We start from the raw sequence: 144,179 nt of genomic DNA, 5'->3' as shown, positions 1-144,179 counted from the left end.
TCTCTCTAACTTGACTGAGTTTTTTTAAAGAAATGACAAAGAGGATAGAGAGTCATACAGCCATAGAAATGTACAGCATGGAAACAGACCCTTCGGTCCAACTCTTCCATGCCGATCAGATATCGCAACCCACTCCAGTCCCACCTGCCAGCACCTGGCCCATATGCCTCCAAACCATTCCTATTCATATACCCATCCAGATGCCTTTTAAATGTTGCAATTGTACCAGCCTCCACCACTTCATCTGCCAGCTCATTCCAAATGCCCACTGCATGAAAAAATTGCCCCTTAGGTCGCTTTTACAACTTTCCCCACTCACACTAAACCTTTGCCCTCTAGTTCTGGACTCCCCGACCCCAGGGAAAATACTTTGTCTATTTATCCTCTCCATGCCCCTCATGATTTTATAAACCTCTATAAGGTCACCCCTCAGCCTCCGATGCTCCAGGGAAAACAACCCTAGCCTATTCAACCTCTCCCCATAGCTCAAATCCTCCAACCCTCACAACATCCTTGTAAATCTTTTCTGAACCCTTTCAAGTTTCACAACATCTTTCTGATCAGAAGGGGACCAGAATTGCATGCAATATTCCATCAGTGTCTTGTACAGCTGCAACATGACCTCCCAACACCTGTGTTCAATAATCTGCGCAATAAGGGAAAGCATACCATACTTCACTATCCTATCCACCTGTGACTCCACTTTCAAGGAGCTATGAATCTGCACTGCAAGGTCTCTTTGCTCAGCAACACTCCCTAGGACCTTACCATTAAGTGTATAAGTCCTGCTAAGATTTGCTTTCCCAAAAATGCAGCACCTCACATTATCTGAATTGAACTCCATCTGCCACTTCTCAGCCCATTGGCCAGCAGGTCAAGATCCTGTTGTAATCTGAGGTAACCCTCTTTGCTGTCCACTACACCTCCAATTTTGGTGTTATCTGATAAAATGACAAGGGGCATGGATCAGGTGAATACCGAGGTCTTTTTCCAGGGTAGAGGTTTCCAAAACTAGAAGGCATTGGTTTACGGGGAAAAGAGAAATATATATTCCTCTGAATGAATGTATGATTTATTTATTGTCAACTATATTTCAAACAACACCATGAAAAATGTAATGTAGCCACAATCTGGTGCCATTTGAAGATAAAGGAAGAATAAAAGCAAGTACTTAAATAAAATTCATCGTCATCGGTTAGGATATAGAGAGGAACCTCGATTATCTGTCATTTGGTTATCCGAATTTTGAATTAAATTCAAGCAGCACATCTTTCCAGGCCACTCTAGTCATAATTCCCAGTCTATCCTCCCTCGTTCTAGAATCCCCAACCAGTAGAAATAGTTTATTGACCCTGTCATTTCTCTGCCACACAAAGCAGTTGACAACAAAATATTCAATATTTTCAAGAAGATATATATAGTTCTGAGCAGTAAATGAATAGAAGAGCATGGGGAGAAAGTGGCCTTATGATTTTATGCTTATTGTTATCTCCAATCGTTTTTTGGAGCAGGGTATTTTTGGGTTTATGCGTGGATCAAGGCACATTTACATGTATAAAGAATGCTGCATTAAATTAACGCCTCGTTGAAGGTATCCTCTTTTTAATCTGTAATTATATTCAAATGCTGTTTGGTTTAGATTGCAACCTTATGGCTCATTTTTCCTTCTCATTACAGTGTGCTTCACCAAGATATAAAATGTTGTGAACTTTGTATTGCTTCTTGTCTTCAATGCAAACAGGAAATGCAATTTTATTCTGAGCTCTGTCAAACACCAATCCCCTTGACCTTTCATTGTGAAGCTGGTACAGTTTGAGTTTGCAATGGTGGGCCCTCTAATGGGTTCAGAGTATATTGCTGTCAGTCTGTTTGGCTGCTCTATGTTGACTTCACAATAGTCTGCCCTTTTTCGAACATAATTCAGACTCTTCGCTGGAATCCAATTGAAATTAAAAAAAGATTTCTTTCTGCTGTTCATTCTGTTATTTCGAAACTGCAATCTTGCGACCTGCGCTGGAGTTTTGGGGTCGGTTAGATATGGGGAGTCCAGTGAAATGCCAGGAGAACGTTAATAATGGGAGCTGTGAAGTAATGCTTGTTTGATGTTAGACTGAAGACAAGATAAACTAAAAGGTCAAATGTTAAACTGCGAGCAAGAACACAGAACGCTGCTGGCTCATTTCTGTTCTATTACATATTTCCAAGTTTCAGTTTGGGGCTGAATTCCTGCCGCAATGGGGAATGTCTCAAAAGCTGTTCTCTGTCCTGCATAAATGCATCATCAAAATGTGAATTCCCTTAGAGAGATAGAAAGGGAGACAGCTCTTTGAAGGCGTGTGCGAGTTTCTGTGTGTGTGTGTGTATGTACGTGAGTGTTGAGAGTTCCATCATGGAATTATTGACACTCAAGTTGGACACACACAGGCACGGTCTCTCGATCACACAGATATGTTCACTCACAGTCAGAACCACACACACACACATAGACACACATGATAGAAATACAGAAATATAAGTCAGAGAGAGGGCGTTTTTACTGGGAGTCACACTAAGAGCAGGAAAATTCCGAGATAGAACGTCATTATGGGAGGTTGAGGGTCAGAGAATCTTATGTGTTAGTATAGGACCAATGTTCAATATTTCCAATTGTATTGATGTTCCTTCTCCCTTGCCTTTCCCTATTTATAAAGTCAATGTCAATGCTGTGCTAATAGGACATTGTGGTTGTGAACAAATCTAAGATGTCTGACTTGACTAATTTGTCAGCAAGGGTGGGGAGGGGGAAATGTGTCAAAAGCCATTTCCATTCGCAGATTCTCGCTGAGGTAGCAAATAGAGACAGCTGTTTGGAGGTGATTAAATGCAAATTCCAGAATCTGTTTGCAGTGAATGCCTGAGATAAGGACAGATTCCAGTACTGTCTGCCTTACCTACCAAGCTCCATATATTGTATCTGAGAAACTCAAATAGACAAAACCTGAAATAGCTCAGTCACTGAATTCTAGATCTGCAGCCTTGGATTGGAATCTGTCACAGACTGAGAGCACTGCGTGGCTGGGCCCGATCCAAATCTCCCTCAGTGCCTTTGTAACTGTTGGTCAATGTGTGAGTGTCTGTCTGGTTCTCTCCATTCTTTCAGAAGAAATGGAAATCGCCACCTTCCGGTCTGTAACTCACTCTCTATCATGTTAAGTTCATGTTTCTACAACAATCTCCTGGCAACAACAGTCAATGTATCACTTGTCTTCCTATCTGCTGGCACTACCATCATGTTAACTTTCTGATATTCTGCACAAGATCAAACAAACCCCATGTACAACGGTATTCCAGAATTTCTCACCATTTGCATCAGCAACATTCTGCTTTTTCTTTTCTTCCTGCAAATCACATGCCAATACATTATGTTGCACCTGCCAATGTTTAAAATATAACTCAGACAACACAGACAGCAAAGTAGATGATATGATAGGATGTAGCAACTCTGTTACACTCAGTAACTTCATGTTGCAATGTAATAATATCCAGGAAGAAACCTGCCCTCCCTCAAGGACAAAATCTCCCTGGGTCTGGAAGTGTGGACTAGGCAAGGAACGGGATTTTAATTCGTCACTAAATTAGTTTGGAAATCTGTGCTGCACATGGACATTTCACCACATTATATTCCATTGGCCAATGATTTGCCCACTCAGTGAAGCTGGCCATATCGGATCACAGTCTCTTTGGTTGTCCCGACAGCTTTCTCTCCCTCTCAACATGGGTCTTGTCAGTGACCCTGGGAGACACTACATGGAAACATAGAAGATGGGAGCAGGAGTGGGCCATTCGGCCTCTTGAGCATGCTGTGCCATTCAAGATGATCAATGTTTGGGAAAAGATTTGTAGCTCAGGTGCTCATTGTTGTGGTTCTGTTCACCGAGCTGGGAATTTGTGTTGCAGACGTTTCGTCCCCTGTCTAGGTGACATCCTCAGTGCTTGGGAGCCTCCTGTGAAGCGCTTCTGTGATGTTTCCTCTGGCATTTATAGTGATTTGTACCTGCCGCTTCCGGTTGTCAGTTCCAGCTGTCCGTTGCAGTGGCTGGTATATTGGGTCCAGGTCGATGTGCTTATTAATTGAATCTGTGGATGAGTGCCATGCCTCAGAAATTCCCTGGTTGTCCTCTGTTTGGCTTGTCCTATAATAGTAGTGTTGTCCCAGTCGAACTCATGTTGCTTGTCATCTGAGTGTGTGGCTACTAAGGATAGCTGGTCATGTTGTTTCGTGGCTAGTTGGTGTTCATGGATGCGGACAGTTAGCTGTCTTCCTGTTTGTCCTATGTAGTGTTTTGTGCAGTCCATGCATGGGATTTTGTACACTAAATTGGTTTTGCTCATGCTGGGTATCGGGTCCTTTGTCCTGGTGAGTTGTTGTCTGAGAGTGGATGTTGGTTTGTGTGCTGTTTTCTGAACCCTTTCAAATTACACATTTTCTGAACCCTTTCAAATTACACATTTTCTGAACCCTTTCAAATTACACAACATCTTTCTGATAAGAAGGAGACCAAAATTGCACGCAATATTCCAACAGTGGCCGAACCAATGTCCTGTACAGCCGCAACATGACCTCCCAACTCCTGTACTCAATACTCTGACCAATAAAGGAAAGCATACCAAACGCCTGCTTCACTATCCTATCTATCTGCGACTCCACTTTCAAGGAGCAATGAATCTGCACTCCAAGGTCTCTTTGATTAGCAACATTCCCTAGGACCTTACCATTAAGTGTATAAGTCCTGCTAAGATTTCTTTTCCCAAGCAGCACCTCAAATTTATCTAAATTCCATCTGCCACACCTCAGCCCATTGACCCACCTGATCAAGGTACCTTTGTAATCTGAGGTAACCTTCTTCGCTGTTCATTCCACCTTCAATTTTGATGTCATCTGCTAACTTACTGACTATATCTTGTATGCTGGGAGGGAGAAACAAATTGAGAGATTTTACATGAACGAGAGAGAAACAGTGAGAATGTGTATGATCCAGACAGAGAGACAGAGAGTTTGTACATGAGAGAGATTCACCTTCCCCCTGACACTGAGGGGTTCTGGTATCACACACCAGAATGAAATCAGATGATATGTTTGGGAGCAGGACATAATCCCTGGAAATTGGACGTCTGTTCATGCCGATGTTCAGAATCAGGAATCAAGCAGAGAAAGCCAACAGAACAGAGAGAACTAAACAAAGAACTTTGTGTTGAATTTGGGGAAGAGTTCAGTTACTGTTGAGAATGTTGAGCCAATGATATATTGGGAAAAGGTGAGGACTGCACTTGCTGGAAACCAGATTCTAGATTAGAGTGGTGCTGGAAAAGCACAGCAGGTCAGGCAGCATCCGAGGAGCAGGAAAATCGACGTTTCGGGCAAAAGTCCTTCAAGGTGGAGAGATAAGTGGAGAGATAAGTAATATATTGAACTTGTTGTACTGCGGTCAAGAGCTCAGGAGTGAGTGAGTGTGTGTGTCTGTGTGTGATGGAGCAGTTCAAACTGAATTTAACTCTGTGTCTGTGCTTGGGGAATGCCTGCACTTCAGATATTTGACTGTAACATCATGGAGAGCTCTCCCCGTGCTGTACCTGTCCCAGGAGTCGTTAATGCAGACGGCGGAGAGAGAGCTTTACTCTGTATCTCCCTCCATTAAACAGGAGATATCATCGCAATGTGCAGATGACACAAATTGTAACTGGAGTAAACAGGGAAGAGCAGGAGTCTTTAGGAGAATACAAGCAGACATTGTTTACTTTCATTGGGAAGATGTCTGAAGGTGAAAGTGATCCACAGGATTGCTGATGTCATCTCAGTAAAAGATTCACAGAGAGACTTCCTTCCTGCTGATGGCCAATTAATATGAAGCACAGAATTCCTGTGAAATAGGCATGTGAGGGCTGAGGGATTTCTGTTTGTCATAACGAGCAAACCGGTCACCTAACGTCCTTGTGGGAAGAAGCCAGGCCTGAATTTAGCCCAAATCACTGCAAACCCACAAGACAACTGAGAGATGGACATTTATAAAACACATCCTGTGTTTTCAGTATAATCTCAAACTGGGCTGCAGGGAATGCAGCAGTTTTCTAATGTCCTCCGTGTGGTTGAGGGAATTAAGAAGCTAATTTCAGAGACAGAGCGAGAGAGTTACAGACACAGACATAGAACCAGGAACACACAGAGACAGGATTGGAGGATCCTGGAGATGTTTCAGAGCTAACTCTGAGACAGACACATTTTATACAGCAGCAGATGGGAGTGAATCATTCTCTGTGACCTACAGTGCACTGAACACAATCTAAATGAATGACTGCGATGTTGGGATTGGAACAGAACCAAGAAAATCAAATAAAGAACTTGGTATCGAATTTGTTGAGTTCATCCATTTTTGTTGTCTGTGTGTCTCTGTGTGCGTATATCTGTGCATGTATGTGCACGCGTTTGTGTGTGAGAGTGTGTGTGTATGTTTGTGTGTAAAATGGAGACAGTAAGGCGTGAGTTTAAATCAGCATCTCTCAACAAATTATACCTGCTGTTAAATATTTTGAGAGTCATATCATCGAGGGAGCTGTCCCTAACTCTGTGCTGTCCCTTTCCTGGGAGTGTTTGATGGGGATTCAGTAAAGGGAGCTTTACCGTGTATCTCACTCCATACAGTCCCTGTCCTGAGAGTGTTGATGGAGACAGTGTTGGATTTAACCTGAACAACTGATCCAGCATCCACAGCTGTTTGTGGAAGAGAGTTCCAAATCTCTCCCTCGCTTTGCGTATCAAAGTGCTTCCTAACATTTCTCCTGAATGCTCTCGACCCTCATTCTCAGACTCTCCTCCCTCTCGTTCTGCAATCTCCCATCAGTGGGAATCGTTGACCTTGATCTACCTTGTCTTGTTGCTTTCATAAGATATCGATCAGATCACCCCTTTACATTCTCAATACATTCTCAATAATATCTCCTCAGAATGAGGTCCAGTATCATTCCTGTAACCCTCCTTTGTGTCACCTCTCTGTTCTCCAGCCTGATAGCCACACACTTGTTTACCGTGAACTCCATCTGACACAGTTTTGCCCATTCACCCAGTCTATCAATCTCCTCTAGTAACTGATGGTACCATCTGCATTGTCTACAATGCTGCTTAACTTTGTCATAGAATCATCGGGTCAGAATCCACCAGCATGGAAACAAGTCCTTCAGTCTATACTGCTCCACGCTGACTACAATATCCATTCACACTAACCCCATTTCCCTGCACTTGGCCTATAACCTTCTAATTCATTCCTATCCATGTATTTGGCCAAATGCCATTGAAATGTTGTTAATGTACCCGCCTCAACCACTTCCACTGGCAGCTCATTCCATCTGCATACCACCCTCTGTGTAAAAAAGTTACTCCTCGGGTTCCCTTTCAGTCTTTCCACCCTAACCTTACACTGATGCCTTCCAGTCATTGGTTCCCCAACAAGACTGAGTGTATTCACCCTATTCTTGCCAGTCATGATCTTATACATTCCATAAGATGCCCCTTCAGTCTCCTACGCTCGAAAGAAAAAAGTCCTTGCTTGTCCAACCGCTTGCTATTATAACTCAGTCCCTTCAGTCTTGGCAATATCTTTGTAAATTTCTTCCACACTCTTTCCAGTTTAATAACATCCTTCCTGTATCAAGGTGACCAAAACTGAACACAATCCTCCAACGTCCTGTAATACTGCAACATAACTTCCCAACCTCTATACTCAGTGCCCTAAATGATGAAGGCCAGTGAGCCAAAAGCCTTCTTCACTGGCCTGTCTACCTGTGACTCCACTTTCAGTGAACTGTGCATCTGAATCGCAAAATCCCTCTGTTCCACTAAACTCCATCAGGCCCTACAATTCACCATGAAACTCCTCCCTTGATTGGACTTTCCAAAATGCAAGATCTCACACTTATCTAAATTAAACTGCATTTGCCATTTCTCAGTCCACTTCCCAGCTGATCAAGATCCTGCTGATATTTCTGAGAACCTTCCTCATTGTCCATGATACCACCTATTTTAGCGTCATCTGCAAACTTACTACTCATACAATGGGCCTAGAACCAACCCCTGAGGCACTCCATTAGTCACAGGCCTGCAGTCCAATAAGCAGCCTTCCACTATTACCCTCTGCTTCAGTGTAGAGGGAGATTTACTCTGTATCTAACCCCATGCTCTACCTGTTTTGGGAGTGTATGATGGGGGGGATAGTGTCGAGGGAGCGTTACTCTGTATCGAAACTCGTGCTGTCCCTGTACTGGGAGTGTTTGATGGGGACAGTATAGAGGGATCTTTACTCTGTAAGTAACCCCGCGCTGACCCTGTCTTGGGAGTGTTTGCTGGGTTTACTATTAAGGCATCTTTACTCTGTAACTAGCCCCGTGCTGTCCATGTCCTGGGAATGGCCGAAGTGTCAGTGTAGAGGGAACTTTCCCTGGATCTAACTCCATGCTGTCTCTGTCCTGCGAGCATATGATAGTCAATGTAGAGGAAGCGTTTTCTGTATCTAAACCCATTCTCACCAATTCTGGGAGATTCAGGTGGGAAAGTGTAGGGGGACACATACTCTCTAGTTAACCCAGTAAAGGAGCTGACCTGAGTGTGTTTGATGGGGACAGGATGGAGGAAGTGAGTAATGCAATCAGTACGTAATCGCATGCTGAACATGGCAGGAAATTTGAAACGCTGCAGTGCAGAGGGAGCTTTCCTCTGTATCTAACATCAGTCTCTCGACCAGCCCTGGAGTTTTAGATGGGACCAGTTAGATATGGGGAGTCTGGTGAAATGGCAGGTGAGCTGAAATAATGTGAGATGTGAAGTAATGCTTGTTGGATGTTAGACTGAAGACAAGATAAACTAAAAGGTCAAATGTTAAATTGGGAGCAGGAATACAGAAAGCTGCTGGTTCATTTTTGTTCTGTTACATATCTCCAAGTTTCAGATTGGGGCTGAATTACTGTCACAATGGGGAATGTCTCAAAATCTATTTTCTGTCCTGCATCATCAAAATGTAAATTCCTTTACAGAGATAGGAAATGGAGATTGTACTTTGATGGTGTCTGTGTCTGTGTGTGTACATACGAGAGTATTAAGAGCTTGATCATGGAAGCATTGACTCTCAAGTTGGACACACAAAGGCACGATCTCTCACTCACATAGATATGCTCACTTCCAGTGAAAACCACAACACACACACACACACAAAACAGACACACATGATGGAAATAGAGAAATATAAGTCAGAGAGAGAGAGTTTTTACTGGGAGTCACACTGAGAGCAGGAAAATTCCATTTTTGGGGGTTTCTGGTCAGAGAATCTTAGATGTTAGTGTTGCACCGATGTTCAATATTCTCAAACTATATTGATGATGCCAGTCTCTGTTTTTACCTATTTATAAAGTCAATGTCAGTGCTGTGCTAATATAAAATGGTGGCTGTGAACAAATCTGTCTGACTTGATTCATTTGTCAGCAAGGGAGAGGGGGGAATGTGTCAAAAGCCATTTCCATTCATAGATCCTTGTAGAGGCAGGAAATACAACCACCTGATGAAGGAGCAGTACTCCAAAAACTACCTTTTCCAATTAAACCTGTTGGACTATAACCTGGTGTTGTGTGATTTTTCTAACTTTGTACACCCCAGTCCAACACTGGCATGTTCAAATCGGAAATAGAGACAGTTCTCTGAAGGTGATTAAAATGCAAATTCCAGAACCTGTTTATAAAGAATGCCTCAGACAATGTCAGATTACAGCAAGGTCTGCCTTACTTTCCAAGCTCCAACTATCTGAGAGACACAAATATACAAAACCTGAAATAGCTCAGCCATTGAATTGTAGATCTGTAGCCTTGGATCAGAATCTGAGAATCCTGTATGGTTAGGCCCGATCTAAATCTCCCTCAGTCCCTTCCTGACTGTTGGTCACTGTGTGAGTGTCTGTTTCTCTCCCTGCTTTCAGAACACATGGAAACTTCCACCTTCCAGTCTGTAACTCACTCCCTGTCATGATAAGCTCACATTTCTATAACAATCTCCTGGCAACAACATTTAATGTATCACTTATCCTCCTATCTGCTGGCACTGCTATCTGATATTTCTGTACAAGATCAAACAAACCTCATGGACAATGGTGTTGCAGAATTTCTCACCATTTTAAACAGAAAATTTCTGCTTTTTCTAATCTTCATGCAAATCACATGCCAATACATTATATTCCACCTGCCAATGTTTTAAATATAATTCACACAACAGTGATTGCATGGTCGATGATATGATGCGATGCAGCAAACTCTGCTACACTCAGTATCTTCATGTTGCAAAGTAATAATATCCAGTCAGAAACCTGTCCTCCCCTCAGGGACAAAACCTCCCTGGGTCTGGAAGTGTGGACTATGCAGGGAACGGGAATTTTAATCTGTCACTGAGTTAGTTTGGAAATCTGTGCTGCGCATGAACATTTCTTCACATTATATACCATCTGCCAATGACTTGCCCACTCAGTGAAGCTGGCCATATCGGATCACAGTTTCTTTGGTTGTCCCCACAGCTTTCTCTCCCACCCAACATGGGTCTTGCCAGTGACTCTGGAGATATTACATAGAGACATAGAAGATAGGAGCAGGAGTAGGCCATTCAGCCCCTCGAGCATGCTCTGTCATTCAAGATGATAAAGACTGATCTTAGAGCTCAATTTCCTAATCCTGTCCTCCCCTCAGGTCACCTTTGTTCATTTAGACACATGAACCAAACCGAGATCCTGTATCAGAGAGAGAGAGAGAGATTGTGTATGAGAGAGAGAAAGTTGTTGAGATGTCAGAGAGACAAATAGTTGAGATGGTGCATGATAGAAAGAGAGTGATACTCAAATGGTGTATGGGAGAGTGTTGGCGGGACAATATATGAGATTGAGATTGTGTTCGAGAGAGGAAGAGACACTAACATTATGTATGAGATAGATGTTGACAGACGGGGAGATAGTAGATTGTACATGGGAGGGAGAAGGAAATTGAGAGATTTTACATTAGAGATAGAGAAAACAGTGAGATTGTGCATGAGCCAGAATGAGAGAGAGAGTTTGTACATGAGAGAGAGATTCATCTTCACCCTCCCCCCACCCCCACCCCGACACTGAGGGATTGCAGTATCACACCAGAATGAAATTGGACAGTATGTTTGAAAACAGTACATGGTCCCTGGAAATCAGATGTCAGTTCATGTGGATGTTCACAATCCGCAATCTAGCAGAGAATGACAACAGAACAGAGAGAATCAAACAAGGAACTTGGTGTTGAATTTGTGGAAGAGTTGTTACTGTTGAGAATGTTGAGCCAGTGATATATTGACCCTGTTGTACCACGGTCGAGAGTTCAGGAGTGAGTGAGTGTGTGTGTGTGTGAAAGAGAGAGAGAGAGAGAGGGGTATGAAAACAGTTCAACTCAGTTTACCGCTGCAACTCTGCTTGGGGAATGCCTGTCCTTCAGATATTTGACTGCGGCATCATGGAAAGCTCTCTCCGTGCTGTACCTGTCCCAGGAGTCATTAATGCGGACAGTGTAGCGAGCTTTACTCAGTATCTCCTCCATTAAACAGGATAAATCATCGGAAGGTGCAGATGATGCACAAATTGCCAGTGAATTAAACAGGGGAAGAGCAGTAGACTTTAGGAGGAAACAAGCAGACATTGTTTACAGTCATTGGGAAGATATTTGAGAGAGAGAGTGGTCCACACGATTGCCTGATGTTATCTCAGTAAAAGACTCACAGGGAAACTTCCTTCCTGCTGTTGGCCAATTAACATGAAGCACTGAATTCCAGTGAAGCAGGCATATGAGGGCTGAGGGAAGCGATAGTGTTTGGATGTTAGACTGAGGAGGGACAATACAGACTAAATGGTACAATGTTAATCTGGGGGGGCAAAAACAGAGAAGACTTCAGTTGTGAATCTGGAATTCTGTCAGCACAGAAGAGGGGAAAATATCACCAAAGCACTTTTTAAATTTGGTGACACAATCACATTGGCTTTCTGCGATTTGTGAGCAAGGATCTGGAATATATTGTTGAATATCTAAAAAGTTCTGGAGTAAAGTCATATTTGATCCAATAATGCAGAGCCCTGGTGGCACACACGTACACACCACTCTCGCTGATCCCTCAGAATCTCCCGATCGAGGGTGGATTTGGTTGCCCTCCCCCCCCCCCCCCCCCCCCCCCCCCCCGCCATCACATATCAATCATAAACAGGATTGGATTTTCAGCAACCACTAAGGTAATGTGAGGTTCCTGCTGGGGTGGTGGGAGAGTACTGACGACTGGGAGGTTCCGGCTCAGACGTCAGGCTCAGAGGTTGTTGGAGGTGAAAGGAGTCCAGTGAAAGAGACATTCGGTCCTCCAGTGCCCAGGCTTCCCACAGCTAAAACACAAACCTATCTGCGTAACTGGGTAACGACACCATCTGCCCTTCTTCCAAGGTACATTAGGAAACACCCCTGGTTCCCCTCTCCAGGGTCCCCTTGACGAAGGGGCACTTGGTAGTGGCCTACATCTGGGAAAAGAGAATGTGCCCATGGGATATCCCACTCCCAATGAAACTCATCAATACTGACTGAAGGCACGTTGTGATCATGGAGCAGCTGAACAAACTCAGTTTTTGTGTGACATTTAGAGCACGACTTGGGGTGGTTCTGGCCGTCCCTGTAATAAATAAGGACCCTCCTCATCTGGGATCTGCTGTTCTCAGACCAAACCATATTGTTTGTGCGTACCATGTCCGCGACACTCCAGGAGACACATTGTAAAATCACAGAGTTAAACGATGGTGTGTCCTTTCTGCCATGAAAAGCTTGATCCCCAGCATAAGTCCCATAGCAGGCAACAAATATTCCCCAAAAGTCCCCTCCGGCTCTTCAGACTCACGTTTGCAGTCTAGGACATTAGTAGTGGGCGGCACGGTGGCACAGTGGTAAGCACTGCTGCATCACAGCGCCAGAGATCCGGGTTCAATTCCCGCCTCAGGCGACTGACTGTGTGGAGTTTGCACGTTCTCCCCGTGTCTGCGTGGGTTTCCTCCGGGTGCTCCGGTTTCCTCCCACAGTCCAAAGATGTGCAGGTCAGGTGAATTGGCCATACTAAATTGCCCGTAGTGTTAGGTAAGGGGTAAATGTAGGGGTATGGGTGGGTTGCGCTTCGGCGGGGCGGTGAGGACTTGTTGGGCCTGTTTCCACACTGGAAGTAATCTAATCTAATGTTGATAGGCTGTTGCAGGGTGCGCTCTAACGACTGGACAATTTGGTTCGCATGAGTGTCCTCTTGGGGGTTCCAAGGGACATAGACCCCGATTGTTGGCGGCTCATCCTCCTCATCAGATTTGGGGTTTGGTAGCTGCCTTGTGGGGAGCATAGTTTTGCGGGTGACATGGAGATGGTGAACTCCAGTGCAAAGGTCATAAGGTGCCACTGGTTTCCTAGAGCACATCTTAACCCGATCTGCTATACAAGTTTTCCCGGGGCTTGGGTATGGTGGTGGGGATGGAGTCATAGCTGGCTCAACGGGAGGCACTGGTGCATTCAGGTAACATCCCATTCCTCCTCTGCCTCAGTATCATTCCCTTCCTCCTCGAACAGGGTCGGTATGCCAGACGTGAGCTCAGACGTGCTTAGGTTCTCTCTACAGCCATGTCGCTTTAACCCCTCTTGTATATCTTCCTCAGCTTTAGCCTCTTTATGCTGTTTCTCCTATTCCCTTTTGTGACTACCATCCAGCCATTCTCACTCAACCTTCAACGCGTCCCAACTCCCAGCCGCTGTTAATACCTCTTCTCACAAGCATTATTTCCCCAGCTGGCTGGTAAGGTGTCCTGCCATTTACTGCTGGCTCTCACCTTCCATTCCTTAATAATGGATTTCCGATTTTCCTCACGATTTCTTTTTTGCCAAATCAGGTTCACCGCCTGCTCACAGGAGTCCATATCACAAGTCCTGCCCAGGGCGAAATCTTGTCCCCTAATCATTCATGGAGCATAAGTTTTGTGAATTATTTTCCTGATCAGGTAAATTCTTGCACATGTTCTGAAATGGGGTCCCCTTCCCAGCCACAAGAAGCGATTGTCGCACTATACCACCGTGCTCTAGTATAAACATATTTCCACTGGTCTGATGAGTACTGAGGGGTGAGAAATTTACAGAGCCTACTCTCTTTCCTATTATATATTAATTTCCACCATCCATATCTGAAAGAGGCAACTCCCTAAACCAAACCTGTCAAGGTGGCAGGGTGGTTCAGTGGTTAGCACTGCTGCTTCAAAACGCCAGGGACCTGGGTTCGATTCCAGCCTTGGATGAACTGCCTGTGTGGAGTTTGCAATTCTCCTGTGACTGCATGGGTTTCCTCCCACCGTCCAAAGATGTGCAGGTTAGGTGAATTGGCCATGCTAAATTGTCCATAGCGTTAGGTGAAGGGGTAAATGTAGGATAGTAAAAGGGTGAGGGCTAAATACAGGGGAAATGGAGAGGATTAAATACTGGGGAAGGGAGAAGGTGAAATAGACAGTAATAGGTTTAATGCAGATTATAGGATTAATTCGAGAGTAATATTAAAAGGGTTGAACACAGAGTTCTCTGGCGTTTCCCTACCACATTTCTAAAATAGTGGCACCACCTGAGCCAACCTCCAGTCTTCCAGCATCTCACCCATGGCCAGCAATGATGCAAATATCTCAACATTCGGACCAGGAATCACTTCCCCTAGGTCCCAAAAATTTCTAGGTTACATCTGATCGTATCCACCTTTATACGTTTAAAGACATATAGCACCGCCTCCTCCACAATAGGGACATTTTTCAAGATGTCACCATCTATTTCCCCACATTCTGTATCTTCCATGTCTTTCTCCACAGTAAATAATGATGCAAAAATACCCCAATTTGTATCTGCTTTCGTTCCACACGCATCTCCTGCCTTCCTGATCTTTGAGGGGTTGTATTTTCTCTTGAGTTACCCTTTTGTCCTTGATGTATATATGAAACCCCTCTGGTTTCTCCTGAACCCTATTTGCCAAAGCTATCTCATGTCCCTTTTTTGACCTCCATGATTTCCCTCTTAAGTATACTACTACATCCTTTATACATCTCTCATTCACTCGATCTTTGCTGTCTATATCAGACATATGCATCCTTCCCTTTCTTACCAAAATTTCAATTTCTCTCATCATCCAGCATTCTCGAAAGCTACCCGCCTTGCTTTTCACCCAAACAGGAACAAACATTCTCTGGACTCTCGTTGCCTCATTTTTCAAGACTTCCATTCTCCACCTGTCCCTTCACCAGAGAACATCTGCCCCAGTCAACCTTTGAAAGTTTAGATTACGTATAGTGTGGAAAATGGCCCTTCGGCCCAACAAGTCCACACCGACCCGCCGAAGCGCAACCCACCCATTCCCCTACATTTACCGCTTACCTAACACTACGGCAATTTAGTATGGCCAATTCACCTGACCTGCACATCTTTGGACTGTGGGAGGAAACCGGAGCACCCGGAGGAAACCCACGCAGAAACGGGGAGAATGTGCAAACTCCACACAGTCAGTTGCCTGAGTCGGGAATTGAACCCGGGTCTCTGGCGGTGTGAGGCAGCAGTGCTAACCACTGTGCCACCGTGCCTGGTACAATCAACATTGGCTTTTCTATCATTTAAAACTTCATACTTTAGTTCTGGTCTATGCTTTACCATCAGAATATTTAAACGAATAGAATTATTCTCGTTGAACCCAAAGTGCTCCACCACTCACACCTCAATCACTTGTCCTGACTTATTTCCTTAGAGTTGATCAAGTGTTGAGCCTTCTCTAGTAGGTACATCCACATACTGAATCAGAATTTCTTCTTCCACACACTTAACAAATTCCACTCCATCTAAACCCTTAACACTACAGAAGTCTGAGTCTGTGTCTGGAAAGTTAAAATTACCTCCCATTCCCACCCTATTATTGTTACAGATAACTGAGATCTCCCTAAAAAAATGTTTATCTCAAATTCCCGCTGATCACTGTGTTCCTGGGCGGGGGGGGGGGGGGGGGGGGGGGGGGGGGGGGGGGTCTGCCATACAATCCCAAAAAGGTGATTGTTGCTTCCTTATTACACAGTTCAACCCAAATAACTTACCAGGACGTATTCCGAGGAATACAGTCGAGAGTGTGATGCTGGAAAAGCACAGCAGATCAGGCAGCATCCGAGGAGCAGGAAAAGCGACTTTTCAGGCAAAGGCCCTTCATCAGGAATGAGGATGGGAGCCTCGGGGTGGAGACATAAATGGGAAGGGGGTGGGACGGGGGGAAGGTAGCTGAGAGTGTGATAGGTGGATGGAGGTTGGGGTAAAGGTGATAGGTCAGAAGGAAGGATGGGATGAATAGGTGGGAAGAAAGATAGACAAGTAGGACAGGAGGGCGGTGCTGAGCTTGAAGGCTGGAACTGGGATATGGTTGTGGGGAACTGGAAAGAAGAAACTGGTGAACTCCACATTGATGCTGAGGATTGGTTGTTGCTGAGGCATTCTTCCTCCAGGCGTCAGGTAAAAAGCGAGTGACAATGGTGCATGCCCAGGACCTGCATGTCCTCGGCAGAGTGGGAAGGAGAATTGAAGTATTCGGCCAAAGGGTGGTGGTGTTGGTTGGTGCGAGTGTTCCAGAAATGTTCTCTGAAGTGCTCTGTGAAGAGGCGCCCTGTCTCTCCAGTGTAGAGGAGATTATATCAGGATCAATGGATACAGTAAATGACATATGTGGAAGTGCAGGTGAAACTTTGATGAATGTGGAAGGTTCCTTTGGGGTCTTGGATGGAGGTGAGGGAGAGGGTGTGCGCTGGATTTGCTGTTGAGGGTAGCGCATAAAAGGAGCACCTCTCACAGCCACAATATTTTCCTACCCTCCAGAAGGAATTACCTAGAATCGACTGGTCAGTGTAATACAAAAACCATGAGTTGTTGCAATTGATAATTTATTATTATTTGAAGGATAATGCTAACAAAGCTGAGAAAGGTTTATTTCATTATGAAAGACACAAACCAGGATCTAAGCTCGCCTCTGTGATGATAAACTGAGGATTTGATAACTCGCTGAATCTCTCATAATTGTTTTGGAAAGTAAACAATTCTTTGTCATGTGTAGCAAATGTTCAAATTTTGCTCGTACATTCAGTCAGCAAATAATACAAAATACAAGTAGGGAAATGTGACTTCTTAATTGCATTCTCTGCATTTTCTGGCTCAAATAATTTTGGAATGTGTTTGTTGATATTTTGTGAATAAAGTCCTCAATGCAAAAGGAAACAGGCAGTTCAATAATGCAAGTACTGAATGTGACAACTTTAGTCCATTGTATAATAAAATACAATGTGATAAACATCCGGTCTCTCTGTTCAGTTTAAATCGGGGCAATTAACATTTGAAGTGAAAATCCGAATACTCAGCAGTTCACAGACAGTACAAGATTTCACAATACTTGTCTGAAAAATCCTTTATGTTTGTTATGCAAAGAATTCAAAAAAGTAAGCAATATTAAACTAATGAATTAATAAATCCTTATGTTCGAACCTTGGTCAATATTATTCCTCCCCATGTAAAATTGCTTCATGCATTGTAAAAATTATGAAGCTACAACATATCTTCAAAAATCAACTGGAAGATAGCCACAGCCTCTGGAACTCACTTTAACAATCCACAGTGTTCCAGTGGTAGAAAATGGACAACACAGAAACAGGCTAGTTAACCAACCAAGCAAATACACGTTGACACTCCTCAGTCTTTCTGCAATCCCACAGAACTATACGAAACGTCTGGCACTTAAAGAGGTAATTCATGCCTGCATCAAGTGAATAAACAAGCTACCTGTTCTGATCCGACTTTACAGCACCTGGTCCGCAGCTTTGAGGGTTTCTACACCTCACGTGCAGATCCGAGTTCCCATTAAATGAGTTAAGTTTGGTCACCTCAAGCTAGCACCCAAACTGAGCAGTGAAATCCAGTCGTACCATCATCTTCTGAATGGAGGGGTAGGCCTCATGTTCTCGATCATCCTCCCGTCAATTGTTCTCACTCTGTGTCGGGGAGACAAGTCACCATCGAAGACCCTTTTTATTCTGTCTATCCCAATCACATCAAATATCATTTGCCTCGATTTCGGGAAAATAAAACTGCCATTCTCGTAAATCTCTTCTAAACACTCATCAGTGCAATTCTGTCCTCACAGCTGTAAGCCACCCAGTGTTTTATATAATTTCCCCTTTTCAGGTCTGGCAGGTGGTGAGGGAATTTGTTTTGTGTTGTCTGAGTGAGTGAGAGGGTAGTAATTTGGGAGGGCTAATATGGAATTACTTCTCAGTGTGGATGTCTGATCAGGATCTGGGGCATATAATGGATCTTGACAGATATAGTTTGGGTACAATCTATTTGAAGAGTGGGGTTAGTTCATCAGTTCCTCAGGAGTTAGTCTGTGTTTAATAGCATCACATCTGTTCTGACACCAGCTGACTAATTACAGAAGAAACGAGAAACTAGACAGAAAACCAGCTTGATGGATAACTACCTGATTTGTCTTGATTTAACACAGTGATCGCTTGCTGAATCGCTAACACGCAATGCTGCAAGTATTGGGGTTACCACAACAAAACAATTTTATTGCAAAGGAAGTGACGATAAACTAGAACAAATCAAACGACGTACTTATAACGCTGATTCAAATGTAATGATACGCAGTGCATGCATAATGCTCATTAACCTCTAAACAATCCATAAATGAAACAAAAGGACACGACCTTCTTGTATTAAACAAAACATGACTCGCAGTGCCATTCCAAAAGAAAACAACTCTCATATAGTATTCACACCAGAATCCCGGTATCTCTCACTTTGTGAAATGACTTGCGACTGCTTTTTCGAAACTGAAACTGCAGTAAATTCCTTCATGGAGCTACCGCACACTGGACTGCCAATATACTGTGCTTTAAACAATCTCTTCAGAGCTGTTTCTTATCCAAGACTTCTGTCTAGGACCAACAAAACATTTTCTATCCAACGCAATGTAATTTACTGAAACTCTCATTTACTTTGCATGACTATGGATCTATTCATCCACTCAGTTTCAGGGTCTTAGAGGAACTGAAACAAATGACAAAAATGATTGAAGGGAAAGTAAAGCTTTCTCAGTTAAGGGTTTCATCCTTAATCGCAAATTCCAGAACTCCCCAACAAACCTTTCAGTTTCCATTAATTCCGTGCTGGGTTGCAAGCATCAAAAATAAACAATGATTCACTCATGCACAAAGCCAGTCAGCCTGTAGCCAAACCTCAAACGCAATTTTTTTAAAAAAATTCTGTGATTAGAAAAGTAACTCCAAGTTAACCATTAACTTCAGATGCACAGAGACGAGGCCCACTGCTTACTCACTCAAACAAAAACCTCAAGCTAAACGATTTTGCTCTCTCGACATAAAAATACCACCGCTTTTATTTTCCAAAGTGAGTCCCTTTCTTAATTCCACCGAAACTCTCCGTAGGCTCTGATTGAAATGAAGATCTCTGGAAGGATCCCAGAAGAAATGAACAATTTCCCAAGCAATTACTACGAAATCTGTAATGAAGGGGTTTCCACGGTATGTATTTAATCTAAACCTAAATTACTGATCCTCTGCCACTCCGTGCCATTTGGGCACGACATGCCCATGTTTCAATGCCAGTGGCAGAGTGAACCCACAGAGAATCCTCACACAGATTCACACAACTTCAATGGTGCCAGGCACTTACCAGGAATTGTTACAATTGGAAGTGTTACATAAAATATTTTCCGCACATGTTGAACTGAGAACGTCATTGTTTGCCTGAATCTCTTTGTGTCGGCGATCTCTCTGTCCTCAATGCCGAGGTGACATAATCTCAAAGCCTTTCATTTATATCTGCTGGCATCGCCTGGGGGACTGTTACATTACAATGTGGTTCAATTCATTTAGTTAATAATTTCAGCAAACAGTTGACAGCAGTGTGTTAACTCCCAGTGGTCAAAAAGTATTTTTAGAACTGAGGTTTATTAGATGATACAGATCTCAATCAGTCAAAAACAAACATTGTAAAATGTATGTTGAATAAAATCATAGAAACCTTACAATGTGGAAACAGATCATTGGGCCCATCGAGTCCACACTGACCCTGCAAAGGGTGTCCAACCCAAACCCTCCAGCTGGACCGATGAGGTGGCAGGTCTGACCACTGAGCCACTGTGCCAACCAAATAATAGCATTGACACCCCAACACCATCTATCCAACTTTGATATCTCATTTTATTTCAGTGTCATCCTTCCCTTGCCTTGGTCCATTTGGAAAATAAGTTCCAGTTTTTGAGTGTCTCTCGGAGAAATGTTCTCGTCAACACTGGGATGTGGCTTCCCTGGTTATCAACAGCTGTTCTGTGAAGGGATGATGGTTGGTTAATGGAGCCGACACATTGTTGGTTTTAATAAATCTCACATCGCAATAGAATTCTTCACCTTGCATGCATACAGCTTCTGAATCAAATATAACTTCTCCAATTAAGGTAATAATTGAAAGAAGTAAAATAAGTCACTGAAAAATACCTTCAACAGTTACATAAGCTCCAATCAATACAGATCTGTTGAAAACTTTACGCATCTCAGACCCTTCTAAATTTGAGGAATTCATTCCTGGGTTTGAAACATTTCACTCCCTCATTTTTGAACCCTACTGTCCAGACATCGTACTGATCAATCGATGCTGCACTCTAATGGACATGGACTCTCAATACCCCAGTAGTTTTTTTTTTTCCTATTTGTTTTCAAGTTGAACGCGTGTACTGTACCTTTAAGAGAGAATAAAGGCTGTTTTGGCAGTCGGAGTTTGCAGACAACTGTCATGTGACTGACCAGCAGTCTCAGAGTGTACTGGAAAATTGAAAATATGTAACATTTAGCTGCTTTGTTCACAACAGTTTTAATTTCACCAACCAGTTTAAACTGTACCCCACAATACTAAAATGCAACCATATTTGAATTTTCATGTTTTGACAACATTGAAGCAATAAGATGGTCTGATCTTTGAGGAACACAAAAAAAAACAGACATTGTGAAAGCCAGAGAGATAGCGACAAACTGCCATCTAGAGAGAAACTGCTATCCAAAATACTCTCTATCAACAGTACCTTTCTCGCATGAAACATCTTTGTAGCAAAAGCCTGAAGGGTACACAGGTAGATCTGCTGAAAGAATGCAGACACTGACGATGACAGCCACTGCCTGGTTTTGAAAGGTAAGTTGACGTAATTTTAAGAGGAGATTTTTTTTGTGCATCAGTATATTGTCATAGAGTGAGAGGTAGATAACAAGCCTTTAAGAGAAAGGGGGTTCAGAGTTGTAAATCGTTGTTGTTTAATGTTCACTTTTAGCGCTAAAGGATAAATAGATACTTTTTATCTTTAAGTCGTGGAAGTGAGTTCGTTGTCACTCATACTTTCGCAGATGACGAGGCGGGGTGAACTTTTCTGGTTGTTTGATTTAACTTGCAGGCGGGTCCACCACTGTGTTGTAACAGTTTGCGTGCTTGTACAGGATTTGGTCGCTTTAGGCAGATCCAGTCTGAGCTTTGGACAGATCTGAACAGATTTGGGGTAGAAAAGATCCCAATAGATTTAAACAGTTGTCGATAACGGTCCTAGATTGTGTAATTTTTGTGACTTGTGTTTGGTTAAATTAAAAGTGGGAAAAAATGGCACTGAGGATTGCTAACGAGTTTCTGGGGTTTGAAGAAGATTCCCAGATTTGCCAAGAATGTTTAGAGGGACATAAAAATACCATACTTTTAGAATTAGCAACGAAGATAGAGTTGGGTTTGACCAAGGACAGAAGTAATGCTGAAATTTTAAGGGAGTTATTCAAATACTTAAAGTTGTCAGAGAAACAGACAAGCGCAGTAGACTTCGAAAAAATCAGATTACAATTGTGGAAGTTTAAGTTTGAACTTAAGCAAAGAGAGAAAGTGGAAAAAGAAAGGGAGAGAGAAAGAAAAAGAGGTAGAGAAGAAAGAGGGAGAGAGGAAAATGAAAGAGAGAGAAGGTTCTTAGCTGAGCAAAGAGAGAGCAGAAAGGCAGAGAGAAAAAAGAGAGAAAAGCAAGACAAAAGGAGACAGAATTTGAACGTCGAAATTATGACTTAGTCAGGGAAGTAAAGTTAACAGGATGGAGATGAAGAGAGAAGGCAGTGATATTTAAATTATTAAAACAGCTACATTTTGATGAGAAAGATGTTGGAACCTTCTTTATTTCGTTTGAAAAATTGGCCAGGCAGACGGAGTGGTCAGAGCATTTGTGGGAAATGCTGGTTCAGACTGAGCTTGTTCGGCAGAGCTAGTGAGGTATTTTCAGCAGGTCAGATGAGGGGTCAATAGATTATGAAGACGTCAAACAAACTACTCTGAGTGCTTATGAACTTGTACCCCAAACGTATTGACAGCGGTTCAGAAACATAAAGAAGGAACTATGTTGATAAGGACTCATGCTGAGACCGAAAGAAATAAATGTGGTCATTTTGAAAGATGGGTGCAGGCCTTCAAAATAGCTGAGACTTCTGAGGCTCCATGCGAGATTATTCTGCTGGAGACGTTTAAAAACTCACTTCCAGAAATGATTAGAATTCACGTGGATGAACAGAAAGTTCAGAAAGTGAGCAGAGCAGCAGAGATGGCAAATGAATACACTGCACAAAACACGATTTAGCTTCTGGCAAGAGAGATCTCACACTTGGATTACGTATCAGATGTGAGGGAGAGATAAATTTGAGTAGGTGAGCTAGGTAAACAGCACCTAAAGAGGGCACAGTATAGAATTAAGCATGTGGAAGATAGAAGTACTGAGATTCAGATCTTTTCCCATGGGGATGACATATTAGTACTGTTACCAGCGATAAGAGATCCCTTCAAAACCAGGTTTAGTGGTCCTGAACAAATTGAGAAAAAGCTGAGTCAGGTGAACTGCCTAGCAAAGACGCCAGATGGAAAAAAAACCGTATCAGGTATGTCATGTGAACATGTTGAAGACTTATCATAATAGGGAGAAGGAATTGGAGACACAGGTGTTATTTACTGCCCCACAAAGTGAGGAACCAAATCCAGGTGTTGTGGAATTCGATATGCCTCAAGATATATTAAATAATGAGGAAGTTCTTGAGAAGTGGGATAGGTGAGTAAACTATCTGTCTCAGGAGTCAAGAAAATAGTTGAAATGTTTGTTACAGCAGTATGAGGACATTTCAGGAATAAGTGAAGAGGACTAATGCTATTTTACATGACGTAGGTGTGGGAAATGCTGTTCTCTGAAAAGAACACCTCCAAAAGCTTCATCTTTTCAAAGCTAGACAGGTCCAGAAGGAAGTGGAGGCGATGCTCAATGAAGTATTCATCAAACAGTGTCAGAGCAAGTGACGTTCACTGATCGGGTTAGTTCCCAAACCTGATGGGACTCAACAATTTTGCGTGGGCTATTGGAAGTTCAATGCTTTAACAAAATTGAATTCATATCCAGCAGTGAGATTGTAGGAATGTAGAGAGAAAGTTGGACAAGCCCGTTACATCACAAAGTTGGACTTACTGCGTGGTTACTGGCAGGTACCTTTATAAGAGACAGCGAAATACATTTCTGCGTTTGCCGCCCCAAATGGGCGTTATCAATTCAAAGTGATGCCCATTGGAATGAAGATATATCAGCCAAATTCCAAAGACTCATGAACAGAGTTGTGGTTTGGTTAAAAAACTGTGCAGTCTATTTGCACAATGCAGTCATCTTTACTGGGTCCTGGAAAGACCACGTGGTACAATTGGCAGAGGTCTGTAAACGACTACAAGAAGGAAAACTAGTTGCAAACTTAAACAAAACTGAATTCACGAAAGCAGAGGTGACGTTCTTTCGACATTACTTCGGCCATCGAAGGTTAACCCCACGGAACGCTAAGGTGAAGGCCTTTGAGGAATTTGCACAATCAAAATCGAAGAAAGGCGGGCTTCAATATTTGGGACGATGCGGATTCATCCGCAAGTTTGCTCCAAGCTTCAGCAGTGTCATGGCACTGTTAAAAGATTTGCTGAAAAAGAACACAATTTCGGTGGACAGATCAAGGCCAGGAGGCATTTGACAATTTTAAACAATGTTAACCATCGTGTAGTTTTAGCGACACAGAAAGTTTTGAAACCCTTCAAAGTTGCCATCGACGCTCGTCACGCAAGGGTTGGAGCTGTGGTACTACAGAAAGGGGATGTTGGGATCAAACTGTCAGTTGGTCACTTTTCAAAACCCATCAAAGAAAATACTCTACGATCGAATAAGAATTATTGGGTGTGGTACTGGCCTGACAGCATTTTAATGTTTATGTCACGAACAATGTGGCAAAAATGGTTGCGTACACAGATCATAATACTCTTACGTTCTTGGAACGAATTACAAACAGGAATATGAGATTATTTCATTGGCGTCTCATGTTACAGACTCTTAATTTGCAAATCGTGCATGTTGCAGGTCGTAGGATTGTAATAGCAGATACGTTATCACGGATTTAACCGACAAACGAGATGTAATTGATTAGATATCAATGTTTTATATACAGAAGTTAATATGAACATAGATTAATTTTTGAATAAAAGAATTAGAATCCCTACAGTTGGCAAAGACGCCATTTGGCCTAACAAGTCCACACCAACCTTCTGAAGAGTATCGAACCCAGATCCACTCCCTTACACCTATTATTCCTCATTTCCTCTAACTAATGCATTTAGCCTGCACACCCTGAACATTATGGGCAAATTAGTAAAGCCAACATTATGGACGAAGACACCAGTAATTACTCAAATGTTTCTGAATCAGATTTTAAGTCATCAATCCCAGCACTTTCGAGTAATTAATTACCAGGCACCCATTGTATATTTAAACAAATAACGTAACTATTTATTGAATGCACAATAACTTCAGCACAGAGAAAATTGAACGGCAAAGAAATTTAATTAATGTCTGGCGCCACCCTGACAGGCAACATCTACCTGAGGATTCAATTACAACTAAATGACTGCCATCTATTTCAGCATAGTGTACCTTCCAGACTTGCCAAAAACTATTCTCATGTTTGTGGGATCTCATTAACAGCCAACTTCTGCTATCTGGTTCAACACGATGCTCTTCTCGGTGGTCTCTCTGTCTACACGAATCAAGACTGATCCTACGATTAGCCTCCGTTCCTGGCCTTGCAAACAAACAAATCTGGTTTGGTCTGTTCCTTTTGCCACAAGCTGTCTCAAAGGCCACAAGTTATTTTTGTCAGAAGTTTACAGTTCACACCAGTTTTAATGAAAAAAAAGTTCTGAGAAGGTTCTATCACCTGTGCTCCCCGTTGTTTTGGGTATGTTACTCATGTTCTTCTTTGTGATGTCTGGATGGGTATATGAACAGGAGCGGTTTAGACGGACATCGGCCAAATGGGACTGGATTAATTTAGGATATCTGGTCGGCATTGATGTGTTATACCGAGTTCTTTCTGTGCTGTACATGTAAATGATTCCATGACTCAAAGTCTGAATTTAGTTTCTCAGCCATTTCTTTTCTCCCATTGTACTTTTGCCCATTTCTGACTGTCAAGGAATTACGTTCACCAATTTTGTTTTCTTTGAATACTGATAGAACCTAACGCAGAAAAGTTTACTTTGATATGATCTCTGCCAGCTTACTCTCATACTCCATTCTACCGCTTCTTAATCAAACCCTTTGGTTCTCATTTGCTGACTTCTAGTGTGTTCCCAATTGTCAGAGCTATACTTGTTTCTTCCACTTGTTCTGCATCCAATACTACCTCTAACTTCCATCGTCAACCAGGTTTTGGCCACTGTTCTGTTTGCACTCTGACGTCAGACAGGAGTAGACAATTACTGTAGTTGAACACTCTTGTCGTTCATGGTAAAGACACTGGGTTTGAAAATAGAAACAGGGAGATTAGGAAGAAATCGCAGGAGAAGGTCAAGCAGTCAGATTGGCATCAGGAAAATGAAATCATGTCTGACTAATTTATAAGTTTTTTTTCTGAGGAAATCTCAACTTGAGTGGATGGGGGGAGCCAGCAGATATATTTAATTTGGACTTCCGTGTATATTGTAAAGGATACCTCACAAAAGCTTAAATCAGAAGATAAAATCCCACGATATTCGAGGTTGTCCATCAGTGTGGGTACGATATGGATAATAGACAGAAACAGTGAGGGTTATAAATGAATCTGTTACAGGTTGGCAACTCGTGATCATTGGAGTTTTACAGGGCAAACAGCTTGGAGGAAGAAAATTGATCTACTGTAGGCAAATATGCAGACGACAGAACATAAGTGAAATGGCCGGTTGCAAGAGGATTACCAACAGTCTACAGAGAGATATTGGCAGGTTAAGCAAATGTGTAAAGAGATGGCAAATGGAGTATAATGTGGTAAAATACAAAATAGGTCCCTTTTAAATGTATCAATTCTCCCTTTAAACCGCTGCTCTTCTAGTTTTGGAATCCCCTACACTAGGAAAAATACTTTGACTATTTACCCTATCCATCCCACTGATGATTTTATAAACTTCTATAAGGTCACCACTCAGCCTCTGAGGCTGCAGGGAAAGTAGCCCCAGCCTATTCAGCCTCTCCCTTTAGTTCACACAGCGGCCTCGACCTGAACAGACCGAATCAATGGAGGAAGAGGAAATGAAGTGGGGGGGTGGGGGGGGGAGGGAGGAAGGTGCATGTCACTGAGAAACAACTGAAAAAGGGAAACACATTGGCTGCCACCTCCCCACCCTGTTCAACAGTAAAACACAAAGAGGCAGCTGTGACATGGACACACAAGCAGCACCTCAGAAGATGAAGTTGTGTGGAGGAATGGCCACCAACACATAAAGAGACACAGCACCACGAGAGAGAAGGAGAGGATTACACTCCAAATCCAGAAACATTAGATGTCCCGAGGGGCGCAATGAAGCCCAACCAGCAGCATCGTGATCCTGGTTGTTCCGACTGCACCACCGGTCCGGAAGCTGGGATGCTCTGAATCCAGAGCAGAGCATGGCTGTCCCTCTGTCTGACACAGAGTCGGAATATACCCGGCTTCATTCTTGTCCAGGTGACACTGGCACAGAGCAGCCGCCCCAGGAGACAGCTACCTCAGTGCAGAGAGTTTCAGAACTTTCATCTCCACACCACCTGGATACAGAGAATCCTCCAGGGACCAGAGCCTCACCCCGGGAGGCAGCTACATCAGTGTGGAGAGTGTCCGAACCTTCACCCACACTTCAGGGGAATACAGGTTGGCCCCCGGTGGCCAGAGCCCACCCCACTCCCTCCGGGAGACAGCTAAATCAGTGTTGACTGTTTAGGAACGTTCAGCCCCACACCACGAGGACTCAGGAGTCCACTGGTGACCAGAACACCACCCCGAGAGACAGCTACCTCAGTGCAGACAGACTCCAACATTTGCCCGCACACCAAGGGAATACAGGGAGCTCCCCGGTGACCAGAACACCACCCCGGGAGACAACTGACTCAGTCTGGCGACTGTCTAAACGTTCGCCCACACCGCACTGGGATGCAGAGAGTCCCCTGGTGACCAGACCGTGGGTGAACAGAGTTTGGGTCTCTTGGTAATTCTATGTACTCCCAAAATGGGGTTTGAAATTGCCGTTTTCAACTGGCCAACTTGAAGGCGGACCTCCTGTTTCTGCAGGAGTGTAGTATTCACCACTCCACCAGCTCCAAGAAAGTGTTGAGCTGAATGGTCCGCAGGCCTTCGATCTGATCGGCGGGACACAATACCGTTCCTTTGGCCCGTGCATTCTGCTGTGAGATGGCAACTTCACCATCTCCGAGGTTAAGGAGGCGGTGGTAATGGGGATTCTCCTTGTAGCAAAGGCTTCCTACAGGAACACTCCCGTGAGACTAATTCATGTGTACGCCCCGATGGTAAAGCGTGCATAGCTGGATGTCCTGCAGCAGCTCCCACTGCTGCTCACGATGTTCTGGGCAGAGACTTCAACTGCAACATTGATGCAGTTGGACGATGCTGACAATGAACCAGATACTACATCCAGATTCCTGATGCAAACGGTTAAAGCTGCATGATAACGTCCGCACCCTACTGCAGATGGATCGCAGCCTGGATACACCTGGACTTGGCCAAGGTGCTATCTGCTCAAGGATAGATTTCCTGTTTGTATCCGGCATATTCTCGCTCAGGGTCAAGATTAGAGTGGTGCTGAAAAACACAGCAGGTCAGTCAGCATCCGAGCAGCAGGAAAGTCGACGTTTCGGGCAGGAGGCCTTCATCAGGACTCCTGACCTGCTGTGCTTTTCCAGCACCACTTCTAATCTAGTCTCAGATCTCCAGTATCTGCAGTCCTCACTTTCACCGAGTTGATTCTAACGTTACTGCGAATCCTCTTGCAAGGATACTAAACTTGAAGACGTTCTCCCCCTCTCTCCACAAAGATCTCAGTGAGTGTCTCTCTCACTGTAAACTAATATTCTCTGCCCTGAAGCAATTCCTGATGAAGGGCTCTTGCCGAATCGTCGATTTTCCTGCTCCTTCGATGCTGCCTGACCTGCTGTGCTTTTCCAGCACCACTCTGATCTTGAGTCTAATCTCCATCATCTGCAGTCCGCACTTTTCCCTGTGTTCTCGCTCAGATCCCTCACTTCAAGCTGACGTTCTTCTCTGATCACTGCCAACTACTGGCTATCACGTGAACGCAGAATCTGAACGTAAAACTGCTAAAACCGGAAACCGTTGAGAAAAATTGATTTCATCGGTTGGAGAACTGTGAAGCCAGTCTTTGAGGTTATATTAGACGAGTGGGAAACGGTCAAGGGGGACAATAAGAGGTTCTTTATCCGCAAAGATGTTGAAAAGTTGGGAGAACCGGGGGAAACTGTGCAAACTCCAGAAAAGTGTGCAGAGGGTGCTCCTGTTACAGACGATGGGAATCGATGTCACAGACGATCTCCAGAAGGTGAAGAGCCTGTCAGCCTCACTCTTACCTCAAAAGTCTCCAAGATAATCTCCCAGTGCAGAGCAGGATGAGACGTGGTCACCTTTCTTCATCCAGAAAGTACAGAGGTAGAGCTCTGTGCTCCGTAGCCTGAAAGAAGAAGATGGTTTAGTAAAACCAGTCTGACATCCTGAGGATCAGCAAATGCTTTTATGTATGACTACATGGCATGCAGCCCACAGACCACACAGCCAACCCAGTCATTCCTGTACTCAATCATGGCATTCTTCGCCAACAACCCACAGGAGAGGCTTAAGCAGCTCTGCGTGAGCTGACCATGGCCTTTGAGTCCTTAGAAATGAGTAAAATTCCCTGAAGCGATGGCTTATCGCCCGAATTGTATTCACCGCTGTGGGACTTATTGACCAGGACCTTCTGATAGTGTACAATCGTCTGCTTCGAACAGGTCGCCTGTGTGATCCCATGAACAAAGGTATCATCCACCTCATCTACAATCAGAAGAGGGAGAGGGACGACTGATGAAAAGTGTTTCACTGCTAAATACAGTTTCCAGAATCCTGTCTAAGGTCAACTGTAGCAGGCAGGATGACCTGTGAGAACCTCGTGCTCCTCAGGGATAGGATCGTCTATGTGCAGGGTGGGGGTGTGGACGCCTGTCTCATCAACCTGGACGAAGAGAAGGCTTTTTATAAGCTATCGCTCACCTCCATGTGGGAAGTGCTCTCCAAACTGGGCTTTGCGGATGCAACCTGTGAATATATCTGACTGCTCACTATCAACATCATTAGCGCAGTCGCAAGAAATGGATGGGAATCACAAAGCTTCCTGATCAGATTTAAAGTCAGGCAGTGCTGCTCACTCTCTCCTTTCCTGTTTCATTGTTGCACGAGACGGCAGTAAATAATTCTTGTCCTTTTCTAAATCTTTACCTGATACCTATGCACTGACTACATTTTTAGTGAGATTGCTCAATCCATCATTGCCCATTTATGCATCAGTTCTTTGTTATTCTTTTTATTTAGGTTCAGGACCTGGGTTTCAGAATCAATTTCTTCTTCTTAAAAATAACGAGGATTCTGAGATTACTGATCCCAATACAATAATACTATCTCATGGCGTTCATAATTTTTAAAGAAAGAGTGAAAAAGTGCTCCCTGCTTGCATCTGTGCTCTTGTATTGACTCAGTGATGCAAGATGTGACAAACTGGAATCCCTACATTGTGGAAACAGGCCCTTCAGCTCATCACGTCCATACCAACCCTCCAAGGGCATCACACCCAAATCCATTCCCCGTGCTAATGCAAACAACCTCGTGCCCCTGAACACATTGGGCAACTTAGCATGGCCAATTCAACTGACCTGCACACCTTTGGATTGTAGAAAGAAACCGGAGGCAACCCGCAGAGACACAGGGAGAGTGTGCAAACACCTCACAGACAGTTGCCTGAGGCTGGAATCGCAACCTGGGTCCCGGGTGCTGTGCGGCAGCAGAGCAAACCACAGAACTACCAGGCCACCCTAGAATTAGTCATTTCAATGTGCCATGTGGCTTTAAGGTCTTGACTGATTATAAGCAGTTCATGATTTTGACATGTTCTTCCAATCTGTTTCAGATCAAATGCCTCATGCATCATCACAACTAATAAATAATAATGGCGAGCTTTCAACAGTGTCTGTATCACTTAATTCATAAGTTGTTGAGGATCTCCCGAAAATTAAAAACAAACGCTCCAGAAGGAATCCTGTTCCCAAATCTGTGAGACATGTGACGGAATTGTTTGATGCGGAAGACCAGGATTCTTTAGCAGCACATCTTTCCAGATCCAGACACATCAGCAATAATTGAGAAGTCCACAGCCCTTCTTCCTGGAACTAACATTTCTCACCACACGTTCATCACCCTAAATGAGCACACGGAGTAACTGGGGATCAGCTTTTCAATCTCTTCCCCGATTAGCAGACTTTTACTTCCAAAAAATCATTCCTGTTTCTATTTGTCATCATAATGAGGTCAGCCAGCAGGATCACATGGGATATGTGTTCCCTGACTGGTGCTGTTACTTGGGTCCAGTCAGGGAGACCGAGCTGATGTCATAGGGTGAATGTCAGGGATATTGAGATGCTGAATTCCTGACTCAGTGAAAGCCTATTGCGAAAGGTGATGCATTTCGAGATGAAGGGTGATTGATGATAGGATGCTGGACTTTGAAGGGTTACGATGTTGCCAAACAATTCTGGCGACAATGCCGATCAGAACCTCTCGGTCTTCACATTCCACACTATCCAGCTCGTGTCCCTTTCTCACCCCAAGCCTACTCCATACTCAAGATGTGCTGAATTTGGTCTGTGACGTCTTTCACCCTGGACACTGTTGAGGCAATATTTCATCCTGGACTCTGTCAAGTCAGGACAGAGGATTCTGAGTCAGTCAGCTATTTTGGGGTTTGTCCACTGCTCCCATTTGATGTTAGCACAGGATCGATCCTGACTTTATAAAAAGGGGAAAATAAAAAACAACACCTGGGGAATTGAGAGTCCACGTCGATTTGAGTGCAGCATTGGTTGACCAGAATGATAGCTGGTCAGCAAGGGTTTGATGACGAGGAAGTGAAATGGCACAAACCCAGTGTTGTGCTCCTCAAATTTAGAAAAATCTGAGAGGAATAAGCATTTAAAGAGAATATTGGAATTTACTCGCACTGAATGGACAGAGAGGTTTCTTGTTTGCTCTTGATTTAGAACTAACTTAACAATCTATACATTTATCAATGGTCTGAAAGCTTTCCAAGACTGAAATGAAGGAACAATACATTTCTCCACATTATATTCCACGGCCTATTTTGTGCTCGTTCACTCACTGAACCATTACTTCCCCTTATCAGCGATCCTTTGTCCTTCTTGTATTTTAATGTCACACCGAATATTATGTCAGCCAATGTAACACATGATTGCATCGTCTCAGTCATTGATAGAGAATTTCAATGACTGTGTCTCAAGTAGCAGTCCCTGTGGGACTCACTAACACCTACCTGACTAGCTGATAATGATATATTTATACCTGCTCTCTGTTTTCTCTCCGTTATCTTTTCACACCAAGTCCCATTTCCCCATCACTTCAGGCCTCATAGACAGTACTAACCCCCGAACAAACATTTCTGGAATTTGACATTTCTGCACCCGTGTATGTGCAAATCTCTCCCTGACCTCACCTCTCCATCTCCCTTCAAACAGTACCATCGCATCTTCAGTCAGATGCTTTAGGTTTCTTCACTATACATGTGCAGTACAGTGCAGGTTACAATCACGCCTATCTGCTGCTGCATAGATCGTGTTTGTGTCAGAGTCAGATCGCAGACATCTCCAGGATAGTCTCGCCATGGTGTGAGGATCTGTCTTGATTTGAGTTTATGTAACCTTTGAGGGCAATTTTCAGTGAATAGTTTACTTGTTTCAAGTATTGCCTTCATTGAAGAAGTTATGTTCGATTGAGAAGTTGTAATCATGCAAGGTGAGGAATTCTATTGCGATGTCGGATTTGTTAAAACCTGCAATGTGTTATCTCCATTAACCAACTATCATTGCTTCACAGAATAGCCGCTGATAACCAGGGAAGCCACATTCCAGTGTTGATGAGAAAGTTCTCAGAGAGATACTCAACAGCCGGAATTTAATTTCCAAATGGTCCAAGGCAAGGGAATGATGAACTGAACTAAAAGGAGTTTGTAAAGTGGGCTGGATAGTGTTGTTTTGTCAATGTTGACATATAGGGTGACACTCTGCTGCCTCACAGTGTCATGGGCTGGGTCTGAGTGAGATTCCTTTGTAGGGTCAGTGTAGCCTCGATCGGCCTTCTTACATGCTGTAGTGATATTTTCAACTTACTCAATATGCATTTTACAATATTTGCCATTGAGCAATTGAGATTTGAACCAATAAACCTCAGTTCTAAAGGTACTCTGTCACAACTGGGAGTTTACTCACCATCGTCACCTGCTTGTTCAATTTTTTAAAAAATGAATTGAACCACATTGTCATGTAAAAGTCCCCCAGACGATGTCCGCAGGTATTATTGAAAGACTTTGAGATTGTATCACCTCAACAGTGAGTAGAGACTGATTGCCTACTGTGAGAGACGATTTCGGTACAAACAATTGAGATGTGCATGACCCCAAAGTCTAAGGGGAATAGAGCCAAAGGGGTAGGGTAAAACATGCTTCTCTATAATAAAGCACGAGACATCTGCTGCTACGGATTGATAAGACCACTCACATAGACAGTAGAAAAACAAGTCCTTGACTGATAAGACTACAGGGTAGAAAAACAACTCGGGAAACGTCTGCTGCAGACTTTGTGATAAGGGATGGAAAATACTGACTGTTTAGAATGTGAACCTCGTGACTCTTTAGAGCTATAGAGGGGAGGGACTTGTCCTGTATTTCATCAGAAACATTGTTAGCCTCGGGGCGCCTTTTTCTCAGAAGGGTGCCCAACTCTGCAGACTTGCTAATAAAACTTTGTTTTCCTGAATTTGTCTAGAGCGATTATTGAGAAGCGATTTTCGTTTCTAACAAACTTGGGGGCTCGTCCGATCAACACTCCGGCCGCGAGGTGGGGCTGAGGAAGGACATCGGAGAAGGTGCACCCTGCCGAGTTCGGCAGTCCCTGATTCCTTGCTTGTCGCCCCGCGCGGCTTGAGCGAGTGATATCCGGAAGGCTCAGGAGAACAAAGGAGGGGTGTGGCCGAGGCAGTGGGGACGGTTAACGATCGAGTAATTTCGGTGCACCGAACCCAGGTAAGAACAGACTTGCGGGGACCGTCTTTCCGGAGGACTGGGGACCTGCGGAGTGCCTGTAGATTTTTCTACAGAGACGTGGGACTCAGGAATCTAGAGACCGGGGCTCGTCTGTGCGAGATTTTGCAGAGACCATGTTTGCGGAGGAACGTGGACCTACGGGGTGCCTGTGATCTGTTTCACAGAGACGTAGGACACAGGAATCCAAAGACCGGAGGTGCCTGCAATGGGACCTGGGCGATCACGGGACTGAAGGTCCGGGAATTGGCTAAATAGTGATAGATTATCACGGGATGATACAGGAATCTCCGATTTTACAAAGTCCTCGGCAATGTGAAATAAGGGATCCAAGGCGAATAAGGGAAAGGTAGGCTTGAGCGTAGACAATGAAAAATACCCCGGGGTACCTGCCGATAGTCCATTAGGTATAATGTTAAATAATTGGGATCAGGGTAGGAGAAAAGGAAAATCCAGAAAGAAGATGGTGAGATACTGTCAAACGTGGTCCCAAAAACCTATTCAGGGAGACTCAGTGTGGTGGCCTAAATTCGGCACTGATGAAGACTGGGTCCGGCAAGCTCTAATTTTATATGTCAATTCGAAACCTAATGTTACTCGGGAGGAAAGTGATTACACCCTTTGTTGGCTACCAGTCACACTATCTTGCAAAATGAAGGTAGCCAATGAAGACTCGAAAGGGCAGAAAGAATGGGAACCTTTAGATCACTTACCGCCGCCCTACGTGACCCCGTCTGCCCCGCAAAATAGTCCTTCGGGTGGCGACGATTCAGGGGAAGGGGAAGAAAGCGGGAATGAACCACCAGGTGCCTCAGGAGTACAGACTAGATCTCAAGCTGAAAAGAGTCACAGACAAAACTCTGTCCCGATTGCAAGAATGAATCCACTCCGGGAAGTGCCCATGGGAGGCGCGGAAGGAGGGACGGGATATGTGAACGTCCCCTTAACGAGTACTGAAGTACGGAATTACAAGAGGGAGATGAAGGGCCTACTGGAGGACCCCATGGGCCTGGCTGAACAATTAGATCAGTTCCTGGGGCCAAATACTTACACGTGGGATGAGATGTATTCCATCATGGGAACATTGTTCTCTAGCCAGGAGCGACAGATGATACGACAAGCTGCGCTGTTGGTCTGGGAGAGAGAGGGAGGAGCAGGAGGGGAGCAGAAATTTCCCCTCACCGACCCCGAGTGGGATAAGCAAACGGAAGAAGGAAGACGCAACATGAGGGACATGCGGGAATATTGGATAAAAGGAATAAGGCAGGCAGCCCCGAAGGGGCACAATTTTACCAAGGCCTTTGGGAATCATCAAAACCCGGAAGAAACCCCTACAGACTTCCTAGACAGGATTAGGAAGAACTTGCAGCAGTTCGCTGGGGTGGACCCTGAGACGGAAGTGGGACAGCAACTCATACGGGTAGAGTTTGTATCAAAAGCCTGGCCGGACATACGAAAGAAATTAGAGAAAATGGATGATTGGGATAGTAAACCTCTGAGTGAACTACTGCGGGAGGCGCAAAAGGTGTTTGTGAGAAGGGACGATGAGAAGCAAAAGAAGGCGACAAAGATAATGATGCAGACGGTGCAACAAGTGACAGCTGGAAGGAGGGAAAAGGGGGAGCCGTGGCAGGAACCGGAAAGGGGAGAGTCGTGGCAAGAGCAGAGGAAAAGAGGACCGGGGCCGGAACAAAGGAAGGGTGGAGGAACTCGAGGTCGCGACAGGGAAACGAGGAGGATACTATTGTAATGAAGAGGGACATTTTAAGCGAGAGTGCCCCCGCTACAAGCGGGAAGTGCGGTCGTACGCCCTGATGGAGGAAGATTAGGGAGGTCGGGGGTTCCTACCCTTGGGGCAAAAGGACTATCGACAGGAACCCCTGGTAAACTTGAAAGTAGGGCCCCAAGGGTCGGAGACTCGGGAGCCGAAAGATCAAGTATAATCCAAATACCCCCCGGCGCCCGAGCAGGAAGAACAGTTATGGGGGTATCTGGCATTGGAGGAAAGACATTGCAAGTCCCAGTAGTGGAGGATGTGGAAATTGGGTATGAACACAGAACTACTAAACGAGACCTCCTTCTACTGCCATCGGCGGGGTTTAATTTGTTAGGAAGAGACTTGCAGGTCAAACTAGGGATTGGAACGGTACCAAGTAACGGGGAAATGGTGGTAAGGTTGTTCGCCCTCACCAAAGAAGATGATCAACAAATAGACCCGGGAGTTTGGTACCGAGAGGGGAACAGAGGGGGTCTAAACATCAAACCTCTCCAAATCACCATGTTACCAGGAAAAGGCCCGGTAAGAAGGAAATAGTATCCGATTGCTATGGAAGGACAGGAACTGTACATCGACGGGTCCTCCCGGTGCATCTGTGGGGTGCGGTACAGTGGCTAAGCGGTCATAGATGGCGCAACGAAACGGACGATCGAGTCCGGACGACTGCCCGGGAAGTGGTCAGCCCAATCCTGTGAGTTGTACGCCCTCCAGAGGGCCCTGAAGTTGTTGGAGGGGAAAGTGGGGACTATATATACTGACTCAAAGTATGCATACGGAATCGTTCATACTTTCGGGAAAATCTGGAAAGAGCGAGGATTGATAACTTCCCGGGGAAAAGAATTAGCTCACGAACAAATGATCAGCCTAACGTTGGAAGCCCTGGCGTTGCCTGCAGAACTCGCAGTAGGACATGTACCCGGTCACCAGAAGGGGTCGACACTGGAAGCGGTGGGAAACCGGCTGGCAGATGAGGAAGCCAAGCGGGCAGCGGTCGAAAAACCCGTCCAATTATTAACATTAATACCGTTGAGGGAAGGGCTCGCTAAACAACCCGTCTTCACCCAGGGGGAGATTGATAAAATGGATCAATTGGGTGCCCGGCTAGAAACTAACGGGAAGTGGACGGTTCCTGATGGAAGACAAGGACTAAACAAACAGATCACCCGGAGTATTCTGCACCGATTACACCATCAGACCCACTGGGGGGTGCAAGCCATGTGTGACACCATCCTGAGAGACTATGTATGTAGGGGGATATACACGTTAGCCCAACAACAAGTAGTCGGATGCCCCACTTGCCAGCGAATTAACAAGAAAGCCATGCGTTCTATGCCAGCTGGTGGTCAGCCTCTCGCAATTAGGCCATTCCAGAGGATCCAAATAGACTTTACTGACTTACCCCCAGTACAGAGATGGAAGTATCTGCTAGTAATCGTAGACCATTTCACCCACTGGGGAGAGGCTTTCCCAACCGCCAAAGCCGATGCACCAACCGTGGCCCGTCTATTGTTTGAGAACATAATCCCGAGATATGGCATGATGGAATCTATAGACTCAGACTGCGGGACTCATTTTGTTTCTAGGCTACACCATTTGATCTGTACTGCCCTGGGTATCCAATGGAAATTCCATGCACCCTGGCATCCCCAAAGCTCGGGTCGAGTTGAGAGAATGAATGGTACGCTCAAGACCCAATTGACTAAGCTGATGTTAGAAACTAAGTTACCATGGCCAAAGTGCCTTCCCATTGCCCTATTGAGGATACGTACAGCACCTCGCCGGGATATCGGGGTCTCCCCCTATGAGATGCTGTTCGGATTACCATATTGGAGTAAGGTTGATGGGTGTCCCACTCTACAAGGGGGAGATGTATTTGTCAGAGACTATTTACTGGCCTTATCCCGTTCTTTTGCAGAACTCCGGAGGAAGGGTCTCCTGGCTCAGACTCCGCCGCTCGACTTCCTCTTGCATAAGGTGGAGCCCGGAGATTGGGTACTTGTAAAGACCTGGAGGGCCGAAAAGCTCCAGCCGCAGTGGGAAGGACCGTTCCTGGTCCTGTTAACAACTGAAGCCGTTGTTCGGACGAAAGAAAAAGGGTGGGCCCACGCATCGAGGATAAAGGGGCCTGTTCCGCCAGAAGGAGAGAGCACTTGGACATGCGTGCAAGGAGACAAGCCATTGGTGGTAAAGCTGAAAAGACAGCGACAATGAACTCTACCTGGACTGTATTGGTGGGGATATTGATCGGTTTACTCCTGTATGTGGGGGAGGGCGAGGGGAGATGTGACAAATGTCGGACTACGGTGAGACTTGGGAGTCAGATCTACTCGGGATCATTTGTGTCTCACTCCCATTTGAACGATCGGTGTTACGATGTGAATGCACGGCAAGAATTTTGGGAGGGTGGAAAACCCTATTATCAAGTGTATAATAAAGGGTACGGTGGCAAAGTCCGTGGATGCCCTAAAAATGACCGTTGGGTGTGTGTTAACAAAGATGGGCAGTGGGGCCTACCCTCCGTGTTGCTCAGAGAGCAGGTTGACAGAGTCAAGGAGACCAGAGTTCAGAACACTGAACGGGAGTTAGAGAAAGAGCACGACCGTCAGAGAACGGTCGTTGTCTCTAAAGTGCCATCTATATACAAAGAGGTAGAAGAGCAGATTGAGCTCCCTGATGTAACACAAAACCTGTTTATTGATCTCACCTCTAGGATTGCCACTGTTTTAAATGTTAGCAATTGCTGGGTTTGTGGGGGGCCACATATGTCAGAACAATGGCCGTGATCTGGTCAAAGCTTAGACATATGGGAATTGCTTCAATACAATTGGACACATGTCAACGAAAGGAAAAGCCAGGGGTGGAGACTGACAAATAGCCCTGAGGGCCAGTTATGTGTTGAAGGCAAGGGGACCGTGGAGGTAGGAATTAGTCCCTGTCAGAGTGTATTGAATGCCACCACACAAGTATGGTGGCCTGAGAATATTGCTTGGTACATTGCAAACCGAGATCATCATAATTGCGTTCGGTTACGTACTGATTCCTCCTCTTACGAGCTAAGTGCTGACCCTTCCGATGGCATGAAAAGAGTATGGAGTGGTGGTTGTCACGGGAATCAATGCTGGGATAATCCTGTCCAGACTCTGCCACGGGGCCAAGAATCCGAATACTGGAATTGCAGTGGTCCTAGTCCTTATGAGGGCGTCCCTGGGGTAAAGGAGCTGTGGGATGACGTTGTGAGGCTGGGAGGGCCTTCTCCAGATGGTCTATTTTGGATATGCGGTAATCAGGCATATTCCAAACTGCCCATGGGATGGGCTGGAGTATGCTTCCTGGGTCTAATACGACCTGAATTCTTCCTATTACCCCGGGAGGAAGGCGATGATTTGGGAGTTAAAATCTTTGACTCCCTGCGTAGGTCGCCAAGGGATATCCAAGTCGGTGATTGGGGGGATGAGTGGCCACCGGCCCGTATTATTGAATACTACGGACCTGCTACATGGGCACAGGACGGATCATGGGGATACCGTACTCCTATCTATATGTTAAATCGAATTATCAGGCTCCAAGCAGTCGTAGAGGTCATTACTAATCAGACCGCCCTGGCCCTGGAGTTGCTGGCTAAGCAGCAGAATCAGATGAGGGCTGCTATATACCAAAACTGGCTTGCCTTGGATTATCTGTTGGTCTCGGAAGGGGGCGTGTGCGGGAAGTTTAACCTGACTAACTGCTGTCTGAAAATTGACGATAATGGTAAAGCGGTTGTGAAGATTTCCGATAAAAATCGGAAATTGGCCCATGTGCCGGTACAATCCTGGCGTCCTCTTGGTGGCATCGGATGGTGGGATGGTCTCCTAGGTGGTGGTTGGTGGCGCACAGCGGTCCTGGTAGCTGGGGGGGGGGGGGGGGGGGCGTAATGCTTCTACTCATCTTACCCTGCCTGACCCCCTGTGTTCAATCTTTAATCCAGAAAAATATTTCCCAACTCCAGGCAGTGGCGGTACCCCAACATGGAACGCAGGAACTTAAGGTGCTGTTGCTGCGAAAGACCAAGGATTTCCCAGGCCCTTGATGGGAAGACGCTTATCTTTGTCATGCACATCTTAAAAAAAAGGGTGGAATTGTGGGAGACGATTTCGGTACAAACAATTGAGATGTGCATGACCCCAAAGTCTAAGGGGAATAGAGCCAGAGGGGTAGGGTAAAACATGCTTCTCTATAATAAAGGACGAGACATCTGCTGCTACGGATTGATAAGACCACTCACATAGACAGAGTAGAAAAACAAGTCCTTGACTGATAAGACTACAGGGTAGAAAAACAACTCGGGAAACGTCTGCTGCAGACTTTGTGATAAGGGATGGAAAATACTGACTGTTTAGAATGTGAACCTCGTGACTCTTTAGAGCTATAGAGGGGAGGGACTTGTCCTGTATTTAATCAGAAACATTGTTAGCCTCAGGCACTTTTTTCTCAGAAGGGTGCCCAACACTGCAGACTTGCTAATAAAACTTTGTTTTCCTGAATTTGTCTAGAGCGATTATTGAGAAGCGATTTTCGTTTCTAACGCCTCCACAAAGAGATTCAGGCAGAAAATGATGTTTTATATTATATATGTGCAGAAAATGTTTTACACAACCCTTACGATTGTAGCAATTCCTGGTAAGTGGCTTTCATGATTGAATTGATGTGAATCTCCCTGAGGATTCTCTGTCGTTTCACACCATCATTGGCAATGATACCTGGGCATGTTGAGGCCACCTTCACACAAGGGCATGTGATTGTTGACTTAGTCTCAGATTCCAAGGACTCTGCAGAATCCCCATCACAGCGGATACCGAAGTAACTGCCTGGGAATTTGAACTTTCTTCTGCATAACTTTTCAGTTCTTCTGGGAAATTTCGGGAAATCCCCCTTTCAACTGGAAACTGCATAGAGTTGGAAGGGATGGCCACACCCTGCCCCCTTAAAAACGCCACACCCTGCCCCCTGTAAAAACGCCATCCCATGCTCCCAATTCCTTCGCCTTCACCGCATCTGCTCCCAGGAGGACCAACTCCAATACCGAACAACCCAGATGGCCTCCTTCTTCAAACACCACAATTTCCCCTCAGATGTGGTTGACGATGCTCTCCATCGCACTTCCCGCTCCTCCACCCTTGAACCTCACCCCTCCAATCACCACCAGGACAGAACCTACCACCTGACCAACCTCCAGATACATCGTATCATCCTTCGTCATTTCTGCCACCTTCAAACAGACCCCACCACCAAGGATCTATTTCCCTCCCCACCCCAATCAGCGTTCCAGAAAGACCACTCCCTCCGCAACTCCCTCGTCAGAACCACACACCCGCACCAACCCAACCTCCACTCCCAGCACCTTCCCCTGCAAACGCAAGAAATGCAAAACTTGCGCCCACATCTCCCCCCACACCTCCCTCCAAGGCCCCAAGGGATCCTTCCATATCCGGCAGAAATTCACCTGCACCTCCACACACATCATTTACAGCATCCGCTGCACCCGATGTGGTCTCCTATACATTGGGGAGATGGGCCGCCTACTTGCGGAACATTTCAGAGAACGCCTCTAGGACACCCGCACCAACCAACCCAACCGCCCCGTGGCTAAACACTTTAACTCCCCCTCCCACTCCGCTAAAGTCATGCAGGTCCTTGGCATCCTCCATCGCCAGACCATGGCAACATGGCACCTGGAGGAAGAGCGCCTCATCTAGGAACCTAGGAACCCTCCAACCACAAGGGATGAATGCAGATTTCTCCAGCTATCTCATTTCCCCTCCCCTCACCTTTTTGCAGTCCCTACCCTCAGACTCAGCATTGCCTTCTTGACCTGCAATCTTCTTCCTGACCTCTCCGTCCCCACCCCCTCTCCGGCCTATCACTATCACCTGAACCTCCTTCCACCTATCGTATTCACAATGCCCCTCCCCCAAGTCCCTCCTCCCTTCCTTTTACCTTAGCCTGCTAGGCATACCCTCCTCATTCCTGAAGCAGTGCTTATGCCCGAAACATCGATTCTCCTGAGAGCAGGTGGTTGGCTCATTCAGTCGATCCAGACGTGAATTACATCTTTCAATGCCATAATTAACCTGCGGTTGTTTGGGATTGTAGAAAAGCTGAGGGGCATTATAGCGAATTCACTTAATGGGCTGTACATTTCCAGCAGTTCGAAAGAATGGTTGGAACACTGTGTGTTGTTAATGTGAATTCCACAGGCTATGGTTACCTTCCAGCTGCTCCTTGAAGAAATGACTGCAGCCTCTTAAGTTTTACAATGCATGAAGAGGAGGAACACTTTTAACAGAGTTTAAAACACACGAATCTATCAATTTCATCATTAGATTAATATTGCTTGCCTTGTATAGTTTTTCACATTATAAAAGGTAGTATTTTTTAAAGAAATATTGTGAAATCACGTTCTATCCATGAACTGCTAGGTATTCGCATTTATCAGTTTATATTATAATTACTCCTAACATGACCAGAACACAACTGGGAGTCAGAGAGTTCGGAATTATATCATATTATATTTTATTATACATGAATTAGAACAGCCACATTCAGTAATTGCAATAGTGGACCGTGTTTGTTTTGCATTGTGTACTTTATTGAAGAAACGTCAACAAGTCAATTTTTTAAAAAAAGTCAGACAATGCAAAAAATACAAGAGAAAGGTTATATTTCCCTACTTGAAATTTGTGCTCTTTGTTGACTCAATTTCCAAGCAAAATTAGAATATTTCCTAAACATTATTAGGAATTGTTGACTTTCCAAATCAGGCCATGAGGGACTCTGTAAGTTAACAGTTCCTCACTTTATTATCACAGAGAGGGCTTAGATCGTGTTTGGTGCCTTGAATGATGAAACAAAACTTTGTCAGCTATGTTCGCATTTTCCATCGAATAATGACATCTTCTCAAGTGCAAAAACTCAGCTTTTTTTGTAATACAGCACCCATACCAAACCCCGGTATGCGAAGTGCAGTCGAACAAATGTTTCATAGTAGACGAATATCAACACTCTGAAACTCAATTCAATTTTTGAAATGAATACCTCTCCTTTGTTTGCAACGAATGGATCTTGTGCCGAGAGAAATTTGTGATGATGTTTAGAATCCGGTTACCCATTTTCAGATGCAGATGTCCTGGTCACGTTGTTTATCTTTCCACAGATGCTGCCGTGCCTGCTGAGTTTAACCAGTTACTTTTGATTCTGTTTCATGTTACCAGAAACCACGGTTCTTTGATTGATTTGATTACAATATTTCAGTTCCCAACCTGCCGCCTAGCAGCAATTCTTGGAATCATACTCATCATCTTCAATGTTATGAAACTTCAAATGTTCATCTAGGTAAAGTCTGAAGCACTGAATCACAAGATACACCTCACGCGCTGGTTGAGAGCCTTTTCCGCCAATCACCTCGAAACCGCTTACCTTTCACCTTTAAAATTATGCGTCTTCTCGTCGTGTCAATTGCCTCTGCCCAATTAGTTAAAGCCAGGAGTGATCAGCTTTGAAACGAATCACACTTGTAGCTGTCATGTTTAAATGTGAGATCTGAACGCTCCCTCCTGATCGAGTTAGGTGGTAGCATCTTCCATTGCCCTCTGGGCAGAGCGGAGATTGTTTGATCAGTAATTTCCAATTTCCATTTTACCTTCTGTCTCTTCCAGTTAATTTCCTGGCAATTCTGGTTTTCTCTTGGGGAAAGTGCAGCCCCTCGAAATGCAAAATTTGCTGCCTGTTGGCGTGGCAACGTCGGATCTCCTGTTCATTGCGGCAGTCAACCACTTTGACTTTCCAAGGTGTTTCCTGGACATCACGCCTGTGTACAGCGTTATATTTGTGCTGGTCAGTGCAGCCACAGAGTGCTCCGTCTGGTTCACTGTCCTTTTCTCTTTGATCATTTTGTGGTAATTTGCTGCCTGGAACTGAAGAGAAAATATTGGACAGCGAAAGCCTTGGCTGCATTTCTGGCTATAACTGGCATTTTGTTCTGTTCAAAAAGATATTCACTTCTATTTTCATATTCAAGCTACGAGGACAGTTGATAATGTTCCATAGTATTGCGATATAAACTCAAGTTATTTTACTGATCCATGGTGGTTGGGGTTCAAGTGGTTTGAAATCGTTTTAACCTCTTTCATCCAATTTCTGTTAAATGTTTTGACGAACATTCTGACTGTCAGGCACGTTTTGGTGGCCAGTCGAGTCCAAAAGACGTTGAAAGTCAGAGGAAGGGAGAGAGTCATAAGGACACAGATATGCAGAGCCGAAGGAAGTCGGTGATTTCCCTCATCCCTCTATCCATCAGCTTCATAGTTGTGGTCAGTGAATGGTGCAAACATTTTATACTTCAACTTTAAAGAGACAAATGGTGGGAAGTACAGATATCTCGGCGTTTTTACGTACGTCGGAGAAATGCTGGAAGGTTTCAGGTGCAGCACAAACACATTATTTTATGCAGTGACTCTGCCCAATTCAGAGCGAAGTTCATGAATGCAGTGCACCAACTGGTCACGTAAATTCTTCGCTTAATGACTCAGCAAAACAACTGAGAGAGAGCCAGAGGCAGCCACAGTGTTCCCAGTGCAGGGATTGTATATGAACGGTCAAGAATCCATCAGCACCATTACATGCGTCTGAGGAGAAACACGCAGCAGTGGATGGGAATGGATGAAACAGGATGGGTCACCAATCACCACATTCAGGGACACGATGCTATCCCTGATTAACTGGCGAATTGAAAGACACAAGCTTACACAGATAAGGAGCAGCAGGAGGCCTTTCCTCCCTTCGAGTCTGGTCCTTCTGCTAGCCCAGAGAACTGCAGCTACTCGTTTGGACCATGCGTGCCTGAGGACAATGTACGATGTGGTTCTGTCTCTGTCTGATCATGAGAATCCCTCTCCTGAATAAAGTAGAAGTGACCGTTCAGCACGTCACGATGCACAGATTGATTTCAATGGCATTTTTCTGGCAACCTGGGAAATATCGAAATATCAGTATCTGTACCTCCTGCACACTGATAGCTGAACTGTTACTTCAATTCAATGACCTAAGCCCAATGAACAAAAGAAGACAGAATAATATTCAGTGAAAGGCAGGATTCGATTTATTTTATCCATGTTTGAACCAAGGATGCAACAAATAATGTTTTTTAATGTCGGAGCTGTTTGTGTCCACACATAAATTTTGTTACTTCTTGGATCATGAGGCCATACAATGTAGGCGCTGAATTAGGTCATTTCGCCCATTGAGTCAGCTCTGCCATTTCATCATGTAGGATCTACTTTTCAATTCTATTCTTCTGCCCCATAACTTCTGATTCACTTGCCAATCAGGAACCTAGTTTTAATTTATTTGTTATGGAACAGGCCAGACGATCTCAAAACATTTCAAAATGGAGGCCCAGATCCTCACATTTCGACTTGTTTTGAGCAGGTGTAGAGTGGATATTCCAGGAGTGATGGAGCTGTTCAAGATTGCTCAATTTTAATGAAAACAGGATTTCTTCACAGATTACCAAATAAAACACAAGCAAAAGAAAATAGAAACAAAAGAGAATAGAATATGGAATAGTTAACCTATCAGAAAACCCAACAGACTACCCCAACTTAATGATTTTTCTAAATTCCTGCAACAATCCCCAAAAACACCGTTTGCCACATAAGGTAAGATCAAACACAGGGTCTCAGAGGAGAGATGTCAGAGAGAGATTCAGCATGGAGAAACTTCTTCCATGCAGCTGTTACTTTGAACAACAGTCTAAAAAAACCTTACAGCTTGCTAATACCAAACGAATCTCAATCTGACTGAGCTGGGAGAATTGGCCACTCCCCTTTCATTGGAAAAAATGTTTTTACACTTGAAAGCCTTTTGCCTGCGGCACTAGCTGTTAGTTAACATGACATTGGCACTCCAACCCATGCAAACTCGACATCCCAGAAGCGCTGCATTTAGAAACATTCTAAGAAAAAAAAACGCAAAGGACATCAAAACCTGAGTAAAGGAGCAGCATCATCACACACTCAATGTCCTGGCCTCTACAGCCATCTACAGCAAAGATGTCCTTAGATTAGCCATCCTTTGACTGAAGAAATTAATCCTCATCTCAATTCCAAAGCTCGTCCCTTCGCTCTGTGGCTGTGCCCTCAGGTTGTAGTCTCTCCTACATGTGGAAAAGTTACAAGCAGAAACTGAAATGGGGGGATGCTTCACAAAAGGAACTACAATGCCGATCTGAGGCTGTGAATGACAGTCTACAGGACTGCTTAGAATCGGTGGACTGGACCTTGTTCAAGTATTAAGAAGAAAACCTGGATGTCTAACCACCGTCACGGACATTATTTGCAAATGCGTGGAAGACTGCATATTGAATCAGTCATTCTGAGTGTTCCCCAAGTGTGACCTTGTGTGAACCAGGAAATCCACTCCCGACTGAAGACAAAACAGGCAAGATTTAAGTGAGAAGAGCCAGACTTAAATCGGGAATCCAAATCTGATCTTCACAGGGCCCTCAGGGACGCAAAGAAGGAGTACCAGACGTTAGAGGCCCATACCTACTAAACAGATCCCGCCAAGTATGGTAAGGACTAATGAACATTACTGGATGAAAAATACAGCAGAGAAAGATAGCAGACAAAAGCACATTCCTCCCTGAGGTGCTCAATCCTTTCTCTGCTCTGTTTGAGCAGAATGCCAGTGGCGCAGTGACACCTGCCCCAACAGCACCAGACACACCTGTTCCTTCGGTTACTGCTGCATATGTCAAAACAGTTTTACTGAGAGGCACCACAAGGAACGCGACAGGCCTGGATGGAGTCCCTGGCCTTGTGCCTAGATCCTGTGCAACTGGTGGAGGAATTCACCGACATTTTCTAACTCTCCCTCCAACAAGCTGAAGTTCCCATCTCCTTCAAGGAGACCACCACCATCCCTGTACCTAAGAAAGCACATACAATGTCACAACATGCCTTCCCTTGCATTTTGTTGGGTCATCTGCAAATTTACCAACAGTGCATTCCTGCAAGTCCTTCATATCCACATTATTTCATTTGATATATTGAAGCTTTTTTTGTCTTGACACATATTGTTGTGTATTGGAGCTGATTGTGTTTACATGGAACTTAAATATTGATCGTATTGAAGATGTTTGAGTTTATATTGAAATATTTGCATATTACAAGTGTTCCTGATTTTTATGTAAATCCTGTTGTGTATTGTAGCCGTTCCTATTTATACATCAACATCGTATTAGTTAATGTTAAAGTTGTGCCTTTCTACTTCCCATCAGTAATACTGTATCTGATGGTGTGAGGCTGTTGCTGTGCTCCTGCAGCACTTTGGGATGTATTTGCAGTCCCAGCATTGGGCAGAGGGGCGGCAGCACAGAGCAGTGGCGGTCGCGTTTGAGCGGATGTGGGAAATGATCATGTCGGGAAAACCGTCTCTGGTAATCGTAGAGATTAAACACATATTCTGGAAAGGAGGTGAAGGTGGAGGGCAATAATAAAACAGCAATTGTAAAAGAGGGATGGATAAATACAGATAGAGAGATGGTTAAAAATTGCAATAGGGAGAGAATAATGGGGAGAGAATTAATAGACAACGGAAGGGAGTAAAGTGGAGAATATTAGGGAGAGGTTTAAATGCAGGAAAAGGGGGAGGGTTAAATACAGAAAAGGAAGAGCATTTAATAGAAATTAATAGGGGCAGAAGTATACATGGAATAAGCAGGAGAGTCCAGATTACAGGGACACAGGAAGAGGGTTAACTCAGGGTAAACTGCAGGGATTGCGTTGAAGTCAGTCAGATGGATCTCATTGAATATGAGTCCCCTGATTGTGGCTGTTACCCTGCTAACATCAGGGACTCCTGGCTGACAGATATAAACAGGACTGTCAAGGGTTATGCTCAATCAATGAGCCATCTTTGTATTGGCTGGTTCTGCAAGTGTGAATGCAGAGTGATTTGATGATGGATTACCACCTTTGCGGAACTTGAGAGGATAGGAGGGAGAGAGTTGAACACAGGGGCGTTACATAAGGAGAAAAGTAAGGGGCGTTAACACTGAGCAACAGAAAAAGAAACAAGTAGAGACTAATCAGGACAGTGTTGTATACAGCATAGCATGGACAGGGTTAAATGCAGGGGAACAGAATGGCTACGTCCAGAGTGGGGAGGATTAAACAAAGAACAATAGTGAGAGGGCGAATTAGAGAATAATAGGGAGAAAGTTGAATACAGAATAAAGATTAATGGTTGGCATGTGTGCAGTTGAAATGGACCGGGTGCGATAGAGAGTAAGTGTGAAAATATAAAATTCGGAACAGCATTAAAAAGAGAGTAACAGGGAAAGGATTGAATACAAAGAAACGGAGTCGGTTAACTACAAGGAAATAGAGAACATCAAACACAGATAGCGATCGAGTTGATTAAAGAATAATAGTGGAGGCTCAATTCAGTCTGGTAGAGAGAGGAGTAATTACAAGAGAGTGCGGAGTGGGGATGGAACACAGTTATAGGCTTAAATACAGTGAGAGAAACAAGTGAAAGACAGAGTAATCAGGAGAGAATTAAACACTGGGGAAGAGACTGAATTACATACAGGGTAATAGAGATTAGTAAATAATGGGAAATAGAAAAATGATGAAATGCAGAGTATTAGAATGTAATCGGGTTTAGATGGAGAGGAATTTGCTAAGTGGGTACAAGAAAATTTTCTGATTCAAATATGGGGATGTAACTCCTTGAGAAGATGCAAAACTTGACCTACTATGGGAAATAAGGCAGGGCAGGTCACTGAGAAGTCAGTGGAGGAATACCTTGGTGCCAGCGACCATAATTCTATTAGTTTTAATTACTGATGGAAGAGGAGAGGCCAGATATAAAAGTTGATGTTCTAAATTGGAGGAAGGCTAATTTTGTTAGTATTAGGCAAGAACTTTCAAAAGTTGTTTGGGGGCAGATGTTCAGCGGTAAAGGGAAGGCTGGGAAATGGGAAGCTTTCAGAAATGAGATAACGGGAGTTCAGAGAAAATATATTCCTGTTAGGGTGAAAGGAAAGGCTGGTACGTGGCGGGAATGCTGAATGACTAAAGAAATTGAGGGTTTCATTAAGAAGAAGAAGGAAGCATATGCCAGGTATAGACAGGATAGATCGAATGAATCCTTAGAAGAGTATAAAAGCAGTAGGAGTATACTTGAGAGGGAAATCAGGAGGGCAAAAGGGGGACATAAGATAGCTTTATTAAAATAGAATTAAGGAAAATCCAAAGGGCTTTTACAAATGCATTAAGGACAAAAGGGTAACTAGGAGAGAATAGGCCCCCTCAAAGATGAGCAAGACACGCTTTGTGTGGAACGGCAGGAGATGGGAAAGATACGAAACGAGTATTTTGCAACAGTATCACTGTGGAAAAGGACGCGGAAGATATAGAATGTAGGGAAATAGATGATGACACCTTGAAAACATCCACATTACAGAGGAGGAAGTACTGGATGTCTTGATATGCATAAAAGTGGATAAATCCTCAGGACTTGAAAAGGTGTACCCTCGACCTCTGTGCAAAGCGAGGGAAGCGATTGCTGGTCCCCTTGCTGAGAAATTTGTGTCATCAATGTGCTGGAAGACTGGAAGTTGGTTGACGTGGCTCCACCGTTTCAGAAGGAGGTAAGGACAAGCCCGTGTGCTATAGAACGGTGAGCCTGACGTTGATCGTGGGAAAATTGTTGGAGGGAATCCTGAGGGACAGGATGTACATTTATCTGGAAAGGCAAGGTCTGATTAGTAATAGTCGACATGCCTTTTTGTGTGTAAAATCATGCCTCACAGACTTGATTGAGTTTTTTTTAAGAAAGAGGATTGATGAGGGCAGAATGGTGGACGTGATCTCTATGGACTTCAGTAAGGCACTCGACAAGGTTCCCCATGGGACCTTAGCTAAGTTAGATCTCATGGAATACAGGGAAAACTAGCCATATCGATTCAAAACTGACTCAAAGCCAGAAGACAGAGCGTGATGTTGGAGGATTCATTTTCAGACTGGAGGTCTGTGGTCAGTGGACTGCCACAAGGATTGGTGCTGGGTCAACTCTTTCTCGTCATTTATATAAATGATATGGATTTGGGCAGAAGAGGTATAGTTAGCAAGCTTGCAGATGACACCAAAATTGGAGATGTCGTGGAATTGTTACTTCAGATGACAACAGGATTTTGATCAGATTGGACAATGGGCTGAGAAGTTGTACATGGTGTTTAATTTAGATAAATGCGAGGTGCTGCATTTTGGGAAAGGAAATTTTAGCCGGACTTTTGCAATTAATGTTAACGTCCTCAGGAATGTTGCAGAAAATATTGCTGAATGTGGTAGTGGATAATTTCTCGTTCATGTTTTCAGTGGTAGGTGCGTGGGTTGGATGTAAATGGTCCTCAGGTGCACACGGAAATGTGGATTTGATGTTACAATTGGATGAGCCGCGATCCTTTGGGTTGGCAGGTAGACAACACTCAAATGGCTGAATGGCCTCCTGCTGCTCATTGTCTGTGTGTCCCCGTGTGTGTCAATTGTCAGTCAATCAGGGTTAGCAGCTTATTCCTGAGCGTGGTGAATGGCGACCCATCCTTTTTCCCCAACCCCATCCACCATTGGGTGTTATACTCAGATCCATGTGATTGTGCTGATGGAATCCTGTCTGCACTGGGAACACTGCAGCTCCCTCTGGAGCTCTCTCAGTTGTTTCGCTGAGTCCTTAAATGAAGAATTTACATAACCAATTCTTGCACAACATTCCTGAACTTGGACAGAGTGACTGCACAAAATAATTTGTTTGTGCTGCAGCTGAAATCCTTCAGCATATCTCTGATGTATATAAGAATGTCGAGAAAATAGTACTTCTCATGATATCTTCCTTTATTGTCAAAGTATAAGATGTTTGCACCTTTCACTCCCCACAGAAGTATAAAGCTGATGGATATGTTAAAGAGGGAAATCACTGACTTCTTCTGGCTCTCCATCTCTGTGTCTTTGTGTCTGTCCCCCTTCCTCTGACTCCTCAGCCTCTTGCGGACTCAACTGGCCACTAAAGTGTACCTGACCGTCAGAGTGTTCATCAACAGAATTAAGACAAATGGGAAGAAAGGGTGTAAAACGATACCAAACCACTGAAAGCCCAGCCACCTGGCATCGGTAAATAACTTGACTTTGTTTTGCAGTACCATGGAACATTGTCAATTGCTCACCTCGGGTGAAATCGAAAATATAAGGGAATATTTTTTGAACAGCACAACATGCTGGTTGCAGCAAGAACCAGAGCCAAGGCTTTCTTTGATCAACTTTTTCTCCTCATTTTGCAGCATCACATGGCCACTAAATGATCAAAGGAGAAAAGGACAGTGAACCAGATGGAACAGTCTGTGGCTGCACAAGCCAAGACACAGACAGCACTGCACACATGGGTGAGGTCCAGGAAACACCTTGGGGTGTCAAAGTATTTGAGTTGGAGCAGTGTGATGTTAGAGAAAATGAACAGTAGATCCCCTGCTGCCATAGGCAAAGGCAGTGTCTTGTGCAGTTAGAACGGCTGCACTGTACCTGTGAGAGAACCAAATCAACCAGGAAATTAACTGAAAAAGACAAGATAAAATGGAAATTGGAAATTACAAATCAGATAATATCCGTGTCTGCCCAGAGAGAAATGGAAGATCTTAGCACCTAACTGGGTCAGGAGGGAGGGTTCAGATGTCACGTTTAAACATGACAGCTCAAGCCTGACCTATTTCAAAGTTCCTCACTCCTGGCTTTTACTAAATGGGCAGAGGCAATTGACAGGCGAGAAGGTGGTATAATTTTTAAGGTGAAAAGTAAGCAGTTTCGAGGAGATTGGAGGGAAGGGTTTTCAATCAAAGAGTGAGGGGTATATCATAATTACCTGGATGAACACTTTAAATCAGTTGAACTTTGCCAGATGAAGCATCCCCTCCTCCCAAAACTGGGAAGTGAATTCCAGACATACGATCACCCTCTGGATGAAAGGGTTAGTCCTCATGTCCCCTGTAACCCTTCCATCAATCAGTATACCTCTTGTACCCTTGGGAAATGATCCTCCATTCAGGGTGACAGGTCTCCATTCAAGATACTAATTACTTGGACGCTAAATCACATTACCTCTCTTTTTTCTCTGTTCTGGGGAAACTGAACCTGACCTGTCCTTCTTTCCTCAACGCTGCACAAATTTTCATGTCTTAGCAACATTCTTGTAAATCAACCCTGTTCTCTCCTCAGTGTAATTCTGTCCTCGCTGTTAGGTCGTCACCAGAGCTGTGCATAAAACTGCAGCTGAGTGATCCAATGTCTCATGTAATTCCAGTGTTACCGGTCTGGCAGGGGGAGAGGGAATTTGTTGTGGATTGGCTCTGGTGCAGGCTGAACGGACAGTAATTTGGGGAGTGGTAATATGGTATTATGTCTCAGCATGGATGTCTGGTCAGGATCTAGGGTATATAATGGAACTGTTGGGGCACACTCTGATCGAAGTACAGGGTTAGTTAATCAGTTCCTCACAGTTAGATGATGTGTTCAATAGTCTCACCTCTGTTGTGATACCAGATGATGTAATCAAAGACCAAGCCAGACCCCAGATGGAAATCCAGCTTGATAGATTACAATCTGATTTGTTTTGGTTTAACCAAGTGATCTCTTCCTGAATTGCACACGCCCAAAGCTGGATTGTTTCAGCAAAAAACAGGAGTTTGTTATAAAAGAAATGATGATACAATAGAATAAATCAAGCTACGTACTTCTGATGAAGATTCAAAGGCAATGAACACGCAATAAATGTATAATCTCATTAATTTCAAAGAAATGCATAAATGAAAAGGAAGAAATTGTCTTTTATCGATTGGACAATGCAGTACTCCCGGTGCCATTACAGAGAAAACATGCCTTGTATTATAGTCACAGCAGAATCTAATACTTGTGACTTCCACTATTAAACTGGAACTCCATTAAACGTCTTCCTGGAGCTAAGACACAGCTGAGTGTGTAGGGGAGAAAGTGACGTCTGCAGATTCTGGAGATCAAAGCTGAAAATGTGTTGCTGGAAAAGCGCAGCAGGTCAGGCAGCATCCAGGGAACAGGAGAATCGACGTTTCGGGCATAAGCCCTTCCTTAAAAAGGGCTTATGCCCGAAACCTCGATTGTCCTGTTCCCTGGATGCTGCCTGACCTGCTGCGCTTTTCCAGCAACACATTTTCAGCTCTGAGTGTCCATGTACTCAGCTTTAAGTAGTCTCTTCAGACCTTTTTTTTAAACCAACCCTTCTGGTCTGCAGTGAACACGAACTTTTCACTCATCAGTCAAGTGATTGATTAAATCTTTCATTCCCTTCTCATGAGCACAACTCTATACTTCCACCCAGTTCCAGGATTTTAGAAGGACTAAGATAAATAACAAAAATTATTCAAGTAAAACTGAATGTTCCTCAGTTAAGGGTACCTTCCTTAATTGCAGATTCAAGAAGTCACTAACAAATCTTTGAGTAAATAAGCAGTGCTTCTGAAGTTAATACTCAACTTGTAAGAATTTATGTAATCACAGCAATTTGTTTTAAAAACTGCTTTTGAAGTTCACGTGTTGGAGATCGTCTGTGACATCAAACCCCATTGTCTGCAGTAGGAGTAGCCTCGACATGCTTTTCTGGAGTTTGGACAGTATTTCCCATCTTTCTCACCTTTTCAACACCTTTGAGGATAAAGAACCTTTTGTTGATCCCCTTGACAGTTTCCCACACGTCTAATGGAACCTCAAAGACAGTCTTCACAGTTCTTCAACCTATGAAATCAATTTTGAGCTTCTCAACGTTTTCTGGGGTCAGGAGGTTTACATTCAGATTCCACGTTGCCTTGTTGGCCAGTAGGAGGCAGTGGTCAGAGAAGGACATCAGCATGAAGTCGGTGGATCTGATCGAGAACATGCCGGATACAAACAGGAAATCTATCCTTGAGCAGATAGACCCATCTGGCCAAGACCAGGTGTATCCAGGCTGCCCTCCATCTGCAGGGGGTTGCTGAAGATGTCATGCAGCTTTAACTGTTTCCATCAGGTATCTGGCCGTGCTGTCTGGTTTGCTGTCAGCATCTTCCATCTGCATCGATGATGCAGTTATAGTCTCTGCCCAGAATGACTGACCTGGGCATTGCTAGCAGCAGTAGGAACTGCTCCAGGACATCTAGCTGCTGCTATGAGGAGAAGCCCAGCTGCAGCCACCTCCTTAACCTCGGAGATGGTTAAGTTGCCTCCTCGCAGCAGAATGCATAGTCCAGAATGGAAGCTACCGTAAGCCCTTTGCCCGAAACGTCGATTTTACTGCTCCTCAGATGCTCCTCGGATGCTGTGCTTTTCCAGCACCACTCTAGACTCTGGTTTCCAGCATCTGCAGTCATTGTTTTTACCTGAAAAAATAGGAGGTCTGCCTTCACGTTGGCCAGGTAATACAAGCAATTTGAAACCCATTTTGGGAGCTTATGGATTTACCAAGAGACCCAGACTCCGTTCACCCTCGCTCTGATCACCGGGGGACACACTGTATCTCCGTGGTGTGGGAGCGAATGTTCGGACACTCTCCGTACTGAGGTCGATGTCTCCCGGGGTGGGGGGTGAGGGTGGGGGTGGTTCTCTGTGCTAGCGGTGTCCGGACAAGAATGAAGCCGGGTATGATCCAACTCTTGAGTCAGACAGAGGAACGGTCATGCTCTCCTCGTTGCTTCCTGTTCGTTTGGTGTAATTGGAACTCCTTGGATCACGATGGCTGCTGGCTGGGCTTCACTGGACCCCTCGGGACTTCTGATGTTTCTGTTTTTGGAGTGGAATCCTCTCCTGCTCACTCACGGTGCTGTCTCTTTTTCTGTTGCTGGCCATCCCTCCACAAATCTTCATTTTCTGAGGTGCTACTGGTGTGTCCATCATGCAGCTTCCTCTTCCTGTTTTACTGTGGAATGGGGTGGAGAGGTGGCAGCCAATGTGTTTCCCTTTTTCAGTTGTTACTCAGCGGCATTCATCCCCCTTCCCCCCCCCCCCACCACTTCATTTCCTCTTCCTCCATTGATTCTGTCGCTTCAGGTCGAGGTTGCTGCGTGAACTACAGGAAGAGGCTGAAGAGGCTGAGGTTATTTTCCCTGGAGCCTCAGAGGCTGAGTGGTGACCTTATAGAAGTCTATAAAATCATGAGTGGGATGGATAGGGTAAATAGCCAAGGGCGTTTCCCGAGGGTAGGGGAGTGCAGAACGAGACGGCAGAGGTTTTCGGTGAGACGTGAGGCATTTAAAAGGGACCGAATTTGTGTTTTCCCACATTATACTCCATTTGCCATCTTTTTACACATTTGTTTAGCCTGTCAATGCCTCTCTGCAAACTGTTCGTAATCCTCTTGCAACCTGCCGTTTCACTTATGTTGCGTCCTCTGCAAACTTGCCTGCAGTAGATTCGTTTTCGTCCTCCATGTCATAAATATCTTGTAAACATTTGTTCTCCCAGCACTTACCCCTGTGAAACCCCACTGATCACGAGTTGCCAATTTGAAGCAGAATCCTTTATCCCCACTCACTGTTTCCTTTCCATCATTCATTTCTATATCCCCACTGATGTACTACCTCTAATATCGTGGTCTTTAATTTTATGATTTAACCTTTTGTGAGGTACCTTGATCAATATCCTCTGGAAGTCCAAATACAACACATCTGCGGGCTCTGCTCTATCCATTCCAGGTGAGATTTCTTCCAAGATCCCTAATAAATTAGTCAGACATGATTTCGTTTTCATGATGTCAATCAAACTCTCCTTGACTCTCTCCTGTGAATCCTCCCTTGTCTCCCCGTTTCCAGTTCCAAAACGAACGTCTTTCTCTTGAAGAACTTCTCAAGAGTGTTGAACTGCAACAATTATCTATTCCTGTTTGGTGCCAGAGTGCAAACAGAACAGTGGCCAAAGCTGCCTTACGAGGGAAATTAGAGTTGGTAATGTTTGTAAAAAAAAAGTGGAAGAAACAAACACAGCTCTGACAATTGGGAACACTTCAACAGTCAGCAAAGGAGGACCAAGGGGTTGATTAAGAATGGAAAGAATGAAGTCATGGAGTCATAGAGATGTACAGCATGGAAACAGACCCTTCGGTCTATCCTCTCCACGCCGACCAGAGATCCGAACCCAATCGAGTCCCACCTGCCAACACCAGGCCCATATCCCTCCAAACCCTTCCTATTCATATACCCGTCCAAATGCCTCTTAAATGTTGCAATTGTACCAGACTCCAGCACTTCCTCTGGCAGCTCATTCCATACACGTAGCACTTTCTGTGTGAAAATGTTGCACCTTAGAACTCTTTTATATCTTTCCCCTCTCACCCTAAACCTATGCCATCTAGTTCTGGACTCCCCGACCCCAGGGAAAAGACTTTGTCTATTTATCCTATCCATGCCCCTCATAATTCTGCAAACCTCTATGAGGTCACCCCTCAGCCTCCGACACTCAGGGAAAACAGCCCCAGCCTGTTCAGCCTCTCCCGATAGCTCAAATCCTCCAACCTTGGCAACATCCTTGAAAATCTTTTCTGAACCCTTTCAGGTTTCACAACATCAATCCGATAGGAAGGAGACCAGAATTGCACGCAATATTCCAGCAGTGGCCGAACCAATGTCCTGTACAGCCACAACATGACCTCCCAACTCCTGTACTCAATACCCTGACCAATAAAAGAAAGCATACCAAATGTCTTCTTCAACTGCGACTCCACTTTCAAGGAGCTATGAACCTGCACTCCAAAGTCTCTTTGTTCAGCAACACTCCCTAGGACCTTACCATTAAGTGTATCAGTCCTGCTAAGATTTGCTTTCCCAAAATGCAGAACCTCGCATTTATCTGAATTAAACTCCATCTGCCACTTCTCAGCCAATTGGCCCATCTGGTAAAGATCCTGTTGTAATCTGAGGTAACCCTTTTCACTGTCCACGACACCTCCAATTTTCATGTCATCTGCAATCTTACGAACTGTATCTCCTGTGTTCGCATCCAAATCATTTATATAAATGACAAAAAGTAGAGGACACAGCACCGATCCTTGTGGCACTACACTGGTCACAGGCCTCCAAGTCTGATAAACAACCCTCACCCTGTGTCTTCTACCTTTGAGCCAGTTCTGTATCTAAATGGCTAGTTCCCCCTTTATTCCACGAGATCTAACCTTGCTAATCAGTCTCCATGGGGAACCTTGTTGGATGCCTTACCGAAGTACATATAGATCACATCTACTGCTCTGCCCGCATCAATCTTCTTTGTTACTTCTTCAAAAAACTCAATCAAGTTTGTGAGACATGATTTCCCATGCACAAAGCCATGATGACTCTACCGAATCAGTCCTTGCCTTTCCAAATACATGTACATCCTGTCCTCAGGATTCCTTCCAACAACTTGCCCACCACTGAGGTCAGGCTTATCAGCCTATAGTTCCCTGGTTTGTCTTTACCCCCCTTCTTAAACAGTAGCACCACGTTTGCCAACTTCCAGTCTTCCAGCACCTCACCTGTGACTATCGATGATACAAATATCTCAGCAAGAGGCCCAGCAATCACTTTTCTAGCTTCCCACAGAGTTCTCGGGTACAGCTGATCAGGTCCTGGGGAATTATCCACCTTTAACCGTTTCAAGACATCCAGCACTTCCTCCTCTGTAATCTGGACATTTTGCAAGATGTTACCATCTATTTCCCTCCAGACTATCTCTTCCATATTCTTTTCCACCGTAAATACTGATGCAAAATATTCATTTAGTATCTCCCACATTTTCTGTGGCTGAGAGTAAGCTTGCAGAGATAATATCAATGTAAACATTTCTGGATCAGGTTCAATCTGTATTTTAAAAAAAAAAAAATTGGTGAAAGCCAATATATGACCTTCACAGCCAGAAATGGGCACAATGGGGAGAAAGGAAATGGCTGAGAAACTAAATTCAGACTTTGAATCATGGAATTATAGACATACACTGCACAGAAACAATTCGGTCCAACTCATTGATGCCGACCAGCCACCCTGAATTAATCCAGTCCCATCTGGCCCATAACACTTTCAATCCTTCCTGTTCATGTACCCATCCAGACATCACAAAGGAGAACATGAATAACATACCCAAAACAACAGGGAACACAGGTGGTAGAACTTTTATTGACTTTTCATTATGTTATTTCATTGAAACTGGTGTGAACTGTAAACTTCTGGCTGCAAATAACTTGTGGCCATTGAGACAGCTAGTGGCAAACAGAACAGACCAACCAGCTTTGTTTGTTTGTAAGGCCAGGCCTGAGGCTAATTGTAGTCTCAGTTTTGATTTCTACAGACAGAGCGACCACTGGGAAGGGCATCGTTTTTAACCAGATAGCTGTTAATGAGGTCCCACAACCCATAGGAATTGATTCTGGCAAGTCTGGAAGGTACCCTATGCTGAAACAGATGGAAGTCATTAAGTTATAATTGAATCCTCGGTAAGATGTTATCTGTAAGGGTGGCGCCAGACATTAATTAAATTACTAAGTTGTTCAATTTTCTCTGTGGTAATGTTGTTGCGCATTTATTAAACAGTTAAGTCTTTTTTTTAAGCTATAAAATGGATGTCTCGAAATTAATTACTCACATATACTAGGATTAATTACTTAAAATCTTGTTCAGAAACGTTGGATTGGTATTGGTGGATTCATTCATACTGGTGTCTTTGTGAAATTGCCCACAGTGTTCAGGGGTGCGTAGGCTAGCTGCGTTAGTTCGAGGAAATGTAGAATAACAGGTGTAGTGGAGTGTGTCTGTGTGGGACACTCTTTGCAGGATCGATGTGGACTTGTTGGACCAAATGGCCTGTTTCCACACTGTAGGGATTCTAATTCTTTAATTAAAAATAATTAATCTAAGCTCATATTAACTTCTGTCCACACATATATATACACACACATAACATTGGTCTCTATTCAATCATGTCTGCATTTTTGTTGGTTAAATCCGTGATGACATATCTGTTATTACAATCTTACGACTCGCAACATGTACGATTTATAAATTATGAGTCTGTAACATGAGACTCCAATGATATACTCTCATATTCTTGTTTTTAATTCCTTCCAAGAATGTAAGAGGATTGTGACCTGTGTGTACAAATGTGTCTGACACATTGTTCGTGACATAACCATTAAAATGTTGTCAGGCCAGTACCAAATTCAATCATTCTTTTTCAACCGTACAGTATTTTCTTTGGTGGGTGTTGTGTCTCTTTGGAAAGTAACCAGTTGGCAGTTTGATTCCATCATCACCTTCCTGTAACAGCACAGCTCTAACCCCTGTGTGGTAAAAACCTGATGAAGGGCTTTTGCCCGAAACGTCGATTTTGCCTGTCCTCGGATGCTGCCTGAATTGCTGTGCTCTTCCAGCACCACTGATCCAGAATCTAACCCCTGTATCACGAGCATTGATGGCAACTTTGAAGGGGATAAAATTTCGGTGTTGCTAAAACTGATGCTGAGGTTAAAATTGTTTTAAAATTGTCAAATGCCTCCTGGCATTGTTCTGTCCACCAAAACACTGTGTTCTTCTTCAGCAAATCTGTTAACAGTGCCACTGAACTGCTGAGGCTTGGAGCAAACTTTCGGTAGAATCCGCTTAGTCCCAAAAAGCGAAGCACATCTTTATTCAAGTTTGATCGTGAAAATTCCTCGATCACATTCGTTTTTGGATCCTGAGGGAATAAACTTCCACAGCCGATGTTATGTCTGAAGAATGTCACCTCTGCTTTTGCGAATTCAGTTTTGTTTAAGTTTAGAACTAGTTTTGCTTCTCGTAGTCATTCAAAGAGCTCTGCCAACTCTATTATGTGATCTTTCCAGGACTCAGTAAAGATCAATACATCGTCCAAATAGACTGCAAAGTTTGTTAACCCAGCCACAGCTCTGCTCATGAGTCTTTGGAATGTGGCTGGTGTATCTTCATTCCAAAGGGCATCACTTTGAATTGATATCACCTATTTGGGGGTACAGATGCAGAAATTTCTTTTGCTGTCTCTGATAAAGGTACTTGCCAGTAACCACGCAGTAAGACAAACTTTGTGATGTAACTGGCTTGTCCAACTTTCGCTCTACAGTCCTACAATCTCGCTATTGGATATGAATCCAATTTTGTTACAGTGTTGACCTTCTGATAGTCCACGCAAAATTGTTGAGTCCTGTTGGATTTGGGAACTAACACAATCAGTGATCTCCACTCGCTCTGACATGGTTCGATGATATCTTCATTGAGCATCGCCTGGCTCTGAAAGGATTAAGCTGATAGGGGTGTTCTTTTATTGGAACAGCATTTCCTACATCTACCTCATCTAAAATGGCATTAGTCCTCCCGACTTATTCCTGCATGTGTCCTCATACTGCTGGAACAAACACTTAAACTGTGTTCTTTGTTCCCGAGACAGATAGTTTATAAACCTAACCCACTTCTCAAGTCCTTCCTCATTATTTAATATATTTTGAGGCATATCAAGTTCCACAACACCTGGATTTGATTCTGCACTCTGTGGGACAGTGACTAACACCTGTTTCTCCAAATCCTTCTCCCTGTTATCATAAGGTTTTAGTAAGTTCATATGACATATCTGATACAGTTTTATTTCTATCTGGCATCTTTACCAGGCAGTTCACCTGACTTAACTTTTTCTCAATTTGCTAGGGACCACTAAACCTGGCTTTGAAGGGATCTCCTATCACTGGTAATAATACTAATATGTCATGCCCTCAGGAAAACATCCAAATCTCAGTGTTCTTATCTGCTACCTGTTTCATTCTATAATCAAAAGAGAAAATGCTGGAAAATCTCAGCAGGTCTGGCAGCAGAGAAAAGAGCTGACTTTTCAAGTCTAACTGACCCTTTGTCATTCTATAATGTGCACTCTTTAGGTGCTGTTTAGCTAACTCACCTACTCGAATTAATCTCTCCCTCACCTCTGATACATAATCCAAATGTGAGTTCTCTGACTTTGGTCCTGTCAATTTCTCTTTCATTAATTTCAAAGGGCCTCTCACTTCGTGTCTGCATACTAACTCAAAATGGCAAACAATATGAATGGAATACCATTCTCCCCATCATTCGGGTAATCCTGAGAGTATGCTCTCAACATGTTCGTCGGGGTCTGATGCCACCTTCCTAAAGGGGTGGCACAGTGGCTCAGTGGTTAGCACTTCTGCCTCACAGCACCAGGGTCCCAGGTTTGATTCCTACCTTGGGTGACTGTCTGTGTGGAGTTTGCACATACTCCCTGCGTCTGCGTGGGTTTGCTCCAAAGATGTGAAAGTCAGGTGAATTGGCCATGCTAAATTGCCCGCAGTGTTAGCTGCATTAGTCAGAGGGAAATGGGTCTGGGTGGGTTACTCTTCGGAGGGTGGGTGTGGACTTGTTGGGCTGAAGGGCCTGTTTCCACTCTGCAGGGAATTGAATCTAATCTAAAGCTCACTGGGATTCAGGATGTTTCACACGATTTAAAGTTCTCGCTACCTGAGCTATCCATGACTTTCTTAAACAGCCTAGAAGTAAATTTAGACCCGTGGTATGACTGCATCTCTCTGGGTCACCCATACCACGTGAAGAAAGCTACTAACTCCTCTTCCACCCTTTTGATGTAATACCCCGTAATGGATTTTCCTCCAGAAATCTTGCAGACACATCTATTATGGTTAGCAATAACTGGTTTCCACATTTAGTTCTCAGGAGGGGACCTCCACAATCAAATCTTTTCCCCCAGTGCCTGCCTTTAACCAGCAGCACTGTGATTGTACGTGTCCCACCTTCTGGTGGTGAAAACTCATTTTCTCAGTGTCCTTCTGAAAACACTGTCACAGTAGTTTTGTGTGTCCCACTCTGTTAAGTGAAAACATCTGAGGCCTTTCACCTCCTTTCCACCCACTTGGTCTTGTTTTTTAACTTGTGGTAAACATTTCCCGGCATTCTCTACTCTTTGTTAGTGTAGCATTTCTCCTTCTCCCAACTTCTGTCCCTCACAGGGTGATATTCTTGCCAGAAACTGTGACTTATACACCAATGTGTATTCATCAGCCATCTCTGTTGCTCTTCGCACTTCCTGAACTTTCTGTTCGACCACATGAATTATGATCACATCTGGAGGTGAGTTTTTAAACTCATCCAGCAGAATAATCTCTCATCGAGCTATTTTGAAGGTTCATACCCATCTGTCAAAATTACCACATCTACCTCTTTCCTTCTCAACGTATGTCTGACTTGGTTCCTTCTTTATGTTTCTGAGCCGCTGTCTATATGCTTCTGGTACCTGTTTATAAGCACTCAAAACAGCCTGTTTGACTTCTTCATAATCTCTTGCCCCCTCATCCGACAGCGCGGCAAATACCTCACTAGATCTGCCTACCAGCTTAGTCTGAACCAGCATTACTCACAAGTCCTCTGACCACTCTATATGTCTGGCCAATTTTTCAAAAGAAATAAAGACATTTTCGACATCTTTCACATCAAAATGTAGCAGTTTTAATATATTTTAAATATCACTGCATTCTCTCTTCATCTCCATCTTGTTAACTTGAACTACCTGACTTAGTCACATTCTGACCTTCAAATTCTCTCTCCTTTTTCTTTTCTCCCTTTTTCTCTCTCCCGTTCTTCTCTCTGTCTTTGCTCAGCTAAGTACCTTCTCTCTCTTTCTTTTTCCTCTCTCTCTTTCTTCTCTAACTCTTATTCTTTGTCTCTTTGTTTATATGTTGACTCCATTTTCCTCAATTGTAATTTAAGTTTTTTCTAAGTCTACTGTACTTGTCTTTTGCTCTGATACCCCTAAGTGGTTGAGTAACTCTCAACAATTTCACCTTTACTTTTGTCCTTGGTCAAACCTAATTCTATCCTATTTGCTGATTCTAAACAAATGGTCTTTTTCTGTCCTTCTACACTATCTTGGCAAATTTGGGAATCTTCTTCACACAATGGACCTCTTTCGCAACCCTCAGAGCCATTTTTCTCACTTTTAATTTAAGCAAACACCAGTCACTGAAATTAAACAAATTGTCTCACCTGCGTTTTATTTAAAGATCTAGGACGCTAATCGACAACTGTTTAAATCTGCTGGGATTATTTCTACCCCATATCTGTGCAAATCTCAGACTTGATCCATCGAAATCGATTCAAATCCTGGTCAAGCACCCAAACTGTTACAATACAGCTTGAACTCTTCTGCTAATTAAATTAAACATGCAGGATAGTTCACCTCACCTCATAATCTGCTAAAGTATGTGTGACAGCAAACTCACTTCCAATTCTTAATGAAAGAAATATCAATTTAGTCTTTAGCACTAAAAGTAAACACTAAACAACAATGATTTATAACTCCAAGCCTCCTTTCTCTTAAATGTTTGTTGTCTACCTCTCACTCTATAACAATATACTGATCCACAAAATAGCCCTATTAAAATGACATCAACTTACCTTTCAAAACCAGAGAGCAGCTGTCACCGTCACTGTCTGTAATCTTTCATCTGTCGAGCTCCCTGAGTAGCCTTCAGGCTTTTGTTGCAAAGATGTTCCATATGAAAAGGGTACCTTTGATAGAGAATGTTTTGGATAGCAGTCTCTCTCGAGATGGCACTTTGTCACTATCTCTCTGGCTTTCAAAGTGTCTGTTTTTTTATTTACCCCAAACATCAGATTGTCTTATTAGTTCAATATTGTCAAAACAGCAAAATTCAAATACGGTTGTATTTTAGTACTATCGTGTATAATTTATACTGGTTTAATTAAAAACATTGTGAACATAACAGCCAAATGTTACATATCTTCAATTTTCTATTGGTAGTCTTGTCTGAAGAGATTTTTCTGGGACTGCTATTCAGTCATATGCCAGGTGCCTGCAAATTCTCACTGCCAAAACAGACTTCATGCTCTCTTAAAGGTACAATACACATGTTCGACTTTCCAACAAATATGGAAAAATAAGAAAAACATACTGGGGAGTTGAGAGCCCATGTCCGTTTGAGTCCAGCTTCGATTGATTAGAATGCTATCTGGACAGTAAGGGTTCAATCATGAGGGAGTGAAGTGTTCCAAACACAGGGTTAAATTCCTCACATTTAGAAAGGTCTGAGATGAGTAAAGTTTTCAACAGATCAGTATTGACTGAAGCTTATGAAGCTATTTTTCAGTGACTTATTTTACTTCTTTCAATCATTACCTTAATTGGAGAAGTTACATTTAATTCAAATGTTTTATACGTGCAAGGTTAGCAATTCTATTACGATGTGGGATTTATTAAAACCTACAATGTGTCATCTCCATTAACAAACTATCAGCCCTTCACAGAACAGCTGCTGATAACTGGGGAAGCTACATCCCAGTGTTGAGGAGAACATTTCTCAGAGAGACACTCAACAACTGGAATTTAATTTCCCAATAGTCACTGAAATAAAATTAGATTACAGTGTTGGATTGATGGTGTTGGGGTGTCAGTGCTGGTATACAGGGTGGCACAGTGACTCAGTGGTTAGTCCCGCTGCCTCACAGGGCCAGCGGGTGTGTCTGGGTGGGATGCCCTTTGCAGGGTCAGCGTGGACTCGATGGGCCCATTGACCAGCTTCCACTTTGTAAGAGTTCTATGATTTTATTTAATAAGCATTTTCCAATGTTTGTTATTGACAGATTGAGATTTGTATCATCCAGTATACCTCAGTTCTAAAAATACTCTTTGTCACCTGGGAGTTAACTCACTGCTGTCTCTCGTTTGCTCAAATTCTTAAATAAATGAATTGGACCACATTGTAATGTAACAGTGCCTCAGGCGGTGGCAACAGGTATAAAGGAAAGGCTTTGAGATTGTATCACCTCGGCATTGAGTACAGAGAGATTGCCTGCACAAAGAGATTCAGGTAGAAAATGACGTTCTCAATTCATCATGTGCGGAAAATATTTTACACGACCCTTCCATTTGTAACAATTCCTGGTAAGTGCCTTGTACTATTGAATTTGTGTCAATCTATGTGAGGATTCTCTGCTGGTTCGCTCTGCCACTGACAATGATACATGGGCATGTTGTGCCCAAAAGTCACATAGTGGCAGAGAATCAGTCATGTAGTCTCAGATTACAGAGACCCCGTGGAATCCCCATCATCGCAGATTCCGCAGGAACTGCCTGGGAAATTATTCATCTCTTCTGGGAACGTTCCAAAAATCTCCATTTGAAACGGAGACTGCAGAGAATTTCGATGGAATTAAGAAAAGGGATCTCTTTGGAAAAATATATAAGCAATGGTATTTTGATATAAAGAGTGCAAAATCATTCACTTTGAGTTTGGTTCTGGTTTGTTCAGTGGATAAGCAATGGGCTTCTCTGTGCATCTGAAGTTAATGGCAAACTTGGAGTTATTTCTATAAATCACAGAAATGTTTTTTTCAAAAATTGCTTCCGCAACAAAACAGAAGTTTATTGCAAAAGAAATGATACAATAGAATAAACCAAACTCCATACTTTACCTGCAGATAAGTTGAGGATTGGCTGCAGGCTGAATGGCTTTGTGCACGAGTGAACCTTTGATTATTTTTGATGTTTGCAACCCAGCATGGTATTAATGGAGCCTGAAAGATTTGTTGGAGAGTTCTGGAATTCGTGATTAAGGAAGAAACTTTGAGCTGAGAAAGCTTTACTTTCATTTTTATCATTTTTGTCATTTCTTTTAGTTCCTGTAAGACCCTGGAACTGAGTGAATGTATAAAGCTCATGCGAAGGAAGTAAGAGTTTTAGTAAATGACATTGCCTTGGAATGAAAGTGTGTTGCTCCCAGCAGAGGTGTTGGGACAAAAAAATCTCTGAAGAGATTGTTTAAAGCTTCGGTACGCGGTAGCTCCAGGAGGAAATTTACTGCAGTTCCAGTTCAGAAGTGGCAGTCACAAGTCATTTAACCAAGTGTTCGATTCAGGGATTCTGGGGTGAATATTACATGAGGGTTATTTTGTTTTGAATGGCACTTGGAGTCGGGTGTTATATTATGTATAAAAGTTGTGTTCTTTCATTTCATTTATGCATTGTTTTGAGGTTAATGAGAATTATAGATTTTCTGCGTGTTCATTGCCTGTGAATATGCAGTATAAGTATGGAGTTTGGTTTATTCTGTTGTGTCATTTTTTTTGCAATAAACTTCTGTCTTGTTGTGGAAGCAATATTTGCAGTGATTCATGAGATCACTTTGTTAAATCAAAACAAATAAGGTTATGATCCATTAAGCTGGATTTCTGTCTACTCTCTGACTTGTTCAATAATTAATCAGCCTGTGTCAGAACAGACGTGTGGCTATTAAACATTTAGACTGACTCCTGAAACTGATAAAATAACCCCACACTTCAAATAGATTGCGCCCCAACGACATCCATCCAGATCCATGAGGTGCCCGAGACCCTGAGCAGCCATCCACACTGAGATGGAATTCCATATTACCTCTCCCAAAGTTACGAGTCTGTCACTCTGCACCACAGCCAATGCAAAACAAATCCCCTCATACCCTGCCAGACCTGTAACGTTGGAACTACATGAGACACCGTGTGGCTCACAACTGCGGTTTTGTGTACAGTCCTGGTCATCACCTCACCGTGAAGACAGAATTGCACTGAGGAAAGTATAGAAGAGATTTACACGAATGGAGTTAGTATGTGGAAATTACTGCAACATTGAGGGAAGTTTCCCCAGAAGAGAGGTGAATGAGAGTTGACGTGATTGAGATGTACAAAATAATCAGGGTCTTAGATGGAAACCTGTCACCCCAAATGCAGGACCATTCACCAGGAGATACAGAGTGAGAAAAACTGATGGAAGGATTATCGAGAACATGAGGCCTACCCTTTCATTCAGAAGGTGATGGTGTGTCTGGAATTCACTGCCCAGTTTGGGTGGGTGTCTTCAGGTGGCAACCCTCAACTCATTTAAAGGGAACTTGGATCTGCACCTGAGGTAGAGAAACCTTCAACTCTGTGGACCAGGTGCTGGAAAATGGGTTCAGAGCAGATAGCTAGTTTATTCAGTTGATGCTGACATGAATGACCTTGTTCAGTGTCATAATCTTCCTGCGGTTCTTTGGGTTTGTAGAATACTGAGGAACATTAATGTGAATTCACTTGGTGGGCGGAATGGCCTGTTTCTGTGTTGTCTGTTTCCAACACTGGAACACTGTGGATTTTAAAAGTAAACTCCAGAGGGCTATGTCTACCTTCCAGTTGTTCTCTGAAGAAATGTTTGTAGTTTCAGAGTTTTACAATGCATAAAAATATTACAATGGGGAGGAATAATATTGACTACGTTTAGAACATAAGAACTTATCAATTCATTAGGTTAATATTGCTTGCCTTGTTTAGCTATTCTCTTCACAAAATATAGTGTTTATTTTAAAAAACAAGTATTGAGGAACTTTATACTGACTACGAACTGCTGAGTATTCAGATTATCGCTTTAAACGTTAATTGCCCCAACATGATCAGAACACAACAGAGAGTCAGACAGACCTGATTTTTATCATATCACCTTTTGTTATACAATGGATTGGAGTTGTCACATTCAGTAATTGCAGTAGTGAACTGCCTGTTTTATTTTGCAGTGTGTAGCTTATTCATAAAATACCATCAAGCACATTCTAGAATCATTTAAGTCAAAGAATGCAGAGAATGCAAGAAAAAAAAGTCACGTTGCCCTACTTGCATTTTGCATTATTTGTTGACTGAATGTACAAGCAAAATTAAAACATGGCAAGGAATTGTTCATTTTCCAAAATAAACTATGTGGGATTCAGTGAGTTAACCGTTCATCAGTTTTCCTTCACAGAGAAGGCTTAGATCATGGCTTGTACCTTTAATGAGGAAACAAAGCTCTCTCAGCTCTGTTAACATTCTCCATCAAATAATTACATTTTCTCAAGTGCAACAACTCATGCTTTTGTAATATAGTGCACAAGCAATTCTCAATAATCCTAACTGGAAGGCCAGAAATGATTGTGGCTGTGAGAGCTGATCCATTTTTGCAGTATTTTCGGTATCAGAGATTATTTCCATTAATTCCTGGAAGAGTAATCATTGTTTTATAAACTGCATTGTTTTGGAAATTTGGGGAAAAGAAAGATCAAAGCAACAACAGTTTAAAAAGGAGGAAGAGAGAATGTTGGAGAGCACATGGTCAGTGAGACAGAGAGAAGAGAAAGAAACTGACACTGCTGTCGGACACACCCATGAATCCGCACAGCTATTGCTTTTGCTGTTTGAGTTCATATACTTCTGGGCATCGGTGTGCACCTGAGAAAAATTAACAAACAGCAAAAATCATAGCTGACCCTGGAGGAACCTGTGTGGGAGAGTTCACAGCACAGAGCAGATAAGTGCATGGTTTTTAAATGTAACCTTGCTGACATGTTTTGTGTAAATCGACAAGAGTGAGTAGAGTTAGTTCTTTTTGGTTCTAGGTTTTATTGAGATCTGTGTCTTGATTAAAATGTAAAAATATAAAACGTAGGCACTACATTAGCCTGGAGCTGTGTCTTTTAGAGCAATAAGACAGTGGTATTTTCTGTGTCTGTAGATAATTCATGTGCAAAAATAGCCTTCACTAGACTGATGTCCTCTTCCGGTCGGATGTGGGAGATTAGTGAGAGCTTCCATGTTACTGATGATTATGTTTGCAGTAAGTGTGTTTGGCTGCAAATCCTATCACATCGCATGGATCGGTTGGAGCAACAGTGACAGGCAATGAGGGATTTACAGGAGCTCGAGGGTGTAAGAGAGAAAAATCTCAGATACGGTTAGGTTACCTCCAAGAAAGGTAGGAGAGGCTGATACTGAAGGAGTCTCTTGTGGCTATTCCCATCTCAAACAAATATGCTGGTTTGGAAAATGTAGGGGGTGATGGAATCTCAGGGGAACGTAGCAGGAACAGCCAAGTTTCTGCTACCGAGTTTTGCTCGAATGCATTGAGGTTATGTCAGGTTCCGAATGATCAGTTCTGATGCAGGACTTTCTCGTCAAAGGCACAGGCAGGTGTGTCTGCGGCCAACAGCGAGGAATCAGAATGAGGTGTTGCCTCCATGGTGACAGGATCAAGGATATCTCAGAGAGAGTAGACAATTCTCAAAGGGGTGTGGGACCAGCAGGAATTCATAGTACGCATCTGAACTAACAACATTGAAAGGGAAAAGAATGAGATTCTAAAGGGAGAAAGCAGGAAGTTAGATAGAAAAGTAAGAGGAGATTCTCGAGGATAGTAATATCTGGATTACTCCAGGAGCTCCGAGTTAGTCTGGATAGGATTAGGAAGATAGAGCAGATGAATGCATGGTCTAGGAGCTGGTGCAGGGCAGAATGGTTCACATTTTTGGATCGTTGGAATCCAAAAGAGAAAGCAGCAGGTCAAACAGTCAGGAGAGTTAGGAACAAAGCAGAGAATGAGGCAAGAGAGACTATTTAAATTGCATTTATTCCTATATAAGAGGACTAACAGGGAAGGCAGATAAACTGAGGGCATAGTTAGGAACACGGGACTGGCGTATCATGGCAATTTCACAGATGTGGCTCAGGGATAAACAGGACATGGCAGCTTAAACTTGCAGGATAGAAATGCTGTTGGGAGGAAAGAAAGGGGATGAGAGAAGAGGGGGGGTTGCGTTTTTGATCAGGGAAAAATTTATGGCTAAAAGTAGGGAGGATATTCCTGGGACTAGATCCAGGGAAGTCATTTGGGTGGAACTGAGAATTAAGAAAGGGATGATTACCTCACTGGGATTGCACTCTCGACCTCTCAATAGTCAGTGGGAAATCGAGAAACAAGTTTGTCAGGGGATCTTAGTTATTTGTAAGATTAATAGGGTGGTAATGGTAGGGGATTTTAACTTTCCAAGCACAAACGGGGTCTACCACATTATGAATAGTTTAGATGGAGAGGAATTTGTTAAAAGTGTATGTGGTAATATTCTGATTCAGTATGTGGATACACCTACAATAGCACGTGCAAAACTTGACTTCCTCTTAGGAAATAATGCAGGACAAGTGACTGAGGTAGAGGTGGGGGCCAGCGATGAGAATACTACTAGTTTAAAATAGTGACGGAAAAGTAGAGACTGATCTAAATGTTAAAGATCTAAATTGGATGAAGTCCAATTTTGATAATATGAGCAAGAACTTTCAAGAGTTGATTGGGGGGCAGATGTTTACAGGGAAAGTGACAGCTGGAAAGGGTTCCGAAAAGACTTACAAGGACCTTGCCAGGGTTGGAGGGTTTGAGCTATAGGGAGAGGCTAAATTGGCTGGGTCTGCTTTTAGGCAGAAGTGGGTACTGGAGACTCTGGGTCTGTTTTTAATGGAGGGTTGGAGGCTGAGGAGGTGACATTACGGAGGTTTATAAAATCATGAGGGGCATGGACAGGATAACTAAACAAGGTTTTTGCCCTGGGTGGTGGAGGAGCCCAACAATAGAAAGTATAAGCTTACAGTGAAGGGGGAAAGTTTTAAAAAGGACCTAAGGTAATACTTTATTCACGCAAAGGATGGCGAATGTATGGAATGAACTGCCCGAGGGAATGATGGAGCCTCATACAATTACAACATTTAAAAGGCATCTGGATGGATAAATGAAGAGTAAAGGTTTGGAGGAATATGGGAGCAAATGGGAAGAGATTAGGTTAGAATATCTGGTCAATTGGATGAGTTGGATCAATGGGTCTGTTTCTGTGCTCTCTATCTCTATGACTCTAACTACTCCCATTATGTTAAGAGCAGTCAAACAAATGTTCCATTGTAGAGTAATATCAACATTTTCAATCTCAATTCCCTTTTAGAAGTCAATCCCTGTCCTTTGTTTTCAATGATAGGGCCATGTGCAAGGTGAAAACCGAGTTGATGTTTTGAGTTCCTTGACAAGTGTTCATACAAAGGTGGTCTGTTGAAGAATGTTTGCATTAACTCTGTTTCTCTTTCCAGAGATACTACTATACCGGTTGAATTTCACCAGCTATTTCTGTTTCTGTTTCATATTTCCAGTATCCCCAGCCTTTGATTTATCACATGAAAATGTTTCACATCCCCACCTACCTCCCAGAAGTAATTCGTAGAAGCATGGAACCTGAATGTACAGAAGAGGACTGTCAGTCCATCAAGCTTGTGCTATCAAGACTAGACAAAATCTAATCTCGTCCCAAGTAGTTTTTAAAGGTTGTGAGGTTTCCTGCCTCAACTACTGTCCCAAGCACTGAATTAGCAGAACCCCCACCACACTCTGGGTCAAAGCCTTTTCCTCAAATCCAAACTTCTAACCTTCCACTTTAAAAAGTATACCTCCTTGCCATCTGTCAATTCCATGCCCAATGTGAATATGAAGATCTTCAATTGCTCTCTGGGCAGATTCAGAGAATATTTGATCAGTAATTTCTGCTTGTTATTTTACCTCCTGTCTCTTTCCGTTAATTTCCTGATGATTTTGGTTCTCTCACGGGGAAAATGCGGCCTCTCTAACTGCACAACGCGCTGCCTATTGGCTATGGCAATGGCGGATGAACTGTTCATTATCATGCACATCATGCTGTGGCGACTCAAAGACCTTTACTACCAATGGAATTATCTGGACCGAACCCCTGCATGCAGTGCTATTTTTGTCTTGGTTAGTGCAGCTTCAGACTGTTCCTTCTGGTTCACTGTTCTTTTCTCCTTTGATCGTTTTGTGGCCATTTACTGCCTGAAAGTGAAGAGAAAATATTGGACAGAGAAGACCTTGGCTGTGGCTCTGGCTACAACTGGCATTTTGCTCTGTTCAAAAAACATTCCTTTCTATTTTCTGTTTGAACCTAGGAGGATAATTGGCAATATTCGGTGGTTCTGCCAAATAAGGTCAAGTTATTTTACTGATCCCAGGTGGCTCGGGTTTAAGTGGCTTGGTATCATTTTAACCCCTTTCATTCCATTTGTGTTAATCCTATTGATGAATTCTCTGACGGTCAGGTACATGTTAGTGAGCAGTCGAGTCCGCAAGAGCCTGAGGGGTCAGAGGAAAGGAGAGAGTCACAAAGACGCAGAGATGGAGAATCGGAAAAAGTCGGTAATTTCCCTCTTCACCATATCCATTAGCTTTATACTTCTGTGGATAATGCACGGTGCAAATATCCTGTATTTTAGCATTAAAGGAGTAGATCGTTGGAGGAGCAGGTCTCTAACCCAATTTACATGGGCCGGAGAAATGCTCAAAGATTTCAGCTACAGCACAAACACAGTATTTTATGCAGTAACTCTGTCAAAATTCAGAGCGAAGGTGAAGAATGCCGTGCACCAACTCGTCATGTAAATTCTTCACTTAATGACTCAGCAAAACAACTGAGAGAGCTCCAAAAGCAGCCGCAGTGTTCCCAGTGCAGGAATTGCATATGTACGGCCAGGATTCCATCAGCACACAATCACATGGATCTGACTATAACACCCAGCTGTGGATGGGGAGGGGGGAACAGGATGGGTCACCATTCACCATGCTCAGGAACACACTGCTATCCCTGATTGACTGACGGATTGAGACACACGGGGACACACAGACAATAAGCGGTAGGAGGCCATTCAGCCCTTCGAGTCTGGTCCTCCTGCCAGCCCAGAAGACCTCAGCTCATCCAACTGTAACATCAAACCCACATTTCCATGTGCACTTGAGGACCATCCACAACCAACTCACATACCCACCACCAAAAATCTGAAAAATAATTTGTACACCTCCACCCTCAACAATACTGAAAGACGTGACAACGGGACAGTGGGTAAGGGAGAAAGAGGTGATTGTCAGGGGCAGGGTGGGATGGAAAGAGGCTGCAGGAGTGATTCAAAATGACAGACTTGCTGTGAGTGATGAGTTCAGCTGGAACATTGTGTCTTCACTGACTGCCCTGTGGATGAGTGTTAAAGACCGGCAGGAGGGATCTCTGCATTTCCCCTGCAGCAGAGGAGGGGGAGGGTCAGAAACAGTCCCTCCTGAACCATAATGATTGTCAGACTCTCTCTGTCAGCTCACAATAAACACCTTATTCCAACAAGAGAAAGTCTCTTGGTGCTGGTGATCCCCTCATCTGAGTTGGTTATTATTCCATTCACTTTTCTTTATTTTTGAGAGAGTTTCTTGAGCCCAGCTCCTGGCTCCTCCCATCACAAGGAAGTTGCCCTCTCTCTATTCCTCTGCCTCTTTCTGTGTATCTTTGTCTCTGTCCCTCCCTTCCTCCCTTTCTCTGTCTCTGTATCTCTCTCTCCCCATCTCTGAATTTTTGTCTCTTTGTGTGTCTCACTGTCTCTTTCTCTCTCTCTCTGTCCCTCTCTTATTCACTTTGCCTGTCTGTCTTTCTCTTGCTCTCCTCTTCCTCTGTCTCTTTCTCTCTCTCTCTCTCTCTCTGTCTAACTCTGTCTCTCTCTATGTCTCTGTGCTTCTCTATGGGGATGTATCTGTGTTTGCTGAAAAATCTTGCTATCGTCAACTATGTCAGATACTTGTATATGTTCATGTGCATTGGTTCAAATCCATTCCTGATCCTTACATTCTCTGATTTTACCCTAGAATGTAATTCTGCAAAAAATACAAAATGCACGGACCCTGCCAGCAATATCTTGTCACAATACTCATTACAGTTCTGTGAGTGCACTGTCCCTCCATCTCCTGCACTTTGATTATTTACATCTGCGTGTATGTGTGTGTCTGTGTGTGTGTGCGTGTGTGTGTTCCTGTGCATTTCCCTTCCATTGTGTGAGGGTGTGTGTGTATGTCTATGTGTGGGTATGTTTCATTGCTTTTGTGGGGATGTCACTGTGTGCATGTTATTCAGTTTTTGTCTTTGGCTATGTTGCTGTGTGTATTATGTATGTTTTGCATATTGTCTATGTTGCATTTCTACCTGTGCACAGGATATGCTGTTTTTGCTTGTGTGTGTCAGCGTGTCATACTGGTTCGGTTCCTCGATGTGTGCCTGTCATTGAGTGCAGGTGCATTATTGCGTGAATGCAGGGTGTGTCTCTGCCTGGCTGTGCACCTGTTTATGTAGGTGCATGTATTTTTCAAACTGTGTTTGGCTTTTGGTTTGCATGTCAAGATCTTTTTGTGCCTCTGGCAGGATCACTCTGTGCCTCTTTATGGGTGCGTCTCTGTCTTTGTTTAAAAGTGTTGCTCTCTATCTGTATCTGACAGTGTGTATAGTTCTGTGGCTGTGGCAGTGTGCTCATGTGTGCATACAGGAATGCTTCTGAGAGTTCTCGCAGGTAGGTGTGCAATGTTTCTTAGTAAAGATGTTTTATATGTGAGTGAGGATCTGGGTGTGATTCAGTGTCTGTGAATAAATGTGTTCCTATAATAGAGGATGACTTTTTCGTGTGTGTGTGTGTATGTGTGTGTACCAGTCTGTGTGCCCATCTGTTCCTATATCTCAGTATAACTGTGTTTCTCTGTGTGTGAAAGTGAAGGTGTGGTTGCGTTAATGTGTCTGTGTGTTGCTGTGTTTGCATTCTGCAGTATGTTTGTATTCCTCTGTGTGTCTGTGGGAGCGTGAGTGTGTTTCTGTGTTAATGTGTTCCCATATCTGTGTGTGTGTGTGTGTGTGTGTGTGTGTATGTGTGTGAGAGAGAGTTTTTATGTTTGTGTGTCTGTGTGTGTCCGTGTCTGTGAGCATATGTGTGGGGGTTTGGGTGCCTTCCTGTTTCATGGTATTATCCTATGTCTCAGTCTGATTGTATTTCTGTGCGTGGGTGTGTTTCTGTGTCTGTGTGAACCCATATCTCAGTTTGTCTGTGTGGGTGCGTGTGCTTGCATGCAAGTGTGGGGATGGAAGGGGGTAGTTTCAGTGTGTATGTTTGCCTGTGTGTGTGTGTGTGTGTTTGCGTGTGGGCGGGGTGTGTTATTGTGTGGATTTGTGTGAGTTTGTGTATGTGTGGGGAGGATTGCAAGCGTGTTTGGGGGTGTTTCTGTTGTCAGTATGTTCCTATATCTCAGTCTGAGTGTATTTCTCTGTGTGGGTGTGTTTCTGTGCCCTTCAGGCTGTGGCTATGTCTCTGTCTCATAATGACATTTCCTCTCCTAAAAATGGCTGAGTGAACCCTCCATCTAGTCATGGTGCACAGATCACTTTCAATGGAATATTTCTGAGAAACTGGAAAAGATCTAAATATCAGTATATTTACCCCAGAAACCCAAATTTGAACTGTTACTTGGTTCAAAAACCCAAGTCAAGCTAACTAAACACGACAAGGAAATATTGAATGAAAAGCAGGGCACGAGGAAGCTCAGAGCAACAGTGGGATCTTGGGATGCTTGCCCACAGATCACTGAAAGTGGCATGATAGTTTAGTAGATTAGTTCAAAAGACATTCGGGACACATGTTGTATCAATCATGGTGCTGATTATAGAAGGTCATGTTGGAGCTTTGGTGAGGATACAGCTGGTGTACTGTGTGCAGTTCTGGTGAGCACATTATGGTAATATATATACTCGTATAGACACATTAAACCACAAAATGCTGCTGAAACGTGGGAACAGTAGCAGAGTTTAATATGGGAAGTAGGTGAATGTGGTATTCTTGTAAACATCCTCTGGACCACTTCCAATGCCAGCACAGACTTCCTTCGATACAGGGTACAAAACTGCTCACAATATTCCAAACACGGTCTGACCAGAGCCTTATCCAGCCTCAGCAGTGTGTTTCTACTCTTGTTTTCTAGCTATCTTTAAATGAATGCTAACATTGCATTTGCTGCCTATTATGAAGTTGTGTAGAGTACTCCTGAAGTGGAAAGCGGGAAGCTAGAATTTGGTTGTAAAAATGACAGGAGGAAAGAGTGTGTGGCCCCTTTATGAGGTCAAGTGTTTTTCTCAGCTCAGAGATTAATACAGAAAAATGCATTTGCAAGCAGCTGCAGATTACAGACAGTTCTGATATTGAAACGTATTATTTGGTTGTGTGATTGGAAACCTTAGGCTTGTCTTGATGTTACGGCAACCAGCTTGAATATTCGCAATTAATTTCGACTAGGTCCTCGATTCCAAAACCCAATTAAATTTAAATCTTCTGGCTTTGACTACCTCAAACCAATCAGATTGTAAAGAAATTAATAGATTGTCAAGGATATAAAAACGAGGACATGTGGAATATTGTGGAGAGCCAACTGCCATCTGAAGAGGTAACAACTTTCATCTCTCAAAGAAAGCACCATCAATCCATAAAAAGTACCATGGCAAGTTTATCTAATACTCCAGACAAAAGGAATGACAGACAAAACATCCCTGAAAGCAGGGTCAGCTGAAGAAAGTCATCTGTGACTTGAGATCAGAAAAGATGCTGAGAGACTGTGGAGAAGGCAGAGCAATCTGAAAAACCCATTCTGGGTGAACTTTGAGAGACAAAGTTTTAATTTATTGTTTTATTATTACTTAGATTTATTTATATGCTACCTAGGTTTATTGGAACAGCATGCTCAGTTAGGGAAGAGTTATTAGTTTGGGGGAAATTGTTCAGATGGTTTGTAATTCTGTTGATTTGTTCACTGTTAGGCTTAAATAAATAAACTGTTACTTGTTACTTATAAACTGACTACCAGGGAATCCTTTCATTTAACCACACTTTTAACAAATTACGAGAGGCAAAGTGAGCTTCTCTGGCTGTTTCAGGTTTAATTATTAGAAGGAAACCTCTCCTTCCATCAAATCAGATAGGGACTTGTTTGGTTTAATTATCAGAAGTGACCCACCTGTTCATTAACATGAAGAGAATCCTGTACATGGACTCCGAAATCGCTTGTGAGCTTCAGGTTTCCAAAGACTTCCCCTTGTTACAAAATAGTCTGCACTTCTATTCTTCTGACCCAAGTTCATAAACTCTCACTTGCAACATTGTATTCCATCTGCCGGTTATTTGCCCACTCTCCTCATCTGTCTGCGTCCTTTTTCAGCTGCTGTGCTACCTCAACTCTAACTGTTATCCACCAATCCTTACATCGGGTGCAAATTTTGTAAAAATGACCTCCATCATCCAAATCATTAATGTATAACTTGAATATTTGTGGTCTGAAACTAACCCCTGCGGAGCTCCACTAGTAGCCAATTGCCAACCTGAAAAAGATACCTTTATTGCTGCTCTCTGCCTTCTGCCAGTCAGCCAATCCTCTATCCATGATAGTACCTTGCCTGTAATACCATGCACTTTTATCTTATTTAGCAACCACCCATAAGGGCCTTCATGATTACCTGCTGTACCTGTGTCTTGCATTTTCTGTGCTTTGTGCACAACTACTGCGAGTCCCTTTGTGTTGCAGTTTTCCCCAGCTTTTCCTTTTTAAATAATGCTCTGCTGTTTTATCCTACCTTCCAGAACGAACGACTTCACCATTCCCCAAATTCAATTGACAACTTTTTGCTCACTTACGTTACCTATCAAGATGGTGGCAATCTGAAAAGTCTGCTGTGTTGGGATATGTGCCATACCCCATGCAAGGTGGGTACCTAACTCACCACACCCCCCAAACCCATTAGCCAGTCCTGAGGAAGATTTTCAGTATAAAGCAGGCAGAGCAACTAGAACCTTTTAAATTTCGATTTGGAGGTTCTGGAGTCGAAATGAAGACGACGAAAGGAAAGGGAGCTCGGACTGTGCAGGCAGGCAGAGAACTCCCCTGCTGTGTCGGGCACACCCGTAGCCACTGCTTCGACTCCCGTGGGGGCGCCTTTAAGCTCGGTGGAGCAGCAGCACCTACTCACAGAGTTTGCAAAAAATCGAAACAGCGCTGGAACCGATTATTGCCGTGCTGACAAAGCATGAGAACTGGACTCAGGCGTTGGATCAATGCGTGAAAGCGGTCGAACGAAGGACCGCAGCCTCGGAGATTGTGTCAGAGAACTCCGAGGGGCTGGTCCGGACTAGCCCGTGAGGAATTATAATGTCCTTCTGTTTCTGGCGAACCCAGAAAATCCGTGCCCTGGCTAATACACAACGTTAAGTTATTCGACAGTTTATCGGATACAGGATAAATTTTTCAAAGTCGGAAGTCATGCCCGTGGGGGGGAGTGGTGGAAGTACCAAAGCTGGAGGATGGAATTCAGTTTCCTTTTAGGTCATCACAGAAAGGTTTTCTCTATCCGGGAAGTTTTATTACCCCTATCTTCCATCAGCTGCACAGAGCTATCTTTGTGCAATTGTTTGATAAAAAAAAGCAGGAGGAGAAAGCGAGGACTGCAGATGCTAGAGATCAGAGCTGAAAATGTGTTGCTGGAAAAGCGCAGCAGGTCAGGCAGCATTCAAGGGCTCATGCCCGAATCATCGATTCTCCTGCTCCTTGGATGCTGCCTGACCTGCTGCGCTTTTCCAGCAACACATTTTCAGCTAAGATAAAGCAGGACTTCCATGGTGGGAGGTGCTACCAATATCGTGGCTAGGCCGTATCACTCTGATTAAAATGAATGTACTTCCTCAGTTGTTATATTCCATCAGGATGCTCCTGTTGTTGTTACCCAGACAGTTGCTGTGGAGGTTTATCAGTTGGCTTGGAACCTCTATTTAGTGCCGTAGGCGCCCCCTAATTAAGTTTACCAAGCTGCAACTTCCACAGGATATGGGGTGGGGGGTCCTCCTAGATCTGAAGAGATACCAAATAGGCAACCTGCGGTCATATGTGGGTGACTGGGTGCGTAAGGACTCGAGGTCGATATGGCTTGATGTTGAGACCTGGCAGGCGAGATGTCCCCTCATCAACTTACTGTTTATGAACAAGATGTGGATCTGTGGCTGAGTACTGTGAGAGCTCAATTATCTTAAATACGGTGGATGCATGGAGGATAATACGGTAGGTTGAGGGCAATTTACTTAAGGCTTCGCCCTTCACCCCATTAGTGGGAGTCCCAGGGTTTATGTCGGGTCAATGGACTCCAGCTTTAGAGCATGGGAGGGTAAGGGAATCTCCTGTTTAGGAGATTTATTAGAGTGAGAGGTCTTGTATTTCAACCAATTAAGTCAGAAATACAGGATTCCTAATAGGGGTGTTTTCCGATACTTCCAGGTTAGGGTTTATATACTGAAGAAGACCCCACTCTTGGCTTAGCCTCACAGGTCGGATATAGAGAGAAGGGTGCTCCGATGTGGGGGCGCTCACTCTGTTCGTACCATATACCATCTGCAGAGAGGGAGTGTCTTGGGGGATATGGAGAGACTCTATGAGATCTGGAATCCGGAGGTAGTGGAAGAAATCTCATCGGACACATAGCAGGGTATATGAGGGGATGTAAAGAAAATTTCGACATGCAGTAAAGCACAAGCTGTGCAATTGAATATCCTTCACAGCGCCCATATGGCACCAGAGAGGTTAGCAAAGTTTAAGAGTCTTCTCCGAAATTTCTCAAATGGAAAACCAGCACAGGCACCCTCACACGATGCTTTTCATCCTGCTACAAGATTCATTGATATTGGAGTGCCATCGTAAATGAGCTGGAGAAAATCCTGGGAATTAAAGTTAAGGAGGATCCGGTATCCCTTCTTTTGGGATTATCGAGTTTGCCCTCTCTGTGTGAGCACAGGAAGAGGTTATTTAACATTCTTACCCACTGTGTGAGGAAGAACATTCTAATGAACTGGATATCAGAAATATCTCCAGGTCATACAGGATGGTGCAGACTTGTGATGGAGCACATCCCCCAGAATATCTGACAAGTATGGTGCACCACAGAACAGAGCAATTTTACAAGTCATGGTGGCCATTTCTAAATTACATAGACATGGACCTATCGGCGGTAGAGATTAGGGCCTCGAACTGTTAAGAATTTTTATGGACTTCTAGGACTCTTATAAATCAGGGACACCTGATCTCTCATTATATATTCAGGGAACAATAATTGAAGAGCACCGGGGAAGAGAGAGAAAGTTAAATATACATGGGTGGGGTGGGAATGGTCAAAGATTATAATAGGGAGGGAATTCACTAGAGAATAATATAGAGAATAATAGAGAGAGGATTAAATAGACAACAGTAAGAAGAGGGTTAAATAGAAAGTAATAGGAAAAGAATTAAATACAAGGGCAACAAGGAGAGGGTTAAATACAAGAACAGAGGATGGGATTTAATACTCAGTAACAGGGAGAGGTGCAAATGGAGAGAAATAGAAAGATGATTGTTAGAAACAAATTTAATAAAACTAGACGAGACCACCAAAACTGGAAACAAGACAATTTATTCTACGATCTTGCAATAAAGGGCATCAAATGCAGAAGCAAATGAGCAATGAACATTCAAACTGGTACACAGTTATACTTTTGAGCTGCATAAGGTCACCTCTTCTGACTCCTACATTACCCAATCAATTTTATTCTCTGACTAACTTGCGATCCGCTCTTATTATTCTCCCCTTTCTCCAAGTTGGTGACCCTTCCCTCTGTAAGTGCTGACATATGGGAGATTTTGCTAAACTTGGATCTTGATGTTCCTTTCACTTTATCTGTTTGCTTGTAACATCTTCCATTGTTCATAGGTACATTCCGTTCCTGAATATACAATTTAACAATGTGTCTTTTTTGCCAAGTTTATGTGTTTCAGCTATCTCAGCTATTTTGCTGAGACTAAATTATTTAAACTATCATGATGAAAGAAATAATTTACTAGAATAATTATGCACTAAAGTCAGTACCCAATTATACATTTCCCTAGTGCTTGCTGATTTAATCATTGTCTGAAGCTGCCCTTTACACTCGATTTATCAGCACTATACTTAAGCTTATTATCACTACCTTTTTGCTATATCTGCGAAAACACGCTTCCCCATTTCTTACAACTCCCCTCTTTCTTTTCTTTTACCATTTGTTGTTTTGCAATTTTATTTTCTGCCCTCTTTTCACCTTAAGGTGCAGAGGTTCACAATCTTGCCATTTATGCCCTCCTAAGTCTGCCTTTTTTTCAAACTTAAAAATCACACAACACCAGGTTATAGTCCAACAGGTTTAATTGGAAGCACACTAGCTTTCGGAGCGACACTCCTTCATCAGGTGATTTTTTTTCAAACTCTAGGAGTAATCTGCCACTCTCTCCTTCTTGTGCACGCGCTGTTGTCATGACCAACATTGATTGTTGTCCTCCTAAAGACATTACCAACTTACTCATTATCCACTTTAACATGTTAAATCCCATCAGTAATACATAAATGCCTAAATTAACTAGTCACTTTCCCCAACCAGTCAGTCCCCAGTCGCCCCAACCCCAACACTCATCTTTTCGAAGTTCATCCCCAATTTCTCTTATATTCTTTTTCTTTACTATTTCTTCCTAATCTTCCACTGTGGAAGAGGTGTCTGGGATGAAGATGCAGCATTCCTTACCAATCAGAGCACAGATTCCCCTTTTTCGGCCAAGAGATAGTCTAAAGCCATTTGATTCTGTAAAGCTGTTACTCTTTTGTGGGCGGCACGGCGGCACAGTGGTTAGCACTGCTGCCTCACAGCGCCAGAGACCCGGATTCAATTCCCACCTCAGGCGACTGACTGTGTGGAGTTTGCACATTCTCCTCGTGTCTGCGTGGATTTCCTCTGGGTGCTCTGGTTTCCTCCCACAGTCCAAAGATGTGCAGGTCAGGTGAATTGGCCATGCGAAATTGCCTGTAGTGTTAGGTAGGTGTAAATGTATGGGTATGGGTGGGTTGCGCTTCGGCGGGGCGGTGTGGACTTGTTGGGCCGAAGGGCCTGTTTCCACACTGTAAGTAATCTAATCTAATCTAATCTTGTGGCAATCATTTCGGTGGTTATGGCCGATATTTGGGACTGAGTTTCTCCCATTACGTCGACAGTTTCATTAATTAACTTCTCAAGGGCAGCCGCCAGTTTCTGTATTTCTAGCCCTGCCCTTGCAGCGCCGTAGTTTGGGAATAGTATCCACAACAGACGGTCTCCTTCAGAGACCTCTCGGGCCTTATGTCTTATTCCCCCCTCCTTTCTCAGGTGTGCTCATGTTTTTCTAATCGGAGGTGAGGAACTATATAAGTGAGGTAACAGCAGCCACTCCAGCCTTTCTGACTTTGAGGCAGCGTTTCATCAACATCATAACATGTATGCATTCCTATATATTCGGTTACGCAAATGTATTTTTCCCCGGGAATAAATAGATAGGCCTTCAGGCCGCATACCCAATATGTTCCATTTAATATAAGGGTAACGGTTGTGGCAGTGGCTTGGCTGGTGTAGACACAAGATGATTTTCCTAATTGGAAGGGTGAGGCGTCATTCTGATTACAGAAACAGGTGGTATTTACTGCTCCTTTCAGTGGGGAAACTCTTAGGCCATCGACAGCACCCTGGGTTTTCGGGGCTGATCTAGGGAACCATCCCGCAAAGTTATATTCACCCCTGTCAAAATTCCACTTTGTATCATTTGAGCCTGAGTCAAATTGTTGTACATTGTACACTTCTCTTTTGGTGAGCGGTATTACCGAGGTAGGGATCCCAGATTCGCCATGGTGTGGGACCTCTGCACAAACCCAACAGTTGGCAAGTCCTTTTTGTTCAGCATAATTTTGGCATTGTGAAGTGAAGTGATTTTTCCCGCCTCCTTGAACAGTTAATATTACTAACGTTATAATACTATACCAGTACCCGCCCATCTCTGACCCCTGCCTACCGTCCTGTCTATCTGTCTTAATCCTTTAGGCGCCAGGGAGAGGTGAGTCCACGCAGTCCTTACAATCAATAACAATATATATCATCAAATGTTAAAAGAGTCTTTTGTCTCAGTTCATTCCTTCTTCCTCAGCTTAACTTTCAGAGGGTTGTCTGTAGGATGAGCGTGCCACTCCGCCGATGGGGCGTTCACAGGACCTTTAATGCGAGTGTGATGACTCCACCCTTTCTCAGCAGTCTGGATAGATGTCTCAGTCGTCAGGAGGGTTAGGAATGGTCCCTCCCAGCTCAGGTGACAGCCAGCGCCCATCTGCTGTTTTTGCAGCTCCTAAATCTTTTAGTCCCTTTTCCTCCATTGCAGTAAACAACGTGGAACCATGAAGATTTGAAATTGTAGGTTTTAGGGAGTATATCACTGCTCCTTGTGGATTCAGGGTCGCTTCTTTATCTACCTCATCGGCCAGTCTATTTCCTCTTACTTCCGGTTCATTCCCTTTCTGATGTCCGGGTATATGAACAATCGCTATTTCTCTCGGGAGTAACAGGGATTCCAGAATTTGTTTTATCAATTCCTCATGAGCTATTTCTTTTCCTATGCTATTTATCAGTCCTCTTTCTTGCCAAATTTTTCCGAAGGTATGTACCACTCCAAACGCATATTTGGAGTCTGTACATACCGTTCCTTTTTTGTTTGTTTTCTAAGGTTCTGAGAGCTCTTTCGAGGGCATAGAGTTCACAGGTTTGGACTGACCAGCCGTTCGGCAGTCTTTCAGCCTCGATAATGCTTCCCTCTATCCCGTCTACTGCAGCATATCCATTGTGCCTTTTACCCTCAATCATCCGGGAGGACATGTCGATAAACAACTGAGCTCCCGCATGCAACGGTACATCTCTTAAATGTATTTGCACTTCAGTCTGATATTCAGTAATATCAAGGCAGTCATGTTCTGGATTGCCAAGGGCCACCCCCTCTCCCTGCCACAGAAATGCAGCTGGATTCAAGCAACTGTCTGTGACTAACACAAGGTCATTCTGCTCTATTAAGATGGTCTCATATTTCAAGATCCTAGAGTCTGTGAGCTATCGTCTTGCTTTCTGATTTAGTTTGGTCCGTACCTGATGTGGGGTGCTGACTATTAAGGCTCCCCCAAAAGTAAGTTTCTGACGCTCCTCTACCAATAAGGCTGTTGCTGCCACTGCTTGCACACACTCTGACCAGTAATGTAGCTTTCCATTCTTTAGTTAACAATGAATTAATCAGCCATGTTTTCAATTAACTATGAATCAATATGACAGGTCACTGAGAATGTGTGAAGGAATCCTGCCAATTAATATTGATTCAGGCTAACACAATTGATTTATTATAAATATTAATTATTAATTTTATATATATATTATATAATTCAGGGTGGAAACGCAACAAGTGACTAAAACATTTTAACAACTGTAATTGCGCAGTTCTGTTTGTTTACCAGTCACTTGTGACTTCTCATTCTGTTTCTGTAATTGTTTTGCTCATTCATTTTTTAAGAACCTCAACAGATTCCATAGCACCATTTGCAGTTAATTCAATCCCCAATTGGTGGCAATATCTCGTTGTGAGTGCAAAACTGATTCTTTGTGCCTCTCATCACAAAACTGTTGCCATAATCCAATTAACTTTTTTGTTCCCACTCCTTTGGGCTTAAACTTTAAGGATGACCTTGCTGCCCCCCGTATCAACGACGTCCTCTTTGTAAGTTCCCACCTTTAAATTTATCAAGGGTTCCTGGTGGGTCCCCGCGGGCAGGAACTCCCGTCACCCCTATTTTTCATCAAGATTCATAAACGGCGCTGCCTTTACTTCCTTTTTCGGATCTGGACACTCTCTCTTAAAGTGACCTGTCTTTCCACAGTAATAACATCCCGCCTGTGGGGATTTCCACTTTGATCCCTGTTCTTGTCTAATAGACCCCTTAACATCTCCTCCCCGATCCCTTCTCCTCCCTTTGTTTTCAATAACCTCCACCATTCCGGTTTCCTTCTCCTTTTAGTTATGTCCTTTTCTTTATTACCTCATCAACCGTGGCTATCATTATTTTTGCCTTCTGTTTCTGCTTCTCATGTAACGTTGCCAGATCAATTACTGAGCCGACTTAACCAACTGAACAGCTTTAGGGCCACCTCATGACCATTTCTCATCACCAAATGTTTTGTTTAGACCTTGATTTTTTTTTAAAGAAATATTTCAATATTTCTTGCTGCCAAATACAATTTATCAATTTATGCTTGCTTTTCTTTAAAGCCTGTTCCTAACTATACATATTGGAATCTTACTTGTAAATATATATTATAAATTCATTTATTCAGTGTTTAATATTCAAAATGCAAAATGCACACAGTTCCCAACTCTGAAATCCACCACAATTACCCGGTTCCAGTCCCCCGATTCAAATCCAAAACTAGTCCTCCCAAGTAGTCCTGACCAGTCATTGCTCAATTACAGTGCTATAGATCGTGAAATAACCAGAGCTGCCTTAAAAAGGATTGTCTATTCAAGTTAAAAACAACTTCTCATAACTGAGATTTCACTTGTCCTCCATAAATCGCTTTTATGTAAGGATAAAAGAGATTAGTTAGAAATTGATAGTGAGGCAGTCATGACATGTAAAAAGAGCAGGAGTTAACATTTTATTTCATAATCTGTAAAATCCTTAATCTTAAAAGAAATTATGTTAAAATTTCCATAGAAATCAGATTCAAAACAGTCCCGGATCTCAAGCTCCAGGGAACAAAGCACAAACATTCAATCACCAACAAACAAATGTGCATTCAAATCGAATCACAAAGGGTTAAACTTTCTACTAGCTGTTCAGCTCTTTTCTCTCTCTCTCTCTCTCTAGCTCTCTCTCACACACACACAGACACCATCTCTCACAGACATTTTGAGCTTCCCGCAACGACTCCTCTAGCGTTTGAATATTTTACTGGATGTCTGGCCATAAGTTAATGACGAAGTGCACCCTCAGTAGCCCTTTAGCTACTAGCCCTTCTGACACGAAGCATAATCTGATTCCTCCTGACTGTAAGGCTGTTTTTCAGTGACATTTTATCATTTTTTTATCCTTTCCTCACGTCCGAGGATTGTACTTCCAATCTCTTAACATTTTTCTAAAGGACTGTCCGTTGGGATGTGGTTCTCGGACGTCCCTCTCATGTCTCCTTCAACACTTAAACAACTATTCTTATTTCCCATTTTAATACTCGGCCGTTTCGTTATGTAATTTAATTAACCTTACTGAGGTCCGGTGTCACCTTCTTCCACACCCACTTCAGGGTCCTGACATTCGCGTGGGGAAATCTCCTCTTAACAACCAGTCGAAGGCTGGGTGGTCGAATCAGGTAGACACCTTACTCGTCAGATTAATCTAGCCAATTAAATACTTTATTTTATATGTTGCCAATTCCCCATACTTCTCGTATGTCCCCGACCACATAGGCAATACTTAAAGGTCCATTTTCTTTACCTTGGTCTCTGCACAGAATTACCTGGTTGTTTCAGCGCGCCCCGTCCATCGGTAATACTCAGATATATCCACCTGGCAGCAATTACCGCTGCCTATCTCGGTCGGCCGGATACATCCCCTGGCAGCAAATACCGCTGACAGGCACCCGGCTATATCCACCTGGCAGCAACTACTGCTGCCTACCCCGGTCACCCGTATCCCCGGTTCCCCGGATATATCCAACTGGCAGCAAATACCACTGTCTACCCCGGTCGCCTGGATAAATCTTTTAAGACCTTTTCTTACCTGGGTCTTGTGCATACAAGAGTTACCCAACCGAACCCGCCGCGTCTGCCCGTCTTGTTTCTAGGGTCTCTCAGTCCGGATCATGCTTGCGCAAGACGCCGCAGCAAGGACGGAAACTAGAGACCGCCGAAATCGGCGAGGTGCACCTTCTCCCTTTTTGCAAAAATGTTGAGCGACCAGAGCTTGGGATCCCGGGACGAGCCCCCAAATTTGTTAGAAACAAATTTAATAAAATTAGACGAGACCACCAAAACTGGAAACAAGACAATTTATTCTACGATCTTGCAAGAAAGGGCATCAAATGCAGAAGCAAATGAGCAATGAACATTCAAACTGGTACACAGTTATACTTTTGAGCTGCATGAGGTCACCTCTTCTGACTCCTACATTACCCAATCAACTTTATACTCTAACTAACTTGCGATCCGCTCTTATTATTTCCGCCGCTTCTCCAAGTTGGCGACCTTTCTCTCTCTAAGTGCTGACATATGGGAGATTTTGCTAAACTTGGATCTTGATGTTCCTTTCACTTTATCTGTTTGCTGTAACATCTTCCATTGTTCATAGGTCCATTCCATTCCTGAATATACATTTCTTTTCTTGCCTAGTTTATGTGCTTCAGCATTCTCAGCTATTTTGCTGAGACTAAATTATTTACTAGAATAATTGTGCACTAAAGTTAGTATCCAATTATACCTTTGCCTAGTGCTTGCTGATTTAATCATTGTCTGAAGCTCGATATATCAGCACTATACTTAAGCTTTTTATCACTACCTACTTTGCTATATCTGCGAAAACAACACACTTCTCCATTTCTTACATGATTGAATACAGTGGAGCAGGGAAATGGACTCCCTCATGTGGTCTCCCCTCAACCCCACCCAAACATTGGTTGCATTCCAAGTTTAAACCTAAACCCCGCCCTGAATCGCCTCCAAGGCGGGGTCACTCAGAGCAACAACAACAACAAAAACATGCTCGGGTTCTGCTGCCCAGATACACATGACGCAATAAGCGGTCCTGCTGTCTATTGGCTGTTACTTTGTATTTAACCCCCTATCTGTTTTTAATCCTGTCCCTATTATGCTCTGTAATACTGTACCTATAATGTTTTATTTAACCCTCTCACTATTACTATTTAAATTTTCCCAATTACAATTTTTACTGTGATTAATCCTCTCCCTACTACTCTATATTTAACTCGCTCCCTGTATTTACCCCTTCCCCTGTATTATCTCCCTATTCCCCTGTATTTAATTCTCTCTCTGTTCCCTTGTATTTACCCCTTCCCCTTTTCTCTTGTATTTAACACTTTCCCAGTTCCCCTGGATTTAACCCACTTGTTTTCCCCAGATTTAATCCTCTCTTGTTCCTTTGTATTTAACACACTCCTTGTTCCTTTGTATTTTGCACTCTCTCTGCTCCCCAGTATTCAACTGTATTTCTGTTCCCCTGTATTTAACACCCTTCCTGTTTTGCTACATAAACGCTGTTCCTGTTTTTAACCTTCACCTATTCCCCTGTATTAAACTTGTTCCTTGTCCCCCTGTACTTAACACTCTCCCTATTGCTGTGTTTCAGCCTCGGGTTCCCTTGTGTTCAAATTGCACCCTATTCCCCTATTTATAAACCCTTTCTCTATTCCCCTGTATTTAACCCTCTCCCTGTTTTAAAACCTTCCCTATACCCCCGTAACTAACCCTCTCCCGGTTTTTATACCCTTCCCTATACCCCTGTAACTAACCCTCTCCCTGTTTTTAAACCCTTCCTTATACCCCTGTAACTAACCCTCTCCCGGTTTTTAAACCCTTTCCCTGTTCTCCTATATTTAAGCCTCTCCTGTTTTTAAACTCTTCCCTATACCCCTGTAACTAACCCTCTCCCTGTTTTTAAACCCTTCCCTATACCCCTGTAACTAACCCTCTCCCTGTTTTTAAACTCTTCCCTATACTCCTGTAACTAACCCTCTCCCGGTTTTTAAACCCTTCCCGGACCCTATATAGTTAACCCTTTTCCTATTCCCATGTACTTAACCCTCTCCCTGTTTAAACACTTTCCCTATATCCCTGTCTTTAACCTTCTCCCTGTTCCCCCGTATTTAACCCTCTCCCTGTTTTTAAACCCTTTCCCTGTTCCCCTGCATTTCACCCTCTCCCTGTTTTTAAACCCTTTCCATGTTCCCCTGTATTTAACCCTCTCCGTGTTTTTAAACCCTTTCCCTGTTCCCCTGTATTTAACCCTCTCCCTGTTTTTAAACCCTTTCCCTGTTTTTAAACCCTTTCCCTGGTTCCCTGTATTTAACCCTCTCCCTGTTTTTAAACCCTTTCCCTGGTCCCCTGTATTTAACCCTCTCCCTGTTTTTAAACCCTTTCCCTGTTCCCCTGTATTTAACCTTCTCCCTGTTTTTAAACCCTTTCCCTGTTTTTAAACCCTTTTCCTATTACTCTCTTATTAAACCTTGTCCTCATTATCCTCCATTTAATTATCTCCCTTTTACAATCTTTAACCCTCTGTCAATCTCTCTTTAACCCTCGCTCTTGCCCCTGGTGCTCTTTAAATACATTCCCCCCATGCCGAATATTTGTTCCTGCCCCAACAGCGAGACATGAGTGCCCCCGCCTAATCATTCCCCGCAGGCGCTAACACGCGACCGCGGGTGCTCTGTGCTGCTGCCCGTCCGGCCGTCGCTGGGACTGCAGATCCATCCCGTAACACTGAGCAGCTCAGCAGCAGCTGAAAATGTGTTGCTGGAAAAGCGCAGCAGGTCAGGCAGCATCTAGGGAACAGGAGAATCGACGTTTCGGGCATAAGCCCTTCTTCAGGAATGAGGAAAGTTTGTCCAGCAGGCTGAGATAAAAGGTAGGGAGGAGGGACTTGGGGGAGGGGCGTCGGAAACGTGATAGGTGGAAAGAGGTCAAGGTGAGGGTGATAGGTCAGACTGGGGTGGGGGCGGAGAGGTCGGGAAGAAGATTGCAGGTTAGGAAGGCGGTGCTGAATTCAATGGATTTGACTGAGATAAGGTGGGGGGAGGGGAAATGAGGAAACTGGTGAAATCCGAGTTCATCCCTTGTGGTTGGAGGGTTCCTAGGCGGAAGATGAGGTGCTCTTCCTCCAACCGTCGTTTTGTTGTGGTCTGGCGATGGAGGAGTCCAAAGACCTGCATATCCTTGGTGGAGTGGGAGGGGGAATTGAAATGTTGAGACACAGGGTGGTTGGGTTGGTTGGTCCGGGTGTCCCAGAGGTGTTCTCTTAAACGCTCCGCAAGTAGCCGGCCTGTCTCCCCAATATAGAGGAGGCCACACCGGGTGCAGAGGATGCAATAGATGATGTGTGTGGAGGTGCAGGTGAATCTGTGGCGGATATGGAAGTTTCCTTTGGGGCCTTGGAGGGAGGTGAGGGGGGAGGTGTGGGCGCAAGTCTTGCACCTCCTGCAGTTGCAGGGGAAGGTGCCGGGAGTGGAGGTTGGGTTGGTGGGGGGTGTGGATCTGACGAGGGAGTCACGGAGGGAGTGGTCTTTACAGAATGCTGATAGGGGAGGGGAGGGAAATATGCCCTTGGTGGTGGGGTCCGTTTGGAGATGGCGGAAATGACGGCGGATGATGCGCTGTACATGGAGATTGGTGGGGTCGTAGGTGAAGACCAGTGGGGTTCTGTCCTGGTGGCGGTTGGAGGGGCGGGGCTCAAGGGCGGAGGAGCGGGAAGTGGAAGAGATGCGGTGGAGGGCATCGTCGACCACGTCGGGGGGGAAATTGCGGTGCTTGAAGAAGGAGGCCATCTGGGTTGTGCGTTTTTGGAACTGGTCCTCCTGGGAGCAGATGCGGCGGAGTCGAAGGAATTGGGAGAATGGGATGGAAAATCGCTATCCCATTCTCCCAATTCCTTCGACAAAATGCCATCCCATTCTCCCAATTCCTTCGACAAAACGCCATCCCATTCTCCCAATTCCTTCGACTCCGCCGCATTTGCTCCCAGGAGGACCAGTTCCAAAAACGCACAACCCAGATGGCTTCCTTCTTCAAGGACCGCAATTTCCCCACCCCCGACGTGGTCGACGATGCCCTCCACCGCATCTCTTCCACTTCCCGCTCCTCCGCCCTTGTGCCCCGCCCCTCCAACCGCCACCAGGACAGAACCCCACTGGTCCTCACCTACCACCCCACCAATCTTCATGTACAGCACATCATCCGCCGTCATTTCCGCCACCTCCAAACGGACCCCACCACCAAGGATATATTTCCCTCCCATCCCCTATCAGCATTCCGTAAAGACCACTCCCTCCGTGACTCCCTCGTCAGATCCACACCACCCACAAACCCAGCCTCCACTCCTGGCACCTTCCCCTGCAACCGCAGGAGGTGCAAGACTTGCGCCCACACCTCCCCCCTCACCTCCCTCCAAGGCCCCAAAGGAAACTTCCATATCCGCAACAGATTCACCTGCACCTCCACACACATCATCTATTGCATCCTCTGCACCCGATGAGGCCTCCTCTATATTGGGGAGACAGGCCGGCGACTTGAGGAGCGTTTCAGAGAACACCTCTGGGACACCCGGACGAACCAACCTAACCACCCTGTGGCTCAACATTTCAATTCCCCCTCCCACTCCACCAAGGGTATGCAGGTCTTTGGACTCCTCCATCGCCAGACCACAACAAAACGACGGTTGGAGGAAGAGCGCCCTATCTTCCGCCGAGGAACCCTCCAACCACAAGGGATGAACTCGGATTTCACCAGTTTCCTCATTCCCCTCCCCCCACCTTGTCTCAGTCAAATCCATTGAATTCAGCACCGCCTTCCTAACCTGCAATCTTCTTCCCGACCTCTCCGCCCCCACCCCAGTCTGACCTATCACCCTCACCTTGACCTCTTTCCACCTATCACATTTCCGACGCCCCTCCCCCAAGTCCTTCCTCCCTACCTTTTATCTTAGCCTGCTGGACAAACTTTCCTCATTCCTGAAGAAGGGCTTATGCCCGAAACGTCGATTCTCCTGTTCCCTAGATGCTGCCTGACCTGCTGCGCTTTTCCAGCAACACATTTTCAGCTCTGATCTCCAGCATCTGCAGAGCTCACTTTCTCCTCAAAGAGCTCAGCAGCAGCCCCATTGTCGTGCTGGTGGGTGGAAGGCAGCTGCAACTTCAACACTCCCTAATATTTATATTTAAACAAGAGCAGTTTCAACATGTGATGGTATGTGTATATAAACACGAACAGCTCCAATTCACAACTATGCCTATAACATGTAGACACACAAACATCTCCAATACACAGCAATATTTATCTATAAACACGAACAGCTCCAAAAACGTTGTACATAATTGTGTATTGGAACTGTTCTTATTTATTTGTAAATATTGTTGTAATGCAACTATTAGTATTTATGTATAAATATAATAGTGTATTGGAGCTGTTTATTTATACATAAAAAACAAAATAAATGTTATTTGGCATATGTTTAATAGAATGTATATATAACCACAAACAGCTCCACTGAACAAATAATATTGATAAATAATTAAGAACTGTGCATGACAATTTTTATTCATAAATTCAAAATATTCAAACACACAACAATATTTATGTACGAACACAAACCGTGGATACTAGATAGCGTTGGCAGGTAAGGTTAAGTATAATATAAAGAGATTCTGCAAATTATATTAAGGGTAAGAGGGTACCTCGGGCAAAAGTAGAGTTCCTAAAAGATCAAGAAGCTTTTCTTTGTGTTGAACCTCAGGAGATGGGAAAGGTGCTAAATGAATATTTTGCATCAGTTTTATTACTGTGCAGAAAGAAACGGAGTCCAGACAATGCAGAGAAATAAATGTTAATGTTTTAGAAATGGTTCGCATTACAGAAGAGGAAGTTCTGAGGGTCTTAGAAAATATAAAGGTAGATCAATCTCCAGGATCTGATCTATTGTATCCAACAACATTGTGAAAATAAGAGAGGAAATTGCTGGAACTCTTGCAGAAATATTTGCTTCATCGATAACTATGAGTGAGCAGCATAATCACTGGAGGATGGCTAATGTTGTACCTTTGCTTAAGAAAGGTTTTAAGGAGAAACCGGCGAACTCTCGAGGGAGGGTGAGGGAGGGTGTAATATCCCAGTGAGGGGGGTGTATTATCCCAGTAAGAGTGGGTGTAATATACCAGTGAGGGAGGGTATAATATCCCAATGATGGAGGGTGTAATATCCCAGTGAGATGGTGGCGCATTATCCCAGTGAGGTGGTGCGTAATACCCCAGTGAGAGGGTGTAATATGCCAGTGAGGTGGGTGTAATATACCAGTGAGGGGGTGTAATATACCAGTGATGGTGGTGGAGTATCCCAGTCAAGGGGGGTGTAATATCGCAGTGAGTTGTGTGTAATATCCCAGTGATGATGGTGTAATATCGCAGTGAGGGGGCTGTAATATCTCTGTGAGGGGGAGGGTGTAATATCCCAGTGAGGAGGGGTGTAATATCCCAGTGAGGGTGGTGTAATATGCCAGTGAGTGGGTGTAATATCCCAGTGAGGTGGGTCCAATATACCAGTGAGGGGGTGTAATATGCCAGTGAGGGGGTGTAATATACCAGTGAGGGTGGCATAATATCCCAGTCAAGGGGGGTGTAATATCGCAGTGAAGTGGGTGTAATATCCCAGTGAGGAGGGTGTAATATTGAAGTGAGGGGGGTCTAATTTCCCAGTAAGGGGGGTGTAAAATTCTAGTGAGGTGTGTGTAATATCCCAGTGAGCAAGGTGTAATATCCCAGTGAAGGGGGTGTAATATCCCAGTGAGGGTGTGTACAATATCTCAGTGAGATGGTGTAATGTCCCAGTGAGGGGGCGGTGTGCAATAACCCAGTGAGAGGGGTGTAATATCCCAGTGAGGTTATGTGTAATATCCCAATGAGGGGTGATGTAATAACCCAGTGTAATATTCCAGTGAGAGTGGTGGTGTAACATCCCACTGAGGGAGGTGTAATATCCCAGTGAGGGGGATGGTGTAATATCCCAGTGTAGGGGGTACAATATCCCAGTGGTGGGGGTGGGGTGGGGTTGCATAACATTTCAGTGAAGGGGGGATGTAATATCACAGTGAGGAGGGGTGTAATATCACAATGGGGGTGTGCGTAATATCCCAGTCAGGGGTTGTAATACCCCAGTGAGGGGGTGTAATATCCCTGGGAGGGGTGGGTGTAATATCCCAGTGAGGGTGTGTGTAATATCCCAATGAGGGTGTGCGTAATATCCCAGTGAGTGGGGGTGTAATACCCTAGTGAGGGGGTGCGTAGCATCCCAGTGAATGGGGTGATGTTAATATCCCAGTGATGGGGGGGGGTGTAATATCCCAGTGAGTGGGGTGTAATAGGCTGGTGAAGGGGGTTTAATATCCCAGTGACGGGGGTTGTAGTATCCCAATGAGGGGTGTGTAATATCCCAGTGAGGGGATATAATATACCAGAGAGGGGGGTGTAATCTCCCAGTGAGAGTGGGTGTAATATACCAGTGATGAGGGGTTATAATATCCCAGTGAGAGGGGAAGTAATATCCCAGAGAAGAGGGGAGGGTGATATCCTAGTGAAGGGGATGTAATATCCCAGTGAGGATGGTGTAATATCCAGTGAGGGGGGTGTAATGTCCCAGTGAGGGGGTGTAATATCCCAGTGAGGGTGGTGTAATATCCCAGTGAAGGGAGGGGAATATCACAGTGAGAGTAGTGGTTAATATTCCAGTGAGGGGGGTGGTATAATACCCAGTATGGGGGGTGCAATATCCCAGTGAGGGGTTGTGTAACATTCCAGTGAAGGGGGGTGTAATAACACAGTGAGGAGGGGTGTAATATCATAATGAGGGTGTGCGTAATATCCTAGTGAGGGGTTGTAATACCCCAGTGGGGGAGTGTAATATCGCAGTGAGGGGGTGTAACATCTCAGTGAGTGGGGGTGTAATATCCTAGTGAGGGGATACGTAATATCCCAGTGAGTGGGGGGATGTTAATCTCCCAGTGAGGGGGTGTAATATCCCAGTGGGGACAGCGTAATATCCCAGTGAGGATGGTGTAATATCCCAGTGAGTGGGTGTAATATCCAAGTGAGGAGCGTGTAATATTTCCTGTGAAGGGGTGGTGTAATATCCCAGAGAGGGTGGTGTAATATACTAGTGAGTGGGGTATAATAACCCAGTAAGGTGGGGGGATCTAATATCCCAGTGAAGGGGTGTAATATCCCAGTGAGTGTGGTGTAATATCCCAGTGAGGGTGGTGTAATATCCCAGTGAGGGTGGTGTAATATCCCAGTGAGGAGGGTGTAATATCGCAGTGTTGGTGTGTGTAATATCCCAGTGAGGTGGAGTGTAATATCCCAGTGAGAGGTGGAGTAATATCCCAATAAAGGGGGTGTAATATCGCAGTGAGGGTGGTGTAATATCCCAGTGAGGAGGGTGTAATATCGCAGTGTTGGTGTGTGTAATATCCCAATGAAGGTGTGCGTAATTCCCCAGTGAGGGCATGTAATATCCCCGTGAGGAGGGTGTCATATTCCAGTGAGGGTGTGTGCAATATCCCAATGAGGGTGTGTGTAATATCCCAGTGAGTGTGTGTAATATCCCAGTGGGGGGTGGGGTGTAATATCCCAGTGAGAGTGGATGTAATATTCCAGTGAAGGGGGTGTATATTATCCAATGAGAGGGGGTGTAATATCACAGTGAGGCGGATGTAATATCCCTGTCAGGGGGGATGGTGTAACATCCCAGTGAGGGGGATGTAACATCCCTGTGAAGGGTTGTAACATCCAGTGAGGGTTGTGGTTTAACATCCGAGTGCAGGTGGTGCAATATCCCAGTGAGGGGTTGTATAATATTCCAGTGTGGGGGGGATGTAATATCCCAGTGAGGAGGGCTGTAATATCACAATGAGGGGGTGCGTAATATCCCAGTGTGGGGGTGCAATATCCCAGTGAGGGTGGTGTAATATACCAGTGAGGGTGTTTGAATATCCCAATGAGGGTGTGTGTAATATCCCAGTGAGGGGGATGTAATATCCCAGTGACGGTACTGTAATATCCTAATGAGAGTGTGCGTAATATCCCAGTGAGGGGGGTGTAATATTCTAGTGAGGGTTTGCGTATTATCCCAGTGAGTGTGGGGGGTGTAATATCCCAGTGAGGGAGTGCGTAATATGCCAGTGAGGGGGTGTAATATCCCAGTGAGTGGGGTGTAATATCAGAGTGAGGGTGTATAATATCCCAGTGAGTGGAATGTAATATGCTAGTGTAGGGGATGTAATATCGCAGTGAGCAGAGTGTAATATCCCAGTGAGGTGGAGTGTAATATCCCAATGAAGGGGGTGTAATATCCCAGTGAAGCGGGGGGGGGGGGGTGTAATATCCCAGTGAGGGGGTTTAATATCCAAGTGAGGGGGTGTAATATACCAGTGAGGGGGGTGTAATATCCCAGTGAGAGGGGGTGTAATATCCCACTGAAGGGGGTGGTGTAATATCCTAGTGAGAGGAGGTGTAATATCCCAGTGCCAAGGGGGTGGTGTAATATCCCAGTGAGGGTGTTGTAATATCCCAGTGAGGGGGTGTAATATACCAGTGAGGGGGTGTAATATCCCAGTGAGGGGGGTGTAATATCCCAGTGAGAGGGGGTGTAATATCCCACTGAAGGGGGTGGTGTAATATCCTAGTGAGAGGAGGTGTAATATCCCAGTGCCAAGGGGGTGGTGTAATATCCCAGTTAGGGTGTTGTAATATCCCAGTGGCGGGGGGGGGGGGGGGTGTAATATCCCAGTAAGGGGAGTTGTAATATTTCAGTGTGGTGGGTGTAATATCCCAGTGAGGGGTTTTTAATATCCCAGTGAGGGTGTTGTAATATCCCAGTGAGGGGGTTTAATATCCAAGTGAGGGGGTGTAATATTCCAGTGAGGGGGGTGTAATATCCCAGTGAGAGGGTGTGTAATATCCCACTGAAGGGGGTGGTGTAATATCCTAGTGAGAGGAGGTGTAACATCCCAGTGCCAAGGGGGTGGTGTAATATCCCAGTGAGGGTGTTGTTATATCCCAGTGGGGGGGGGGGGTGTAATATCCCAGTAAGGGGAGTTGTGATATTTCAGTGTGGTGGGTGTAATATCCCAGTGAGGGGTTTTTAATATCCCAGTGAGTGGGTGTAATATCCAAGTGAGGGGGGTCTAATATCCCAGTGTAGGGTGTGCAATATCCCAGTGAGGGCGTGCATAATATCCCAGTGAGGAGTGGTGTAATATTCCAGTGAGGAGGGGTGTAATATCACATTAAGGGGGTGCGTAATATCCCAGTGATGTGTGTAATATCCCAGGTGTGGGTGTAATATACCAGTGAAGGGGTGTAATATTCCAGTGGGGATGTGTGTAAAATCTCAATGCGCGTGTGCATAATACCCAGTGAGCGGAGCGTAATATCCCAGTGAGGGGAGCGTAATATCCCAGTGACTGGGGGTGCAATGTACCAGTGAGGGGGGTGTAATATCCCAGTTAAGGGGGTGTACAATATCCCAGTGAGAGGGGGTGTAATATCCCACTGAAGGGGGTGGTGTAATATCCTAGTGAGAGGAGGAGTAATACCCCAGTGCCAAGGGGGTGGTGTAATATCCCAGTGAGGGTGTTGTAATATCCCAGTGAGGCGGGGACAGTGTAATATCCCAGTGAGGGGAATTGTAATATTTCAGTGTGTGGGTGTAATATCCCAGTGAGGGGTTTTTAATATCCCAGTGAGCGATGTGCAATATCCCAGTGAGTGGGGGGTGGCGGTGGGGTTGTAATATCCCGGTGAGAGTGGTGTAATATCCCAGTGAGTGGGTGTAAAATCCAAGTGAGGGGGAGTCTAATATCCCAGTGTAGGGGGTGCAATATCCCAGTTAGTGCGTGCATAATATCCCAGTGAGGAGTGGTGTAATATTCCAGTGAGGAGGGGTGTAATATCACAATAAGGGAGTGCGTAATATCCCAGTGAGGTGGTGTAATATCCCAGTAAGTGGATGTAAAATCCCAGTGAGGGTGTGTGTAATATCCCAATGAGGGGGTGCGTAATATCCCAGTGAGGATGGTATAATATCCCAGTGAGGGTGTATGTAATATCTCAATGAGCGTGTGCGTAATACCCAGTGAGCGGAGCGTAATATCCCAGTGAGTGGAGCGTAATATCCCAGTGAGTGGGGGTGTAATATTCGAGTGAGAGGTGGTGTAATATCCTAGTGAGGGGTTGCGTAATATCCCAGTGAGTGGGGTGTAATATCCCAGAGAGCGGCGGGCGGGCAATATGCCAATAAGGGGGTGCATAATATCCCAGTGAGAGGCTGTAATATCTCAATGAGAGTGGATGTAATATCTCCTGTGAAGGGAGTGTAATATCCCAGTAAAGGGGGGTGTAATATCCCAGTGCGAGGGGGAGTAATATCCCAGTGAGGGGGTTATAATATCCGAATGAGAGGGGGTGTAATATCCTAGTGAGGGGTTGCGTAATATCCCAGTGAGTTGGGTGTAATATCCCAGAGAACGGGGGGCGGGTAATATGCCAATAAGGGGGTGCATAATCTCCCAGTGAGAGGTTGTAATATCTCAATGAGAGTGGGTGTAATATCTCATGTGAAGGGAGTGTAATATCCCAGTAAAGGAGGGTGTAATATCCCAGTGAGAAGGGGTGTTATATCCCAGTGACGGGGTGGGGGGTGGATGTAATATCCCAGTGAGGGGTTGCGTAATATCCCAGTGATGGGGTATAATATCCCATTGTGGGGGTGTGTGTAATATCCCAGTGATGAGGGTGTAATATCCCAGTGAGGGAGGTATTATCCCAGTGTGGATGGGTGTAAAATCCTCATGAGTGGGGGTAATATCCCAGTGAGGGAGCGTAATATTGCAGTGAGGGCGTGTAATATTCCAGGATGGGGGGTAATATCCGAGTGAGAGTGTGGTCTCACCAGGGCCCTGTACAGCTGCAGAAGGACAGCATTTACTGCATCCGCTGCACCCGATGTGGCCTTCTCTATATTGGGGAGACAGGCCGCCTACTTGCGGAATGTTTCAGAGAACCCCTCTGGGACACCAGGACCAACCAACCCAAACACCCCGTGGCTCAACACTTCAACTCCCCCTCCCACTCCACCAAGGACATGCAGGTCCTTGGACTCCTCCATTGCCAGACCATAGCAACATGACGGCTGGAGGAAGAGCACCTCATCTTCTGCCTAGGAACCCTCCAACCACAAGGGATGAATTCAGATTTCTCCAGTTTCCTCATTTCCCCTCCCCCCAACTTGTCTCAGTCCCAACCCTCAACCTCAATACCACCTTCCTAACCTGCAAACTTCTTCCTGACCGCTCCACCCCCACCCCCACTCCAGCCTATCATCCTCACCTTATCACCCTCACCTTAACCTCCTTCCACCTTTCGCATTTCCAACGCCCCTCCCCCAAGTCCCTCCTCCCTACCTTTTATCTTCGCCTGCTTGTCACACTCTCCTCGTTCCTGAAGAAGGGCTCATGCCTGAAACGGTCGATTCCACTGCTCCTTGGATGCTGCCTGACCTGCTGCGCTTTTTCAGACCTAACTGTCTATTCAACACCAGTTCCTGCCGAATATAAATTACCTTCAGTTCATCCATTTCCCTCATGATGGGGGCTGAGATCCCAATGAGGGAGGGTTACTATCCCAGTGAGATGGTGGGTAATTTCCCAATGAGATGGGCGGGGGGAAGGGTGATATCCAAGTGAGGGAGGGTTACTATCCCAGAAAGATGGAAGGTAACATCCCAATGATGGAGGGTTAATATCCCAGTGAGGTGGCGGGTAATATCCCAATGAGGAGGATTAATATCCCAGTGAAATGGGGGTAATATCCCAGTAAGATGGGGGGTGCTTAATATCCCAGGATTGTGAGTGCGTGGGAGTTGGGCTCAAGAAACTCTTGCAAAAGTAAACAGAACAACAGAAAATAATTTCAAATTTCAATGAGAGGGGGCCATCAGCACCAGGAGCCTTTCCCCTGTTGTAATAAAGTGTTTATTGTGAGCTGAACAGAGAGAGTCTGACAATCATCATGGTGCAGGAGGGACTGTTGCTGCTCCTCCCCCTCCTCCTTTGCAGGAGAAATGCAAAGATCCCTACTGCCGGTCTTTAATACTCATCCACAGGGCAGTCGGTGAAAATCTGATGTTCCAGCTGAACCCATCACTGACAGCCAGTCAGTCATTTCCAATCAATCTTGCACCCTCTTCCCATCATCCCTTGACCATAACAGTCTCCTCTTGCTTCCATACCTGCTGTCCCTTTGTCATGTCTTTCAATAATTTCAATGCAGAGTATTGTTAACCTTTGGGCATGGAGGAGTGGGGTGGTCCTCAGGGACAGAAGTGAATGCGAATTTGACATTATAATTGGATGAGCTGTGATCCTCTGGGCCAGCAGAAGGGCCAGAATGGAAGGGCTGGATGGCCTCCTGCTGCTCATTGACTGTATGTCCCCGTGAGTGACAACCTGTCAGTCAATCAGGGATAGCAGTGTGTTCCGAGCCTGGTGAATGGTGACCCATGCTGTCCCCCTCCCCCTCCCGTCCACCACTGGGTGTTATACTCAGATCCATGTGGTTGTGCTGATAGAATTCTTGGCCGTACATGTGCAATTCCTGCACTGGGAAAACTGTGGCTGCCTCTGGAGCTCTCTCAGTTGTTTTGCTGAGTCATTAACTGAAGAGTTTACGTGACCAGTTGGTGCACGGCATTCCTGAACTTTGCTCTGAACTTGGACAGAGTCACTGCATAAAATAATGTGTTTGTGCTGCAGCTGAAATCCTTGACAAGGTATCCAATTGGTCCAAAAACACCAAAAGTTGTTCCGTTAATGGCAAAGTATAAGTAATTTGTAACGTACACTAACCACAGAAGTATGAAACTGGCGGATATGGTGAAGAGCGTAATCACTGACTTCCGCCGGCTCTCCATCTCTGCATCTTTGTGACTCTCTCCCTTGCTCTGACCCCTCAGCGTCTTGCGGACTCGACTGACCATTAAAATGTACCTGACAGTCAGAGTGTTCATCAACAGGATTAACATGAATGGGATGAAAGGGGTTAAAACGTTGTCAAACCAATTAAATCCCAGCCACCTGGGATCAGTATAATAGATTGCTTTTGTTCGGCAGCCCCATGGAACGTTGCTAACTATCGACGCAGGTTGAAACCGAAAATAGAAGGGAATGTTTTTTGAACAGAGCAGAATGCCAGTTGCAGCCAGAGCCACAGCCAAGGTTTTGTCTGTCCAATATTTTCTCTGCAGTGTCTGACAGCAAATGACCACAAAACGATCAAAGGAGAAAAGGACAGTGAACCAGACGGAGCAGTCTGTGGTTGCATGAATCAGAACAAAGATGGCACTGCACACAGGGGTGAGGACCAGGAAGTTTTTTGGGAAGTAAAAATTATTGAGTTGCCATAGTACGACGTTCACGAGGAGGAACAGTAGATCCGACGTTGCCATGGCCACCAGGCATCGCGTTGTGCAGTTAGAGAGGCCACACTTTCCACGTGCGAGAACCAAAATCACCAGGAAATTAACTGAAAGAGACAGGGGGTAAGATGTAAATCGGAAATTATTGATCGAAACTTCTCTGCGTCTGTCCAGAAAGCAATGGGTGGTCTTAGCACTGAAATGAGTTAGCTGGGACAGGTCTGAGCAGAAGTGGGTATTGCAGATGCTGGAGATCAGTCAAGATTAGAGTGGTGCTGGAAAAGCACAGCAGGTCAGGCAGCATCCGAGGAGCAGGAAAATCGCTGTTTCAGGTCGGAATCTGCTCCGGGGACGTTGCCTGGCCTGCTGTGCTTTTTCAGCACCACTCTAATCTTGACTGGGATAGGTCTGAGATCGAATCTAAAAATGACAGTTCCGAATCTGTCTCATGTCAAAAATGCTCCCTTCTCAGTTTTTTTTGGATCAGATTACTTACAGTTTGGAAACAGGCCCTTCAGCCCAACAAGTCCATACCAACCCTCCGAAGAGCAACCCACCCAGACCCATTCCACACCCTTTACCTAACACTACAGGCAATTTAGCATGGCCAATTCACCTAACCTGCACATTTTTGGACTGTGGGAGGAAACCCACGCAGACATGGGGAGAATGTGCAAACTCCACGCAGACAGTTACCTGAGGTGGGAATTGAACCCAGGTCTCTGGCGCTGTGAGGCAGCAGTGCTAACCACTGTGCCACCGTGCCACCCAACCTTTAACTGGGAGATTTAACTGGGAGGGGTGTAGTGTACTGACAGATGACAAGTTCGTACAATTTAAGGTGAAAGGATTGAGTTTTAGAGGGAATATGAGGTTCAGACTTTCACCAGAGGATCGTGGGTAACTGGAATGCACTGCTTTGGAGGGTAGTTGAAGGAGGGAACCTAAAAGCTTTAACACCTCCTTGGCTGAGCATTCAGGACATCTTCAACTGAAGAGGGATCCCTGGACTCAAAACGTTAACGATGCTTTCTCGCCGCAGATGCTACCAGACTAGCCAGCTTTCGTCAGCAGATTTTGTTTTTCTTTAAAACGTTTCATTAAGGCTGTAAATCTTTGTCTTAACCTGCTGTTTCAGTTTAGCTCTGACTGTCTAGGGTGCAAGAATTCGGAGAAGGTGAAGTCCATTCAGACCTTTGAACCTGCCGTGCTATTTGACATTGTGGTGGCAGATTCTCAACAGCATTGCTTTCTTTCTGGCCATTCCCCTTGGTGCTCTTAAAATCACAGAACGTACCTGTCTCACACCCCAGAAAACACACTCAGAGTTTGAGGGAGAGAGATGGAACGGTGGAGACTGGAAGCATTATCTCTTACTCCACCACATGACAATCAGGGTCTGAATCAACCTGAGGATCATGAAACTGGAGTCCCATCACAAGACTCAGTTTTTGCTGACTTTCTGTTTCCTGCCCTCTAACCATATGCTGTCCACACTCTTACGTTAGCTGAGTTGTCATTAAATCATTTTCCCGATAGCAACATCTAACATAGCACTTTCCCAATGCGCTCTGGAAATGCGCAGTCTACGTACACAATCTACATTAATGACTACAGTTGCAAATACAAATAGGACTGCCCCTAAAGCCATAATCATTGGGGTCATACGGCACAGACCCTTCAGTGCGACTCATTCATGCCCAACAAATATCCTAAATTAAGCAAGTCCTTTTTACCAGCATTTGATCTATATCCTATTCATTTATCCATATAGACGTATTTTCAAAGTTGTATTTGTACCTGTCTTCACTACTTCCTCTGTCAGCTTATTCCATAACCGCATTACCCTCTGCATGAAAACGTTGCCCCGCAGGTTCCTTTTAAGTCTTTACCCTATCAACTTAAGCCGATGTGCTCGAGATTTGGGCTCCCTACAATGGGGAAAAAACAAACAATGGCTATTCCCTCTATTTGTGCCCTTCATGAATTTATAAGCCTCTAGAAGGTCACCTCTCAGCCTCCAATGCACCAGACAAAATAGCTCCAGCCCATTCAGCCTCTCCCTATCGTTCAAACCGTTCAGTCCTGTAACAGCCTTGTCAGTCCTTTCTGAATGTTTACAAGATAGCAGCATCTTTCCGTTTGCAATGAGATCAGAATTGAATACAGCATCCTATAAGTCACCTCACTAATGTCCTGTACAGCTGCAACATGACGTCCCAGCTCCTATGCTCAATACACTGCGAATGAAGGTTAGCTTGCTAAACACTGTCTTCACCATTCTGTCTGCCTGCATCTCATCCATCTCTGTTCGGAAAAACATCCCAGGACCCGACCATGAAATGTCCAAGTCTTGCCCTGCTTTGCCTGACCAAAATACAACATCTTACATTTATCCAAATTAAACTCCATCTGCACCTTCTCGGTCCAATGCCCAGCTGATCAAGGCGCTGTTTTGCACTGAAGTAATCTTTTGCACTCTTCACTACACCACTTGTTCTGGTGTCATCTGCAAATTTGCTTACCATCGCTGCTCTTTTCACATTCAAATAATTTATATAAGCGATGAAAAGGTCGTGGAACCAACACTTGCACCATACTGCTGTTCAAAGAGTTCGAAAAGCAAACTGTCGAAATTAGTGGCGTGCATTCAAGTCAATATCCCTAAAGTTGTGACATGTCTCAGCAGAGCGTAAACTTCACTCTGTTTTGGAAAGAAGGGGGACAGAATGCAATACAATACAATACATAGAGTGCTAAGTGCATTTGAAAACTAGGACTGACCCTTGCACTACTCTCTAGTAAGAGAGGGATGACCGGTGGTGGTGCAATCTGAATATTGTGTGCCTCAGCCAATGACAGAGATTGAGAAAGAGAATCCTTCACTGGACGCACGCTGTTGGCGTCACGCTGCATTGCCAAGTTCGCTATCCAGCCAATTGAACTAACCGACCCCAAAATACCACAGTGCGCGTTTACATGAAAATAATACCTACAGTGTCAAGCAGGCAGTGCTGCAATTTGGTCGGAAGGGTGATTTTCAAAGATTCCTTGGAAAACAAGCATCCAAAAATGGGATCAATGCGTTTGGGAGCTCCGAGGGACAGATTCACAAATGTATTAAATAGCGTTAACAGGGTAACAAAACAATACAATTACTAATTCAGGACAGGCGTTCATTTCCAGAATGAAATTGGAATACAAAGAGTTAATATTCATCCACTATGGAACCTTTGTGGGAGCACACTTAATTTACCGGCAAGATTAGAGTGGTGCTGGAAAAGCACAGTAGGTCAGGCAGCATCCCAGGAGCAGGAAGTCGATGCTACGGGTAAAAGCCTCTCATCAAGCTTTTGCCAGAAACGTCGATTTTTCTGCTCCTCGGATGATGCCTGACCTGTTGTGCTTTTCCAGCGCCACTCTAATCTTGACTCTGATCTCCAGCATCTGCAGTACCCACTTTCGCTTAGTTTACCTGGTCGAGTTCCGGTAAACATTTCACAACAACATGAGTTGATGCACTGGACAATATATAATTATACGATGGAGAATGGCAACTGAACTGAGAAAGACTTGTTTCATCATTAAGGGCACATGCCACGATCTAAACTCTGTTAATATAATGATTAACTTCAGAGACACAAAGAAACACACCAGTTAATTACTCAAAACCCGAACGAAATTTACCCTAAATGTTTCAGCACTTAGTATATACAATTTCCACAATTTCCAAAGTGACTAATCACTTAATTCCATTGAAACTCTCCGAAGTCTCTGGTGAAAATGGAGATTTCCAGAAGGTTCCAGGAGGAGGTGAATTATTCGGTGGGAAATTCAATTGTCAAGCAATTCATGATGAGCCTGCGATGCTGGAGATTCTGCAGTGAGCCTGATCTGAATCTAAATCACCCATTGTCTGCCCTGGTATGATCTTGGTTACAACCTGCTCATGTATCATTGTCAATGGGAGAGTGAAACCGCAGACTAACCTCAGATTCACACAAAGTCAGCGGTGCAAGGCACTTACCAGGAATTGCTACAATCGGAAGGATCACGTAACATTTTCCGTGCCTGAGATATCGTTTCATACATTTTCTGCGCGAATCCCTTTGTGTAAGCAATCTCTCTGTACTAAACGCTGAGTCAATATTATTCCCAAATCCTTTCATTTATACCTGATGGTATCGCCTGGGGGACAGCCACGTTGTAACACCATTCAATTGTATTATTGAAGAACTTGAGTTCTTCAAGTTCTTCAGTGACGACAGTGAATTAACCCTAAATTGTGAGAGCATTTTTCATACGAGGGTTTACTGGATGATACAAATCTCAATCGGTCAATCACAAATATTGGAAAATGCATCGATGATACCCAAACACAATCCGTCACACTTTGAAATCTCCTTTGATTTCAATGTCGTCCTTCCCTTAAATTTGACAATTTCGTAATCAAATTCCGGTTGTTGTGTCTTTCCTCAAGACTGGGATGCGGCTTCCCTGTTTAACAGTGGCTGTTCTGTCAGGAGATGGTCATTGGTTAATGGACGTGATGCGTTGCAGGTGTCAACAAATCAAACATCGCAATAGAGCTCCTCGAAGTGCACAGTAGCGGCTCAATCCACGATAACTTCACAAACTAGAATCAAACTTTACAAATAACTCACTGGAAGGAATCCTTAAAGATTACATAAGCTTCAATCAATACAGATTCTCCGACAAGTTGAAACTATTCTGGGGATGTTTCAGAGCTGACCCCGAGTCACACACAAACTGTATAGCAGCAGATGGGCGTTAATATTTCGCGGTTCCCCCAGTGTACTGGACACGTTCGGTGAAGAAACCTGGAACAGCCGACCGAAGAAGTGATGGAGTCGTTTGAAGGGAAAGAGAGAGGTGAGCGCAGGGAGGAATTTGCAGTGACCCGGATGCAGAAGTGTCAAAAAGCAGTGTTGTTTAAGCTGATGTCAAATTTGTCAGCGAGCTCAAGTAGCAGGACATAGTGTCAGGACTGATAAAGGACAGAAAACAGAGAATGGGAATAAACATGTCTTTTTCAGTTTGTGAGGCCGGAGTTAGTCAGTGCCACAAGGAATATTAATTGAGACAAAGCTATTTATAATCTCTGTCAATGACTGAAATGATGTGAACATGTGTTTTCTTTTTCTGAGAAGGCACTATTAGGTGAGACAGTAAGATACAAGGTGGACAGAGAAACCCTGAAAAGGGGAAGCGCAGGTTTAGTGAGTGAGTGACAAAGAAATAGTCTGTGCAACGTAAGCTAGGGAAATACTAAGCATCGTTCGTTCATTTCAATATTGAAAGGATTTCAGACTACTCTTCGATTTATAGATGATGTATCTAAATTTCCAACAAAGAGCAAGAAGCCTTTCTGTGCAGTCATGCCCCAATTCCCATTTTTCTCTGGAAAGCTTTACTCCTCTCAGATCTTACCAAAGTTCAATAGTGCAACCCTGGGTTTGTGTGATTTCACGCCCTCGCCATTGAACCGTTGTTATCCAGCATTCATTCTCTTGATACTTGGCTGCACTCAAATGGACACGGACACCCAAGCCTCCACTCTTCCTTGCTTTTCACTGTTAATGAAGTCAATGTCGATGGCTGCGTTAACATCAAGTTTCGTCAGTGGACAAACCTAAAACAGCTGACTGACGGACCCCTTCAGGATCATCAGTCCTGACTTGACGCAGTCCAGAAAGATGCGTTGACTCAACCGAGTACCCGCTCAAGAAGGACCTAGAACAGCTCCAGGACATTTTGGGGAGGGGTGGGATGGGGATGGGATAGAGCGGGAGCGGGAGCTGTGCAAAGTGAAGACCCAATGGTCCTGACCCACAATGGCACCAACAAGGTCCATTCGTGAAATAACCCTGCAGAGGGCGGAGCACCATAAGCAATCACCCTTTATTTACAAATGCGTAGCCTTTAACAATAGCCTCTCAATGAGTCAGGCATTCAGCATCACAATATCCCTGACATTCACCCCGCTGTGTTAGCAGGTCTTTCTGATTGGTGCAGATTAACAGCCTCCATCAGAGAGATCATATCCTATGAGGTCCAGGTGGCTGACCTCATGACAGTCACTACAGGTAGAGGCAGCGATGAGTTCTTGAAAGTAGAATTGACATAGATGGGCAAGAAATTGAGAAGCTAATTAGGCCGATGGACATGCGAATGGAGTTACTTGGTAGCAGGAGGAAGGGCTTTGGTAGTCGCGACTTTTTCAGTGGTTTCTGGGACTGTTGTGATCTGAAAACATTGTAAAGGTGGGTTTCCTTTTAACGGGGTGAAAATTGCTACCAGTCTCGGGAAACATGGTACTGTTGTTGCAGAATATTTAATCAAATCGGTCAGAGGCTGGGAATCTGTGATCGAACTCCGTTAAGAGAAAAATGAAGCTGGTCACGGAAAGTTGAAAGTCTGTAATTGAAAGAGAAAAGCAACAGGAACACGCTCTGCATGCACAATGATGCTGTGCTTCAGAAGCCAAGCACCGCCCTCACATACCTCACAGAGTCAGGGGCAGGGCTCCACTTTGTGATATTCGGGAGACCCTCAATAACATGTGCACTAAGTGATATTTTTACTGTCGAAACCTCATTTTCTTTGTGATGGTGCGTGAGGCATTTGGATGGAATCAGAATAGAAGAACCCATCAATATTTTGAACAGTCTCCAAACACCCAAATACTTAAAGCCACAACGCACAAGCAGAAGGATTAATTTATTTCATCTCCTATTGAGTTGACACAAGAGCACAGATGTAAGCATGGAGCAGTTTATTTTTTTTTTCAAAAAAAATGTGGACAAACTGAGACAGCATTATGTAACAATATTATTGTATTTGGGAAGAATAGCTATAAAATACTGAAATTGTTTATTAAGATGGAGAATGCAGAAATTGAATTTGAAACTCAGGGCTTTGAATCTAAATAAAGAGAACAACAAGGAATTGATGCATAACTGGGTAAAAATGGACTGAGTTCACAGTAGATAGGCAATGCTGGAAGACTGGAGCGAGGTTAATGTGCTGCCACTATTTAAGAGAACTGGTAAGGAAAGGCCAGGAAACTATAGACCAGTGAGCCTAATGATAGTGATGGTTAATTTGTCAGAGGGTGAAATAACTCTCAAAGGAGGCAGTTTCCCTGTCAAAATGTTATCTGTTATTTTACACGTGCACAAAACAACTTGTTCAGATCCAGTTGCAAGAATGCGATGACACTATGAGACTGCTTGTTTCTATCTGTCAGCCAGGGCTCCATGATTAGCCTGGAAATACAGCCCCACTCAGCGATCTCATACTTGAGGAGATTTACCAGGTCCTCATTCTGATCACTACAAAGGGGACTCTGAGGGATAGGATTCACATGTTTTTGGAAAGGCAAGGGCTGATTTTGGATAGACAAGAAGGCTTTATGTGTGGCAAATTGCATCTCTCTAACTTGACTGAGTTTTTTTAAAGAAATGACAAAGAGGATAGAGAGTCATACAGCCATAGAAATGTACAGCATGGAAACAGACCCTTCGGTCCAACTCTTCCATGCCGATCAGATATCGCAACCCACTCCAGTCCCACCTGCCAGCACCTGGCCCATATGCCTCCAAACCATTCCTATTCATATACCCATCCAGATGCCTTTTAAATGTTGCAATTGTACCAGCCTCCACCACTTCATCTGCCAGCTCATTCCAAATGCCCACTGCATGAAAAAATTGCCCCTTAGGTCGCTTTTACAACTTTCCCCTCTCACACTAAACCTTTGCCCTCTAGTTCTGGACTCCCCGACCCTAGGGAAAATACTTTCTCTATTTATCCTATCCATGCCCCTCATGATTTTATAAACCTCTATAAGGTCACCCCTCAGCCTCCGATGCTCCAGGGAAAACAACAATAGCCTATTCAACCTCTCCCCATAGCTCAAATCCTCCAACCCTCACAACATCCTTGTAAATCTTTTCTGAACCCTTTCAAGTTTCACAACATCTTTCTGATCAGAAGGGGACCAGAATTGCATGCAATATTCCATCAGTGTCTTGTACAGCTGCAACATGACCTCCCAACACCTGTGTTCAATAATCTGCGCAATAAGGGAAAGCATACCATACTTCACTATCCTATCCACCTGTGACTCCACTTTCAAGGAGCTATGAATCTGCACTGCAAGGTCTCTTTGCTCAGCAACACTCCCTAGGACCTTACCATTAAGTGTATAAGTCCTGCTAAGATTTGCTTTCCCAAAAATGCAGCACCTCACATTATCTGAATTGAACTCCATCTGCCACTTCTCAGCCCATTGGCCAGCAGGTCAAGACCCTGTTGTAATCTGAGGTAACCCTCTTTGTTGTCCACTACACCTCCAATTTTGGTGTTATCTGATAAAATGACAAGGGGCATGGATCAGATGAATACCGAGGTCTTTTCCCAGGGTAGAGGTGTCCAAAACTAGAAGGCGTAGGTTTACGGGGAAAAGAGAAATATCTGTTCCTCTGAATGAATGTATGATTTATTTATTGTCAACTATATTTCAAACAACACCATGAAAAATGTAATGTAGCCACAATCTGGTGCCATTTGAAGATAAAGGAAGAATAAAAGCAAGTACTTAAATAAAATTCATCGTCATCGGTTAGGATATAGAGAGGAACCTCGATTATCTGTCATTTGGTTATCCGAATTTTGAATTAAATACAAGCAGCACATCTTTCCAGGCCACTCTAGTCATAATTCCCAGTCTATCCTCCCTCGTTCTAGAATCCCCAACCAGTAGAAATAGTTTAATGATCCTGTCATTTCTCTGCCACACAAAGCAGTTGACAACAAAATATTCAATATTTTCAAGAAGATATATATAGTTCTGAGCAGTAAATGAGTAGAAGAGCATGGGGAGAAAGTGGCCTTATGATTTTATGCTTATTGTTATCTCCAATCGTTTTTTGGAGCAGGGTATTTTTGGGTTTATGCGTGGATCAAGGCACATTTACATGTATAAAGAATGCTGCATTAAATTAACGCCTCGTTGAAGGTATCCTCTTTTTAATCTGTAATTATATTCAAATGCTGTTTGGTTTAGATTGCAACCTTATGGCTCATGTTTCCTTCTCATTACAGTGTGCTTCACCAAGATATAAAATGTTGTGAACTTTGTATTGCTTCTTGTCTTCAATGCAAACAGGAAATGCAATTTTATTCTGAGCTCTGTCAAACACCAATCCCCTTGACCTTTCATTGTGAAGCTGGTACAGTTTGAGTTTGCAATGGTGGGCCCTCTAATGGGTTCAGAGTATATTGCTGTCAGTCTGTTTGGCTGCTCTATGTTGACTTCACAATAGTCTGCCCTCTTTCGAACATAATTCAGACTCTTCGCTGGAATCCAATTGAAATTAAAATAGATTTCTTTCTGCTGTTCATTCTGTTATTTCGAAACTGCAATCTTGCGACCTGCGCTGGAGTTTTGGGGTCGGTTAGATATGGGGAGTCCAGTGAAATGCCAGGAGAACGTTAATAATGGGAGCTGTGAAGTAATGCTTGTTTGGTGCTAGACTGAAGACAAGATAAACTAAAAGGTCAAATGTTAAACTGCGAGCAAGAACACAGAACGCTGCTGGCTCATTTCTGTTCTATTACATATTTCCAAGTTTCAGTTTGGGGCTGAATTCCTGCCGCAATGGGGAATGTCTCAAAAGCTGTTCTCTGTCCTGCATAAATGCATCATCAAAATGTGAATTCCCTTAGAGAGATAGAAAGGGAGACAGCTCTTTGAAGGCGTGTGCGAGTTTCTGTGTGTGTGTGTGTATGTACGTGAGTGTTGAGAGTTCCATCATGGAATTATTGACACTCAAGTTGGACACACAGGCACGGTCTCTCGATCACACAGATATGTTCACTCACAGTCAGAACCACACACACACACACACATAGACGCAAATGATAGAAATACAGAAATATAAGTCAGAGAGAGGGAGTTTTTACTGGGAGTCTCACTAAGAGCAGGAAAATTCCGAGATAGAACGTCGCAGGTTTAGGGTCAGAGAATCTTATGTGTTAGTATAGGACCAATGTTCAATATTTCAATTGTATTGATGTTCCTTCTCCCTTGCCTTTCCCTATTTATAAAGTCAATGTCAGTGCTGTGCTAATAGGACATTGTGGTTGTGAACAAATCTAAGATGTCTGACTTGACTAATTTGTCAGCAAGGGTGGGGAGGGGGAAATGTGTCAAAAGCCATTTCCATTCGCAGATTCTCGCTGAGGTAGCAAATAGAGACAGCTGTTTGGAGGTGATTAAATGCAAATTCCAGAATCTGTTTGCAGTGAATGCCTGAGATAAGGACAGATTCCAGTACTGTCTGCCTTACCTTCCAAGCTCCATATATTGTATCTGAGAAACTCAAATAGACAAAACCTGAAATAGCTCAGCCACTGAATTCTAGATCTGCAGCCTTGGATTGGAATCTGTCACAGACTGAGAGCACTGCGTGGCTGGGCCCGATCCAAATCTCCCTCAGTGCCTTTGTAACTGTTGGTCAATGTGTGAGTGTCTGTCTGGTTCTCTCCATTCTTTCAGAAGAAATGGAAATCGCCACCTTCCGGTCTGTAACTCACTCTCTATCATGTTAAGTTCATGTTTCTACAACAATCTCCTGGCAACAACAGTCAATGTATCACTTGTCTTCCTATCTGCTGGCACTACCATCATGTTAACTTTCTGATATTCTGCACAAGATCAAACAAACCCCATGTACAACGGCATTCCAGAATTTCTCACCATTTGCATCAGAAACATTCTGCTTTTTCTTTTCTTCCTGCAAATCACATGCCAATACATTATGTTGCACCTGCCAATGTTTAAAATATAACTCAGACAACACAGACAGCAAAGTAGATGATATGATAGGATGTAGCAACTCTGTTACACTCAGTAACTTCATGTTGAAATGTAATAATATCCAGGAAGAAGCCTGCCCTCCCTCAAGGACAAAATCTCCCTGGGTCTGGAAGTGTGGACTAGGCAAGGAACGGGATTTTAATTCGTCACTAAATTAGTTTGGAAATCTGTGCTGCACATGGACATTTCTCCACATTATATTCCATTGGCCAATGATTTGCCCACTCAGTGAAGCTGGCCATATCGGATCACAGTCTCTTTGGTTGTCCCGACAGCTTTCTCTCCCTCTCAACATGGGTCTTGTCAGTGACCCTGGGAGACACTACATGGAAACATAGAAGATGGGAGCAGGAGTAGGCCATTCGTCCTCTTGAGCATGCTGTGCCATTCAAGATGATCAATGTTTGGGAAAAGATTTGTAGCTCAGGTGCTCATTGTTGTGGTTCTGTTCACCGAGCTGGGAATTTGTGTTGCAGACGTTTCGTCCCCTGTCTAGGTGACATCCTCAGTGCTTGGGAGCCTCCTGTGAAGCGCTTCTGTGATGTTTCCTCTGGCATTTATAGTGATTTGTACCTGCCGCTTCCGGTTGACAGTTCCAGCTGTCCGTTGCAGTGGCTGGTATATTGGGTCCAGGTCGATGTGCTTATTAATTGAATCTGTGGATGAGTGCCATGCCTCAGAAATTCCCTGGTTGTCCTCTGTTTGGCTTGTCCTATAATAGTAGTGTTGTCCCAGTCGAACTCATGTTGCTTGTCATCTGAGTGTGTGGCTACTAAGGATAGCTGGTCATGTTGTTTCGTGGCTAGTTGGTGTTCATGGATGCGGACAGTTAGCTGTCTTCCTGTTTGTCCTATGTAGTGTTTTGTGCAGTCCATGCATGGGATTTTGTACACTAAATTGGTTTTGCTCATGCTGGGTATCGGGTCCTTTGTCCTGGTGAGTTGTTGTCTGAGAGTGGCTGTTGGTTTGTGTGCTGTTTTCTGAACCCTTTCAAATTACACATTTTCTGAACCCTTTCAAATTACACATTTTCTGAACCCTTTCAAATTACACAACATCTTTCTGATAAGAAGGAGACCAAAATTGCACGCAATATTCCAACAGTGGCCGAACCAATGTCCTGTACAGCCGCAACATGACCTCCCAACTCCTGTACTCAATACTCTGACCAATAAAGGAAAGCATACCAAACGCCTGCTTCACTATCCTATCTATCTGCGACTCCACTTTCAAGGAGCAATGAACCTGCACTCCAAGGTCTCTTTGATTAGCAACATTCCCTAGGACCTTACCATTAAGTGTATAAGTCCTGCTAAGATTTCTTTTCCCAAGCAGCACCTCAAATTTATCTAAATTCCATCTGCCACACCTCAGCCCATTGACCCATCTGATCAAGGTACCTTTGTAATCTGAGGTAACCTTCTTCGCTGTTCATTCCACCTTCAATTTTGATGTCATCTGCTAACTTACTGACTATATCTTGTATGCTGGGAGGGAGAAACAAATTGAGAAATTTTACATGAACGAGAGAGAAACAGTGAGAATGTGTATGATCCAGACAGAGAGACAGAGAGTTTGTACATGAGAGAGATTCACCTTCCCCCTGACACTGAGGGGTTCTGGTATCACACACCAGAATGAAATCAGATGATATGTTTGGGAGCAGGACATAATCCGTGGAAATTGGACGTCTGTCATGCCGATGTTCAGAATCAGGAATCTAGCAGAGAAAGCCAACAGAACAGAGAGAACTAAACAAAGAACTTTGTGTTGAATTTGGGGAAGAGTTCAGTTACTGTTGAGAATGTTGAGCCAATGATATATTGGGAAAAGGTGAGGACTGCACTTGCTAGAAACCAGATTCTAGATTAGAGTGGTGCTGGAAAAGCACAGCAGGTCAGGCAGCATCCGAGGAGCAGGAAAATCGACGTTTCGGGCAAAAGTCCTTCAAGGTGGAGAGATAAGTGGAGAGATAAGTAATATATTGAACTTGTTGTACTGCGGTCAAGAGCTCAGGAGTGAGTGAGTGTGTGTGTCTGTGTGTGATGGAGCAGTTCAAACTGAATTTAACTCTGTGTCTGTGCTTGGGGAATGCCTGCACTTCAGATATTTGACTGTAACATCATGGAGAGCTCTCCCCGTGCTGTACCTGTCCCAGGAGTCGTTAATGCAGACGGCGTAGAGAGAGCTTTACTCTGTATCTCCCTCCATTAAACAGGAGATATCATCGCAATGTGCAGATGACACAAATTGTAACTGGAGTAAACAGGGAAGAGCAGGAGTCTTTAGGAGAATACAAGCAGACATTGTTTACTTTCATTGGGAAGATGTCTGAAGGTGAAAGTGATCCACAGGATTGCTGATGTCATCTCAGTAAAAGATTCACAGAGAGACTTCCTTCCTGCTGATGGCCAATTAATATGAAGCACAGAATTCCTGTGAAATAGGCATGTGAGGGCTGAGGGATTTCTGTTTGTCATAACGAGCAAACCGGTCACCTAACGTCCTTGTGGGAAGAAGCCAGGCCTGAATTTAGCCCAAATCACTGCAAACCCACAAGACAACTGAGAGATGGACATTTATAAAACACATCCTGTGTTTTCAGTATAATCTCAAACTGGGCTACAGGGAATGCAGCAGTTTTCTAATGTCCTCCGTGTGGTTGAGGGAATGGGGAAGCTAATTTCAGAGACAGAGCGAGAGAGTTACAGACACAGACATAGAGCCAGGAACACACAGAATCAGGATTGGAGGATCCTGGAGATGTTTCAGAGCTAACTCTGAGATAGACACATTTTATACAGCAGCAGATGGGAGTGAATCATTCTCTGTGACCTGCAGTGCACTGAACACAATCTAAATGAATGACTGCGATGTTGGGATTGGAACAGAACCAAGAAAATCAAATAAAGAACTTGGTATCGAATTTGTTGAGTTTATCCATTTTTGTTGTCTGTGTGTCTCTGTGTGCGTATATCTGTGCATGTATGTGCACGCGTTTGTGTGTGAGAGTGTGTGTGTATGTTTGTGTGTAAAATGGAGACAGTAAGGCGTGAGTTTAAATCAGCATCTCTCAACAAATTATACCTGCTGTTAAATATTTTGAGAGTCATATCATCGAGGGAGCTGTCCCTAACTCTGTGCTGTCCCTTTCCTGGGAGTGTTTGATGGGGATTCAGTAAAGGGAGCTTTACCGTGTATCTCACTCCATACAGTCCCTGTCCTGAGAGTGTTGATGGAGACAGTGTTGGATTTAACCTGAACAACTGATCCAGCATCCACAGCTGTTTGTGGAAGAGAGTTCCAAATCTCTCCCTCGCTTTGCGTATCAAAGTGCTTCCTAACATTTCTCCTGAATGCTCTCGACCCTCATTCTCAGACTCTCCTCCCTCTCGTTCTGCAATCTCCCATCAGTGGGAATCGTTGACCTTGATCTACCTTGTCTTGTTGCTTTCATAAGATATCGATCAGATCACCCCTTTACATTCTCAATACATTCTCAATAATATCTCCTCAGAATGAGGTCCAGTATCATTCCTGTAACCCTCCTTTGTGTCACCTCTCTGTTCTCCAGCCTGATAGCCACACACTTGTTTACCGTGAACTCCATCTGACACAGTTTTGCCCATTCACCCAGTCTACCAATCTCCTCTAGTAACTGATGGTACCATCTGCATTGTCTACAATGCTGCTTAACTTTGTCATAGAATCATCGGGTCAGAATCCACCAGCATGGAAACAAGTCCTTCAGTCTATACTGCTCCACGCTGACTACAATATCCATTCACACTAACCCCATTTCCCTGCACTTGGCCTATAACCTTCTAATTCATTCCTATCCATGTATTTGGCCAAATGCCATTGAAATGTTGTTAATGTACCCGCCTCAACCACTTCCACTGGCATCTCATTCCATCTGCATACCACCCTCTGTGTAAAAAAGTTACTCCTCGGGTTCCCTTTCAGTCTTTCCACTCTAACCTTACACTGATGCCTTCCAGTCATTGGTTCCCCAACAAGACTGAGTGTATTCACCCTATTCTTGCCAGTCATGATCTTATACATTCCATAAGATGCCCCTTCAGTCTCCTACGCTCTAAAGAAAAAAGTCCTTGCTTGTCCAACCGCTTGCTATTATAACTCAGTCCCTTCAGTCTTGGCAATATCTTTGTAAATGTCTTCCACACTCTTTCCAGTTTAATAACATCCTTCCTGTATCAAGGTGACCAAAACTGAACACAATCCTCCAACGTCCTGTAATACTGCAACATAACTTCCCAACCTCTATACTCAATGCCCTAAATGATGAAGGCCAGTGAGCCAAAAGCTTTCTTCACTGGCCTGTCTACCTGTGACTCCACTTTCAGTGAACTGTGCATCTGAATCGCAAAATCCCTCTGTTCCACTAAACTCCATCAGGCCCTACAATTCACCATGAAACTCCTCCCTTGATTGGACTTTCCAAAATGCAAGACCTCACACTTATCTAAATTAAACTGCATTTGCCATTTCTCAGTCCACTTCCCAGCTGATCAAGATCCTGCTGATATTTCTGAGAACCTTCCTCATTTTCCATGATACCACCTATTTTAGCGTCATCTGCAAACTTACTACTCATACAATGGGCCTAGAACCAACCCCTGAGGCACTCCATTAGTCACAGGCCTGCAGTCCAATAAGCAGCCTTCCACTATTACCCTCTGCTTCAGTGTAGAGGGAGATTTACTCTGTATCTAACCCCATGCTCTCCCGGTTTTGGGAGTGTATGATGGGGGGGATAGTGTCGAGGGAGCGTTACTCTGTATCGAAACTCGTGCTGTCCCTGTACTGGGAGTGTTTGATGGGGACAGTATAGAGGGATCTTTACTCTGTAAGTAACCCCGCGCTGACCCTGTCTTGGGAGTGTTTGCTGGGTTTACTATTAAGACATCTTTACTCTGTAACTAGCCCCGTGCTGTCCATGTCCTGGGAATGGCCGAAGTGTCAGTGTAGAGGGAACTTTCCCTGGATCTAACTCCATGCTGTCTCTGTCCTGCGAGCATATGATAGTCAATGTAGTGGAAGCGTTTTCTGTATCTAAACCCATTCTCACCAAACTCTGGGAGATTCAGGTGGGAAAGTGTAGGGGGACACATACTCTCTAGTTAACCCAGTGAAGGAGCTGACCTGAGTGTGTTTGATGGGGACAGGATGGAGGAAGCGAGTAATGCAATCAGTACGTAATCGCATGCTGAACATGGCAGGAAATTTGAAACGCTGCAGTGCAGAGGGAGCTTTCCTCTGTATCTAACATCAGTCTCTCGACCAGCCCTGGAGTTTTAGATGGGACCAGTTAGATATGGGGAGTCTGGTGAAATGGCAGGTGAACTGAAATAATGTGAGATGTGAAGTAATGCTTGTTGGATGTTAGACTGAAGACAAGATAAACTAAAAGGTCAAATGTTAAATTGGGAGCAGGAATACAGAAAGCTGCTGGTTCATTTTTGTTCTGTTACATATCTCCAAGTTTCAGATTGGGGCTGAATTACTGTCACAATGGGGAATGTCTCAAAATCTATTTTCTGTCCTGCATCATCAAAATGTAAATTCCTTTACAGAGATAGGAAATGGAGATTGTACTTTGATGGTGTCTGTGTCTGTGTGTGTACATACGAGAGTATTAAGAGCTTGATCATGGAAGCATTGACTCTCAAGTTGGACACACAAAGGCACGATCTCTCACTCACATAGATATGCTCACTTACAGTCAAAACCACAACACACACACACACACACAAAACAGACACATGATGGAAATAGAGAAATATAAGTCGGAGAGAGAGAGTTTTTACTGGGAGTCACACTGAGAGCAGGAAAATTCCATTTTTGGGGGTTTCTGGTCAGAGAATCTTAGATGTTAGTGTTGCACCAATGTTCAATATTCTCAAACTATATTGATGATGCCAGTCTCTGTTTTTACCTATTTATAAAGTCAATGTCAGTGCTGTGCTAATATAAAATGGTGGCTGTGAACAAATCTGTCTGACTTGATTCATTTGTCAGCAAGGGAGAGGGGGGAATGTGTGAAAAGCCATTTCCATTCATAGATCCTTGTAGAGGCAGGAAATACAACCACCTGATGAAGGAGCAGTACTCCAAAAACTACCTTTTCCAATTAAACCTGTTGGACTATAACCTGGTGTTGTGTGATTTTTCTAACTTTGTACACCCCAGTCCAACACTGGCATGTTCAAATCGGAAATAGAGACAGCTCTCTGAAGGTGATTAAAATGCAAATTCCAGAGCCTGTTTATAAAGAATGCCTCAGACAATGTCAGATTACAGCAAGGTCTGCCTTTCTTTCCAAGCTCCAACTATTTGAAAGACACAAATATACAAAACCTGAAATAGCTCAGCCATTGAATTGTAGATCTGTAGCCTTGGATCAGAATCTGAGAATCCTGTATGGTTAGGCCCGATCTAAATCTCCCTCAGTCCCTTCCTGACTGTTGGTCACTGTGTGAGTGTCTGTTTCTCTCCCTGCTTTCAGAACACATGGAAACTTCCACCTTCCAGTCTGTAACTCACTCCCTATCATGATAAGCTCACATTTCTATAACAATCTCCTGGCAACAACATTTAATGTATCACTTATCCTCCTATCTGCTGGCACTGCTATCTGATATTTCTGTACAAGATCAAACAAACCTCATGGACAATGGTGTTTCAGAATTTCTCACCATTTTAAACAGAAAATTTCTGCTTTTTCTAATCTTCATGCAAATCACATGCCAATACATTATATTCCACCTGCCAATGTTTTAAATATAATTCACACAACAGTGATTGCATGGTCGATGATATGTTGCGATGCAGCAAACTCTGTTACACTCAGTATTTTCATGTTGCAAAGTAATAATATCCAGTCAGAAACCTGTCCTCCCCTCAGGGACAAAACCTCCCTGGGTCTGGAAGTGTGGACTATGCAGGGAACGGGAATTTTAATCTGTCACTGAGTTAGTTTGGAAATCTGTGCTGCGCATGAACATTTCTTCACATTATATACCATCTGCCAATGACTTGCCCACTCAGTGAAGCTGGCCATATCGGATCACAGTCTCTTTGGTTGTCCCCACAGCTTTCTCTCCCACCCAACATGGGTCTTGTCAGTGACTCTGGAGATATTACATAGAGACATAGAAGATAGGAGCAGGAGGAGGCCATTCAGCCCCTCGAGCATGCTCTGTCATTCAAGATGATAAAGACTGATCTTAGAGCTCAATTTCCTAATCCTATCCTCCCCCTCAGGTCACCTTTGTTCATTTAGACACATGGACCAAACCGAGATCCTGTATCAGAGAGAGAGAGAGAGATTGTGTATGAGAGAGAGTTGTTGAGATGTCAGAGAGACAGATAGTTGAGATGGTGCATGATAGAAAGAGAGTGATACTCAAATGGTGTATGGGAGAGTGTTGGCGGGACAATATATGAGATTGAGATTGTGTTCGAGAGAGGAAGAGACACTAACATTATGTATGAGATAGATGTTGACAGACGGGGAGATAGGAGATTGTGCATGGGAGGGAGAAGGAAATTGAGAGATTTTACATTAGAGATAGAGAAAACAGTGAGATTGTGCATGAGCCAGAATGAGAGAGAGAGTTTGTACATGAGAGAGAGATTCATCTTCACCTCCCCCAACCCCCCCCGCCTCCCCCCCACCCCCACCCCGACACTGAGGGATTGCAGTATCACACCAGAATGAAATTGGACAGTATGTTTGCAAACAGTACATGGTCCCTGGAAATCAGATGTCTGTTCATGTGGATGTTCACAACCCGCAATCTGGCAGAGAATGACAACAGAACAGAGAGAATCAAACAAGGAACTTGGTGTTGAATTTGTGGAAGAGTTGTTACTGTTGAGAATGTTGAGCCAGTGATATATTGACCCTGTTGTACCACGGTCGAGAGTTCAGGAGTGAGTGAGTGTGTGTGTGTGTGAAAGAGAGAGAGAGAGAGGGGTATGAAAACAGTTCAACTCAGTTTACCGCTGCAACTCTGCTTGGGGAATGCCTGTCCTTCAGATATTTGACTGCGGCATCATGGAAAGCTCTCTCCGTGCTGTACCTGTCCCAGGAGTCATTAATGCGGACAGTGTAGCGAGCTTTACTCAGTATCTCCTCCATTAAACAGGATAAATCATCGGAAGGTGCAGACGATGCACAAATTGCCAGTGAATTAAACAGGGAAGAGCAGTAGACTTTAGGAGGAAACAAGCAGACATTGTTTACAGTCATTGGGAAGATATTTGAGGATGAGAGTGGTCCACAGGATTGCTGATGTTATCTCAGTAAAAGACTCACAGGGAAACTTCCTTCCTGCTGTTGGCCAATTAACATGAAGCACTGAATTCCAGTGAAGCAGGCATATGAGGGCTGAGGGAAGCGATCGTGTTTGGATGTTAGACTGAGGAGGGACAATACATACTAAATGGTACAATGTTAATCTGGGGGGCAAAAACAGAGAAGACTTCAGTTGTGAATCTGGAATTCTGTCAGCACAGAAGAGGGGAAAATATCACAAAAGCACTTTTTAAATTTGGTGACACAATCACATTGGCTTTCTGCGATTTGTGAGCAAGGATCTGGAATATATTGTTGAATATCTAAAAAGTTCTGGAGTAAAGTCATATTTGATCCAATAATGCAGAACCCTGGTGGCACACACGTCCACACACTCTCGCTGATCCCTCAGAATCTCCGGATCGAGGGTGGATTTGGTTGCCCTCCCCCCCCCCGCCATCACATATCAATCATAAACAGGATTGGATTTTCAGCAACCACTAAGGTAATGTGAGGTTTCTGCTGGGGTGGTGGGAGAGTACTGACGACTGGGAGGTTCTGGCTCAGGCGTCAGGCTCAGAAGATGTTGGAGGGGAAAGGAGTCCAGTGAAAGAGACATTCGGTCCTCCAGTGCCCAGGCTTCCCACAGCTAAAACACAAACCTATCTGCGTAACTGGGTAACGACATCATCTCCCCTTCTTCCAAGGTACATTAGGAAACACCCCTGGTTCCCCTCTCCAGGGTCCCCTTGACGAAGGGGCACTTGGTAGTGGCCTACATCTGGGAAAAGAGAATGTGCCCATGGGATATCCCACTCCCAATGAAACTCATCAATACTGACTGAAGGCACGTTGTGATCATGGAGCAGCTGAACAAACTCAGTTTTTGTGTGACATTTAGAGCACGACTTGGGGTGGTTCTGGCCGTCCCTGTAATAAATAAGGACCCTCCTCATCTGGGATCTGCTGTTCTCAGACCAAACCATATTGTTTGTGCGTACCATGTCCGCGACACTCCAGGAGACACATTGTAAAATCACAGAGTTAAACGATGGTGTGTCCTTTCTGCCATGAAAAGCTTGATCCCCAGCATAAGTCCCATAGCAGGCAACAAATATTCCCCAAAAGTCCCCTCCGGCTCTTCAGACTCACGTTTGCAGTCTAGGACATTAGTAGTGGGCGGCACGGTGGCACAGTGGTTAGCACTGCTGCATCACAGCGCCAGAGATCCGGGTTCAATTCCCGCCTCAGGCGACTGACTGTGTGGAGTTTGCACGTTCTCCCCGTGTCTGCGTGGGTTTCCTCCGGGTACTCCGGTTTCCTCCCACAGTCCAAAGATGTGCAGGTCAGGTGAATTGGCCATACTAAATTGCCCGTAGTGTTAGGTAAGGGGTAAATGTAGGGGTATGGGTGGGTTGGGCTTCGGCGGGGCGGTGTGGACTTGTTGGGCCGAAGGGCCTGTTTCCACACTGTAAGTAATCTAATCTAATGTTGATAGGCTGTTGCAGGGTGCGCTCTAACGACTGGACAATTTGGTTCGCATGAGTGTCCTCTTGGGGGTTCCAAGGGACATAGACCCCGATTGTTGGCGGCTCATTCTCCTCATCAGATTTGGGGTTTGGTAGCTGCCTTGTGGGGAGCATAGTTTTGCGGGTGACATGGAGATGGTGAACTCCAGTGCAAAGGTCATAAGGTGCCACTGTTTTCCTAGAGCACATCTTAACCCGATCTGCTATACAAGTTTTCCCGGGGCTTGGGTATGGTGGTGGGGATGGAGTCATAGGTGGCTCAACAGGAGGCACTGGTGCATTCAGGTAACATCCCATTCCTCCTCTGCCTCAGTATCATTCCCTTCCTCCTCGAACAGGGTCGGTATGCCAGACGTGAGCTCAGACGTGCTTAGGTTCTCTCTACAGCCATGTCGCTTTAACCCCTCTTGTATATCTTCCTCAGCTTTAGCCTCTTTATGCTGTTTCTCCTATTCCCTTTTGTGACTACCATCCAGCCATTCTCACTCAACCTTCAACGCCTCCCAACTCCCAGCCGCTGTTAATACCTCTTCTCACAAGCATTATTTCCCCAGCTGGCTGGTAAGGTGTCCTGCCATTTACTGCTGGCTCTCACCTTCCATTCCTTAATAATGGATTTCCGATTTTCCTCACGATTTCTTTTTTTCCAAATCAGGTTCACCGCCTGCTCACAGGAGTCCATATCACAAGTCCTGCCCAGGGCGAAATCTTGTCCCCTAATCATTCATGGAGCATACGTTTTGTGAATTATTTTCCTGATCAGGTAAATTCTTGCACATGTTCTGAAATGGGGTCCCCTTCCCAGCCACAAGAAGCGATTGTCGCACTATACCGCCCTGCTCTAGTATAAACAAATTTCCACTGGTCTGATGAGTACTGAGGGGTGAGAAATTTACAGAGCCTACTCTCTTTCCTATTATATATTAATTTCCACCTTCCATATCTGAAAGAGGCAACTCCCTAAACCAAACCTGTCAAGGTGGCAGGGTGGTTCAGTGGTTAGCACTGCTGCTTCACAGCGCCAGGGACCTGGGTTCGATTCCAGCCTTGGATGAACTGCCTGTGTGGAGTTTGCAATTCTCCTGTGACTGCATGGGTTTCCTCCCACGTCCAAAGATGTGCAGGTTAGGTGAATTGGCCATGCTAAATTGTCCATAGCGTTAGGTGAAGGGGTAAATGTAGGATAGTAAAAGGGTGAGGGCTAAATACAGGGGAAATGGAGAGGATTAAATACTGGGGAAGGGAGAAGGTGAAATAGACAGTAATAGGTTTAATGCTGATTATAGGAGAAATTCGAGAGTAATATTAAAAGGGTTGAACACAGAGTTCTCTGGCGATTACCTACCACATTTCTAAAATAGTGGCACCACCTGAGCCAACCTCCAGTCTTCCAGCATCTCACCCATGGCCAGCGATGATGCATATATCTCAACATTCGGACCAGGAATCACTTCCCCTAGGTCCCAAAAATTTCTAGGTTACATCTGATCGTATCCACCTTTAGACGTTTAAAGACATATAGCACCGCCTCCTCCACAATAGGGACATTTTTCAAGATGTCACCATCTATTTCCCCACATTCTGTATCTTCCATGTCTTTCTCCACAGTAAATAATGTTGCAAAAATACCCAATTTGTATCTGCTTTCGTTCCACACGCATCTCCTGCCTTCCTGATCTTTGAGGGGTTGTATTTTCTCTTGAGTTACCATTTTGTCCTTGATGTATATATGAAACCCCTCTGGTTTCTCCTGAACCCTATTTGCCAAAGCTATCTCATGTCCCTTTTTTGACCTCCTGATTTCCCTCTTAAGTATACTACTACATCCTTTATACTCTTCTCGTATTCACTCGATCTTTGCTGTCTATATCAGACATATGCATCCTTCCCTTTCTTACCAAAACCTCAATTTCTCTCATCATCCAGCATTCTCGAAAGCTTCCCGCCTTGCTTTTCACCCAAACAGGAACAAACATTCTCTGGACTCTCGTTGCCTCATTTTTCAAGACTTCCATTCTCCACCTGTCCGTTCACCAGAGAACATCTGCCCCAGTCAACCTTTGAAAGTTTAGATTACGTATAGTGTGGAAAATGGCCCTTCGGCCCAACAAGTCCACACCGACCCGCCGAAGCGCAACCCACCCATTCCCCTACATTTACCGCTTACCTAACACTATGGCAATTTAGTATGGCCAATTCACCTGACCTGCACATCTTTGGACTGTGGGAGGAAACCGGAGCACCCGGAGGAAACCCGCACAGACACGGGGAGAATGTGCAAACTCCACACAGTCAGTCGCCTGAGTCGGGAATTGAACCCGGGTCTCTGGCGGTGTGAGGCAGCAGTGCTAACCACTGTGCCACCGTGCCTGGTACAATCAACATTGGCTTTTCTATCATTTAAAACTTCATACTTTAGTTCTGGTCTATGCTTTACCATCAGAATATTTAAACGAATAGAATTATTCTCGTTGAACCCAAAGTGCTCCACCACTCACACCTCAATCACTTGTCCTGACTTATTTTCTTAGAGTTGATCAAGTGTTGAGCCTTCTCTCGTAGATACATCCACATACTGAATCAGAGACATAAATGGGAAGGGGGTGGGACGGGGGGAAGGTAGCTGAGAGTGTGATAGGTGGATGGAGGTTGGGGTAAAGGTGATAGGTCAGAAGGAAGGATGGGATGAATAGATGGGAAGAAAGATAGACAAGTAGGACAGGAGGGCGGTGCTGAGCTTGAAGGCTGGAACTGGGATAAGGTTGTGGGGAACTGGAAAGAGGAAACTGGTGAACTCCACATTGATGCTGAGGATTGGTTGTTGCTAAGGCATTCTTCCTCCAGGCGTCAGGTAAAAAGGGAGTGATAATGGTGCATGCCCAGGACCTGCATGTCCTCGGCAGAGTGGGAGGGGGAATTGAAGTATTCGGCCAAAGGGCGGTGGTGTTGGTTGGTGCAAGTGTTCCAGAAATGTTCTCTGAAGTGCTCTGTGAAGAGGCGCCCTGTCTCTCCAATGTAGAGGAGATTATATCAGGATCAATGGATACAGTAAATGACATATGTGGAAGTGCAGGTGAAACTTTGATGGATGTGGAAGGTTCCTTTGGGGTCTTGGATGGAGGTGAGGGAGAGGGTGTGCGCAGGATTTGCTGTTGAGGGTAGCGCATAAAAGGAGCACCTCTCACAGCCACAATATTTTCCGACCCTCCAGAAGGAATTACCTAGAATCGACTGGTCAGTGTAATACAAAAACCATGAGTTGTTGCAATTGAGAATTTATTATTTTTTGAAGGATAATGCTAACAAAGCTGAGAAAGGTTTATTTCATTATGAAAGACACAAACCAGGATCTAAGCCCGCCTCTGTGATGATAAACTGAGGATTTGATAACTCGCTGAATCTCTCATAATTGTTTTGGAAAGTAAACAATTCTTTGTCATGTGTAGCAAATGTTCTAATTTTGCTCGTACATTCAGTCAGCAAATAATACAAAACACAAGTAGGGAAATGTGACTTCTTAATTGCATTCTCTGCATTATCTGGCTCAAATAATTTTGGAATGTGTTTGTTGATATTTTGTGAATAAAGTCCTCAATGCAAAAGGAAACAGGCAGTTCAATAATGCAAGTACTGAATGTGACAACTTTAGTCCATTGTATAATAAAATACAATATGATAAAAATCCGGTCTCTCTGTTCAGTTTAAATCGGGGCAATTAACATTTGAAGTGATAATCCGAATACTCAGCAGTTCACAGACAGTACAAGATTTCACAATACTTGTCTGAAAAATCCTTTATGTTTGTTATGCAAAGAATTCAAAAAAGTAAGCAATATTAAACTAATGAATTAATAAATCCTTATGTTCGAACCTTGGTCAATATTATTCCTCCCCATGTAAAATTGCTTCATGCATTGTAAAAATTATGAAGCTACAACATATCTTCAAAAATCAACTGGAAGATAGCCACAGCCTCTGGAACTCACTTTAACAATCCACAGTGTTCCAGTGGTAGAAAATGGACAACACAGAAACAGGCTAGTTAACCAACCAAGCAAATACACGTTGACACTCTCCAGTCTTTCTGCAATCCCACAGAACTATACGAAACGTCTGGCACTTGAAGAGGTAATTCATGCCTGCATCAAGTGAATAAACAAGCTACCTGTTCTGATCCGACTTTACAGCACCTGGTCCGCAGCTTTGAGGGTTTCTACACCTCACGTGCAGATCCGAGTTCCCTTTAAATGAGTTAAGTTTGGTCACCTCAAGCTAGCACCCAAACTGAGCAGTGAATTCCAATCGTACCATCATCTTCTGAATGGAGGGGTAGGCCTCATGTTCTCGATCATCCTCCCGTCAATTGTTCTCACTCTGTGTCGGGGAGACAAGTCACCATCGAAGACCCTTTTTATTCTGTCTATCCCAATCACATCAAATATCATTTGCCTCGATTTCGGGAAAATAAAACTGCCATTCTCGTAAATCTCTTATAAACACTCATCAGTGCAATTCTGTCCTCACAGCTGTAAGCCACCCAGTGTTTTATATAATTTCCCCTTTTCAGGTCTGGCAGGTGGTGAGGGAATTTGTTTTGTGTTGTCTGAGTGAGTGAGAGGGTAGTAATTTGGGAGGGCTAATATGGAATTACTTCTCAGTGTGGATGTCTGATCAGGATCTGGGGCATATAATGGATCTTGACAGATATAGTTTGGGTACAATCTATTTGAAGAGTGGGGTTAGTTCATCAGTTCCTCAGGAGTTAGTCTGTGTTTAATAGCATCACATCTGTTCTGACACCAGCTGACTAATTACAGAAGAAACGAGAAACTAGACAGAAAACCAGCTTGATGGATAACTACCTGATTTGTCTTGATTTAACACAGTGATCGCTTGCTGAATCGCTAACACGCAATGCTGCAAGTATTGGGGTTTCCACAACAAAACAATTTTATTGCAAAGGAAGTGACGATAAACTAGAACAAATCAAACTACGTACTTATAACGCTGATTCAAATGTAATGATACGCAGTGCATGCATTTTGCTCATTAACCTCTAAACAATCCATAAATGAAACAAAAGGACACGACCTTCATGTATTAAACAAAACATGACTCGCAGTGCCGTTCCAAAAGAAAACAACTCTCATATAGTATTCACACCAGAATCCCGGTATCTCTCACTTTGTGAAATGACTTGCGACTGCTTTTTCGAAACTGAAACTGCAGTAAATTCCTTCATGGAGCTACCGCACACTGGACTGCCAATATACTGTGCTTTAAACAATCTCTTCAGAGCTGTTTCTTATCCAAGACTTCTGTCTAGGACCAACAAAACATTTTCTATCCAACGCAATGTAATTTACTGAAACTCTCATTTACTTTGCATGACTATGGATCTATTCATCCACTCAGTTTCAGGGTCTTAGAGGAACTGAAACAAATGACAAAAATGATTGAAGGGAAAGTAAAGCTTTCTCAGTTAAGGGTTTCATCCTTAATCGCAAATTCCAGTACTCCCCAACAAACCTTTCAGTTTCCATTAATTCCGTGCTGGGTTGCAAGCATCAAAAATAAACAATGATTCACTCATGCACAAAGCCAGTCAGCCTGTAGCCAAACCTCAAACGCATTTTTTTAAAAAAAATTCTGTGATTAGAAAAGTAACTCCAAGTTAACCATTAACTTCAGATGCACAGAGACGAGGCCCACTGCTTACTCACTCAAACAAAAACCTCAAGCTAAACGATTTTGCTCTCTCGACATAAAAATACCACCGCTTTTATTTTCCAAAGTGAGTCCCTTTCTTAATTCCACCGAAACTCTCCGTAGGCTCTGATTGAAATGAAGATCTCTGGAAGGATCCCAGAAGAAATGAACAATTTCCCAAGCAATTACTACGAAATCTGTAATGAAGGGGTTTCCACGGTATGTATTTAATCTAAACCTAAATTACTGATCCTCTGCCACTCCGTGCCATTTGGGCACGACATGCCCATGTTTCAATGCCAGTGGCAGAGTGAACCCACAGAGAATCCTCACACAGATTCACACAACTTCAATGGTGCCAGGCACTTACCAGGAATTGTTACAATTGGAAGTGTTACATAAAATATTTTCCGCACATGTTGAACTGAGAACGTCATTGTTTGCCTGAATCTCTTTGTGTCGGCGATCTCTCTGTCCTCAATGCCGAGGTGACATAATCTCAAAGCCTTTCATTTATATCTGCTGGCATCGCCTGGGGGACTGTTACATTACAATGTGGTTCAATTCATTTAGTTAATAATTTCAGCAAACAGTTGACAGCAGTGTGTTAACTCCCAGTGGTCAAAAAGTATTTTTAGAACTGAGGTTTATTAGATGATACAGATCTCAATCAGTCAAAAACAAACATTGTAAAATGTATGTTGAATAAAATCATAGAAACCTTACAATGTGGAAACAGATCATTGGGCCCATCGAGTCCACACTGACCCTGCAAAGGGTGTCCAACCCAAACCCTCCAGCTGGACCGATGAGGTGGCAGGTCTGACCACTGAGCCACTGTGCCAACCAAATAATAGCATTGACACCCCAACACCATCTATCCAACTTTGATATCTCATTTTATTTCAGTGTCATCCTTCCCTTGCCTTGGTCCATTTGGAAAATAAGTTCCAGTTTTTGAGTGTCTCTCGGAGAAATGTTCTCGTCAACACTGGGATGTGGCTTCCCTGGTTATCAACAGCTGTTCTGTGAAGGGATGATGGTTGGTTAATGGAGCCGACACATTGTTGGTTTTAATAAATCTCACATCGCAATAGAATTCTTCACCTTGCATGCATACAGCTTCTGAATCAAATATAACTTCTCCAATTAAGGTAATAATTGAAAGAAGTAAAATAAGTCACTGAAAAATACCTTCAACAGTTACATAAGCTCCAATCAATACAGATCTGTTGAAAACTTTACGCATCTCAGACCCTTCTAAATTTGAGGAATTCATTCCTGGCTTTGAAACATTTCACTCCCTCATTTTTGAACCCTACTGTCCAGACATCGTACTGATCAATCGATGCTGCACTCTAATGGACATGGACTCTCAATACCCCAGTAGTTTTTTTTTTCCTATTTGTTTTCAAGTTGAACGCGTGTACTGTACCTTTAAGAGAGAATAAAGGCTGTTTTGGCAGTCGGAGTTTGCAGACAACTGTCATGTGACTGACCAGCAGTCTCAGAGTGTACTGGAAAATTGAAAATATGAAACATTTGGCTGCTTTGTTCACAACAGTTTTAATTTCACCAACCAGTTTAAACTGTACCCCACAATACTAAAATGCAACCATATTTGAATTTTCATGTTTTGACAACATTGAAGCAATAAGATGGTCTGATCTTTGAGGAACACAAAAAAAAAAACAGACATTGTGAAAGCCAGAGAGATAGCGACAAACTGCCATCTAGAGAGAAACTGCTATCCAAAATACTCTCTATCAATAGTACCTTTTTCGCATGAAACATCTTTGTAGCAAAAGCCTGAAGGGTACACAGGTAGATCTGCTGAAAGAATGCAGACACTGACGATGACAGCCACTGCCTGGTTTTGAAAGGTAAGTTGACGTAATTTTAAGAGGAGATTTTTTTTGTGCATCAGTATATTGTCATAGAGTGAGAGGTAGATAACAAGCCTTGAAGAGAAAGGGGGTTCAGAGTTGTAAATCGTTGTTGTTTAATGTTCACTTTTAGCGCTAAAGGATAAATAGATACTTTTTATCTTTAAGTCGTGGAAGTGAGTTCGTTGTCACTCATACTTTAGCAGATGACGAGGCGGGGTGAACTTTTCTGGCAGTTTGATTTAACTTGCAGGCGGGTCCACCACTGTGTTGTAACAGTTTGCGTGCTTGTACAGGATTTGGTCGCTTTAGGCAGATCCAGTCTGAGCTTTGGACAGATCTGAACAGATTTGGGGTAGAAAAGATCCCAATAGATTTAAACAGTTGTCGATAACGGTCCTAGATTGTGTAATTTTTGTGACTTGTGTTTGGTTAAATTAAAAGTGGGAAAAAATGGCTCTGAGGATTGCTAACGAGTTTCTGGGGTTTGAAGAAGATTCCCAGATTTGCCAAGAATGTTTAGAGGGACATAAAAATACCATACTTTTAGCATTAGGAACGAAGATAGAGTTGGGTTTGACCAAGGACAGAAGTAATGCTGAAATTTTAAGGGAGTTATTCAAATACTTAAAGTTGTCAGAGAAACAGACAAGCGCAGTAGACTTCGAAAAAATCAGATTACAATTGTGGAAGTTTAAGTTTGAACTTAAGCAAAGAGAGAAAGTGGAAAAAGAAAGGGAGAGAGAAAGAAAAAGAGGTAGAGAAGAAAGAGGGAGAGAGGAAAATGAAAGAGAGAGAAGGTTCTTAGCTGAGCAAAGAGAGAGCAGAAAGGCAGAGAGAAAAAAGAGAGAAAAGCAAGACAAAAGGAGACAGAATTTGAACGTCGAAATTATGACTTAGTCAGGGAAGTAAAGTTAACAGGATGGAGATGAAGAGAGAAGGCAGTGATATTTAAATTATTAAAACAGCTACATTTTGATGAGAAAGATGTTGGAACCTTCTTTATTTCGTTTGAAAAATTGGCCAGGCAGACGGAGTGGTCAGAGCATTTGTGGGAAATGCTGGTTCAGACTGAGCTTGTTCGGCAGAGCTAGTGAGGTATTTTCAGCAGGTCAGATGAGGGGTCAATAGATTATGAAGACGTCAAACAAACTACTCTGAGTGCTTATGAACTTGTACCCCAAACGTATTGACAGCGGTTCAGAGACATAAAGAAGGAACTATGTTGATAAGGACTCATGCTGAGACCGAAAGAAATAAATGTGGTCATTTTGAAAGATGGGTGCAGGCCTTCAAAATAGCTGAGACTTCTGAGGCTCCATGCGAGATTATTCTGCTGGAGACGTTTAAAAACTCACTTCCAGAAATGATTAGAATTCACGTGGATGAACAGAAAGTTCAGAAAGTGAGCAGAGCAGCAGAGATGGCAAATGAATACACTGCATAAAACACGATTTAGCTTCTGGCAAGAGAGATCTCACACTTGGATTACGTATCAGATGTGAGGGAGAGATAAATTTGAGTAGGTGAGCGAGGTAAACAGCACCTAAAGAGGGCACAGTATAGAATTAAGCATGTGGAAGATAGAAGTACTGAGATTCAGATCTTTTCCCATGGGGATGACATATTAGTACTGTTACCAGCGATAAGAGATCCCTTCAAAACCAGGTTTAGTGGTCCTGAACAAATTGAGAAAAAGCTGAGTCAGGTGAACTGCCTATCAAAGACGCCAGATGGAAAAAAAACCGTATCAGGTATGTCATGTGAACATGTTGAAGACTTATCATAATAGGGAGAAGGAATTGGAGACACAGGTGTTATTTACTGCCCCACAAAGTGAGGAACCAAATCCAGGTGTTGTGGAATTCGATATGCCTCAAGATATATTAAATAATGAGGAAGTTCTTGAGAAGTGGGATAGGTGAGTAAACTATCTGTCTCAGGAGTCAAGAAAATAGTTGAAATGTTTGTTACAGCAGTATGAGGACATTTCAGGAATAAGTGAAGAGGACTAATGCTATTTTACATGACGTAGGTGTAGGAAATGCTGTTCTCTGAAAAGAACACCTCCAAAAGCTTCATCTTTTCAAAGCTAGACAGGTCCAGACGGAAGTGGCGGCGATGCTCAATGAATTATTCATCAAACAGTGTCAGAGCAAGTGACGTTCACTGATCGGGTTTGTTCCCAAACCTGATGGGACTCAACAATTTTGCGTGGGCTATTGGAAGTTCAATGCTTTAACAAAATTGATTTCATATCCAGCAGTGAGATTGTAGGAATGTAGAGAGAAAGTTGGACAAGCCCGTTACATCACAAAGTTGGACTTACTGCGTGGTTATTGGCAGGTACCTTTATAAGAGACAGCGAAATACATTTCTGCGTTTGCCGCCCCAAATGGGCGTTATCAATTCAAAGTGATGCCCATTGGAATGAAGATATATCAGACAAATTCCAAAGACTCATGAACAGAGTTGTGGTTTGGTTAAAAAACTGTGCAGTCTATTTGCACAATGCAGTCATCTTTACTGGGTCCTGGAAAGACCACGTGGTACAATTGGCAGAGGTCTGTAAACGACTACAAGAAGGAAAACTAGTTGCAAACATAAACAAAACTGAATTCACGAAAGCAGAGGTGACGTTGTTTAGACATTACTTCGGCCATCGAAGGTTAACCCCACGGAACGCTAAGGTGAAGGCCTTTGAGGAATTTGCACAATCAAACTCGAAGAAAGGCGGGCTTCAATATTTGGGACGATGCGGATTCATCCGCAAGTTTGCTCCAAGCTTCAGCAGTGTCATGGCACTGTTAAAAGATTTGCTGAAAAAGAACACAATTTCGGTGGACAGATCAAGGCCAGGAGGCATTTGACAATTTTAAACAATGTTAACCATCGTGTAGTTTTAGCGACACAGAAAGTTTTGAAACCCTTCAAAGTTGCCATCGACGCTCGTCACGTAAGGGTTGGAGCTGTTGTACCACAGAAAGGGGATGGTGGGATCAAACTGTCAGTTGGTCACTTTTCAAAACCCATCAAAGAAAATACTCTACGATCGAATAAGAATTATTGGGTATGGTACTGGCCTGACAGCATTTTAATGTTTATGTCACGAACAATGTGGCAAAAATGGTTGCGTACACAGATCATAATACTCTTACGTTCTTGGAACGAATTACAAACAGGAATATGAGATTATTTCATTGGCGTCTCATGTTGCAGACTCTTAATTTGCAAATCGTGCATGTTGCAGGTCGTAGGATTGTAATAGCAGATACGTTATCACGGATTTAACCGACAAACGAGATGTAATTGATTAGATATCAATGTTTTATATATGCATAGACAGAAGTTAATATGAACATAGATTAATTTTTGAAGAAAAGAATTAGAATCCCTACAGTTGGCAAAGACGCCATTTGGCCCAACAAGTCCACACCAACCTTCTGAAGAGTATCGAACCCAGATCCACTCCCTTACACCTATTATTCCTCATTTCCTCTAACTAATGCATTTAGCCTGCACACCCTGAACATTATGGGCAAATTAGTAAAGCCAACATTATGGACGAAGACACCAGTAATTACTCAAATGTTTCTGAATCAGATTTTAAGTCATCAATCCCAGCACTTTCGAGTAATTAATTACCAGGCACCCATTGTATATTTAAACAAATAACGCAACTATTTATTGAATGCACAATAACTTCAGCACAGAGAAAATTGAACGGCAAAGAAATTTAATTAATGTCTGGATCCACCCTGACAGGCAACATCTACCTGAGGATTCAATTACAACTAAATGACTGCCATCTATTTCAGCATAGTGTACCTTCCAGACTTGCCAAAAACTATTCTCATGTTTGTGGGATCTCATTAACAGCCAACTTCTGCTATCTGGTTCAACACGATGCTCTTCTCGGTGGTCTCTCTGTCTACACGAATCAAGACTGATCCTACGATAAGCCTCCGTTCCTGGCCTTGCAAACAAACAAATCTGGTTTGGTCTGTTCCTTTTGCCACAAGCTGTCTCAAAGGCCACAAGTTATTTTTGTCAGAAGTTTACAGTTCACACCAGTTTTAATGAAAAAAAAGTTCTGTGAAGGTTCTATCACCTGTGCTCCCCGTTGTTTTGGGGATGTTACTCATGTTCTTCTTTGTGATGTCTGGATGGGTATATGAACAGGAGCGGTTTAGACGGACATCGGCCAAATGGGACTGGATTAATTTAGGATATCTGGTCGGCATTGATGTGTTATACCGAGTTCTTTCTGTGCTGTACATGTAAATGATTCCATGACTCAAAGTCTGAATTTAGTTTCTCAGCCATTTCTTTTCTCCCATTGTACTTTTGCCCATTTCTGACTGTCAAGGAATTACGTTCACCAATTTTGTTTTCTTTGAATACTGATAGAACCTAACGCAGAAAAGTTTACTTTGATATGATCTCTGCCAGCTTACTCTCATACTCCATTCTACCGCTTCTTAATCAAACCCTTTGGTTCTCATTTGCTGACTTCGAGTGTGTTCCCAATTGTCAGAGCTATACTTGTTTCTTCCACTTGTTCTGCATCCAATACTACCTCTAACTTCCATCGTCAACCAGGTTTTGGCCACTGTTCTGTTTGCACTCTGACGTCAGACAGGAGTAGACAATTACTGTAGTTGAACACTCTTGTCGTTCATGGTAAAGACACTGGGTTTGAAAATAGAAACAGGGAGATAAGGAAGAAATCGCAGGAGAAGGTCAAGCAGTCAGATTGGCATCAGGAAAATGAAATCATGTCTGACTAATTTATAAGTTTTTTTTCTGAGGAAATCTCAACTTGAGTGGATGGGGGGAGCCAGCAGATATATTTAATTTGGACTTCCGTGTATATTTTAAAGGATACCTCACAAAAGCTTAAATCAGAAGATAAAATCCCACGATATTCGAGGTTGTCCATCAGTGTGGGTACGATATGGATAATAGACAGAAACAGTGAGGGTTATAAATGAATCTGTTACAGGTTGGCAACTCGTGATCATTGGAGTTTTACAGGGCAAACAGCTTGGAGGAAGAAAATTGATCTACTGTAGGCAAATATGCAGACGACAGAACATAAGTGAAATGGCCGGTTGCAAGAGGATTACCAACAGTCTACAGAGAGATATTGGCAGGTTAAGCAAATGTGTAAAGAGATGGCAAATGGAGTATAATGTGGGAAAATACAAAATAGGTCCCTTTTAAATGTATCAATTCTCCCTTTAAACCGCTGCTCTTCTAGTTTTGGAATCCCCTACACTAGGAAAAATACTTTGACTATTTACCCTATCCATCCCACTGATGATTTTATAAACTTCTATAAGGTCACCACTCAGCCTCTGAGGCTGCAGGTAAAGTAGCCCCAGCCTATTCAGCCTCTCCCTTTAGTTCACACAGCGGCCTCGACCTGAACAGACCGAATCAATGGAGGAAGAGGAAATGAAGTGGGCGGGGGGGGAGGGAGGAAGGTGCATGCCACTGAGAAACAACTGAAAAAGGGAAACACATTGGCTGCCACCTCCCCACCCTGTTCAACAGTAAAACACAAAGAGGCAGCTGTGACATGGACACACAAGCAGCACCTCAGAAGATGAAGTTGTGTGGAGGAATGGCCACCAACACATAAAGAGACACAGCACCACGAGAGAGAAGGAGAGGATTACACTCCAAATCCAGAAACATTAGATGTCCCGAGGGGCGCAATGAAGCCCAACCAGCAGCATCGTGATCCTGGTTGTTCCGACTGCACCACCGGTCCGGAAGCTGGGATGCTCTGAATCCAGAGCAGAGCATGGCTGTCCCTCTGTCTGACACAGAGTCGGAATATACCCGGCTTCATTCTTGTCCAGGTGACACTGGCACAGAGCAGCCGCCCCAGGAGACAGCTACCTCAGTGCAGAGAGTTTCAGAACTTTCATCTCCACACCACCTGGATACAGAGCATCCTCCAGGGACCAGAGCCTCACCCCGGGAGGCAGCTACATCAGTGTGGAGAGTGTCCGAACCTTCACCCACACTTCAGGGGAATACAGGTTGGCCCCCGGTGGCCAGAGCCCACCCCACTCCCTCCGGGAGACAGCTAAATCAGTGTGGACTGTTTAGGAACGTTCAGCCCCACACCACGAGGACTCAGGAGTCCACTGGTGACCAGAACACCACCCCGAGAGACAGCTACCTCAGTGCAGACAGACTCCAACATTTGCCCGCACACCAAGGGAATACAGGGAGCTCCCCGGTGACCAGAACACCACCCCGGGAGACAGTTGACTCAGTCTGGCGACTGTCTAAACGTTCGCCCACACCGCACTGGGATGCAGAGAGTCCCCTGGTGACCAGACCGTGGGTGAACAGAGTTTGGGTCTCTTGCTAATTCTATGTACTCCCAAAATGGGGTTTGAAATTGCCGTTTTCACCTGGCCAACTTGAAGGCGGACCTCCTGTTTCTGCAGGAGTGTAGTATTCACCACTCCACCAGCTCCAAGAAAGTGTTGAGCTTAATGGTCCGCAGGCCTTCGATCTGATCGGCGGGACACAATACCGTTCCTTTGGCCCGTGCATTCTGCTGTGAGATGGCAACTTCACCATCTCCGAGGTTAAGGAGGCGGTGGTAATGGGGATTCTCCTTGTAGCAAAGGCTTCCTACAGGAACACTCCCGTGAGACTAATTCATGTGTACGCCCCGATGGTAAAGCGTGCATAGCTGGATGTCCTGCAGCAGCTCCCACTGCTGCTCACGATGTTCTGGGCAGAGACTTCAACTGCAACATTGATGCAGTTGGACGATGCTGACAATGAACCAGATACTACATCCAGATTCCTGATGCAAACGGTTAAAGCTGCATGATAACTTCCGCACCCTACTGCAGATGGATCGCAGCCTGGATACACCTGGACTTGGCCAAGGTGCTATCTGCTCAAGGATAGATTCCCTGTATGTATCTGGCATATTCTCGCTCAGGGTCAAGATTAGAGTGGTGCTGAAAAACACAGCAGGTCAGTCAGCATCCGAGCAGCAGGAAAGTCGACGTTTCGGGCAGGAGGCCTTCATCAGGACTCCTGACCTGCTGTGCTTTTCCAGCACCACTTCTAATCTAGTCTCAGATCTCCAGCATCTGCAGTCCTCACTTTCACCGAGTTGATTCTAACGTTACTGCGAATCCTCTTGCAAGGATACTAAACTTGAAGACGTTCTCCCCCTCTCTCCACAAAGATCTCAGTGAGTGTCTCTCTCACTGTAAACTAATATTCTCTGCCCTGAAGCAATTCCTGATGAAGGGCTCTTGCCGAATCGTCGATTTTCCTGCTCCTTCGATGCTGCCTGACCTGCTGTGCTTTTCCAGCACCACTCTGATCTTGAGTCTAATCTCCAGCATCTGCAGTCCGCACTTTTCCCTGTGTTCTCGCTCAGATCCCTCCACTTCAAGCTGACGTTCTTCTCTGATCACTGCCAACTACTGGCTATCACGTGAACGCAGAATCTGAACGTAAAACTGCTAAAACCGGAAACCGTTGAGAAAAATTGATTTCATAGGTTGGAGAACTGTGAAGCCAGTCTTTGAGGTTATATTAGACGAGTGGGAAACGGTCAAGGGGGACAATAAGAGGTTCTTTATCCGCAAAGATGTTGAAAAGTTGGGAGAACCGGGGGAAACTGTGCAAACTCCAGAAAAGTGTGCAGAGGGTGCTCCTGTTACAGACGATGGGAATCGATGTCACAGACGATCTCCAGAAGGTGAAGAGCCTGTCAGCCTCACTCTTACCTCAAAAGTCTCCAAGATAATCTCCCAGTGCAGAGCAGGATGAGACGTGGTCACCTTTCTTCATCCAGAAAGTACAGAGGTAGAGCTCTGTGCTCCGTAGCCTGAAAGAAGAAGATGGTTTAGTAAAACCAGTCTGACATCCTGAGGATCAGCAAATGCTTTTATGCCAGACTACATGGCATGCAGCCCACAGACCACACAGCCAACCCAGTCATTCCTGTACTCAATCATGGCATTCTTCGCCAACAACCCACAGGAGAGGCTTAAGCAGCTCTGCGTGAGCTGACCATGGCCCTTGAGTCCTTAGAAATGAGTAAAATTCCCTGAAGCGATGGCTTATCGGCCGAATTGTATTCACCTCTGTGGGACTTATTGACCAGGACCTTCTGATAGTGTACAATCGTCTGCTTCGAACAGGTCGCCTGTGTGATCCCATGAACAAAGGTATCATCCACCTCATCTACAATCAGAAGAGGGAGAGGGACGACTGATGAAAAGTGTTTCACTGCTAAATACAGTTTCCAGAATCCTGTCTAAGGTCAACTGTAGCAGGCAGGATGACCTGTGAGAACCTCGTGCTCCTCAGGGATAGGATCGTCTATGTGCAGGGTGGGGGTGTGGACGCCTGTCTCATCAACCTGGACGAAGAGAAGGCTTTTTATAAGCTATCGCTCACCTCCATGTGGGAAGTGCTCTCCAAACTGGGCTTTGCGGATGCAACCTGTGAATATATCTGACTGCTCACTATCAACATCATTAGCGCAGTCGCAAGAAATGGATGGGAATCATAAAGCTTCCTGATCAGATTTAAAGTCAGGCAGTGCTGCTCACTCTCTCCTTTCCTGTTTCATTGTTGCACGAGACGGCAGTAAATAATTCTTGTCCTTTTCTAAATCTTTACCTAATACCTATGCACTGACTACATTTTTAGTGAGATTGCTCAATCCATCATTGCCCATTTATGCATCAATTCTTTGTTATTCTTTTTATTTAGGTTCAGGACCTGGGTTTCAGAATCAATTTCTTCATTTTCCATCTTAAAAATAACGAGGATTCTGAGATTACTGATCCCAATACAATAATACTATCTCATGGCGTTCATAATTTTTAAAGAAAGAGTGAAAAAGTGCTCCCTGCTTGCATCTGTGCTCTTGTATTGACTCAGTGATGCAAGATGTGACAAACTGGAATCCCTACATTGTGGAAACAGGCCCTTCAGCTCATCACGTCCATACCAACCCTCCAAGGGCATCACACCCAAATCCATTCCCCGAGCTAATGCAAACAACCTCGTGCCCCTGAACACATTGGGCAACTTAGCATGGCCAATTCAACTGACCTGCACACCTTTGGATTGTAGAAAGAAACCGGAGGCAACCCGCAGAGACACAGGAAGAGTGTGCAAACACCTCACAGACAGTTGCCTGAGGCTGGAATCGCAACCTGGGTCCCGGGTGCTGTGCGGCAGCAGAGCAAACCACAGAACTACCAGGCCACCCTAGAATTAGTCATTTCAATGTGCCATGTGGCTTTAAGGCCTTGACTGATTATAAGCAGTTCATGATTTTGACATGTTCTTCCAATCTGTTTCAGATCAAATGCCTCATGCATCATCACAACTAATAAATAATAATGGTGAGCTTTCAACAGTGTCTGTATCACTTAATTCATAAGTTGTTGAGGATCTCCCGAAAATTAAAAACAAACGCTCCAGAAGGAATCCTGTTCCCAAATCTGTGAGACATGTGACGGAATTGTTTGATGCGGAAGACCAGGATTCTTTAGCAGCATATCTTTCCAGATCCAGACACATCAGCAATAATTGAGAAGTCCACAGCCCTTCTTCCTGGAACTAACATTTCTCACCACACGTTCATCACCCTAAATGAGCACACGGAGTAACTGGGGATCAGCTTTTCAATCTCTTCCCCGATTAGCAGACTTTTACTTCCAAAAAATCATTCCTGTTTCTATTTGTCATCATAATGAGGTCAGCCAGCAGGATCACATGGGATATGTGTTCCCTGACTGGTGCTGTTACTTGGGTCCAGTCAGGGAGACCGAGCTGATGTCATAGGGTGAATGTCAGGGATATTGAGATGCTGAATCCCTGACTCAGTGAAAGCCTATTGCGAAAGGTGATGCATTTCGAGATGAAGGGTGATTGATGATAGGATGCTGGACTTTGAAGGGTTACGATGTTGCCAAACAATTCTGGCGACAATGCCGATCAGAACCTCTCGGTCTTCACATTCCACACTATCCAGCTCGTGTCCCTTTCTCACCCCAAGCCTACTCCATACTCAAGATGTGCTGAATTTGGTCTGTGACGTCATTCACCCTGGACACTGTTGAGGCAATATTTCATCCTGGACTCTGTCAAGTCAGGACAGAGGATTCTGAGTCAGTCAGCTATTTTGGGGTTTGTCCACTGCTGCCATTTGATGTTAGCACAGGATCGATCCTGACTTTATAAAAAGGGAAAAATAAAAAACAACACCTGGGGAATTGAGAGTCCACGTCGATTTTAGTGCAGCATTGGTTGACCAGAATGATAGCTGGTCAGCAAGGGTTTGATGACGAGGAAGTGAAATGGCACAAACCCAGTGTTGTGCTCCTCAAATTTAGAAAAATCTGAGAGGAATAAGCATTTAAAGAGAATATTGGAATTTACTCGCACTGAATGGACAGAGAGGTTTCTTGTTTGCTCTTGATTTAGAACTAACTTAACAATCTATACATTTATCAATGGTCTGAAAGCTTTCCAAGACTGAAATGAAGGAACAATACATTTCTCCACATTATATTCCACGGCCTATTTTGTGCTCGTTCACTCACTGAACCATTACTTTCCCTTATCAGTGATCCTTTGTCCTTCTTGTATTTTAATGTCACACCGAATATTATGTCAGCCAATGTAACACATGATTGCATCGTCTCAGTCATTGATAGAGAATTTCAATGACTGTGTCTCAAGTAGCAGTCCCTGTGGGACTCACTAACACCTACCTGACTAGCTGATAATGATATATTTATACCTGCTCTCTGTTTTCTCTCCGTTATCTTTTCACACCAAGTCCCATTTCCCCATCACTTCAGGCCTCATAGACAGTACTAACCCCCGAACAAACATTTCTGGAATTTGACATTTCTGCACCCGTGTATGTGCAAATCTCTCCCTGACCTCACCTCTCCATCTCCCTTAAAACAGTACCATCGCATCTTCAGTCAGATGCTTTAGGTTTCTTCACTATACATGTGCAGTACAGTGCAGGTTACAATCACGCCTATCTGCTGCTGCATAGATCGTGTTTGTGTCAGAGTCAGATCGCAGACATCTCCAGGATAGTCTCGCCATGGTGTGAGGATCTGTATTGATTTGAGTTTATGTAACCTTTGAGGGCAATTTTCAGTGAATAGTTTACTTGTTTCAAGTATTGCCTTCATTGAAGAAGTTATGTTCGATTGAGAAGTTGTAATCATGCAAGGTGAGGAATTCTATTGCGATGTCGGATTTGTTAAAACCTGCAATGTGTTATCTCCATTAACCAACTATCATTGCTTCACAGAATAGCCGCTGATAACCAGGGAAGCCACATTCCAGTGTTGATGAGAAAGTTCTCAGAGAGATACTCAACAGCCTGAATTTAATTTCCAAATGGTCCAAGGCAAGGGAATGATGAACTGAACTAAAAGGAGTTTGTAAAGTGGACTGGATAGTGTTGTTTTGTCAATGTTGACATATAGGGTGACACTCTGCTGCCTCACAGTGTCATGGGCTGGGTCTGAGTGAGATTCCTTTGTAGGGTCAGTGTAGCCTCGATCGGCCTTCTTACATGCTGTAGTGATATTTTCAACTTACTCAATATGCATTTTACAATATTTGCCATTGAGCAATTGAGATTTGAACCAATAAACCTCAGTTCTAAAAGTACTCTGTCACAACTGGGAGTTTACTCACCATCGTCACCTGCTTGTTCAATTTTTTAAAAAATGAATTGAACCACATTGTCATGTAAAAGTCCCCCAGACGATGTCCGCAGGTATTATTGAAAGACTTTGAGATTGTATCACCTCAGCAGTGAGTAGAGACTGATTGCCTACTGTGAGAGACGATTTCGGTACAAACAATTGAGATGTGCATGACCCCAAAGTCTAAGGGGAATAGAGCCAAAGGGGTAGGGTAAAACATGCTTCTCTATAATAAAGCACGAGACATCTGCTGCTACGGATTGATAAGACCACTCACATAGACAGAGTAGAAAAACAAGTCCTTGACTGATAAGACTACAGGGTAGAAAAACAACTCGGGAAACGTCTGCTGCAGACTTTGTGATAAGGGATGGAAAATACTGACTGTTTAGAATGTGAACCTCGTGACTCTTTAGAGCTATAGAGGGGAGGGACTTGTCCTGTATTTCATCAGAAACATTGTTAGCCTCGGGACGCCTTTTTCTCAGAAGGGTGCCCAACTCTGCAGACTTGCTAATAAAACTTTGTTTTCCTGAAATTGTCTAGAGCGATTATTGAGAAGCGATTTTCGTTTCTGACAAACTTGGGGGCTCGTCCGATCAACACTCCGGCCGCGAGGTGGGGCTGAGGAAGGACATCGGAGAAGGTGCACCCTGCCGAGTTCGGCAGTCCCTGATTCCTTGCTTGTCGCCCCGCGCGGCTTGAGCGAGTGATATCCGGAAGGCTCAGGAGAACAAAGGAGGGGTGTGGCCGAGGCAGTGGGGACGGTTAACGATCGAGTAATTTCGGTGCACCGAACCCAGGTAAGAACAGACTTGCGGGGACCGTCTTTCCGGAGGACTGGGGACCTGCGGACTGCCTGTAGATTTTTCTACAGAGACGTGGGACTCAGGAATCTAGAGACCGGGGCTCGTCTGTGCGAGATTTTGCAGAGACCATGTTTGCGGAGTAACGTGGACCTACGGGGTGCCTGTGATCTGTTTCACAGAGACGTAGGACACAGGAATCCAAAGACCGGGGGTGCCTGCAAAGGGACCTGGGCGATCACGGGACTGAAGGTCCGGGAATTGGCTAAATAGTGATAGATTATCACGGGATGATACAGGAATCTCCGATTTTACAAAGTCCTCGGCAATGTGAAATAAGGGATCCAAGGCGAATAAGGGAAAGGTAGGCTTGAGCGTAGACAATGAAAAATACCCCGGGGTACCTGCCGATAGTCCATTAGGTATAATGTTAAATAATTGGGATCAGGGTAGGAGAAAAGGAAAATCCAGAAAGAAGATGGTGAGATACTGTCAAACGTGATCCCAAAAACCTATTCAGGGAGACTCAGTGTGGTGGCCTAAATTCGGCACTGATGAAGACTGGGTCCGGCAAGCTCTAATTTTATATGTCAATTCGAAACCTAATGTTACTCGGGAGGAAAGTGATTACACCCTTTGTTGGCTACCAGTCACACTATCTTGCAAAATGAAGGTAGCCAATGAAGACTCGAAAGGGCAGAAAGAATGGGAACCTTTAGACCACTTACCGCCGCCCTACGTGACCCCGTCTGCCCCGCAAAATAGTCCTTCGGGTGGCGACGATTCAGGGGAAGGGGAAGAAAGCGGGAATGAACCACCAGGTGCCTCAGGAGTACAGACTAGATCTCAAGCTGAAAAGAGTCACAGACAAAACTCTGTCCCGATTGCAAGAATGAATCCACTCCGGGAAGTGCCCATGGGAGGCGCGGAAGGAGGGATGGGATATGTGAACCTCCCCTTAACGAGTACTGAAGTACGGAATTACAAGAGGGAGATGAAGGGCCTACTGGAGGACCCCATGGGCCTGGCTGAACAATTAGATCAGTTCCTGGGGCCAAATACTTACACGTGGGAAGAGATGTATTCCATCATGGGAACATTGTTCTCTAGCCAGGAGCGACAGATGATACGACAAGCTGCGCTGTTGGTCTGGGAGAGAGAGGGAGGAGCAGGAGGGGAGCAGAAATTTCCCCTCACCGACCCCGAGTGGGATAAGCAAACGGAAGAAGGAAGACGCAACATGAGGGACATGCGGGAATATTGGATAAAAGGAATAAGGCAGGCAGCCCCGAAGGGGCACAATTTTACCAAGGCCTTTGGGAATCATCAAAACCCGGAAGATACCCCTACAGACTTCCTAGACAGGATTAGGAAGAACTTGCAGCAGTTCGCTGGGGTGGACCCTGAGACGGAAGTGGGACAGCAACTCATACGGGTAGAGTTTGTATCAAAAGCCTGGCCGGACATACGAAAGAAATTAGAGAAAATGCATGATTGGGATAGTAAACCTCTGAGTGAACTACTGCGGGAGGCGCAAAAGGTGTTTGTGAGAAGGGACGATGAGAAGCAAAAGAAGGCGACAAAGATAATGATGCAGACGGTGCAACAAGTGACAGCTGGAAGGAGGGAAAAGGGGGAGCCGTGGCAGGAACCGGAAAGGAGAGAGTCGTGGCAAGATCAGAGGAAAAGAGGACCGGGGCCGGAACAAAGGAAGGGTGGAGGAACTCGAGGTCGCGACAGGGAAACGAGGAGGATACTCAGATGTTACTATTGTAATGAAGAGGGACATTTTAAGCGAGAGTGCCCCCGCTACAAGCGGGAAGTGCGGTCGTACGCCCTGATGGAGGAAGATTAGGGAGGTCGGGGGTTCCTACCCTTGGGGCAAAAGGACTATCGACAGGAACCCCTGGTAAACTTGAAAGTAGGGCCCCAAGGGTCGGAGACTCGGGAGCCGAAAGATCAAGTATAATCCAAATACCCCCCGGCGCCCGAGCAGGAAGAACAGTTATGGGGGTATCTGGCATTGGAGGAAAGACATTGCAAGTCCCAGTAGTGGAGGATGTGGAAATTGGGTATGAACACAGAACTACTAAACGAGACCTCCTTCTACTGCCATCGGCGGGGTTTAATTTGTTAGGAAGAGACTTGCAGGTCAAACTAGGGATTGGAACAGTACCAAGTAACGGGGAAATGGTGGTAAGGTTGTTCGCCCTCACCAAAGAAGATGATCAACAAATAGACCCGGGAGTTTGGTACCGAGAGGGGAACAGAGGGGGTCTAAACATCAAACCTCTCCAAATCACCATGTTACCAGGAAAAGGCCCGGTAAGAAGGAAATAGTATCCGATTGCTATGGAAGGACAGGAACTGTACATCGACGGGTCCTCCCGGTGCATCTGTGGGGTGCGGTACAGTGGCTAAGCGGTCATAGATGGCGCAACAAAACGGACGATCGAGTCCGGACGACTGCCCGGGAAGTGGTCAGCCCAATCCTGTGAGTTGTACGCCCTCCAGAGGGCCCTGAAGTTGTTGGAGGGGAACGTGGGGACTATATATACTGACTCAAAGTATGCATACGGAATCGTTCATACTTTCGGGAAAATCTGGAAAGAGCGAGGATTGATAACTT

This window comes from Chiloscyllium plagiosum, unplaced genomic scaffold, assembly GCF_037043375.1.
Source record: "Chiloscyllium plagiosum isolate Xiang-an unplaced genomic scaffold, Cpla_swu_hap1 HiC_scaffold_40, whole genome shotgun sequence".
Lineage (NCBI taxonomy): Eukaryota > Metazoa > Chordata > Chondrichthyes > Orectolobiformes > Hemiscylliidae > Chiloscyllium > Chiloscyllium plagiosum.
Note: the sequence above shows the minus strand (reverse complement) of the source record.